General features: G+C 42.0%; 5 protein-coding genes and 1 long non-coding RNA gene across 18 annotated transcripts; 4 read left to right on the top strand and 2 right to left on the bottom strand.

The window, feature by feature from the left end:
- Positions 1-5181: 5181 nt before the first annotated feature.
- LOC308395248 (apoptosis-stimulating of p53 protein 2-like) lies at positions 5182-43726 on the bottom strand. 3 transcript variants are annotated; one of them, XM_080880017.1, is made up of 18 exons: positions 43352-43726; positions 30902-31049; positions 30490-30603; positions 26083-26159; positions 25403-25504; positions 24604-24781; positions 20744-20943; positions 13371-13535; positions 12983-13202; positions 12717-12839; positions 12315-12418; positions 10637-11033; positions 7348-8120; positions 7116-7253; positions 6795-6928; positions 6431-6597; positions 5742-5941; positions 5182-5357 (listed from the first exon to the last, which is right to left on the bottom strand). In XM_080880017.1, the coding sequence occupies exons 1-18, from the start codon at positions 43403-43405 to the stop codon at positions 5316-5318; spliced, it is 3336 nt and encodes a 1111-aa protein (XP_080736143.1). In that variant the 5' UTR covers positions 43406-43726; the 3' UTR covers positions 5182-5315. The 3 variants fall into 3 exon arrangements, 2 of the variants coding, with proteins under 2 accessions (XP_080736143.1, XP_080736144.1); XM_080880018.1 differs by lacking the exon at positions 12717-12839; XR_013971357.1 differs by lacking the exons at positions 5182-5357; positions 5742-5941 and having other exon boundaries at positions 6459-6597; positions 6679-6928.
- Positions 43727-45382: 1656 nt separating this feature from the next.
- On the top strand, positions 45383-52723 carry rrp36 (ribosomal RNA processing 36). The gene is made up of 8 exons (XM_080881506.1): positions 45383-45485; positions 47349-47703; positions 49718-49850; positions 49936-50002; positions 50086-50190; positions 50347-50424; positions 51807-51924; positions 52255-52723. The coding sequence occupies exons 2-8, from the start codon at positions 47382-47384 to the stop codon at positions 52404-52406; spliced, it is 975 nt and encodes a 324-aa protein (XP_080737632.1). The 5' UTR covers positions 45383-45485; positions 47349-47381; the 3' UTR covers positions 52407-52723.
- Positions 52724-54930: 2207 nt separating this feature from the next.
- On the top strand, positions 54931-88174 carry LOC308395700 (ral GTPase-activating protein subunit beta-like). Of its 10 annotated transcripts, none has more exons than XM_080880654.1 (33): positions 54934-55542; positions 56286-56462; positions 57030-57232; positions 57697-57863; positions 57967-58141; positions 58747-58878; positions 58952-59097; positions 59303-59353; positions 60188-60232; positions 72972-73019; positions 73636-73787; positions 73866-74031; positions 74166-74295; positions 74381-74548; positions 74915-75029; positions 75122-75254; positions 75387-75448; positions 75533-75623; positions 75714-75835; positions 77217-77399; positions 77520-77668; positions 79292-79461; positions 80242-80345; positions 80552-80707; positions 82657-82836; positions 83810-83968; positions 84202-84319; positions 84403-84525; positions 85022-85101; positions 85202-85280; positions 87234-87288; positions 87373-87512; positions 87587-88174. In XM_080880654.1, the coding sequence occupies exons 2-33, from the start codon at positions 56307-56309 to the stop codon at positions 87757-87759; spliced, it is 4131 nt and encodes a 1376-aa protein (XP_080736780.1). In that variant the 5' UTR covers positions 54934-55542; positions 56286-56306; the 3' UTR covers positions 87760-88174. The 10 variants fall into 10 exon arrangements, 8 of the variants coding, with proteins under 8 accessions (XP_080736778.1, XP_080736784.1, XP_080736780.1 ...); XM_080880656.1 differs by having other exon boundaries at positions 54935-55542; positions 82651-82836; positions 87439-87512; XM_080880655.1 differs by having other exon boundaries at positions 54936-55542; positions 75533-75637; positions 75761-75835; positions 82651-82836.
- An 8328-nt stretch (positions 88175-96502) lies between these two features.
- Positions 96503-101675, top strand: LOC308394829. Its single transcript, XR_013971295.1, has 2 exons — positions 96503-97769; positions 98357-101675. It is a non-coding gene; the product is annotated as an uncharacterized lncRNA (long non-coding RNA).
- Positions 101676-101688: 13 nt separating this feature from the next.
- pgap4 (post-GPI attachment to proteins GalNAc transferase 4) lies at positions 101689-108163 on the bottom strand. 2 transcript variants are annotated; one of them, XM_080879387.1, is made up of 2 exons: positions 108032-108163; positions 101689-104522 (listed from the first exon to the last, which is right to left on the bottom strand). In XM_080879387.1, exon 2 carries the CDS (start codon positions 104274-104276, stop codon positions 103071-103073), a length of 1206 nt encoding a protein of 401 aa, XP_080735513.1. In that variant the 5' UTR covers positions 104277-104522; positions 108032-108163; the 3' UTR covers positions 101689-103070. The 2 variants fall into 2 exon arrangements, with proteins under 2 accessions (XP_080735513.1, XP_080735512.1); XM_080879386.1 differs by having other exon boundaries at positions 108026-108158.
- Positions 108164-115106: 6943 nt separating this feature from the next.
- Positions 115107-120204, top strand: LOC308394828 (myelin and lymphocyte protein-like). The gene is made up of 4 exons (XM_080879388.1): positions 115107-115380; positions 116537-116704; positions 117628-117771; positions 118947-120204. The coding sequence occupies exons 1-4, from the start codon at positions 115291-115293 to the stop codon at positions 119019-119021; spliced, it is 477 nt and encodes a 158-aa protein (XP_080735514.1). The 5' UTR covers positions 115107-115290; the 3' UTR covers positions 119022-120204.
- Positions 120205-123347: the final 3143 nt, after the last annotated feature.

Here is a 123347-nt window from a genome sequence, read left to right on the forward strand (position 1 = left end):
CACTCGCAGGCAGCAGCTGCCCCGCCCCGCTTAGTGTCTGAGCTCGGATCATACCAATTTTTACAGTCGTAAATTCCCACAGTGTGCACTATGTGCTTCGAATATTGTGTGTAGTTTTTGTTTTATACAGTTGTCAGCCAGGCATCTAACTATGAAAAAATTACACTCCAAAAGACCCCGGGCTTCTGACAAAACAACCCGGGCTTAAGCCCAGTAAGCCACCCCCGCTCCGCCACTGGGTCAGATGGGTTAAAATTGCTAAATCTAGTGGCCACTGATCATCATTTAGTAATCAGATTACAGTAATGTGTTAGTGTAATCCGATTACTATTGCAAAAAAGGTCATTAGATTACTGTTACCTTCCCATGAGCACGCTGCATTACTAAAACCGTGATTTTTTTTTGGCGAGAGTGTCTCATGACAATGACGTAAGCGAGTGAGACGTTTGTGGCAACAGCTGTGTGCAGATCAACAATGGAAAATATAATGCGTGTGGGAGAGCATATGAGCGTGCAGCGTTTGAAGCGTGGAACTACTGACCTTACTTTGAGTTTGATTCCGTAAAAAGTGACAAAAACATTCCGGTGTTCACTGCGTGGAAAGAAAACTTCTTTTTACAGCAAAAAATACCCCTAAACTTCCAGCGCCGAGTACACTGCCACAGGAACGTGAAATTCAGAGAAACTGGATTCTTCCACTGACATGACAGCTGCGACACACCTGCACCAGGGCAAACCTCCGGCTGCCCACTCCTGCTATACAGGTGAAAATAAAGCAACAAGACTGGTGAGTCTTTGATTTTATTTATTTTCTGCTGTGTTTTACGTCCATCTATTTGAAAGAGTGAGTGTAAACACAAAAAACTATTTAATTTTATATGCTGGAAAGTGCAGAAAATAGGTTTAAATGTTTGGTTAAACAAATTTCTTCCAGTCAGAGAATGTTGCACATAATTTAAGTTTTGCTTGATGCATAAAGTTAAAAGATTAAAACTAATAAAACAAGTTTTAAAAAAAGACTTTTTCATTTGATTACATTTTATATGGTGTTGGCCAGAGGGGCCGATGGTGCGATATGGCAGCCTCGCTTCTGTCAGTCTGCCCCAGGGCAGCTGTGGCTACAACCGTAGCTTGCCTCCACCAGTGTGTGAATGTGAGAGTGAATGAATAGTGGCATTGTAAAGCGCTTTGGGTGCCTTGAAAAGCGCTATATAAATCCAATCCATTATTATTATTATTATATGATGAATTGGGCTGACAGATCTATTACTTTATTACCTATTCAGGTTGTAAAATGTTTTTAAAAAGTAGCTAAGTAACTAATTACTTCAAAAATAAGTAATCAGTAAGTAATGGGATTACTTTGGGGAAGTATTCAGTAATTAGTTACTGATTACTTTTTTCAAGTAACTTGACTGACACTGATGTTTAGCTACACGGGAAAACTTAATCTCTGGACAGAGCTCTCGATATCTTTCCAGGAATTTCCCTCGACTAAGCCATCTCATGTCAGTGTGTAGCAACAACTAAGAATGGACCTCCAGTTGCGCACGAAATAGCCGTCTTTGAAGAGATCTGGTGCGATGGAACAGGCGAACTTTGTTGCCACATCCATTATCTCTTTCATGTTAAGCATTTTTGTGCATAATGTGTGTATTATGCAGTGATAATTGAGGAAGTCCGGGAAAGCATCGTCCTCCCTGCAACTGGCAATGAATCCATTTGAGCTATCATCGCAGGCCCTTTGTCTGTGGTGATGGACACCTATTTGTATACTGGGAGCTGGGTTTTCTCTTTTTTTTTTTTTTTTTTTTTTTTTTTTTTTTCTAAATGACATCAGAAACAGCAGTATGCGACATTACGTGATGGCAGAGCTTCAGTTCATCCTTTGTCATTTTTTTTTTTTTTTTTTTTTTAATAAATAGGACAGGGGGAATGAATGAGAGAGAGAGGGGGAGAGAAAGAAAGAAAACCAAAGGGGAGAAGAGACGGTGAGAAGGGGGGGGAAGAGAGAGAAAAAAAAAAAAAAAAAACTCTTGGGTCACCTGTATGGAGAAAAAAAAAAAAAAAACAAAACAAACAAAAACAAACAGAGGAGACAGCAAACAACAAAGAGCAACATAATAATAGAGAAAACAAAGCACCATCACAATAAACTAGCTAGTCATAGATATCAATATTTACTAAATAATAAACGATATTGTGCAGCACGCAAGATAGACAGCGCACAGTGTGCTTTGAGGCAGCAGCCAAGAAAGCTTTAGTCCGCGTCTGTGAATACCCATGTGTGCATACCTGTGTGGATCAGCATGCTTGCATTCCAAAGGTTTCTCCATGTAATGATCTGCTAGGGAGTGTGGGGGGGCCACAGCCCCGTCCTCCAGGGTGTGAAGCGGGTATGGAGGAGATCAAAACTCCAGACATCCAGAGGCCCCCAGAACACAAGAGACCATGGAAGACCAACAGAGGGGCAGCCGCGCCACTGTCCCAGTAAGAGCTGAGGAGAGTCCCAGATGAGGGCTCGCCCAGCAGCCGCAGAGCAGAAGTCAGGGGGAGTTGCAGTGACGCGCCCGTGAGCTCCGCCGGCCCCCAGCTGCGCCTGAGTGACCGAGCCCTAGGCCGAGAGGCCGGGGGCACCCCACCTCCAAAGGGGCCCGAGCGAGCCCCAGGCCCCAGGCCCCGACAAGCGGCCGCCAAGGAGTGAGCCGGTGTGTACCCGGACGCCCACCCCCAGACACAAAGAACCACCAACACACCGACACCTGAGGGAGTCCGCCACCGGCAGGGGAAGTGGTGGTGGGTGGAGATAGGCCTCCAAACCTTGGAGGGCCTGAGGTGTCCCCAGAGAGGTGGCGTCTGATACCCAACCTGACATATAGACACAGACATACAGGCACACACAGACACAAACATCCATTCCCACCCTCATGCTCTCATATGCACTCACTCCACACTCAACCAACGTGGAGACAGACATAAAGAGACGCTGTACACACAATCACACTCCCCAAGCGTACTCTACAAACCGGGTCTAGGTACCCTTGCCCCTGGAGGGGGGAATTGCACCCAGACCCAGGTGGTGTTACCCTTTTCCCTGCGGTGGGGAGAGGCAGACCACCCCGACTCCGCAGCAGCAGGGAGGCCCCACACCCCAGACCGCAGTCGGACGGCCAACTCCTCCCACTAGCCCTCCCGCTCCAGCAGGCCGCAGAGAATGGGGGTGGGAGAAGACTCCAAACCTCCCTCCACCCGCTCATTGTAGTGTTGATGCATATGTGTTCTAAGGTGCAATTAAAACCCAGGAGGGCATGGAGCTACCTGCCAAGGAGCAGCAGGTAAGCGCATAGTCCCTCCTGCTAACCCTCAATGACTAAGTGTATTTAAAATTGAGAGGTGGGCAACGACGTCAGGGGTGAGGTATACACCCTGATGGTGATTTGGACTCCGTGATTGTGCCCACCCCCAAGATCCTATATGTATGTGTAATGAGAGTGTGAATAATGTGAATGTCTAAGTTGTGGGATAAAATTGAGGCAGAGGCAGCCAGAAGGGGACGGGGGGGGGGTAGCCTCCTCTGCACCCTGGTGACATACCCCCACTCCAAGGCCCTGCATGTGTGGGTGGTTGTGGAGGAGCGGGAAGAGGGAGGCAGCTGGAGATGGGGAGGGAAGGAAGGGAGGGGCAGGTAACCCCTCCCTGGGGCCAGCTCCCCCGCTGACCCCAGTAGGCACTCCCACCCTCCGCGACCCGCCAGGGAAGGGGGGCCCAGGCCCATCAGACCGGGGCCCAGTGCAGTAGCGCCCCCCGGCTCCACAGAGCCCTGGACAGTCCACCCAACCCCACCACAGAGAAAACTGCACCCACCCCACCAACCACACATCTTCCAGACTACATAAGACGGTAAACGCCCAGGCTGAGATCTTCCTCCACCTCTCCTGTATCTCCCCCTCCTGCAGAGAGTTCCTGAGAGAAGAAAGCTCCTGCAAGATGTGACCATCCCCCCCACCAGTTGAAGAGCCCCCCAGGCGGCTCGATGCACCGGCGGCACCCTGCTCCAGGGCCGGGCCCCCATGCACCCACCCGCCCACAACCCCGGCAACACACCAACCAGGACCCGAGCCCCCGAGGCCCGGCCCGGGCCCCAGCCCAGAGACGGAGCGCCCCCAAAACCTCACGCCCATCCCGGACCCACCCAGGGGCAGCCAGGTTGCCAGGTCAGCTGGGTTTTCTCAATAAAGTTTCTGAAGAAAAATGTCCTCTCCTCACGTGTGTTCTTTCATGAGCAGTACTTTTAATAGCTCCTTTTTTGAAGCCATATCGGTAAACACCATCCGAATAAAAATATAAACTGGGCTGTGTCACTCATGTCTGTAGACTTGTCCAGTAGCAGTGAGAAACACTCGCAGTTCGCAATATCCTTCCTTCTTACTTGGTCCAGAGCCCCCACTCATTTTTATATCCGTTTCTGAGTTTTGCAGCACTTGGCGTGCCTTTACGCGCATACGTTGTTACCAACGTGTCAGAAAAGGTCAGATATCAGACTGGCTGCCCTGTATGTAAATCAGGTGACAAATTTCACAGTGAGCATGGATAATAAATAGGCTGACATCTAATTTTTAATGCCATGCGATCTACCCACACTACCGTTGCGATCAACCGGTATATATATATATATATATATAATATTTACATTTCTTTGTGTCTGATGGTGTTGACAAAAACCTTGCACTTCCCCAGCAAAAACATAAATTAAAAAACACCTGGGAGATTGTACCAAAACATAGTCAGACAGCCAAAACTTTGTGTAACAATTATATGTAAATGTGTTTTTGAAAAATCAAAAAATAACTTTTTTACCTGTTTTAGTCACTAATCTCAGGAATCGCTGAAATGCGAACTACCAAGAAAAAGAATTGCATTTTTTTAAATTTAAATTTAACCCTATTACAACTGTTGTGAAACTAATGCAGCATTTCATATAACACCATATCAACAGTCAAACATGGTGGTGGTAATGTGATGGTCTATGGCTGTTTTGCTGCTTGAAGACATGGACGACTATAATTTGGAACCATGAAATCTGAAATGTTTACGTGTGACAAATATGCAAAAAAGCTCCTGAGAAATCCAGATGAGGTTAAATCCTTTTCACATTCAATGAAAGATTGAGAAACATTTCCTTTTTTACATTTATTTTTTAAAAATCAACAACATCTGACTTTTTTTCCTCTACTATAAGAACCCAGAGGTTTATTCCCATGATGCACTTCTCTCGTGGAAACATGTAGTCCTCTGAAAGAGACACAAGCCGTCTTTTAGGCCAGGCTTCTTTGCCGGGGCTTGATCCTCAGATATAGCTGGGAATGAAAGATAGAGAGTTTCTCATTAAAACACCATTAAGATAACATTAAATACTGAAACGTCAAACTTAAGACTGTTAAGTAACAGGATTCTCAAAGCAGTTTTTAAATCTGATTAAAACATGTGATTTAAGGCCAACCTGAAGTAGCAACAGATTGGCAGACTAGACAGTTTAATTCCCGCACATTAGGAAATCTTACCGTCTTATTCTTTATTACATTTTTCTGATATTCTCCTGGGATGCTTTTTTACTTTAACAAGAAAGTTTTAAATGCTGATGTAATGGGACCCTAAACCCAGAAATCTGAACATTTCCTTATGAGTAGCTTCAGTCTAAAATGTTTATAAAAGCTCTGCTAAATTTGGCATGGGCGGCTCACCCCCAGAAGGTTTCGGGGAATGTATCCCTCATGGTCACCGCATCGTGCCCACCACCACTCCGTTTCCACCTCATCCTCCCTTCTCAGCACTGTCATGCAGTCACCCTCACTGAAGCAAAGCTCGTCGTCACTCTGAGGCTTATAGTCCCACAGGGCATACACTACACCGTGATTCATCACACCCATCTTCTCCTGAACACCTAAAAAGACAAAAATAGGTTAAAAGTTAATGAGTCTGATATTCTTTAAGCTTTTATGTGAAAATGTAATAACCTGAGACACATTTAAACTACTTTAAGTCCAAGTGCATTTGCTGAAACACAAGCCTCACAAGTCTAGAAAACTTTTACAAAATTGATTTACTTCCTTGATATAACTGGTCTGAACCAAACCCCCTTAAAATGCATGAACCTATGCAACAGTCCTCAAAATCCAGGCAGATCATAACAAGATCCTTATGGCACCAAAGATCTTTTAAATCTCCTAAAGAACAATTAAGCAAATTCCAAACTCGCCTGTAACCTGCACAGACACCCATCATACATCAGTAAATCTCTTGTTGCTACAGAACACGCTCAACCCCTTGAAAGATTTGCGAAATTGTCCTTGAAACCAACAAATGTGTTATGAACTATGAGGCTTATCTCCCTGAACCCCTTTTGTTAATATGTTAACAGGTTTTGTCTCACCATAGAGGAACTGGGAGCACTGGGCATAGCCATCTTCCATCTCTTCGCACTTGTCAGCAGCTGTCTGCATGTCACTATATGTTGTGGCAAATACAGCTGCTCCAGACTCGACAAGGAACTTACAGACCTGAACGTTGTTACAGGAGGCAGCACAGTGAAGGGGCGTCCTGGAGACACAAACAGAAGGAGAATGAGTAGTTAGTTAATAAGGACTGGTGCTGTGCCAAATTAATTTGTTTTCTTCCTACCATAGACAATGTAAAAGACAGACATAACATCCGGAAGTTATGTCCGGAGGTGTCACCATGGCTAAGTCCATCTTTTATACTGCCCGTGTTTTCTACTGTTTCCTACATAGGCTCACCAGCCGTCACTGTCGGCAGCATTAACATTGACACCAAACTGAACCAAAAACTTGACAATCTCGGTGTGGCCGGCACAAACTGCGTTGTGCAGAGCCGTGATGCCCTCGTCGTTCGGCATACTAGGGTCATCCACCTGAAAGACACACAGTAACATACTGACCATATACCCTGGGGTGAAGAACAATCACGGAATTTGCAAGTATAAATCTTTTTAGTGGATCTATAAAATAAGTATAGCAGTGTGTAGCTCCCACAATTTTTTGGTACATGTACAATGATAATAATGGGCTATTTTATTCTATTTGTTTTGTGTGACTCACATCATAGATAACCCTCTGAACAAGATCATATTCGCCCTCCAGAGATGAATCCAGTAGCAGGGCCAAAGGGTTGAACTTGACCCGCAAATTGTGGTTGGCTCGCTCTTTGCCAGCTTTATGGAGGATTGATTTCTTACCCTAAGAAGAAAACAGAACTGCAATGAATTAGAAAAAAAATTGTGTTTGTATTTTAGGCAAACTGGATTTTTAATAACCTCTCAAAATCACTCACCGGCAGAACTGTGACCTGTCCTGCAACCTCTGGTGGCTGCAGGGGAACGGTATCATCTCCCTCTTCCAACTCCCCGCAGCTGGGGTAAGGTGGGGGTGGGTAAGGAGGGAACTCCTCTAGAAACGGTTCCTGGTGAGCTAAGGTTGATGGACATTTCTCTTTCTCCTTGTCCTTGTCTTCCAGCGGTGATAGCATGCAGTGGCAGGAAGTAGGATCAGAGATGGGTGAGCAAGGGGGTAGTGGGGGTGGGGTCAAACTTTTCTCAGGGAGTGGCTCTTTCAAGTCACTTTCACTTTCATCCTGAACCCTGGCTGCTCCATCTATGCCACCCATCCCGTCCTCATGAACTGTAGGCTGTATATGGATCCCTGCAGAATTAGCCGTCTCCATGGGGATGGTTTCCATAGCAGCCAGAGTGGTTTTCTGGTAGAGCAGTTTCTGAATGTTGGGTCCTGCTGGGCCTTCGGGCTCTGTGATTGAGTTGCGTTTCTTCAGGGGTCGGGGTGCATGTTGCAGCCGGCGACGCAGATTATCCAGGTCAGCATCACTGGGGTTCCTGTGAGAGTTTGATATGAAGGGGAGGAGCTTGGTGGGGCTGAGCGGGCGAGGGATACTGTGTTCCGCTGTTTCTCCTCCGATACCTTCAGTGTTACCTGGGCAACTGTTGTCAGCTTCACTTCCGTCAGGTGCACAAAATTCAGAATTGAAGGAATGGTTTTCTGAGCTGATTGATTGCTGCCTGCTGCTGGCTGGAAGGACTGGTTTTCCATACACTAAGAAAGGAAAGAAAATACATGGATTCACAAGACGTTTCTCACAGCAAGCTCTATTTGACCTCCATTAAACAAACGCACAGATTACAAATTACATGTTTGATTATTGTTTGGGGTGAGAGGAAAAAAAACTCCCCCAAAAAACTTCATTATTGATAGATAAGTACCTGTTTTTCCTAAATACTGATACTGAAAAAGCTTGCTTTACCAATAGACTACAAAGCAAAGGCAAATCAAGTGGTATCTAAATCAGTCCCTGACAACATGCCAGTAAATACCAGTCACAGCTGTTCCCTTCACCTCACATGGTGAAGTTTCCAAAATATAGTCTGAACAAGTACAACATCACAGAGGAAATGCTATCAAGTACTGGGCTATAAGTTTTATTTACATCCATCATGCAGGTATAATTAATGGAGTGAAATACTCCGTATCTTACTTCTAGGAGACAGGCTTATGGCCTGTATTTGTATAGCGCTTTACTAGTCCTTAAGGATCCCAAAGCGCTTTACACTACATCCAGTCATCCACCCATTCACGCACACATTCACACATATTGGTGATGGCAGCTACATTGTAGCCACAGCCACCCTGGGGCGCACCGACACAGGCGAGGCTGCCGGACACTGGCGCCACCGGGCCTTCTGACCACCGCCAGTTTTCTCTGTGTCAATCGTTCCTAGTTTAGTTATCTGTATTTCTAGCCTAGGTTGTCTGGTATCTGGTCCTGTTCATGCCTGGTCTCACCTCAGTGTCCTCAGTGTAATGACGGGATTTCTGTGAGCAGTTTTGTAGAAATGGTGTCTAAAGGACCACTGATGGTTTTTTATAAAGTAATTATCGAAGTTAACTCAGGAAGATCAATTGGAGAAAAAGAGACAAAATAAATATCAGTGGTTCTGAAAGTACATGATGTTACATCTGTGAGATTGTTATGTGTAATTTTTTACTGCTGATCTGCTGTTGGCACATGACATTGAAGAAGACAACGGGATGAATTATATCCTTAAATTAAGGATATAATTCCTCCCCTTGTACACTTTCAGAAAGACATCTGCTGTGATGAAATCTATTCCTCACTGCTGTGTAATCCATTATTGTAGATTGAAATGTTATTAGGAAATGATCAGACAAAACAGGGTTTTCAGGAAATACTGTTAACTGTTCAGTTTCCATCCCATATGTCACAACAAGATCTAGTGTATGATTAAAGTGGTGGGTGGGTTATTTTTTCATTTTGAATACAACGGATTAAATGCATGGATGATAAAATCACCTACAATAATTATTCTATTATTATTATTCTATCTGAGCACTAAATAAGATAAAAATTCTGAGAAAACAGCCAGAAACCGCGAGGCCCAAGTGGACAATAACAAATAAAGCTGTTTGTGTGGCTGTAATTTCAAATAAATTACAACTCTGCCTGTGTCTTTGGTTGATTAATAAGCTGGAGTGGAAGATTGCTGTCAAACCCCGTCCTCAGCCTGTGCTTCGAGTTTTTGGACAGTTGGTATAACTCATGGCTGTTGAATCATTTAAACTAACATAATCATCCTGCTGTAACCAGGTTTCTGTAAGGTGGAGGAATTTGTAGATCAATTACTAACACGGACTTATATTATTTAATAATAGACACTATTTTACTCTTTGGTGCATTTGTGGATACTATGTTTTTCTTTTGTTGTGATTTTTTATGTTTAAGTCATTATTTTGCTGATTTTTGGTTTGTTTTTTCTTGGTTTGGACACAGACACAGTCTCTAAGGGCATGGGGTTTTGGGGGATAACAGGGGGAGAGAAGCTGTGGAGAGGCGTGTAAGACTGCGACTCTGCTTCCTGATCCCAACTCTCGATAGTCACGCTTTTTTTGGGGGGGGGGGGGAATTATTAGAGACATGGACAGTTTGGTGGTGTGGTGGTGTGAAGAGTGAAGAGGCCAAGGTACTAGTCAGTTGGCTACGAGCTAAGCTAAGGTAGTGAGTCCCTAAAGATGAATGAATACTTTGAATATAATTAGCGGGTTATTCAACAGAAAGTGTGCTTTGGATAAAGCATTTAAGGATTACACTATGTAATAATATAAGTTTTTAGATCAAATTTGAATCGAAATAAGCTACAGAAACAAATTTCCCACGTGTGGGACTAATAAAGGTTATCTTATCTTATCTTATCTTAAAACACCACTGTGTGCTGTAACAGGAACAGGAAGTGATGCTCTACCCCAAGACCAAGTGTTGGCAAGTTTGTCGCACACACCTTATTTTTCTGCAAAGATGTAAATGCAAAAGCCTCTCCCCTGTTGACTGAATTTTGGTGTTTTGGTGAAATTTTTTCAATTCATATTTTTCTACTAAGACATATACTACATTTTGGTGAATAAGGAGGACCAGTGCTTCCAAGGACCAATCTTACACTGATCAAAATAATCAGAAAAATCACTTTGGCCATAATTGTGCAGCCCTATCTTAACAGGAAGAGTATTCTAATACACGGGCAACCGTATCAGTGGATTACCTCGGGGCTGGCTCCGAGGCAGTGTTCCTTGGCCACTATGTTGGTATCCCTTCCCCAGTGTAGCCTGCTGGGTGTACATCGAGTAGATTGAGGAAGCCGCCAGGGTCTGAGGTTTCTGAAGCACAGGTGGGGGACAATCAGAGAGTTCTGGGGTGTAAGGTCGCACAGCAGCAGCTGGAGGACTCTCCTGCTTGTTGGGCAAAGGGAGGGTGTTGCTATGACTGGATAGAATTCCTGGAGCCCTGAGGGGGGCCCCAACTGGCTTCACCTTACCAGGGAAGGTGCCAGTGTTATAGGGGGCTTTGGAGAAGGCTGACAGGCCAGAAGATCGGAATGGTTTGGGCTTGCTGGGAACTGGAGGTGGTGCTGTCAACTTGGAAAGACTTTTGGATGAGACCTGAAAGTAAAATATAGCAAACGTGGAAACACAGGGTTATACTCAGAGATTGATGATATAACTGCAAAATACAGAAAATGAAGCAATAAATCAAATATCAAAATGAGCTGAAATGTAAAATGGCTTTACATTAAAATTGTAAGTGCTCAGCAGCTATTAACCAGTTTGAGTTTGACTTTTCATATTTAACCTTACAATTATTGTACCGTAATTGTCGGGCTGTAAGCCGCTACTTTTTGCACCAGCTTTGAACCCTGCGGCTTTTAGTCAGGTGCAGCTTTTCTGTGGATTGTCCATGATTTTTGTCATATCGTAAGACGATTTGTTTTGTTTGTTCCGCTGTTGTACGGCACTACGTTGCCTGTCGGAAGGGCATGTGATCAGACACACAGTATCGGGGTTCAAGAGTGGTATGTTGGTCACATGTCCGTCCGCCAGGCAACGTAGTGCCGTACGTAGTGCCGTACGTAGTGCCGTACGAAGTAGCGCGAAAAACAAACTTCAAAGTAGCACTACACGTTCAGCCGGAGGCGTGGATGACGAGCGGCAATAAACTTGCAAAAAGCAAGTTATGCTCAACTCCACCGGTGGATTCTGACAGCGTGGGAAAGTGTGAAAACATCCACGATCACCAACGGATTTCGAAGGGCTGGACTGCTGCATGATGGAGAGGAGGACACCGCCACGGCCCTTCTGAAGGTGTTCAACTCTGACACTGACAACGAGGATTTGTTTGGTTTTGAAAGTGACAACGAAGGAGAGAAGCGGAGAGTGGATGACGACGCCATCCTGAGCCTGTTCGTTTCCGACACTGGAGGAGAGGACTTTGGTGGTTTTAGAGCGCAGGAAGAAGAGAAAGATGGTGAATGACTGACTTTTCTTCTTGTTAAAGCCGTGTCACTGCACCTGAGCCTAAAAGGTAGTCCGAATCTATTTTTCTGGTGTGCTGTAGGTTATTGTTATACACTACATTTGTTACTCATTTATGAAGCACAGTACATGTTTCGTACTTGTAATTACCGCTACTTGTACATATACCTAAAAAGTTATGCAAATATGTACCCATAACTTGTTTTTCAAAATATTAATAAAAGGGGTGTGTCTCCAAACAGCCATCTCTTTCCTGACAATTCCCTTTGTGCATATTCTCTTACATATGATAAGTCAACATTGAAACACCTGCGGCTTTTAGTCAGGTGCAGCTAATGTATGTACAAAACAGGATTTTCCCCTTATTTTAGCTGTATGAGATGTAGAGACTAAATGGAAGCCCACTGATACCTGATTGTCCCTGAGCAGGTTCTCTGTGGAACGATTAGATCGTGAGGGGATGGGAGGAGGAATGTCGGACCCAGAGTAGCTCTTGTCTATGGCGGTCTCACCACCTAGAAAAGAGAAAGTAACTCTAACATCCGTGGGACTTTGTTTAAACAATTTTCTATCTCCCAGATCTCATTCCTTCTATTCTCAGGTTGATTAGCCTGTCATTTGTACATGGATATGAATGCATGGATAGACTATCCTTAAATTAGGTTTTCAGTGAATGTCTCAATGTCTCAATGAATCAGCATGCCTGAACGTTTATGTGTCAGATTAGAAATGTAGTAACAAATGATTGTAAAGGCATAGAAAGTTTAAATCCTCTTTCTGCAAAAGGTAAAACAGAAACAGGACCTAACTGACCTGAGTTGCGGCAGCTTAGACTCGACATGCGAGGCAGAGTGGAGGCATGCTCGTAACCCCTACTGGATTCGGAAAATGAGCTTTCCCAGTCAAAGATCTTGCTTGTTTTTAAGGTGTTGAAACCTGTGAGGCAGAGATAACTACATCAAGTAGAGTTTTGGTACTAGAAATAGAAGTGACTAACTCAGACTCAAATAGTGTTTCAGCATGCTAGGACAGACTCAAAACATAGAAAAATATATTTCTTACATCACGGAAACATGTACCTGAGGCTGGTTTGACAGGCCTAGGAGGTGGCTTCAGTGATGAATCAGCCATGGGCAGGGTGGCAGTGCCATCTGGGTATGCTGGCTTCACCAGAATCTCCTGGCGGACCGGCACAGGTGGCCCCTGAGAGCTTGATGTGGAGGATGACTGGATGTACGGCCCCACCGCTGCCACTCTGGAGCCCATGCTATATTGTGGGGCTGTACAGTCTGAAGCCACCTGGAGTGAGCAGAAATGTTTGACTGCTGCAGCCTTTTCGATCAGTACTTGTATATTAAGCAAACAACAACAAAGCAAAAATAAATGTTTTGTACAAAAAACAAACAAAAAAAACTTGAAATTGTAGAAATCTACTTTTGCTGATATTTTTTTCCTATATAAACTCACTGGCTGGTTCTCACTCTGCTGCAAAGCAGCCTTTTTCTTCCAGAGCCGTTCCCGGAGTTCAACCAACCGACGGTCCATCGCAGCTACTTCCAAGTTCCTTTTGTTCAAGCTGTCTCTCTGCTGCTGCAGCCTGCCACTATGATCCTGATTCAGCTTGTTTCTTAGCTGTTTGGAAAGGAGGGGGTGAGAAGTCAAAGTATGATTGAAAACCAACAGAAAAAATATTGTCTAGAATAATTTATTAGACACTAGGTTTAACCTCCTAGCAACTGTAGCTGGAAGTACTAACAGTGTGAGATAGAGGTATGTACAGCCTGATATCAAATCACTCCCTATATCAGTGGTTCCCAAACTTTTTTTGCTAGGCCCCCCTTTGTTTTATAAGAAAAATGTTCATTTAGTTTACATTTAGTAAACAATTAAACAAATACAAGTAACCTGCAATAAATTACAGGTAGTAATAAAATACACTACTAACTCTTTTACGCTACATCCACACCTGGGTTTGGCTGTCGGAGGGGTGCTTTTTTGAACTGCAGGTCCTTGAAGGGTAATACAGTTTGAAGCTGGAGGATCGCTATATTAATATCCGAGAGAAGCTAGCTCCCCTAACTAGTGATGTGCAATACCACTGATTTCCTTTCCGGTCCGATACCAAGTAATATTCAGGGTGGTATCGACGATACTGATCCGATACCGATACTTTGTACAAAAACGTATTTTATTTATTGTATCTCAAATTATAGCGTCATAATGATTACAGGACATCAGATTACTTGTTCTTATCACTTAATAATGCAGAGTTCATCATATAGAAATAAAAAAACTGAAGTTGTGCGCTATTTGAACACCTTGCCTGCCTGCAGCACTAAAGGACTCTGTGAGAGACGTCTGTCTCGCCCTAGCAGCACCTGTCCCTCTCCTCCTCTTCAGTTCGCCTCAACATACGCTCGTCATATTCTGTGAGATGATTTACTCTGAGGTGTTTGACAAGTTTAGTGATGTTGCCACAACCATACATGCCAACCCTCCTGATTTTTCCGGGAGAATCTCGAATTTCAGTGCCCCTCTTGAAAATCTCCTGGAGACGCCATTTTTTCCACCCGGACAACAAAATTGAAAAACCATGTTGCAGAATTCATAGCGCGGCCAGCCAATTCCAGTTTCCAACAATGGCGGCAGCTACTTAGTTTTAATATTACTCTTATTTCTCTTTGTGGGTCGCAAAAAAGCTTTTGACATATTTTCAGGTGAGAATGTGTAAACTTCAAATATCTGAGCCGACCGACACATCGTTTTCAAACCCCCGCGGTCTTTCACTACTCGGGTTAAACAGGATATATAAGTCACTTTGATAACTTAAAAATTTTATTGTTTGGCTTTTTCAGTGTTTTATTTGTTCGTGAGTAAATCGGTTTGGCTGAAATTAAAGTTATTAGATTAGATTAAATTAAATGTAACTTTATTAATCCCTCGGAAGGGTTCCTCCGGGTTTTCACACAGCTGAATAAACGTCAAACAGAAAATGATTAAACAGAAGTGTGAGACGGTCGAGAGTTTACGCCAGCGCCCGGGTTATATTTTAGATAGCAAGGAGCAGACGGCAGAGTTTCACTCCACCGAGGGAGCTCGTGACGTACTACCCGGCTTTCTTTAGACCGCGAAGGCCGGGTCCTCAGGTGGAAGCAGCCTCTGAATTTGGACACCCCCGCTGTTTCCGGGCCGGCCAATAATAACGGTGACATTTAACGTATTTTATCTGAAAAATAAACACTGTAAAATATATTTATCACCCTAAATTACTAAAATATCGATATTTTAATGTCAGAATCGATTCTAGAACATAAGTGATTGGTATCGGAGGAACCGATATTTCAGGATCGATCCGCACATCACTACCCCTAACTTTCAGTAGCTGTTGAAAGGATAAAGTTGTGGTATATCAGTGGTTAGAAATACCATTATTACTTTGGGATTAGTTTAACACAAAGTTAGTGCTGATCTGGGAACATTGCTGTGAGTCACAGTGCGCAGCCTAAAGGTCCTTTCACATCGGCGGCAGCATGTGCTGCTAATGCTAACTAAAGGCCAAGGATCCAGAATTTGTTGCGCTGGCTGTTGAGCTCTGTGGGTTTTTGCAGCAGCTCTACCTGTACTAGATGCACCTGCTCCTTGTCGTTTCTATCTCTGACTTTATGTCCTCTACAAGAGTTTGTTTTTTTTTTGCTGGTCCTTCAAATGTTCAGTAAAACATGTATGCTAATTCATAACGAAGAATGCTTTGTAACTATCCCCACTAGTGAAGACTGTCATTTCCACAACACTGCCCCCCCTCCCCACCCCGAGGTCCACAGCGCTGTTGAAAAGGCTCTGGAGGTCCCTGTATTAAGCACGTAAACCTGTGACACAAAAATCACCAAACTCGGACTACCACAGACTGTTTTCCTTTGTGGTGATGAAGGAAAACGCTGGGCTGGCATGTAAAAGGGCATTTATTCCCTTCAAGGACCTGAAGCTCCATAAAGCACCCCTCCAATAGCCAAACCCATCTGTTCTCTGATTGGATAGTTAAATTTGTGATTGACATGACATTGGCCAATCAGATGAAAGGAAGAAAAATAGGGTCAAAATTCGTACTTGTAACTTGAAACTTGAGTGCAGAGTTTCACGTGTATTTTTTGCTCAGTCTACACACAAATCTTTTTTACACACACACAAATTCGTTTTACACATACAAATCCTGATTTACAAATACTAAATATTTATGACCACAATTTGAGCCCATATACACTCAACAAAAATATAAACGCAACACCTTTGTTACTGCTCCCATTCCCCATGGGATGGACGTAGAGACCTAAAATTCATTCCAGATACACAATATAACCATCCCTCCCAAACAGTGGTCACACATCAGTCCAAATGTGTGGTAGTGGGCACATCTGCTATATTGAGATAATCCATCCCACCTCACAGGTGTGCCACATCAGGATGCTGATCTGACATCATGAGTAGTGCACAGGTGTACCTCAGACTGCCCACAACAAAAGGCCACCCTGGAATGTGCAGTTTTTTGCACTATTGGGGGTCTGGGGACCCAGAACCGGTCAGTATCTGGTGTGACCACCATTTGCCTCATGCAGTGCAACACATCGTCGCATGGAGTCTATCAGATTGTCAATTGTGGCCTGTGGAATGTTGGTCCACTCCACTTCAATGGCTGTGCGAGGTTGTTGGATATTCGTGGGAACTGGTACACGCTGTCGTATATGCCGGTCAAGCACATCCCGAACATGCTCAATGGGTGACATGCTGGCCATGCAAGAACTGGGACATTCTCAGCTGCCATCTGCCCTGAACAATGTGAACCATGATTCATCCGTGAAGCGCACACCTCTCCAACGTGCCAGACGCCATCGAATGTGAGCATTTGCCCACACAAGTCTGTTACGGCGACGAGCTGGAGTCAGGTCAAGACCCCGATGAGGACGACGGGCATGCAGTTGAGCGTCCCTGAGACGGTTTCTGACAGTTTGTGCAGAAATTGTTTGGTTGTGCAAACCAATTGTTCCAGCAGCTGTCTGGGTGGCTGGTCTCAGACGATCTTGGAGGTGAACCTGCTGGATGTGGAGGTCCTGGGCTGGTGTGGTTACACGAGGTCTGCGGTTGTGAGGCCGGTTGGATGTGCTGCCATATTCTCTGACACGCCTGTGGAGACGGCTTATGGTTGAGAAATGAACATTCAATGCACGGGCGACAGATCTGGTTGACATTCCTGCTGTCAGCATGCCAATTGCACGCTCCCTCATTGCTTGTGGCATCTGTGACATTTTGCTGTGAGACAAAACTGCACATTCCAGGGTGGCCTTTTGTTGTGGGCAGTCTGAGGTACACCTGTGCACTACTCATGATGTCAGATCAGCATCCTGATGTGGCACACCTGTGAGGTGGGATGGATTATCTCAATATAGCAGATGTGCCCACTACCACACATTTGGACTGATTTGTGACCACTGTTTGGGAGGGATGGTTATATTGTGTATCTGGAATGAATTTTAGGTCTCTACGTCCATCCCATGGGGAATGGGAGCAGTAACAAAGGTGTTGCGTTTATATTTTTGTTGAGTGTAGTTGGTCATTATAAGAAGTGTTTGTGAACTAAACATCAAGAATGTGGGATACTGTTTGTCCGTGATTTGGAGAGCCCAGTTCGTGCTCCCGACACAGGGAAAACCAATTCTACAGGGGAGGCCTACCTTGGCCTTGTGCAGGTAAAGCCAAAGGGAAGATATGTTTCACCATATTTTCTAGTCTTTGGCTTGGAAGGCAGTTGGTTTGGAAACATATTTGGCGATGTTTCATACCCTGCTTTGCGTATGTGTGGAAGCCCCGCCAAAAACCTGTCCATTATGCTACCATGCCCCCCCCCCTGCAATGGCTCTGCACCCCCCCCCCCCCCCCCCCCCTCCCCAGGGGGTGGGCCACACACTTTGGGAGCCTCTTCTTAAGTCATGACACACTTCTCTCCCCAACATAAGTTGCCAATATATGTTAAAAGTATTGGTATTGGATTGATACCAAAATATACTGCACAGCACTACAGACAGGATGAGAGTGCAGGAATGTCTTAAAGACATAAAGACCTGGATGGCCACTAACTTTCTGCTTCTTAATTCAGGTCAAACTGAGGTTATTGTAGTCGGCCCTGAAAAGCCTAGAAATATGGTATCTAACCAGATTCTTACTCTGGATGGCATTACCTTGGCCTCCAGTAACACTGTGAGGAACCTTGGAGTCATTTTTGACCAGGACATGTCCTTCAATGTACATATTAAACAAATATGTAAGACTGCTTTCTTCCATTTGCACAATATCTCTAAAGTTAGAACTATCCTGTCTCAGAGTGACGCTGAAAAACTAGTTCATGCATTTATTACTTCCAGGCTGCACGACTGTAATTCATTATTATCAGGATGTCCTAAAAACTCCCTGAAAAGCCTTCAACTAATCCAAAATGCTGCAGCAAGAGTCCTGACAGGGACTAGAAAGAGAGAGCATATTTCTCCTGTTTTGGCTTCCCTTCATTGGCTTCCTGTTAAATCCAGAATTCAAAATCCTGCTCCTCACATACAAAGTCTTAAATAATCAGGCCACATCTTATCTTAATGACCTTGTAGTACCATATCACCCTATTAGAGCACTTCACTCTCGCACTGCAGGCCTACTTGTTGTTCCTAGAGTATTTAAAAGTAGAATGGGAGGGAGAGCCTTCAGTTTTCAGGCCCCTCTTCTGTGGAACCAGCTTCCAGTTTGGATTCAGGAGACAGACACTATCTCTACTTTCAAGATTAGGCTTAAAACTTTCCTTTTTGCTAAAGCATATAGTTAGGGCTGGACCAGGTGACCCTGAATCCTCCCTTAGTTATGCTGCAATAGACATAGGCTGCCGGGGGATTCCCATGATGCATTGAGTTTTTCCTTTCCAGTCACCTTTCTCACTCACTATGTATTAACAGACCTCTCTGCATTGAATCATATCTGTTATTAACCTCTGTCTCTCTTCCACAGCATGTCTTTTATCCTGTCTCCTTCTCTCACCCCAACCGGTGGCAGAAGATGGCCCCGCCCCTCCCTGAGCCTGGTTCTGCTGGAGGTTTCTTCCTGTTAAAAGGGAGTTTTTCCTTCCCACTGTTGCCAAAGTGCTTGCTCATAGGGGGTCATATGATTGTTGGGTTTTTCTCTGTATCTATGAAGCGCCTTGAGGCGACTTTTGTTGTGATTTGGCGCTATATAAATAAAATTGAATTGAATTGAAGAGAGGTTAGATTTAAAGGTAAGGACTGCTCAGTGACGTTTGATAAACTGCAAATTTAAAGCTTCCATGTGACGTCATAATTTTAATCACATATGATGTGTTTTGATAAATTATGTATTTTCATTTTGCAAAACAAACAAAGCTATACTAATTTTGTGTTATTCAACTGTTGCATTAAATTACTGCATTAATGTAGTGAACAAGCTTTAAGCTGATGACGCTTGGGTTCATTCAGTGAATTCCAACTTTATACTACCTTGTGTCAGTGTAAGGGATGGATATCAGCCAAGATAGCTTGTGAAACTGCTTACATCGTGTTGAATTCAGTTGTGTAAATCCACAAAAAGCAGGTCAGCTGATAACAGCGACACGGAAAACCTACTGAAGCTTACATGAAAAATGACTGTGATTCTTTTCCCTATGCTGAGCTACTGCACAGATCTCAGGGTTCCCCCACCTGCTGAATCCCACTCTAACTCTTGACTCATTGTACTGTTTAGGTGTGGAGACAAAGTCACCGTCTACAATGTGGGCGACAGAAAATAGCTATTTGTTTAAAAGTCTGTAAAGTCTGTACTTTTGCCACCTTTGAACATAACAACAACCAGTGGCTACTTTCAGCCATGTTTCACATCTGTATTGGCTTGTTGTAAGCCTGTTTGCTGGCTTGTTTGCAAACTTCTATATAATTATCAATTATAATTAGGGTTTAGGGTTAAACAGAACAAATGCAATGATGGAGTACTCAAGAGCTCCAAATGAGAAATGTTTTTTCTATGATGTATTAAGCACTTATCACTATTTCTGACACGCTGAACTTAATTTAAAGAAAAGAGTGCAAGAGGCTTTCATTTATATCATTTTATTTTTTCCATTTATTAGGCTAGGATAAGACCATAGTCCCCCGTTTATCAGGTAGGGAATTTTGCTCCCCTGTCACACCTGATCATAAGTGATAATGAGAAAACATACTGGATGCTTTAATTTGGTTTTCATTTACAGGCCTCCCCAACCTGCATGCACCCATGTGATTACAAATACAGAAAAACCCTGATTAACCGTACTCTCTTCAGCGATCCTGCACACAGTCATTATGCCTCCAAAGAAAGGCAGCACCCACCATCTGAGGCAAACAGAAGGAGCCACAACTGAAAAACTAAGGTATGGAAATGACAACTTTCTACGCAGACAACCTCAAATATTACTGTCGGACTGCCTCTTACTCTTACTGCCTTTTTATGATTACAAATGCTACAGAAACAGAAAATATATTTCCCTCCACAATACAAAGTAATTTGTGTAAAGGCATAACAGTATCATCGATATCTTCACTCTCTCTATTAGGTAGAAATATGATTTTATGTCTGTAGTTGATTAATGTCAAGAGATTTTCACATTCATCAAAGAACGCTGAATGACAAATTTTGCTATAAAAATCCGATATATATTTATATCATACTGTAAAGAAAGCAGAAAATATGGCAAACATTTAATTTAATTGTAGAACAGCAAAGTATAATTTAATATTAGCAAGAGAAATTCTCAGCTGACATCTCACCTGCAGTTCTTTGTAGAGACATTCCAGCTCAGCTGTAGAAGACATGTTGTGGTGGTGCAGAAGAAGAGGAAGAGAAGGCTCCAGACTGTTGCTCCTCAGTCCCTCCAGCTGGTTGCTCAGCTCCTCTACCCTCGCCACAGCCACGAGCAGCTCTGTCTGCTTCTGATGGAAAAGGCTGGTCATCTGCTCGATCTCCTCCACTGCAACACAATCATATCATTGCAGTCCTTAATTGATCCTGGTGTCATCCCGCAGTACCCTGCACTACTTATTTAAAGATAACCATTACACTCATTTACAGTTTGAATAGGTTTTTTTAAAACCTTGTACTGGGCATACTCTCTTGCTGTGGATGAAAGTACAGACATGATGGACATTGCACGGCTGGCCATCTTCATCCGTGGAGTGGAAATATTGGACATTAAATCGATGCACGGGACAACGACAGGAAAAGACATTTTTGAAAACGCATGTCAAAGTGTGACCGACATGAAACTGCCCTGGGACAAACTTGTTGGACTTACAACAGATGGAGCGCCGGTGTTGTGCGGTGAAAAAAAGTGGACTCGTCGGCAGGATTAGAGTAAAGATGCGCAAGGAGGAGAAATGTACCGGTGAGTTAACAGCATATCACTGCATCACACACCAGGAAAGGCTGTGTGGTAGAGTCCTAAAAATGGAGCATGTAATGATCACCGCGTTAAAGGTTTGAATCACCGTCAATTTCAGTCTTTTATGTAGGAAATAGATTCAGAGCTTGCTGACATTCCTTATCATACAGAGGTCCGTTGGCTGAGTTGGGGAAAAGTTCTCAATAGAGTTTTTGAGCTCGGCAAGGAAATCTGTCAGTTCATGGACACGGCATGTATGATGCAGTGAAGGCATTTGAAGTGAAGCAGTCACAAATGCACCAGTGCAACTTGCCTCATGTCAGGTTTATATTGTTGATTGTCATTTATGCTTAGCAATATTTAACCATATATGCTTAGAGGTGTATAATCGATTGTGTAGTGATACGATGTGTGATCCTTAGGAGTCTGCAAAGACTTCCAGAGTGTTCTGGCATTCACACCACATCCTGGGAGCATGGGAGAGGGCGTACCTTCTCTTGTTGTTTTATGGTAGGATAAACGTAGCCATGTCAGTTTTAGTCTAAGTGCCTTTTGTTTAGATGGACTGCTGGACTTACAGACCAGCAGGTTTAGGGAAGTCATTTATGGGGTCACACACTGACCCCACACACACACACACACATACTTACACAACGCACAGGCAAGGTACTCTTTGTGTGTATGTATACGTCATGTGTTAATGAACCTATGTGTATTCATGTGAGCTCAATAAAGGAACAATGTTATGGGGGAGCGGACGAGAGCGACTGGGGTCAAGCGAAGGAACGGCGCTTGTCGTGGTTCTCTCCCTCATGCATGAGTAACACGAAGAACTTTGCCTACTTGTGTCTTGCTTTTGCTGTGTAATCAAATTGTCTTGAACGTTCCAGCAAATAGGTTCAAACTACAAACCTATCACCTCACTTTCCCTGTTGCCAAGTAATGTTCAACCAAGTCGGCGCACTTTGCTGATAAACTGAGCGCACTGCGCACTGAGTATGCCCGGCGCTTTGGTGACTTTGAAGCACAAAAAGAGAATTTCGAGCTGCTTTGCAACCCATTTATGTGGAAACTGCACCTGTGCAGATTCAGATGGAGCTGCAGTGTAATGATACACTCAAGGCAAAGTACCACACTGAATGGCCCGCACAGTTTATTAGTTCCATTCCTGAAGCAACGCCTCAGCTACATGCGGCTCCAACCTTGTGTTTGCTTTCATTTATTTTTTCTGGGGTTTTGGCAGCATGTTCATATTTCTAACTTGCATAATTTTGACAGGATATATTTTTATGAAGAGCAAAATATTTAAAGTTTATTTTTTTCTGGAATAATATTCCTGTCTGTTTTTATTCATATTTATGTTTAAAAAACATTGTTTTAGTGTTCAATAAAGGTTTATCTTGTTTGGCCCGCGACCTAAAGTGTGCCTTAAGTTTTGGCCCCCTGTGCAATTGAGTTTGACATCCCTGCTGTAAACCATAAAAGGTAGTATTCATTTTTTTAATCTGATGATGGTGTTTATATAGCAGTGTCGACGTGCTGTTTAGCATTCCTTTCTGTCATTTGAACACTGCGAGCAGTAGCTTCTTTGCTGTGGCATGCTGGGGTGCATGCATCAAAGAGAAGGACGCAAACAGACTGAACAAATTCAGGAAGGCCGAGTCTGTTTTTGGCATGAAGTTCGCCACGGAGGTGGTGATCTTTGACAAAATGCTTGCAAGACTGCAGGCAATCATGGACATGGACCCCCTCCATAACACACTGGACAATCTGAAGAGTAGTTTCAGCAACAGGTTCCTTCAACCTCGCCTGTCTGAGTTGTGGTACAGGTCTTTCCTTCCCGCTGCTATCAAACTCTTCAGTCAGGTCCACACATGTGGAACGGAACAAATCACATCTCAGTGCACCCTCTCATTTTTGTACACCATGACATATTTGCACATACTTGTCCTTTTATATTTATATTTATACCTATCTCTATATTTATCTTAACATTTATCTATCAATATCTCTTTCTGCACTCATTTTCTTTGAAACGGAATTTTCCTCTGAGATTAATAAAGTTTCTCTGATTCAGATTTACCACGTATATTCGGTTAAAATTTATGTAGTCAATTCCTATCAGAAAGCATTTTTCTACACATGGTTCTGGATGATGATTAGTAAAAGCACATATCCCTAATATGGTCATCTCAATCACACCATCATGAACAGTCACATTCTGTTTTACTTAAATTTGTCTTACACTTTACTTTGTTCTGTTTCCTGCTATTTTTGTGCCAGGCCAGTGTTCAGTTAGTCAGTCTCCTCAGTATATATACCGTCACAACAATCTTAAGCCAGACTGTACTCTTTGCAGTAAAGCTTTCCAGTAATTCCTAGTATTCCTTGTGTTGCCTACTACTATCCTAACTGATCTGATTTAGAGTATTTCATTGACTTTTCCTGTTGCTTGCGTTACTTGGATTGTTTGCAACTGATTTCTCATGTATGACCACGGCCTGTACTGGTATACCTGTCACAGCAGATGGCCCCGCCCCTCTCTGAGCCTGGTTCTACTGGAAGTTTCTTCCTGTTAAAAGGGAGTTTTTCCTCCCCACTGTTGCCAAAGTGCTGCTCATAAGCGGTCATTTGATTGTTGAGTTTTTCTCTGTATGTATTTTTGTAGGGTCTACCTTACAATATAAAGTGCCTTGAGGCGACTGTTGTTGTGATTTGGCGCTGTATAAAAGAAAATTGAATTGAATAACAACTTGGACGGTTGAATTTTATTTAGAGCCTCTTCTCCTTATACGTAACACCAGCTGCCTGTAAACCTTTTGTTTAAGAAGGGTAGCCAGTCAAAAGAAAGTTGACTTACACCACGAGTTTGGGATTGAAAATGAACAGTGGGGCGCCAGTACCTCTTCTTTAGCTTTTCTGATAGTCAGTGAACAGAAATATAGAGTTGGATATGAGAATATTAGCTCCCATTTAAAAAAATCCCAAGTTTATTTTAAAAAATACAAAAATTAGACTATTTATGAAACGAAAAATTTCTTAAATAGTTTTCTAATGTTTTTCCCATGTTGATGTTTGCCCCAAACTAATGTGCCAAACTTGTCGGTGCATTAGTGCTTCATATTGATTTTATACAATTAGGCCCAGGAATATGTGACACATAAAACAGTTCAAAACTAATGTTTTGGATAAGAATAAAGAAGCTCTGCAAAATGTTACAAAGCCTATGTAGTCGCATGGCTCACTGACCTAGTTTGCTATTACTTAGGCGTTTCTGTTCCACCTGACCCTTTAGGGCCCGGACTCGTCGCAGTTTGGCCTCCTGGTTATGCGCATTCTCCCTGAGCTGCCACAGCCGCTCCTGTTCTGACGCCTCCTGTTGCTGCTGCTGGTGATCCTGCAGTTTCAGGAACCGTAGCTGCTGCTCCTGCAAAACACAATGCTTTTCAGGTCTTTATCATATCATATCATGCTAAACAGCTACACCGATTTCTTCCTGATATACTTTAACTGGAAGACATGAAACATTGACTTTCTTATTTTTATTTGAATTTTATTGAATTTTATTTTTTATTTTATTTGTATTCTTTCACTTATTGTTGCATGTGTGTTGTTGCTGCCTGTGTTTGAGTAATTTCTGTAACTGTGAGACATCTGCTGCTGCCTATCTTGGCCAGGTCTCCCTTGAAAAAGAGGTTTTTAATCTCAGTGGGATCTTCCTGGTTAAATAAAGGTTAATAAATAAATAATAAATTTACAGTACATCTTGTAAAATATATCTAGCCATTCATATGAGGTATAGAAGGCTTGTGTAGTCACAGTCGAATCATGTACATCACTTTAGTATGAACATTAGTCTCTGTTTGCACAGAGCTTTGTTTGGTATACTAGTCCAGGGGGCAAACTGAGTACAAGAAGTAGTTAATAAGCATCCATAGGCAACTGCAAGAGGTTATTGTGAACTGCATTTAAAATAGTATCAGCATCAATATAAGTGGTAACACCAGTAGTAGTAACAGTAGTAATAGTTGTGTATGGTGTGTTTTACCTTGGAGGCCAGCAGCTGCTGCTGAGCACTGATCTGCTGCTGCTGTCGGGTTGCCAGGTCGTGCAGCTCATTCAGCGTCATGTCCAGACAAGGAGCTGAAACCTGTAACGCAGATACAGTCAGAGTTCACTTTCACACAGACATAAATACTAAAAGACACATTACACTGTCCAGCTGTCACAACCTTCATGCATTTTAAGGTGCAATGCACAACTTTCTGTTCAGCCATTTACGGCAGCGGTCCCCCGAGCCATGGACCGGTACCCGTCCATGAGTCGTTTGGTACCCGGCTGCGAGAGTTCAGGCTTGGATGTGAAATTCATGGTTTTCAGGGTTTTTGTCGGTTTTTAGCATTATTCTTTTTATCGTTTTTATCGTTAACTTGGTTTCTCTGGGTCTTTTCCCGTGCGTTATGAATAAATCTTCTTTTTTTTAGTATGGGTACTGGTTTTATTTTGTTGCATTTATCTGCGACACCTTAAAGGCCGGTCCATGAAAATGTTGTTGGACATGAACCGGTCCGTGGCACAAAAAAGTTTGGGGACTGCTGATCACAGAAACTCAAAATGCAATATCTATGAATGTGTTTGAAGGGATTCATGTTAGTCGGTAATAAAAATGTAAGCCAAGGCAAAACACACTGATTTATTTTTATCAAAATCACAGTAAAAGTCTCTCACCCCATTCTCCAGACATCTCTCCAACGAGGCTTTCACCTGGTTTCTCCTCATCATCTGATCTGCAGCCCTGGATCCAACTGGACACAAAACACAGTAAATACTAATGAAGAATTTAATCATTTTAGCCATGCTCTACTGCCTATCCAGTGTTGGTGCAGAAGATGGTCAGGATAAGCCAAGATTGACAACAATGTATATAAACACATAGTGAGTGAAAAAGGTGAATGACGATAAAATACTAGTGCATAATAATAAGCCCCCAGCAGCCTTAGTTACTCAGCAGTCAATTGCTGAGTAACTAAGGGAGGATTCAGGGTCACTTGGTCCAGCCCTAACTATATGCTTAGCAAAAAGGAAAGTTTGAAGCCTAATCTTGAAAGTAGAGATAGTGTCTGTCTCCTGAATCCAAACTGGAAGCTGGTTCCACAGAAGAGGGGCCTGAAAGCTGAAGGCTCTGCCTGCCATTCTACTTTTAAATACTCTAGGTACAACAAGTAGGCCTGCAGTGCGAGAGCATAGTCCTCTAATCAGGTGATATGGTACTATAAGGTCATTAAGATGAGATGGGGCCTGATTATTCAAGGCCTTGTATGTGTCAAGATTCTGGGTCATTTGACCCAGCGTTCTTAGTTTTCCTGTGTTCCTGTGTCATGTTAAGTTCATTTGTTATTCTATGGGTCCTAAGTTGTTCAGGTTAATTTACTGGATTTCCTCTCGTGTCGTTATCCCCCTTTGTCTCCCTCTGTGTGGCCGTGTATATAGTGATGTGAGCTATTGTGTTTTGCTCATACTCCTTGTGCTCTGTGTTTTCCTCTTTCCATCATGTTCTCTCTCTCTCTGCTTCTCTCGGCTGTCTCTGTGTACTCTCTGTGTTATGTTTAAGGTCCACGTCTTGGTGTCAGAATTTCGTGTCCTCCCCCACTCTGTTATGTGTAATTGTCCTCAGCTGTGTTCCCCGTGTGCTTCCACTTCCCTCGTTACCTTCTGTGTACTTATGTCAATGTCCCCCTCTGTTCTGTGTGGCGTCGTCCCCTCACTGTGTGTTTCCTCCGCGCTCCTATGTCCTTGTGTTTCCAGTGTAGCTCCCTCGTGTCTCTGGTTTTTGATTTGAGTTTCTTGTTTATAGCTCCTTGTGTTTAGTTTAGTACCTATGTGTTTTTCCAGCAATAAAGCTGCCGTTTTGAGTTCATCCCTCCCCGCGTATGACTCCTGTGTTTGGGTTCTATTTCCTGCCAGCCACACAGTGAACCATGACAGTATGTGAGGAGCAGGATTTTGAATTCCATTCTGGATTTAACAGGGAGCCAATGAAGGGAAGCCAAAACAGGAGAAATCTGTTTCTAGTCCCTGTCAGTACTCTTGCTGCAGCAATTTGGATTAGCTGAAGGCTTTTCAGGGAGTTTTAGGACATCCTGACAATAACAAATTACACTAGTCCAGCCTGGAAGTAATAAATGCATGAACCTTTCAGCATCCCTCTGAGACTCTTTAAGGGCCAAGTACAATAAGCTCAGTTTCATCTGAATTTGGAAGCAGAAAACTAGTTGTCATCCAGGTTTTTATGTCTTTAATGCTGTCTTTAATACTTTGTATACTGCATGTAAAGAAGCATGTATAATCTAAACAGAATTGGTTCTAGCACTGAAGCCTGTGGAACTCCATAATTATCCTTAGTGTGTGAAGAGGACTCTCCATTTACGAGAAAAAATTGGAGTCTATTAAACACATAAAGACCTGGATGACCTCTAATTTTCTGCTTCTGAATTCAGATAAAACTGAGGTTATTGCACTTTGGCCTAAAAATCTTAGAAATTTGGTCTCTAACGAGGACTCCCTCGAAGAGATTCTGGCAAACCATCAGACGACTCAGGAGGGGAAAGCAGTGCTCCACCTGCAATGTGTATAGTGCGGGTGGAGTGCTGCTGACTTCTGACTGAAAACATAGTCGGGCATTGTAAGGAATACTTTGAGGACCTCCTTAATCCCACTGGCACGTCTTCTGTGGAGGAAGCAGAGTCTGAGGGGGACGACTAGCCTATCTCCGGGGGCGAGGTCACTGGGGCAGTTAAACAACTCCTTGGTGGCAGAGCCCCTGGGGTGGATGAGGTCCGCCCTGAGTTCCTGGAGGCTCTGGATGTTGTAGGGCTGTCTTTGTTGACATGCCTCTACAATGTTGTGTGTAGATCAGGGGTGGTTCCTCTGGATTGGCAGACCAGGGTGGTGATTCCCATCTTTAAGAACGGGGACCAAAGGGTGTGTCCAACTATAGGGGGCTCACACTCCTCAGCCTCTCTGGGAAAGTCTATGCCAGGGTGCTGGAAAGGAGAGTTCACCCGCTAGTCGAACCTCTGATACAGCATTAACAATGCGGTTTTCATCCTGGTCATGGAACACAGGATCAGCTCTTTACCCTCTCAAGGATACTTGAGGGTGCATGGGAACTTGCCCAACTAATCTACGTGTGTTTTGTGGACTGGGAGAAGACCGTGTCCTTCAGAGTGTCTTGTGAGAGGTGCTTCGGGAGTATGGGGTGTCTGGTCCATTGCTTCAGGCCATTCGATCCTTATACAACCGTTGCAAGAGCTTGGTCCGGATAGCCGGCAATAAGTCGGACTCATTCTTGGCCAGGGCTGCCCTTTGTCACCGATTCTGTTCATAATTTTTATTTGACAGAATTATGAGGTGGTGAACAGCTTTTAGTTGGGTGGTCTCAGAATCTCATCTCTGCTTTTCACAGATGATGTGGTTCTATTGGCTTCATCGGATGATGGCCTCCAGGTCACACTGGAACAGTTCGCAGTTGAGTGTGAAGTGGTGAGAATGAGGATCAGCACCTCCAAATCTGAAGCCATGGTCCTCAGCCAGAAAAGGGTGGAGTGCCCACTCTGGGTCAGTGACGAGTTCCTGCCCCAAGTGCAGGCATTTAGGTATCTCGGGGTCTTGTTCACGGGTGACGGGAAAAGGAAGCGAGAGATCAACAGATGGATTAGTGATGCGGACACTAAACTGATCTGTCGTGGTGAAGAGAGAGCTGAGTTTAAAAGCGAAGCTCTTGATTTACCGGTCGATCTACATCCCTTATGTACCACAAGATGTGGATAGTGACCGAAAGAACGAGATCACAGATACTCGTTCTGTGAGCCAGTCACCCTTCAGAGAAAGGGTGACTGGCCTCTCCCTTAGAGATAGGGTGAGAAGTTCTGCCATCTGGGAGGGGCTCAGAGTAGAGCCGCTGCTCCTCCACATCAAAAGGAGCCAGCTGAGGTGGTTTAGGCGTCTGATAAGGATGCCTCCTGGGTGAGGTGTTCTGGGCATGTCCCACCGGGAGGAGGCCCCGGGGCAGACCCAAGACATGCTGGAGAGATTATATCTCTCGGTTGGACTGGGAACGCCTTGGTGTTCCCCCAGACAAGCTGTAGGAGGTGGCTGGGGAGAGGGAGGTCTGGGCTTTTCTGCTTAGATTGCTGCCCTCGCGACCCGGCCCTGGATAAGCGAAAGAAGATGGATGGACGAACGAGTGAAAGCAAAGTAACCTACAAGATACACTGTGCTCATTCGGACCTTCAATAGTGCCAATATTTTCTGTATATACACTGTCAAGAGAATTAGAGGAACACTCACCTTTTTACTTTTCAAACACAAGCATCTGTACTTGTGAAAAATGTGAACAATGTGTGTTCTTTTGCCACCTCTGTATATCAACTAATAGATGGATAGAGGTATATCTGTATATTTACAAAGGGGATACACCAGTACTGCCACTCCACTGAGTTAACCACAGGATCCATACCTGCCATCAAAAGTGAGAGGATGGATACTGTCTATCAAATTCTTCATAATTAACATTCAATTGATTACTTATAATTATAAATTAGCTTAGACCTAAATGTTGTACCTAAATCATAACCTGTACTGTAGTTACGGCTGTTTGGACATTTTAATTTTTTCTTTTTAAATGTTATGAGTGCCAAATAGTACTGAGACTGTTCTGGTGGTGTGTGGTCCTTTATTAAATGGTAAATGGTAAATGGCCTGTATTTATATAGCGCTTTACTAGTCCCTAAGGACCCCAAAGCGCTTTACATATCCAGTCATCCACCCATTCACACACACATTCACACACTGGTGATGGCAGCTACATTGTAACCACAGCCACCCTGGGGCGCACTGACAGAGGCGAGGCTGCCGGACACTGGCGCCACCGGGCCCTCTGACCACCACCAGTAGGCAACAGGTGAAGTGTCTTGCCCAAGGACACAACGACCGAGACTGTCCAAGCCGGGGCTCGAACCGGCAACCTTCCGATTACAAGGCGAACTCCTAACTATTGAGCCACGATCGCCCCATAGTAAATAACATAGTATGTCAGTTTTTTAATTACCTTTAGCCATTAAATTTCTTTCTTACCTGATTCTCGTCCAGGTGCTCTTTGGTGACGGAGGAGATAACGTACCTCTCCCCTCTGCTGTCCTGATCGCTGCAACACCTCCAGCATCTGTTCTCCATCTCCAACAACACGTTCTGATTGATTGAAAAAAAGCATACAATGTTAAAGAATATAACATTAACCCTTTGTTACAAAAAGAGATGGAATTAATCAATCATGATATAATTACACTATAGGGCCAAAAACTATGTGTGAAACTATAGTTCTTATCACCTGACCTGAAAGTCACATTATGGCTACTTTTGAGATATAGCTACAACCATATCAGTGTTTGTGTATTTGAGGTTCACGTGAATGAATACCGCAATTCATTATTATTATTATTAGGTCACTACTAGCAGTTTGGATATCTACTTGACACAAGAAACTCACCTGAGCCTCTCAATATCTCAGCCAGATAGCAGTCAGACTCGCCAGGCTCCTTGCAGAGCTCCACCACATCTCTGCACAGTGTCTCTGGTGTGATGGGGACTTCACTAAAGTGTTGGTTATTGTTGCTGAGGTACACAGTTAGGAACATCTACAATTACAAAATACATTTTGGTAATAAGAATTCAGGGTTCACGTTCACGTTGTTTCAATAGACTACCTTTAAATTAGGAAGACTGTCATCAATGACAGTAGCTCACTTGAAAAGCAGGATGAGAGATCCGCGTCACTGATTTACAACTGTGAGCTTGTGTATTACTGGGTCTGTACCTTAAAATAATAAAGTACCTTGAGGCCAATTTTGTTGTGATTTGGTGCTATATAAACAAAACTGAAATTGAATTGAAAGGAACTGAGCATCAACAAAGCCTTTTTTATATTGTCATAAAATATAATTATTGCAAATTTTCTTAAAATATCGTGATATAATTTTGAGGCCATATCACCTCCTTCTATAAAGGAGGCACCCTAATCAGATGCCAGAACTACCTCAACTGTCCTCTTGCAATGTGGTTGAACGGTCTACTTCCTGCATGACCAAAAGCTTCACTCTGCTACTCAGACAACCCTTGGATGAGGTTCATTCTGCTACTCATGCTCATATGTTTTGGTTAGTACCCACTCATAAGCATAACCATAAGTAAAACTCAACCAGTAACATCATAAGATCGCCAACCTCACTTTCACAACAGACCTGTACAACATCCACAAACTTAAAATAGTTCCAAGGGCTGTCAGGTTTCCAATGTTCTGTTTAAAGTGTTACAACCAAAATCATTGGAATAGTCCGTTAACAGACTGTGTTCAGTAAAACAGCATGCAACATAACAGTTTCACTGAAAACAAAACCTGCCCTTTTTACCTTTATTGCAGCTTTTGTGCTATTTACAACTATTACAGATATTTGTGGACAGAACTCCCATGATGCAATGAGCCATCTGTTACTCCAGCAGGGTAGGCCCACAGCCAGATTACTTCCCACAGCCTGCCAACCTGCGTGGATGCAGCACTCAGCACTTTTCAGCCTTTACTTATCCTGTGAACTAGGCACTAACCAACAACATGCTCAAAGGCTTATCAGAGCTTCTTCTAAAGGTTCCCATCCACAAAGCTGGTCTAAGGATTAAAATCTTCAACTTGACATCCCTGAGCTGGCTTTTCTCATTTTGCACAGCTCTTTCTGCCCTGATTTCTGTTTTATTCATTCCAGTCAATGTGGTCTGAAAAAAGCTCAAAAGAACAAAAACATATATGATGCATATGCCAACAAGATATAAAAAGGGAGGGACTGAGCATTCAAAAAAGACAAAACAGTATTTTAAGCTAAATGCTACTGCAATGGAGGTGGAGTCACACTCTTCTACCACAGAGTAAATATGAAGAGAAATGAAGCAAGTGTAACCTTAAAAGAAAAGCATGGAAATAGTCTTGTGCAGGTTAAGAGTGTCAGAATCATGAGTTTGAAGCTGGAAATCGAATGTCAGTGCTGAAGTTAGAAAGGCATGGTTGAAATGGTTTGGACATATATAGAGGAGGGATAGTGAATATACTGGACAAAGGATGTTTGAAGATGGAGCTTCAGGAGCCACCAACCTTCCAATTAGTAGATCACCTGCCCCACCTCCTGAGTTACAGCAACCCCCAAGAAGTTCATGGATAAAAGAGGGGGTGGTGTGACAGAAAAGGATGCCAGGGATAGTGTGAGATGAAGGCAGATGATATGCTGTGGCGACTGGTGACGGGAACAGCCAAAAGAAGAAAAAGAACAAGTCCAACCATGTTGTGGCTTACCATGTTTTTGAAAATTGTATATAGTGACCTAATTAACAATAAGATCACTATATCATTATTGGTAATAATATTATCATCTACTATTGATAAGGATAAATATAAATATACTAGTATTCATTTTGCAAACATGTGTGTAAGTTTTCTAAGTCAGTCAGGCTTTCATTTGTTTGTACTCACATTTGTAAAGTTGTTTGTGAAGTACAAATCAGCTATACAAATATTGATAAAATTTGGGTTTGTGCATGAAAGTTTCAATGCATGATTTATGCACACTGTTTGTGAATAAGGGCCAATGTATGCTTGTGCCATCATTGTGGTGGAGGCGTGGTCCCTGGCTCAGCTGCAGGGGGAGGGATGGCGCAGTGAGCTCAAGGGGCAGGGCCAGGGAGGCTGGAGGGCCAGGTGGAAATAATCAACCAAACAAGGTTTCTCCCTTCACATAGCGAGGTCGGACACGAGAGGAGAAGTGTGCGGGCGGGTTGAAAGCTGGCTGGTGTGTGTGCCGAACCAGGGAATTAATACGAGTGCACAATCAATTTAGGGGAAAAAACAGTTACACAATCGAAAGAACGGCGTGTCGGTCACGGCCCTTTACAGTGGTGCCGAAACTCAGCTGGTATGCCAGACTCACATCGCTCAGGCTCCGACACCCTCCCCCGGTTCAGGAGGTACTACAGCGTCCCGGTAAGGAGTCATGGGGGTATGCGCCATGCTTTGGGGGACACGGTCTGCACGCAGAGCCTTATGCACCAAAGCTTGGTTCGCCCCGGGGCATTGCTGAAAGCGGAGTGGGTGAAATGTGTTCATGGTGATATTCACAAGTATCCCAAAGTGCCGCTGATATTGAAATCCAAGGGCAAAACACACAGTTACCCCGCGCCTGTCCCCTAATTCCGGGTACGAATTGAACAGCGTTTAATAACGTGTTGGGGGCAGTATACGGGGAGGCAATCACGGCAATCATGTGCTCAGTGGCGACGTCCGTCACTGATTCCGGGGGCAGAGGGTCTTTGACCAAGTGATAGAAATTGATGATCACGTGGTGCGCCCTGAAGCCGTGTGGACCTAGCCGCTCTTTGTATCATTAAAAGAGGCTTTATCGAGTGAGTCGTGACACTCGCACTAAGGAGACATGGGCAAAGGCCTCCACCTGTAAAACCATTCCTGTTTTAGGTCTGTCTCATTGTTGGCGTGCACAGGTTAGTAATTTCATTAACACCAAAGCAGCTGAAACCAATTTACAACCCTCTTTGTTGTTACAGTACTTGGCCTGGTTAAGGTGTAACAGGAGAAAACGGTATTAGTTCATCTTGGGGGGAACACAAGTATGTGAGCCAAATGTCACTGAGTCATCCAAAAAGGTCTTGAAACAGTTTACTCAAAACCACAAATACAGTTGACCGAAATGAGAGCTCAACTGCAAATATACAAAGGGATAAATTACTAGGCACATGGATGTGACATTCAGTCTTATTGATAATTTCTGACAAATCAGTGGGTACTTCAGTCCACACAGTTTACCTTTTTAGTCACTAACCTGAGGATTGCTTGTCAGAGATTCTATAGGAATATTACCTGAAACATGACTAAAACAATAACTTTCATATATGCAACATTCAATCTTCTTGGTTTTTTTAATTTGTTCATGTGCTTTCTATTTTTTCTGCAAGACAGTAGTGTGAGGAAAAGATGAGAAAACTAAAATGTCTCATGTGGATATAACTGAGAAAAAGTGACTACCATAGAGAATCTGGACTTCAGGCTTTGAAACAAGTCCACAGTATCACCATGACAGAGCTAAAATGGGCAGTTCCAAGCTTGCCAATGATTGGGCACCATGAGGTCACACATGAGTGTAATTTTTTTCAAATTAAATAAAAGAATCTTTTCACTTTAGTCCTAATTACTATAAGAAAGGTTGCTAAGGGCGTTGTTCATTTTGGTCTCGTTCAGTCAAACTGTAAGATTACTCTGCTCAGCAAATGTAAATGAACATTGTCAGAAAGAAAAGTGTAATTTTCTATTTAGCCCCAATCATTTCTCCTGGCCTTTTAGCTCTTAAGAACGATTTTGTTTTATGTTATTGCAGGCTACAGTAGCTGTTCTTGTCAACAGAAAATGGAAATACTCAAGAAATTTAAGTTGCAATAGTGTTAGAAATAATAAAACCAACAAAGGCTCTAACTGAACCAGTGAATGACTCTGAAAGAGATTTAATGGTCTCAGTGAGAAGCCGTCAACCAGCCTGCCTACTGTCCTACATAAAGAAAACTGGAGCAATGCCGTCTTCCTTCAGGTTCAGACAAAGTGGGCCACTGTCATCAGTCACTCAGCTGAGGTCGACCAGGAAACACTGCAGCCAATCAGAGATGATGGAGGAAAGAAGGTTTCTCTTGGGAGTCTCTTGTCATTGGTACCCACTGATTCCTGAACATCAACAGATCCTAAAAACAGACTACATTTGTGAGTACGTGCACTTTTTTCACCTCAGTCACCTTTAGTTTCACTTGTAGCTCTGATTAAAATGGGTAACATAAATAGTCAGCTGAGATGAGTAACACTTCACACCAGGCATTTCCATAAATGTCTGCCCAGAAGCACCAGCTATCAATCGTTGCAACCTGTTGTTTGTGAGCAAAACATGTAATAGACACACCGGTCCACTGTGACCATTTCACGCTTTCTCTCCAAAAGTGAAATGGGCATGCATGCTGAAGTTACAGTACCAGCAGGAGGAGATGATATAATCAAGTTGTCTATTTTCTTCCACATTCCAATAAAAATGTACATGTGGCCTGTTAGGTTGGACGCTGAATTATCATTAACATTAATTATTAACATCTTTACCATCATAATGCCTTGTTTTCAGCAGCACTAAATTTTGCATCGAAGCACAAACTTCAGAATGCTGACATGCTTGCTCTTCTTCACTGGAGCCATTACATGCTCTTTCAAAGGCATACAGACACACAAACTCTCTCATTCACTAGAACACATAAACAAGCGAACACAGACACTTGCACAAAAACACAAACACGACACACACACCAAATCTGTCATCTTGCAGTTAAAACACTGTAAAAAATCCTTCCAACAAGACAGTACAGGCTGTTTGATTTTATACCACCACAACATCATTAATTTCAATCATAGAGGAAAAAACCCTGTGAACTCCTGGAAACACTGCTGCATTATAAGCACCCATAGTAGCTGAAAGTGGAAACATGTGAAAGCGAGCTGAAATATTAAAAAGCCCCGAAGAGTGAACCTGCTAGTCAACAGGCGGAGAGCCTTAAAGTCCTGTGGCCTCAGCTCCTAATCCAGCCAGGAATTAGAGCTGCATCACGCTGCTTAATACTACCACAACCCCCACTGCTGTATGGGATGAAATTAACGATCCATCTACTGTCTGCAAGAGGTCAACAGCTTCGTCTTAACAATGATCAAAATGGAGTCGCCTCGTAATCCTGTTATTGACTTGCCAACAACTGAGACGTCACAACAGAAGCAGACAAACACACATGGATACATATAGTTCAGCTTTAATCAACAAAAGAAATGTATTACATAATTTTAGCAAATTAAAATCATTTTAAGCTGTTTTTGTTGCTACTCAGATTACAACTGCAAACTCAACATTTTTATTTTATTTTTGTTTAATACTGGTGCTGATGTAGATATCTATGAAAGCACCAATCACTACAAATGTGACAGTTAATAAATCTAAACATTTAACACAGTAGATCACTGATTTAATTAAATAATTTGATTATTATAATTAACAGGACAAATTAGGAAACTCTGTCAAATAATCCTGAGATCAGAAGCTCAAAGCTTAAAAATTAGAACTGAAGCTAATTTGAAACATTATCAGACAAGACCGGGGAAAAGCCAAAGGTCAAAGAATAGTGGTTTTGATCTCAGCATGCATTATTTATAACAGAGTGTTAAATCACAACCAAACTGACTGAAAACACATTTCACTGTCAGTGTGCCGACTGTTTTCATTCCCGCATTCAGTATCCATCCTATTTCTGCTCAGGGCAACATGCTGACAGCTGCCACACTGCAGGTCACATCCCAAATGTTTTGTAGGCACTGTGGAGGGCTGTAGCCATATGGCTACCAGCATCACATGACATACCAATATTGGATAAACAATACACACGACCCCATTGTCTAGGACGCTACCACAGTGAGCAGTATAAACGCAGAATGCTTCCATACATCTATTGTTAACATTGTCTTCTGATTGACTGGCATTGTTTTGTTAGATTATATTAGGATATGTCCCACCTACTCACTAATCATCTATAAAGTCATAGCTTTTGATAAAGTGTATGTTATGATGCTATTGGTGTCTGTAACCCACCAAGTAATTTTATTAGCCTACCTACCAACTTATAATATTACACTACACACTATTAATTAAATCTACCTACCTAGTAACATCTGTCATCAGCAGTGTTTAGCATTGTTTGCGCTTATAAACATGCAGTGTGTGTATATATGTATACATATATAGCTGAGCTTCACATCAGCTCAAAGCAGTCTGGCCATTTTCCTCTGACCTCTGGCATCAACAAGGGATATTACACCAGAGGTCTGCTGCTCGCTGGATACTTTCTGTTTTTCAGACCATTTTCTTTAAACCTAAACATAATCCCAGGAGTTTCTGGAAATGCTCATGCTAGTTCGTCTGGCACCAACAACCATGCAGTGTCACTTAAATCACCTTTCCTCCCTACTCTATCTCTCAGTTTGGACTTCAGCCACTTGTCCATGTCTACATACCTAAATAGATAAATGCACGGAGTTGCTGCCATCTGATTAGCTGATTATATACTTACATTTAAACACATTAGCATATTGGCCAACATATATGGTGAAAACCAATTTTCTTACTGATGTCTGTTAGAGGATGTCAACAAGAAGGTGACTTTTCTACATTTGAATGTTTAGCGCAATTTTATACTATACATTGAACAAGAAAGAAGGAAGTACTCTCACTGTCAAAATGCTTCTGCCTAAAGATGTAAACAAAGCCAGAGTGGGACAAGTCTGACTTTATTGGCACCTTTGAGACCTGAATATCAGCACCAGGGTGATGTTGTAAACTAACATGAAGGTTACAAATGCTTTAGCTCCTCATCGCCTAAGGAATATTAAATAAATAGTGTTCCCATATGACCTTGAATCGTGTGTGTGTGTTAGTGAGTGTGCTAGTGTTAATTTCTGGTCACTGTGGCAACAGTTACCAAGCAGCACAATGAGCTCCACTGAGCTCTGCCTGGAAGATTATGAGGATGCAGTTTAATGAATAGGGCGTGCTGCCTTTTTAAAGGCAGCTTTTATGTAACATTTAAGGCTTGCTTCACTATCCTGAATCACAAAAACTGGTCCTTTTATGCTTTTTTTTTTCTCTCATATACACAAACATAGTATATGTGTATACTTTTATAGTGTTGGAGGTTTAAGTAGACAAGGACAAAGTCTTAGATACAAAGGTCAGCAAATGTTCAGGTAATCTCTATAGGCTGCTCTAAATGTTCTAAATCTGGTTTCTAAATTATATGTTTAATAATCTCTATTAATGTTATTACAGTTCTCCAAAACATTGTAAATCACAAAATGGTCAATTTAAATATACTGTAATAAATGAAAAACATATGCTTGTAAAGAAAACAAAATATTACCAAAAGTATCAGGTTGAACCTTTTATTTTAAACATAATATTATATTCCTTATCTTCTGCTGGAAAATACTGATGTCTCTTTTTTCCCCCATTGCAGTAAGGTTTTCCTCTCTGGTTAACAGATAATTTCTGTTTCCTGCTTTTTCTTACAGTCTGGACGTCAAAGTTAATATGGAAAACGAACAAAAAAAGACTGACAAAGGTTTTGTTTTGGGTTTTTTTGTTTTGTGAGCCACAGTAACTGTCTCAGCAGAAACAATACTGACAACTTCCACTATTTAAAAATAGAGCTTTGTGATTTTCTTGAACTCTTCTAACTGCAGTGGAAATGCTTTTAATTAAGATTTCTCCCACTTATTCTGAAATCATGTTTCAGCAGTGGTAGCGTATTAGCAGTCCGCTGGCAGTTAGTGGACACCCTGTCTACCTGCAGAGTGGGCCTGTTGTTGATGGGGGCAGTGTACAATGTGGTGTAACGGATCTGGGGCTACTCTTGCTTGTGGGTCTCTCTGTCAGGCTGCCAGAGAAGACGGCGTTAACATGCAAAAGAGCTCAAGTAAATCCAAGTGTTAACAACAATGACTGCTGTGTGTTGCATCTTTGGTGTTTCTTTTCACACGTCTCTCATTGCTGACACTCTCTGCCCTTGTTTCAGTTGTAAGGGTTCTTAAACAGCGGCTTTCTACTCAGCCTGAGCACTCAAAGCACTCATTCACTGATTCATCCGAGCACTTTTTTCTATGCTTAAGTGCTTTCTGTCTAACATTCACATTCCAATGGATGCATCAGTTAGTATCTGCAGACTGCAGCAGCCGGGGATGGAACCACCAACCTACAGATTGGTAGATGACCTGTTCTACCTCCTGAGCTGCAGCCACCCACTTGTCAACCAGTCAACATTTGTTCATTAACATCCAGAAACCTGTAGTTGTTGTGTTGGAGGACACATGGCTCTGAATGAGAGCATAGAAGCCCCACCCATCTGCTGTTCATTATGTTGTTAATGAGGGCAGCCAATCAAGTCGGCATAAGTAAAGTTGTACAAATCAGCTGACCAGGGGCTCGATTTGTTCCAGCGTTCTTGATCCTGTCTGGTTCAGTTATAACAGGGGTGCCCAATCCCAGTCCTCGAGAGCTACCGTCCTGCAGCTTTTAGACGCACCCTTCTTCTGACACACCTGAATCAACTGAATGGCTTGTTATCAGGCCTTTGCCAAACTTGATGGCATGCTGAAGAGGTAATCACACCATTTGATTCAGCTGTGTTGGAGTAGGGATGCATCTAAAAGCTGCAGGATAGTAGATCTCGAGGACTGGGATTGGGCACCCCTGAGTTATAAGCTAAGCAAACAGTCACATGTACACATACAGCACATACAACATGTCATTAACATGGAAGCTCTTCACTATGAGCGAAGTCAAAAAGTTCAAAATAAACTGTAGGTGGAGCACCATGAAAACGTAATCATAAATTGTCTTCACCCAGCTGAACATGGATATTTTAAGGAAGTTAACAAAGGTAACGTAGCTTAAGCTACAAAGAGCTCGACAGCCACAGCGCAAGCCAGCGGTCTGGGTAAGGTTTAAAAAGATCAAAGCAGTTAGAAGAGAAATGATAAAGATGAGTGAACAAGAGAAACAGGTCGATATCCTGCTGTCTGGTGAATTTACAGTCAGACTAGAAAATGATGCAAGTACCTGACACTACCTCTCATTTGCGGTTAATCAATGGTACATTGGTAGCAGAGCACTTTAGTTTCAGTTGTTTCGGTGACAGAATAGCCTGTAAACAATTTACAGTAATATTTGGCATTGATAAAAAATTGATTTTTGTTTTTTGATTTGTTTTTTCAACTTGTCATTTTTATAAAAATAAAGATTATTTTGAAGTGTGAATCAAAAAAGCTACATTTAGCAGTATAGAGTAGGGCTGGGCCATATTATACCGTTCACGGTAATACCGGTATAATGTTAGGCAACGATAGGAAAATGAAATATCGCGATAGAATGGGAGTAAAACGCGCATGCGCAGTGCCTTTGTTTTCATACGCACATGGCCGATTGTTGAGTGAAACAGATGAACCAGAATTGGTTTGTAAAAATGGTGCAACTTCCGTGATGTGGAACTGATTTGGTGTTTGTCCATCAGATACACAACAAAGCACATTTTTTTGCAGAACATGCAAGCGGCCGTTGTTATTGTCATATTTGTCGGACTAAGATGCTCTTAAATCTGGGAGTAATCTGGGTCCTAAACTCCGTATACTTCAGGTCAAACAACACTGCAACATCACTTAGAGTTAAAAACTGTCTAAATTCTTTCATCTTTAATAAAACGATCAGCATTGCTGCTTTACCAGGTGTAACTATAAAGTTTAACTTCCAGGCATCCATGAAAACAAAAGTTATTACATTTAACGGAGTTAGAAGTTAGCAGGAAGCTAGCGGAAGTTAGCTCGCTAGTTTCGCTAGTTACCTAAGCATGATATTGCATGTTCTGACTGAGAGATTTCTGAAAAAAATCAAACGTACAGCTCTGCTATCACTTCCAACATAAATGAAGACAGGAAACTAAACAGCAGCGACGTTTGCAGGGTTACTGAAGTTGGGCTAGCTGGTATATAATGATGTGCTACGTGATCGCTAGCGACACAGCTATGTTAGCATAACATAAACAGTGAAGCTGGAGGACGAACACTAACACTTTTCCACTTATAAAAGTTAACGTGAAGGTTCTTCATGGTTAGAGACAAATGCAATCGCATGGCAGGATGCTGTAAACGGACCAAACTTCAGTCAGGAGAACAACTGAGATAATCCATCCATAATAGAGGTTAGTCATTAATATACTGCAACAACATGGGAATAGAGCAGCTGCCAGAGAATTCAACATTAATGAATCAATGGTACAGAAGTGGAGGAAGCAAGAAGAATGAGTTTAATAAAGTTTGATTTATCTGACTGCTTTGTTTCGCTTAATGTGCCTTATAATCCCGTGCACCTTATGGTCCGAAAAATGCGTACTGCACACTGCAGTTTAATGTTGCAAAGCACCTCTTTTTAACTTCAGTGGATATTATACATGGTTATGCTCAGGATATGTCAGCCCATTTCTACTGGAAATGCCTTTTGGTTAAACTTTCAGCAAGGAATTTGCATTTGCACTGTTACATTTTTATAAAGCTTTAATGTACATAAAAACCAGCTTCTTGTTTAAGTGAAAATAAATGGAAGGTTGTCTTTTTGCGCTAGTAATGTTGTGGAGTTGTATTTTGTCTCGCATCAATTATATCGTCGGTTATATCGTTATCGCAAATTTTCAAATATATATCGTGATAAATATTTTTGGCCATATCGCCCTGCTCTAGTATAGAGTATAATATGTGTCACCTTTACACCTTTATTTAAGACAAGTTGTGAGTAAATTGGCTATTGTTTTATAAGAGCTTCCTCCAAACAACCTATGTAGAAATAATGAAGTCAAGAGTAGAAGTTACTGTCTATAGAACAATAAATGAGAAGTTCATCTCACCATTTCCTCATTGATAGAGTCTATAAAGTTCCTCTTTTGTCTGCCATCCATTAGTGTGCAACCCCCCCCCCCCCCCCCCCCCCCCCCCCATCATTAATGCAGATAACTGTAGCTGAAACACACTTAAATCCAACCAGTCAACGTGTCAGTTATCTGAATTTCAGTGAAATAATGACACTTTGGCTTTGGTGGTCAGTTCACATTACTTCAGATTTGCAGCCATGAGTGATTTCCAGACACGGGACACCAGTGAAGAGTGGGAAGTGTGACATGTGACAAGTACCAGAACACCACAGCCTGAAATGTCAAACTGTTCAGCAGAAGTAAGACTGAGGATGTAGCATGCACAAAAAGGTCAACACTTCTTTTTTCTTTTTTTTATTCTCATAAACCAGAAGAGTACCATCATTCCACATGAAAACAATGGTGCAATGCAATGGTGTTAATCTATTATTAGTAGATCCACAGCTGCTCACATCTGGTTGTGACACTGGTTGGTGCAACAGAGAAGTCTGCTGTGTTTGAGTCACTGCAGACAGACACCAGACAACTTCAAATCCTCTGTGTCACCTGCAGTTGGTCCGTGATGAGAGGAACACGTAATCCCTATTCTGTCTGATTCCACCACACTGGCATCTGTTGTCTAACTGATCCTGTTTTTCTGTTTAAGCTTCCCCACATTGTATTCAGCAGATATCTGCTAGATACAATGTGAGGGGTTAAAATTATATATACTCTGTAACAGAGTACTGTAATACATTTAACAGTGAGTCATAGTAATGTTACTGATCAAGTTGCTTACAAGTTGATTTCAGTTTGTGTTGATCAAGGAGAAAATGTGAGAACACTTTACAATTTCTAAGGAGTGTGAATGTTAAAGAAAGTTACTTTAATTTTCATTGCATGACAGCAGGCACTGTGCAAACTGCACCCAACGCAAAGACACAATATCAACACAAAGCAAACCGCTAAGAACACTCCACCCATAGCCATGATTTAAAGCTGAACGTTTGCACATTAACACAAATTAAAACTACACCTAATATCGTTATTTTCAAACATAAATATACTGCGTGATTAAATATTAACTGTGTTATATGTAGTATTTATCATTACATTACAAAGTCGGAGGAAGCGAAGTACAACAAAAAAGATTAATTTATAAAACATGACGTGTTATTTCGAGACACATTCTTAGTTAAAAATGCTTTCCAGGATTCCACGAAGATCTCAGTGCGTGGTCCTATAAATTTAATTCGTGATGCAGCTATGTAAGGATGTGTGGTAGAAAGTTGAACTCGGAGCTTCGCCCTCAGATGGTGGTGACAGTTGTGCATGAATGGGTCATTAAGGCAGAATGTGATTTTCCACTCACCGGCATCATGTTGGCAGGTCCCCGCTCTGTCGCATCCACTGCAGCTGAAACCATCAAAGCTTACACCGTCAACCTCCTCTGCTGCCCGCCTTTCTCTCTGCGCTTTACTGTCACATCACATCTATGTATATTTTTTTAGATTTCACCTCCTGCTCGACCTGTTGCAATGGGCGGTACGGTGGGATGCCCTCTGGAGAAAAAAGGCAGGTCGCTTTCAGAGAGAACTACATGCAGCTGAAGGAGAGCAGCGTTTACACACCAGACTGCAGCTCTTGATGATCTGAGCAGAAAACAAAGCGCGGAGAGCCGAGCTGCTGCTCTCCTGCTGCGCTCCTAATCCTATCAGCTCCCAGCATCTCACTAACGAGGCTTGGTTTTGGAGTTACTCGATCATTAAACAGGAACAGCACTTCCGGTCGAATCTTTTCAGAATTAAAGCGACTCTTTCTCCAGAGTATGTTTTTAACGTGTACATTTTCGATTTGTGGGGATCAGAGATTTAAACCACCGTGATACTAAATAATACACAGAGTTATGAAAAAATTAAAATTCTAGCAAAAGAAAACAAATAAATAATAGACCATCAGTGATAAATATCCACTTTGCTCTGAGAAAAGAAATTTTCACATAATAATACTAGAGAATACATTTACAGTGAGTGTGAAAGGTTCTCTGTGTTACAGAGAAACAGGCTAATCAGGGGATTTTGTTTTAATCTTTCATATTCACAATTCTCATGGAATGAACTGGAACCTGAGGTGATGGACAAATACATACATACAGCGCTCTAATTAACTCTGTCTGCTTTAAGTTACCTCACACATGAGAAAATTGGAGTCCATTAGACAGATATGACTTAAACCACTGTGCCACAGTACCTTTAATATCTATGACATGTTCTAACAACTGTAATAAAAAGTGTGGTCAACAGTGTCAAACACTACACTGTCTAGCAGTACAGAGGTAAGTCTACTGTCTGAGGCCACAAGATCATTTGTAACCTTCATTAACGCTGTTTGTGTACAGTGAATTCTGAATCGATTCAGTTTTATTTATATATCACGAAATTGCAACAACAGTCACCACAAGGTGCTTTATACTGTAAGGTAAAGACTACAATAATAGAGAGAAAACTATCAAATGACCTCCTCTGAGCAAGCACTTGATGACAGTGAAAAGGATAACTCCCTTTTAAATGGAAGAAGCCTCCAGCAGAACCAGACACATTGATGGTTTGGTGGAAGTTATTATTGAACACAGAAAGATTGGAGAGAGAATCTAAACGAATATCAGCTGTACATAATGATCTGTGGGGTGGTTGGAAATGTTTTTCCTCTAATGGTGAAAATTTAATTTGTTAATGCAATTTCATTTATTTTTTAAAGAAACTTGTTAATTCATTAGTAGTGTAACGTGCGGTGGAGATGAAGCCAGCCGCGGAGGTGTGCAGCTGGGTAGCGAATGAGCAACAGCTTCTGACTTTCCAAAAAGTACTCATTTATTTACAATATCAAAAATAAAAGTGCTACCTCTACCACACATTACTAAAGAGCACACTAGTCCGCGTACACACGCGAGCATCCATTACAGGAGGAGTGCGAAGAAGAACAAAAAGGGGGTGACACACCAGTCATGAGACAGGAGGCGCCGCCATGTGGTCATACACTGCATTACAATAGCAACTGTTACAGTAGGTAAGGTTAAAGGAATGCTTGGCTCAGTAGACATGTGACTCTCTGTTGGCCTGGCAAGAACCCTGAGTTTAACCTGGGTTATTCTTATTTTCTTCAGGCAGTAATGAATAGTAAGATGTCCTAGTTTTATGATTATTTTTTCTTTGTTTGTTTTCCATTTTATTTTGGAGCCAAGAGTGGCTGAATTTGGAGGTGAGCTGAGCATGTGCCAGAAACATTTATCATGAGTTACAATTATCATTAGCTTAACATGGTTAAATTTAGCTCTTATATCAAACACTGAAGGTTGGTGTTTTTCGTAACAAAAATTCTCAGTGAAACTTTTAATTTGAAACAGGAAGTGTTTTGTTTAGCTTCCTGGAGTAATGGGGGTACGCTATATCGACACACGTGTGTTTGGAACTTAGGAAAAGACGACTTAACAGCGGCTCTAGATCCAGGTGTGTTGACGTTTATTTTATACGAAATACAGGAACGAGCAGACTTAATAAGCTGGATGACGTTTGCGCTTGTTTCAGGTTGTTGTGTCTATAACGCGCTCGCTCTTTGGCCTGGAGGGAGGGTGCAGCTCATTTAAAAACACATTTGATTTTCAGCGCGGTGTTCATCCAGATAAGAAAAGACTGTGGAAGTTGTTATGTTTCCCCATGTACTAGCTGTTAATCCTGCTTGTGAATGTTACACCTAACAAGTCTCCTGACAGTAAACACTGTACACGAGATGACGCCATTTCCGTGGGTAAAATACCGATGACTGTCCTGGGAATTATTATTGTTGCTCCATATAACCCGAATCAGAGTTCAGCGCTCATCAAAGCCGAATAAATCTGCCGTAAAATCCCCATTCATGTGTTAGACAAGCAAATGCGAATACAATTCACGAGATACATTATGTATGCAATTTCCCATGCAGTTATTTGCTCTATTAGGTAACCGTAGTCCTTATGAACCAGTGAAAACTTACATTTTAGTCTTCGGAAAGATTTGCTAGGATTAATAGAAAGTACTGATATTAATATTCGTTAGTTTTCAAGATCACATTTTCATCCAGCGGCATCGATCATTAGCTAGCACCGAGTTGCTAGTTGCTATATGGTGTGTGGTTATTTCCGTCAATCTGCGCTTTTAAAGTTATGCATCATGAAAGTACAAAAACCCCAAAGAGCTGGTAAAACTTTAAGAGACGTTTCAGGAGCGCCCACGTTGATGTCAGCTCAGCTTTTAATAAGAAAGAAAATCCACTTGTGCCAATGGAGTGCAGGAGAAGCGTATTTATTAATGTGTAACACATCTAATGCAAGATGGCGCACAGACCGGTGTTGTGCCAAAAAGCGATTTTTTTTATGTGTAATATCTTTAGGTTTGTTGGTAATACGAGCAATCCGTTTTTGGCAAATACTGGAAATCAGTTTTTGGCAGACACCAGTACCTGCCTGCTCAGTGCTGCTGCGCTTGGCGGAAAGCGTCATTAGAAAGATTGAAACTCTTAGGCTACGTTCACACTGCAGGTCTTAATGCTCAATTCCGATTTTTGGATCAAATCCGATATTTTTGTCTGCTCGTTCACACTACAGATAAAATGTGACAGCAAACGCGCTCTAGTGTGAACCCTCAAAGCGGCCCGCATGCGCAAAAGAAGACGTCACACACAACGCGCTCTGTTTAGACCCAGACCGAACAGTATTGTTTGACTGATGGCCCTTAATATAAAGACTTGTTTCGGACTTTACGTTTCCCAATTTTGCTTTAAGTTATAAAGTTATTTTGTTATTTACATATGGCCTAATAATGATCCTTACTGCAGTTTTAGAGAGGAGCGGTGCTTCAAAGGATAGTTGCAGATTTCTGTCAGAATCTGCAGATTATACAGTACAAATAAAATGTTCATGTTTCTCCAACGTTGTCTTGTCAACAGTTTCACTGACATCTACACTGGATGGCCAGGAAGCGTTCGCGATGTCTTCTCCGGCGCTGATAATTGGCGTCTGTCTTGTGTCAGTGACGTAAAAGACGGATTTAAGCGACATGACCATCAAACAGCAGTCGCTTTCTAAAACGTCAAATATGTATCGGATTCAGCACCACATACAAAGTGACCCAGATCGGATTTGAAAATATCGGATTTGTGCCGTTCACACTGTCATGATCAGATATGGGTCGCATAGGGTCAAAAAAGTCGGATTTGATGCGCTTTCGCTTGCAGTGTGAACGTAGCCTAAGAACGCTTTTTTCTTTGTAGGGTTGAATAATTATGACAAACTCAGCACCACGTAAAATAGTTCATATTTGTTTTGTTTCCGGTAGCTCTCTGCGTCTACTACAACCTCATAAACAAAGATGAAGAAGAAGCAGAAACAGAAACAGCTGCCGAGCTCAAAGAAGAAAGGGTTAGAAAGCAGCAGCGATGAGGAGTCGTCTGATGTGGAGAGGAACTTTGCACTGATTACTGAGAGAAAAGGGACTGAGGAGGAAGATCAGTGCTACAAAATAGGAGAGGAAAAGACTGATGAAGATGAGGAACGATCAGATAGCAGTGATGAGATGGAATCTGATAATGATGAAGAACAAGAGGGAGATGAAGAGGATGGCAACAGTGATGATGACCCAGAAGATGCTGGTGGCAGCAATGAACTCCAAACAAAAGAAGACATCAGAAAGGGTGAGTGTGTCTGCAGCTCAAGAATATGAACATTACGATGCCAAACTGGTGAAGCGTGACCTGCAGGTTACATCTGCCATTTGTAAAGTGGCTAAGTATGGGTGGTGCAGCTATAATTACAACCACGTTACCTTTAAGTGCTGACGTAAGCCCTGTTTGTGCGATTGGCCACAAAAGTGTGTTTGTGTGTATGTTGTTTGTATAGAGGATATTATTCTGTTCAGTTAGGAAGTGTAAACTTGGGCTGTGCGATATGACCAAAATCTCATATCCCGATATAAGAATTCCATCGTCCGATAACGATATAAATCACAAAAATGTAACATTTTCTGTAAATTCTGTGAATCTCGGGCAGCTCGACCTGGCGGCTCTTTTTTACTTCTCATCCGTAAATAATCTGCTCTTTCACGTGATTCAGTTTATTTTGAAAAGTCTCAACAGGATCTTGAGCTTTATTGTGAAAGGTTTATGTGGAACATAAACAAGCGGACACACGATGGTGTTACCGTCGTTGTTGCTAACCACAACGCATAAAAACAGGCGCTTGTCCGTCAGTAGTGTGGTTATATAAAATATAAGAGAAAGAGAGAACTCTAAGAAATGAATATAGCCACTACAGTGACCATCAAAACGATGAAAAAATATTGCCGTAAACAGTTTATTTTGCGACACCACGAAACAAACGATAGCGTAAAATGAAACGATAGATGTTTTTATATCGTCATCTGATATATATCGTTATATCGAACAGCCCTAGTGTGAACCATTGGGAATTTTTTAACATCCATTTGTTGTTGTTATTTTGTTTTTTTCTTAGCCACCTACAATCAGAGCATGCTTTCAGTTAGGGCTGCACGATTTTGCATAAAATGAGAATCACGATTTTTTTGGCTTAGAATTGAGATCACGATTCTCTCACGATTTTCTTTTCCAGTATAAATATTTATTGCACTTATTAACTGCACATCAACTTCGTAACAGTTGAGACTGAACATAAAAACAATAAATAAACATAAAAACAACAAAATGTTGTACTGCTTGAAATTCCGTCTCCACCGTTGCTCGACGCTGCGTGTACAGAGCAGGTAGTGCAACAATAGAAAAATAGTTGCGGGACGGCACTGTGTAGCGTTTGTCTAGGGTGTTGATCATTCTCCTAAATCCCTCGTTTTGCACAGTGTTGATGGGAGCCATATCTTTGGTCAGGTGATAAGTGATAGCCTCCGTGATGTCTTTGTGCCTGCGGGAGTTCGACGTGTATAGGGAAGCGCTGTATAAGGTTCCCGTTATTGATGTTTGGGTGGTTGACCGGGACGGATTTTCTCCTGTCACTTTCTCGTCATCCCTGACGTGCTCTCCGTGGTTTTTTCCCTGCTAATTTTAGCATCACACGGCACAGCTTCTGTATCACGTGGTATAAGGCTCCGCCCTTGTCATTTGTTGAGCAGGAAGAGTGAGCGCTTGTTTTCATCCAGAGTACGTCCCGGATCAAAATGCGGTACAATCGTCGTCGTCTTTTTTTTTTTTTTTTTTTTTTTTTTTTTTAAATCGTTGTCATTTGGAAATGAGATCGCACATAAGCATGAATCGAGATCGCGATTTTCTAACGATTAATCGTGCAGCCCTACTTTCAGTGCAGGCGAATTAACTAGCAAACACAGTGCTTTTCGTCTCGTGTTCTCACTGGCCACCACCTGTTGTGGTGCTCCTCATTTAACTGCCCTGACAAATAGGATTTTGACCAGCATAGGGTTCCCACCCTCATTTTCAAGTACTTTTCATGACAGACACACACAAACACAGATTGTTGATTTATGTATCTGTGCGTTTTCATATTTTTGTGTTCCAGCTGCTGTATGCTTTTTGGGGGTTTTTTCCAAGGTTTTTTCCCCCCCGTTTGTTTTCTTTTTCTGCCACAAACCCAATATAGTGCTGAATGTATAATTGCGCGTGATAACTAATTGCAGTGTCTCTCTGGCAAAAAATCCCCTTCTGTCTTCTTCAACCCTTCCAGAGCTGTCCAACATGTCATTTGAGAACATTGTAAAACTGCAGAACCAGGTGGGAACCAAAGTTTACAACACGGTTGCCTATGGCAGCAACAGGAGTCACGAGTCCAGCAAGAAGAAACGACTAAACAAGAACAGGTGAACGTTCTCAGCCTGCTTAGACAACTGTTAGACTTTCCTCATTTAAATCCTGCAGGGCTTTACGGTCTGCTTGTGATTTCAGGCCAGTGGAACTCTCAGCCAAGAAACCAGCACCATTCCTCCGACAGGTCATCCCCGTCAAGAAACCAGTGAGTGGAGAAAATCTCCAGCGTTGAGTTCAATGCACAAGCACTCATGTATATACAGATTTGGTTTTTGTTCTGTCCTCCAGACGCTGAGAGATCCTCGATTTGATGACTTGTCTGGAGAATACAAACCAGAGATTTTTGAGAAGACCTATAAGTTCATTAATGACATCCGACACAGAGAGAAGGAGGTGAGAAAATGAACGACAATGTGCTGAATGTAAAGAGAAACAAAAAAGACATTTTTAACTGTAGGCTGAAAAATCTAAGATGATAACAGTTGTAAAACTTGTTTGTTTCAGTTAGTGTGAGAAGAGTAACAGTGGTACCATTTTCGTTATTTGCAGATTGTTCAGAAAAAGCTGAAGAGAATAAAGAAAAACAGCCAGACGAAGGAGAAACTGCAGTTCCTTTTGAAGAGGATGGTGAGTCTTTGCTGCCTTTCATTCACTTTTAATTATGCAGTTTAGTTTTTTGTTTTTATCAAGAAAAACTAGAAACGCATTAATAGTTTTACAATTTAAGCATCTTCCTTGAAAAGCATTTCAGTTTGTTGATTTATGAAATCATAGAAGAGAATAGAGTAGAATAGATCTTTATTGTTACAAGAACAGTGAAACACAGTTTGGCATCTCTCCGTTAGCAGCGTGTAGATTCCTTTAGAATAAGAAAAAAAGAGAAGCCAAAAAGTAGACTTATAGAGCTAACTACACACAGGGAATATACATAGTAACATAAGTATCTACCAGATATATGGCAGTTATATGTACCATGCAAAGGAGCAGGTGCAATATAAGGAGCATGCATCATCAACCTCTTGTTGCTACAGACCTCTTAAAGGGCTGCACCAGCAAGCAATCTGTTGCTTGTAGTTGGCAAACAGCATTTTCAGCAGTATGTGTAAAAGTACTTTGCAATTTAACAAAATAAAAACAAAACCGCTGCAGCACGGTTACTAACTGCCACACGCAAGCGAGAGCACATATCTCCCATACTGGCATCCTTACACTGGCTGTCAGTTAGTTTTCGAATTGATTTTAAGATTTTATTATTCATTTTTGCATGTTGCAGAGGTTAGCACCCTCATACCTTTCTTATCTTTTAAACTGGTACACTCCTGCAAGATCACTGTCTGCAGATCAAATGCTCCTAGCTGCCCTGAGGTCAAGATTAAAGCACAGAGGAGACCTCTGTTTGCTGTGACTGCTCCTAAATTGTGGAACAAACGTCCCCTTCATTTCAAGACCTCCTCAACATTGGACACTTTCAAAACCTGAAACCTGAACCCACTTTTATTCCTTGTATTATTTCTTATCCAGATCTTCTCATTTTATTCTTCTTCCTTAAATTTTTATCATGTCTTCCTATGTTTTATCTCTTTTGTCTTAAATGTACAGCAGGTTGGTCAACAGTTGTTGTTTTAAATGTGCTATATAAATAAATTTGACTTTGACTTTACATGTTATAGTAATGCATTGCATGAGGTCATCAAACATCAAATTGGCCAGTGCAGCATCAATATTCTGTTTGCATGCAACAGTTCTCCAGGCTCTCAAAGTTTTTCTTTAAACATTTGCTGCTTTTTCCAGTGATTTTCACTCCAGTCTGTGTAACTGGCTATTTTCAGGGGTGTGTTTTTTGTTCTTTGCATGGGTTATAATGTGTGCGTGCGTGCGTGCGTGCGTGCGTGCGTGCGTGCGTGCGTGCGTGCGTGCGCGGTAGCAACAATAAATGGAAACAATTACAATTACTTTGCATGGTTCTATTCGTCGGAGGTCTTTTTAATGTCAATTTTGACTTTGTGCAGGAAAACCAAGACCAAGCAAGGAAGAGCAAAGAGCAGCAGAGAGAGAGAGAGCTGCAGTTCAAGAGACAGCAGAGAGAGAGAGCCAGTGAGGGTGGAAAACCATTCTTCTTCAAGAAATGTAAGAAGATCATCACTAGATCTCAGAATGCCTATTTTCAATGTGCACATCTATTGATTCACTAAGTATTTGGCCCCAGCATTCCTTCCCATTTATTCACACTGGGACTGACATTAGGAATACACTGACCTGTGGTCCCAACTGTGACTTAGACTATTTCCTTAGGGATTATTAAAGTATTCTGATTCTGATTTAAGATGGCAATCATGAAAAAAGAAACGTTGATAAGAATTGATTTTCTTTTCATTTCTGTAAAAAATAAACAGTGACAGTATCTGTGAAGGTAGTGGAAGTTTTAATAACTGTTCTTTCAATTATTCTTGATTCTAGCTGACATGAAAAAGCTGCAGCTGGCTGAAAAATACCAAGAGCTGAAGAAGAGCAGCAAACTGGACAACTTCCTGAGCAAGAAGAGGAAGAGGAACGCCATGAAGGACCGCAGAAAGCTGCCCAAACAGCTGCAGAGCAAGAAGGCTGTCTAAGGCGTCAAGTGTCATTAAAAACTGTCAAATCATTTAAAAGATTCTTCTGATAGAAAACCCTTCATGCATCAGTCTGGCAGGCATCCCCAGGGTCTAAACAAGTTGCTGGAGCTGAGCGTCTCAGCTGGCGAAGCTGCTGGGGACTCTGACTTAGTCGCTATTATTTGATAATGCTTTCAGTGCATTTATGTTCAGATATCTGAGCTTTCTTTCATCCATTGATACTTGAGCTATCAAACGCAGGACATTGTATCATTGTGTCAAATCTATAAAACATGTACTTGTTAATAATCAATAAAGTGATGTATTTAAGTGTCTTTGATCTTCATTTGTTCATTGTTTAATTTTTGAGTAGAAAGTGCTTTTAAAAATGAAGAATGTCCTTTTCCTGCACTCTAATAGCCTTTTTTATGCAGTGAAAATATCATGCATTTCGCTGCATCATGGTTCAATTAGGGATGAGAACTGATACTTGCAGTACCTATTGACTTCAGAATTCTTAAAACAAGTGTATTTTATATGTGTGTGAGTACAGTAGGTCGTATATGTTCTGAGCAGGGTTAACCGTTTGGCTAGATACTCATTTGCAATAATGCCAACTCTGCTTCCACCAGCTGCCAAACAAGTTGGCAGGACACTGGTGCACACAGTTATCCAAATAGCCCCCTCCCTCCCATAGTAATTGCTGTACACATGAACAATAGTGGGAAAAAACTTGGTGAAGAATCTTACTAACTGACATCCTCGTGAAGCCCGGTTTCAACAACATTGAAATATTGACCTGTTTAAATGTGAACCTGTCCAAGGCACACGCTAATGTCAGTCACTGAACTGTTTGTAGCCCATACTGGCTATCTCTTATTAAGCTAGTGGCTGGTGGCTAATAAAATGGTAACACTTGGAGCTAGTTATCAGTTCCTCTCATCTGTAATGTATTTAGATGATATTAATTTGATGCAGAAACAGTTATTTGTGTCTAGAAAGTGTTTCTGTTCCGGTCTGTGATTGAAAATTTACACTGTTATACAAGCTGCACACTGACTACTTGATGCTGTGTAATTCAAAACCATTAGATTTTTTTGCTTTTCATACAATGAACTTTTGGATGTGACAGTTGTGACAATTATCTGACCTCATTTTAGATCAAATGAACAGAATTCACATCACAAACTATGATTACATTTTGTTTTGGGGGGTAAAATAGTCAGATTTTTCATCCCTAACCTTCTTTTGTAAATTTCACACACAAAGGTCAGTACTACAGGCAGAAACATGGCTGTGCCATGGGTTCCCCAGTTTCACCCACTGTGGCCAAACTGTAATGGAAGAAATGGAAAAGAGGGCTTGGTTATCCTACCCTGGAACACCACCAAGCTATTGGTTCAGTTATATGGATGGGTGAAAATCAAATGTTAGAACATACCACAATTCACTGATCACATTAACTCCACCAGGGAGGATATGAAAAGTGGCAGGTTAGCCTTCTTAGACTCTGAGATTTCCATCAGTAATGAGGGACATCTAAAAGCTGATGTGTACCGGAAACCTACGCATACGGATCAGTGTTTAAGGTTTGACTCTCATCATCCACAGGAGCAGAAACTGGGTGTCATCAGGATGCTACAACACAGAGCGAACACATCCCCACAGACACAGCGGCCAGGGAAGCAGAAGAACATCACATCAAGAAGGCTCTGAGTAAATGTAGCTATCCCAGCTGGACATTTGTCAAAGCTGGGAAGGCGCCTAAAGAAAGCTCCAGCCGATCCAGGAAAAAAGGACAACTGCTGCCTAAGCGAAAACCCTCAGTGATCCCTTATGTCTCATAAGTATCAGAACATTCTCTCTCTGCGGCTTTTAAACCCCAAAACACGCTGCGCCAAAAATGTATCCACTCCAAAGATCGGGTCCCTCCACACAAATAGAGTTATATATTGTACACCGTTAAGTGCCTGGTGAATTGCTGTGACTTTATACCTCTATTATATAACTGTACAATAGCAACCAGCATTCCTACCCCTTACTCAAAGTGCAATACAAGCAATCACATCACACTTTATACTGCACTGATCCTACTCCTTACACTGTACCTGTAGATTTTTTTATATATTTTGTTTGTTTCATTGTTCTGGTAACAATGACAATAAAGATCTATATTACCTTATTTATACATCGGTGAAACTAAACAACCTCTGGCGAAGCCAGTGGCACAAAACAGAAGAGCTAACATCAGGCCAGGACTCCACAATCTATTTACACCTACAGGCCAGTGGACACTCTTTCAACGTCATAATTGAAAGAGGAGGAGGCCATTAATGTGAAAAGGGAAAGACCATCTCTAAATCGAGGAGGGGGCTTAAGGGTACATCTGTCACCATCTTACAATGCTGTGATTGCAGCCATTCCCCAACTCTCTGTGAATGATACTCATGGTCTTTGATCAGTGGTTGTTAATCAGTGGCTGTTGATCAATGGTCATGACAGTTAATGTTCAAGCAACTGACCTCACATTCAGTAGCGCTAGTTTCAGTCATTGTGAAAAGGTGCTGTTTATAAGGTTGGGGAAACCTGCAGTCAGCTGAGACTGAAGAAGTCACTTGGATGAGTGACTAAATGTCTCTCCCACTGAAAACGCTACGACCAGATGAACAGAATCAACTTTTTGGAATTTCCTTACCTGGATGATTGAGCATCAAGATGTTCTTAGGGAACATTTTGAGCAACCAACTACTGCTGAGAGCAGCATCTGAATGAATAGCAGTAGATAATTACTGGTTTGGACTCTAACACATGGAGCTTTTTCAGTAAAACAAACAGAGTCATTACATGACACCAACCTATCAGGAAGGTCCTACATGTTGATACTAAATCCATCTGTTTAATGTAAGCTAAAAACTGTCTCTGCACACCGTGCTTTGCTGCAGTCTGGCAATAACAGCTCAAGAGGTACACCTCTAGTTAAACCGGTTCTGACTGAAATGTCACATTTCCTAACTGACCCTGAAGGCAGCAGCAGAAGGTGACTTGAAGCTTAAAGTTTTGCCTTAGAGTAACTGATTTGATTTCACTGTTGGTGTCAGCAGGTGGTAGCGAAGAATTTCACTTGCAAACCATTCAGCTGGACTCACCTGTGCAGGTATGATACTTCAGTTTCATGTGGAATCTGCTGTTAGAAATGTTGAACTGTCTTGTAATCAGTATTTCATTTCTCTGGAAGTATATTTACTGCAGTACTATTTCAATACAAGCTGGACTTATTTATTTACTTAGTGATCAAATGTCTTGCAACAGCACATCTTATTCTTCAATTTACTTTGTGTCCTTCACTTTCTTTTATTATCTGCTTTTCTCTCTCCATCTAACCACTGTCTATTCTTCTTAAGAGAAGGACTGTATATGGACACTGTGAAGAGATATTTTCAAATTAGATGAACTCAAAATAACAAACAACCACTTTATCCTGTATCAGTTGAATTTATAGATTGTATAACAAATTGTATTGTACGGTAAGACATTAACCTCAGATTACATTAGCGTAATTGTACCTTATAATAGTTTAGATAATTTTATCCGTGAGCTGAACACTTTCAGGCTCACATGTTAGAGATTCATGTTGCAATTCAGTTGTCAGTGTAAATGTGTTAAACTGACAACAAGGCATCAAAGATGAAAGATTTTCCAACTTCATGTGAACTTTAGAAAGACTGCAGAATAAACATGTACACAAAATGCAAAAAGGGAAGATTGCAGCTGCTGATATCTGTTTACCTGTTCTCACATCTGACAGTTTTAATGTAGCTGCAGCTACACTTTAACTGCCATGCCAAGGGCCTGTTAAGCAGTTCACACGATAAGAAACTCTGCGTGTCTGTTATGCAGTTGAGCTCTGAATTTCCAACCATGGACCAATCACTGTCTGGTGGGCGGTGTCAAGTGAGCGTGCTCAGCTGTTTCCCGCCTTCTGTAGGCAGAGATATTGCTGTTGCTGTGGTGAAACCCCTGGGAGCTGGCCTTGGAAACCCTGGCACCCGTAGCTTGCTATGCACAGACAAACAGGTGAGTGTGACCTCTAACTAAAGCCAAACACACAGTGGGGGTAGACAACACAGCAGGAAGTGAAGAATGACTTGAAGCCCAGACCAGTTTACTGCAAAGCAAGTTGGATACAGTCAGACCCTGTTACCAAGAATGTAGAGGGGCTGTGTAAAATATTAATAAACAGAGAATGTAGCCTTTTACCAATCATTAAAACCTAGATACAAAGGCCTCCTTTGTTGTATTTTTTTGTTTAATAATTCACCAAATATTTTCAGTGGATGACAGGTCTGGACTTCTTTTTCTGTTTGGCATGTAAATTTTCCTTGAAACATAAGTCGTATCTATGACAGTATATGTAACTTCCAAACCTCTGTACAGCTCTCTTAGCTTTACTGGAGTACTCATGAGGTGACTGTTATTGTGATTTAACCCACATAAATAAAACTGAATGTAACAAGTTTATTTACTTGTGCAGGTAACACAAACCACATCATAAAAATACAAAAGAAACATCTGAATCTTAATCTCAATCCTAATCACTGAGGACAGAAACATAATAATAATAATGATAATCTGAATATGCAGGTAAAGTGGACAATGGAGGTCTTGTGTTATGGCCTCACTCTCCCACTAGAAGGAGATACCGTCAAACTCTGCGTGGACATCTACACTGATTGGCTAATGGCCCTGGTTTCCCCAAGAGACTCCACTCCTCCACCAATCAGCAGAGACCCCAACCTGTATGTCCAGAAGATCCTCCGACACCTGTTCAATCTGTTCTTGCCCAGGTAGACAATCTTTCCTAGACCTGATTACCCTGATTTACTGATCCCATACAGGGATCCACTAAGGAACCATTGACCTTTAAGGACCTTGTTAGTTTTGAATACCTGATGTTTTTAGATGCTACTCAGCCCTTCTTTGAGTCCAGTTAAGCCATATATTATATTCATGTGGTTATAACAACATGTTATACGTGTTAACAGTTATCAATACTTATTTTACTGGCTGATGAATATCGGTCAGGTCAGATTGATATAGTTGATGTTTCTTCTACCTTATGTTGCACAAAGCTGTTCTATTTAGTGACACCTACCAGACCAAAACCAGTTGAGACAGTGATTATTAAAGATAAAATTCTTCTATTAATCATATCCAACGACTAGCCATTAGTGTGGTGTCATGCAGATCAATGTGGTTGTACTTGTTACTGTTTTTTTCTGAACTCTTCTCTTCTTGACTCTCCACTCAGGTCTGACCAGGTAAATCTGGTCTACCTGTCTCTCTATCAGCAGGTTCTGTGTGCTGTCCAAGTACTGGCTAAAGAGAGTACCATGATGAGTAGAGACACCTGGGAGACTCTGTTGCACTTCTTGCTTCGCATCAACCATGCCATGCTGTCTCCAGCAACTGCTGCAGGTGATAGTTATCCTAACCCCCTGTATCTTTATTTGTCTCTCCTGTCCATTTCTCCTGTCTGCGTCTCACCGGTCTTTCTTCACCTGTCCTTGTATTTCTATAGGTGGTGTATCAGACATGTTGATGGCAGTGCTCCTTGAAGTGTGGCTGCTGTCTTGCTCTCGATGTTTTCCATCTCGCTCACTATGGCAGACATGCAGACAGATGTTGAGCAGCTGGAGACATCAGCCTGCAGTTGTGGAACAGTGGTGCAGAGTTGTTGCAGCCTTAACTTCCAGGTTCAGAAACATCACAAACTGTGACTGAGTTCTGTCCAGCAGCAGCCACAAAATACTCATGGGGAGATGTTTTTATTGTTGTTGTTGGGGAACTATATTGTATTGTTTGTTTGTTGGATTATTGGTGCTATGTTGTTACTATCTACTAGATAGATAGATAGATAGATAGATAGATAGATAGATAGATAGATAGATAGATAGATAGATAGATATGAATATAAAATATAAATATAAGCATAAATATAGCATATATATACATATTTAAATACAGAATATATAAATAAGCAATGAAATATACTCATTAATGAGATGTAGCAGCCAAATGTCTTTTGCACATTATTGCGACTGTTGTGAGTCTATTGCGCGTGATTAGTTCTTGTTTAGTGTTTAGCTTGTGCAAACACTAAAGTTTAGTTGTCCCCGCCTTCCTTTGTCCTCCCGTTTCCCCTCCCCCTTCCCTCTAGCGAGGAGTTAAATAGTTTGATGGCATGTGGGACAAAGGAGTTTTTATGTCTGTTGGTCCTAGACTTGGGGAGAAGCAACCCGTCACTGAGCAGACTCCTATGGTTTTTTTGTCCGTAATTGCATTGCTGTAATGTGCTCAGGTTGCTGCAGCTGACTTTTGGGCCATCATTCCCTCACTTTAAAGTCCCAGAAGAAGATGCTGCCCTGATCCCCGAGGACATGGATGATAAGCGAATCCCCCAGACCTGGTTCAGGTTCCTGCACTTATTTAGGTAACAATTGCTTCAGAAACATGGTCAGATGTTTTTAACTTGGCATGTGACATGTCTTTTCATTGACCCCCAGTAATCCGGTGGAGCTTAGTCGCACAGCAGCTGTTGTTCCATCTCAAGTTTCACAGGGGGAGGTGTTGAGAAGAGGTGACAGTCAGCTACCAAACATCTTCTTTAAAGCCATGAGTGGAGTCGGTATCCTTGTCGACGCCTTCCTGGGTACGCTGACCTTTACACATTAACCTCTTTGTATAGGCATCTCCCTGGTGGCACTATCTGGTGCCAAGTTTTTACATTAACTGATTTCTCTTGTCATTAATCACAAAATAGAGATAAATTCTAAAAATACCAAAATGAAATTATAGTTGAGACTTAACCATGATAACCAAACATTGAGGAATTCATTGTAAGTTTTTTTTTATAGGTGTGACTGTGGAAAGTAAAGAAACAATAGAACAACTCCTTCCAAACACTGGTATACACACAATACACTCCGTGAACTCATACAAACCCATCACACCCATGCATTCTACTTTACATGCATGACACATTACAAATTCAGTTACATCGTAAATATTTGTGCAATCTCTGATTTTGTACTACTACCAAATCAAAAAATCTAGATGTGATTGAAGTACAGCTTTAATTTAAGGAGTTTTGCATGAACTCTGCATGAATTGCAGCCATTTTATAAACAGTGCACCATGTTCATAGGGTCAAAAGACGTTGGGCTAACTAGATCCCCATCTGATCAGTTTTACAGCATTTTGCAGAATCAGTGCACAGAGTATAGCTTCAGAGACTTCAGAGTTCATTCTTCTTCTCATATCACCAGTCACATCATCATAAACACTAGTGGTTTTATTTTGTCAGTCTGACTGTTCCTCCTTCACTTGTATTAATTAAGTTCCAGTAAAAACATAGCAAATGCAAGTGAAACACTTGAAGTGACGTCTAGATCTTTTATCTTAATTTTTCATGCAACAACAAGACTGGCCTTGAAACTGTTTATGAAACTGTTTTTCAGTCAGCATTAGAGGCTCTTAAAATCTGGGCCTGTGGATAAAAATGGCTGTAACGCCTGAATAGACAATAAAATATTTCTTTTAAACCCCTTGAATTAAAGATAAAAGTCTGCACTTTAATCACACCTTGATTGTTTAACTTAAACTCCACTGTAGGGATGAAGAGCGCCGAAATGAAATACAGTCATTCAGCTTTAATGCACAGCCCTTAACAAAAATATTACATCACTTTTAGGAAGCATTTTTATTCATAGTTTTCTGGCTTTGTTTGTGTGTTTTTTCAGGAATGACAACAAAACTGCACTTCAGAGACCGGCTGCCTTCTTTTGGTAACCCAAACTGATCAGATTAAACCAGTCAGTTAACTAATTAAATTAGACCTAGAGTCATTTGAGAGAACCAAACAAGATTAGCAACAACTAGCAAGGTAATTTTAGGTTTACCAGTGAGTTTCGGTGTTGTTCAGTGGTTATTCACCTCTTACTGGGATACACTGTCATGGTAACCTATGCTGCATAGCTGCATGCTATGCTCCTAGCTTGTTATGTTCAACATATGAAATCATATGTTGAACATAACTACTACATACTATTCCCAGCATTTGCTGATCCAGGTGGCCTACCACTTCATAGCTGAGCTGCTGTTGTTCTCAGTGTCTTCCATTTGGTTATAATACAACTAACAGTCTAACAGGACATTTCACAACTGAACATGTTGCACAGGTGACATCCTATCATAGTAGAACGCTGGAATTCACTGAGCTCATGAGAGAGACCTATTCTTTCACAAATGTTTGTAGAAGCACCTAGATCTTTTTTTGATATTTAAACATCTGTGGCCATCGAAGTAATATGAACACCTAAATCCAATTATTTTTATTTGGACGTGTGAGTGAATACAAATGTAATGTTTAATCCCTGCTTATTTCCTGCTGACAGCGATCTTAGAGTAATTGCACTGTTCCATAATACTTAATATAGTGATATCAAATGTGTACTTGTTTTTATAGTTTTGTTGGGGTCACTACTCAAGAAAAGTAACACTACTGGTTACATTACTTGTGTGTTATTTCATAAAATTGAAATAATTACCTATGACATAATTATTAGGAGTCTGTCTTTCAGTATTTACATATGATCACAAAGCCAACAACGCAAAGCGTTGTTCAAAACCAATCCAAGCAGATCTTAAAGTGATCGCCAGAGTGATTCTACCGTAGAAATATGACCATCAAGCAAACTTGATGGCTCGTCATTGCCTTGGTTATTTGTCAGGGTCAGACTTAGGGATGGGTACCGGTGTCCGGTGCCATGATGGCACCGGTTCTGACATAAACGGTAGTAACCAGACCGAAAAGCAGCGCTGTTGCATCTTCAAAAAATAAAAATACAATAACTGAGCCTTACACCGGGGTATCGTTGCACTGGTTTACTGAACCTTACTTTCAGGGCATGTACAGAACATGAGCATCCATTTTCTACTGCCTCCTACAGGACACACTCTTCTTCCACTTCCTTACACATTAATGTAACACAGAACTAATACTGCCTCTCCTGGCATTACCATTGTAACAACACATTCATTCTGTTTCTTTCAGAAGATTAACAGGAACTTAGGATGTAGGTATCTATGAATAATAACTATTATGTATACTCATATTTATATAACCACTTATTTCTTGCGATACCACATCTCCTCCCCCCTTAAGTCAACAACTCCCTTGACTTACAAAATAACTGTTTATCTAAAGAATGCTTAACAAACAATCAACATGTAATTAAGGTAACCATACAACCATACATAGGTTTCCATGTTTCTCTTTTTTTTTTTTCTAACTAGGAAGGTACGTCCTTCCTGTGAGATCAGAGCGCATTGTTGCTCTATTTCTGGAAGATCTCACACTACCTAACAAAGTCCTTTAAAGTCTCTGGTGGACGTCTCTCTCTCTGGGAACGTCGCAACACGGGTGTCCCTGAGGAGTCTCCGGGAGCTGGAGTCTCCGGAGCATAAGGCAACTCCATTGCCGGAGGTTGTGGCGATGTGTCCAACTCTGATGGCAAGCAGCACTCAGGCACTGATTCTTTGTCAAGCAATGGCTCCACCTCCCTGTCTGGTGTACTGGGAACAGTGTCAGCCACTCTTGCTCTCACCTGATCCACATGCCGCTTCACAGTTTGACCTGATCCAATGGTAACAATGTAAGACACTGGACCCGATGCTCTCACAATGACTGCGGGAATCCACTTCGGGCCATAGGAGTAGTTTCTGATGAAGACCTTGTCTCCTGGTGTGAAACTTCTCAGTCTTTTCTTGGTGTCATGATTTTCTTTCTGTTTCGATTGTTTGTGCTGCACTTTTGTTTTCACATCAGGCATGAGCAAGTCCAAAACTGATCTGAGTCTCCGTGACATCATCAACTCTGCAGGTGATAAACCAGTAGTGGCATGCGGTGTGATGCGATAACTGAACAGAAATCGGGACAGTCTGGTTTGCAAGGTATCACCTTTGACTTTCTTCATCCCCTCCTTAAAGGTCTGGACCGCCCTCTCAGCCAGCCCATTTGAAGAAGGGTGGAAAGGTGCTGATCTTACATGGTCAATTCCATTCTGCTTCATGAATGACTCAAATTCAGCACTTGTGAAGCATGTTCCGTTGTCTGAAACTAACATTTTAGGTAGTCCAAACACACTGAAACTCTGGCGCAGTTTCTCTATAGTTACCTGTGATGTAGAGGATTTCACAGGGTAAATGTCCATCCACTTGGAATGAGCATCCACAATGATTAGAAACATCTCCCCGAGGAAAGGCCCTGCATAGTCCACATGGATTCTGGACCATGGTGACTCCGGCCACTCCCAAGGGTGTAATGGTGCAGTAGGTGGTGACTTGGAGTGTTTCTGACACTCCTCACATGCCTGCACTTCTCTTTCAATGTTCTCATCCATCCCTGGCCACCATACATACGACCTTGCCAAGCCTTTCATCTTCGACATGCCTGTATGAGTCTGGTGCAGGAGTTTCAATATTTTGTCTCGGCCTTTGGTGGGAATAATTACTCGGGCTCCCCAGAGCACGCAACCATCCCTCACACTCAGTTCCAGCTTTCTCTGTCGATACGGCTTTAAACAGGTGTCGGTCTCAGTTGGCCAGGCTTTTAAGGTGTACTCGTGGACTTGCGACAACAAGACATCCTTAGCTGTCCATCGTTTGATCTGTGCAGTGTCCACTAATGTGTCATCCAGTACATCCATCATCAAAACCTGCTCAGCCATCTCTCGCTCAGGTGCTGAGTCTGGTACCGGCAACCGGCTGAGCGCATCCGCGTTTTCATGATGTTTTCCTGGCTTGTACCTGATGTTGTACTCGTAAGCACTCAATGTCACGGCCCATCTTTGTACTCTTGGTGAGCCCATCTGAGGTATAGGCTTCTTTTCATTGAACAGTGAGATTAGGGGTTTATGATCTGTGTAAATCGTGAAAACTCGGCCATACAAGTATTTGTGAAATTTCTTGATGCCAAATATCACAGCTAGACCTTCTTTGTCAAGCTGAGAATACTTTTTCTCAGCAGGAGAGAGTGTGCGTGACATGAACCCCAAAGGTCTCTCGCTTCCATCCTCCATCTTATGTGACAATACGGCGCCTACGCCATATGGGGATGCATCACATGAGAGAACCAACTCACGGTCAGCAGAATAATGAACTAACACCTCTGCTGAGTTCAACAGGTTCTTAGATTTCTGGAATGCTTCCTCTTGTCTCTTTTGCCATGTCCACCGTACCTCGTGTCTCAAAAGTTCATGTAAGGGTGCCAACCGGGTTGCCAGGTTTGGAAGGAATTTGTTGTAGTAATTTAGCAAACCTAAGTATGCTTTCAGTTCAGTGACATTTGTGGGGGTAGGTGCGTCCATGATTGCTTTAACTTTCTTTTCCACTGGGTGGAGCCCCTGGGCGTCCACTATGTGCCCCAAGTACTCCACTTTCTCTTGCATGAAGGCACACTTGCACCTCTTTAACCTCAACCCAGCTTCCTCCAACCGGGTCAACACCTCATCCAGGTTCTGTAGATGGCTTACTTCATCCACTCCAGTCACTAAGATGTCATCTAAATACACTGCTACATGAGGTATCCCCTTCAAAAGACTTTCCATGGTCCTCTGGAATATTGCTGGAGCAGAGGCCACTCCAAAAGGCAATCTGTTATACGTGAACAGCCCCCGCGATGTGTTTACTGTCACGTACTTTTTCGATTCGTCATCCAAGAGGATTTGCTGGTAAGCGTGGCTCATGTCTAATTTTGAGAACTGCTTACCCCCGGACAGTGTGGCAAACAAGTCCTCCATTCTTGGTATGGGGTACTGCTCCAGTGAAGCCACGGTATTTACAGTAAGCTTGTAATCCCCACACAGTCTTATTGTCCCTGTGGGCTTCAGGAGTGGCACTACTGGTGCCGCCCATTCAGCATATTTCACTGGCGAGATGATGCCTTCTTTCAACAGTCGGTCTATTTCCTCGTCGACTTTTGCTCGCATAGCAAAGGGGACAGAACGCGGACGGAAGAAGCGTGGGGTGGCATCACTTTTCACATGAATAGCAGCTTTCATTCCTTTCAGGGTGCCCAACTCCTCTTTGAACACATTTTCATGTTTACTTAACACTTGCTGAAGTGTTTTCTCTGTTGTTTTGACTTGGTGCAGCTTTCTGTTGTTAGGACTGTTTTTCACTTCACCCCAGTCCAATTTAATTTCCTCGAGCCAAGCTCGACCTAGCAAGCTGGGGCCGTCGCCTTCGACCACCACCAGGGGCAGATGTTTTTTCTGCTGCTTGTATTTGACGCTGACTCGTGTTGCACCAATCACCTTATTGATTTTGATGGGCTGCAGGCTGGGGGGCTTGCTGTCTTTCCCTGTTTCTCTGAATGTTGCTTCGTTCATGACTGTTAGGCAACATCCAGTGTCTATTTCAAAGTTCACCTTTTTTCCATCAATTTGCATATCCACAGTGTAGGGGTCTACTCTTCTTAAGTGTACCGCACTGCCACACCCTAACTTGAACAGTTTTCTTTTGTGCCCTTGACTGCACTTGACACAGTTCAACATAAAAGAGTCATCTTCAGAGCTATCAGTTTTGTTGTTATCTGCTTTCTCACCCACATTGTGAGTACTGTAGTGTGAACTCTGCTTTTTTTCTTTCTTTACATATGTCGATCCATACTTTTTCTGGTTCAGTTTAGTCTTGCTTTTACAAGCTCTAGCTATGTGTCCCATTTTACCACAAGCATGACATTTTTCTTGTTTGTACTTACAGTCTGCTGCTGTGTGCTTGGTTCCTTTGCAACGATAACACTCTTTATTTTCTGCTTTAAAGGTACGACTCTCCTGTTGTCCTCTAGCGAGACTGAAACATTTTGCTGACGCCCCTGAGGTCTGCAGATCCTGTGCATTTTTATTTGCAGTCTCCATGGCTACTGCAATTGACAGAGCCTTGTCAAAAGTGAGATCTATTTCTGACAAGAGACGTCTCTGAATTCGGTCATCCTTAATTCCGCAGACGATCCTATCTCTCAACATCTGTTGTAACGTGTTGCCATAGTTACAATCCTGTGCCAGGCGACGCAGCTCCGCTACATATTCCATGACGGTTTCATTCGGCTTGCGGGAGCGAGAGTCGAACTTATACCTTTGCACAATTTCACTGGGCTTCGGATCGAAGTGATTTTTCATCAGAAGCACCAGCTCTTGGAAGGTTTTGTCTTTGGGCTTGGCCGGGCTGAGAAGGTTTCGCATCAAGCTGTACGTCGCTGCTCCGACGACACTTATTAATATCGCTCTTTGTTTCTCTGCATCGTCGATCCCGTTAGCTGCGAAAAACTGCTCGAGTATTTCCGTGTACTCATCCCAAGTCTGATTCTTTGGATCGAACGCTACTAGCGTACCAATTGTAGCCATTTCCGCTTCGAGGTCACTGCCTTCTATTTCCAGCTGAAAACTTTTGCATTCTTTGAAAAGCTAGCCAAACCTGTAGCCGACTCCATCACTTTATTTTCTTCTCTTTTCTTTCAGTCCGATCGCCCAAACTCCTTCCCCCTAAACGTCCTCGTCGCCAAAAAGATGTTGCATCTTCAAAAAATAAAAATACAATAACTGAGCCTTACACCGGGGTATCGTTGCACTGGTTTACTGAACCTTACTTTCAGGGCATGTACAGAACATGAGCATCCATTTTCTACTGCCTCCTACAGGACACACTCTTCTTCCACTTCCTTACACATTAATGTAACACAGAACTAATACTGCCTCTCCTGGCATTACCATTGTAACAACACATTCATTCTGTTTCTTTCAGAAGATTAACAGGAACTTAGGATGTAGGTATCTATGAATAATAACTATTATGTATACTCATATTTATATAACCACTTATTTCTTGCGATACCACAAGCGCACATTTCGGTGCTTTTTTTTCCTGAGCTGTGATACACTTCTAGCCAATCATTTTACGTTTCCGAGGATAGTAGGCGGGGCCAGGTACGTACGTTCTGTTAGAGCAGAGCTACAGATTAAAAATGTCCAAGGCGAAGCGGTCAAAAGTCTGGCTGTACTTCACAGCAAAATATGCAAACTCAGCAGCAACAAGTGCTTTAAGCTGATACTGTGATACTGTCAAAGGAGGTAACACCAAGAATCCGATTAAACAGCTGGCGACGCATAGCGTTTTTTTTAAAAGCCGAGAAATGCGCCGTATTTGATAGCTTGCTGCGAGACCTCACACCGTGCACGTCGGGTGGGTTGCCAGTTATCGGACCCGGAGCAACATCCCCCAAAAACCCGAAGAGGAGAGTCCTGGCCCCTAGCCCTGCCAGTGTAGCAGAAATGATGAGGATGATGATGCAGCAGCAGCCGTTCTTCTCTGCGTGAGTAGCTGTTCGTGTGTAATTTACGTTGAGTAGGCTAACCACGTTATTACATTAATGCATGTAAGGTGAACTAGCAAACATCATCATAGCTACATGCAGCTGTCTTCTTGTTTGATGGCAGATACTCCCTTCACCCTGGACAAAAAGGCTAAAATGACCAAAGAAAAAGTGGAAAACAGCTAAACATGAGAGGTTTAGGACAAAGTTTGTGTTTTTTCCATTGTTTAAGCACTGCTTCCAGCCAAGAGTGATACCATATATGCCCCATAGCTGCAGAAAAGGCTAACATTGTTATCTTTTTACAAAAAAACCCCAGCTGAACATGAGAGGTTTTTGGACAAAGTTTGTGTTCTCCATTCTTTAAGCACCGGTTCGAGCACCGTTTAAGCACCGGCACCGTTTCAAAAGTACCGATTTGGCACCGGTATCGGATAAAACCTAAACGATACCCATCCCTAGTCAGACTGATGTGCTGCGGTCAGCCTAACCAGCTTTATCATTGCCCTGGATTCTTTGTGTTAGCCTTGCAGATGCTTACAGAGTGGCAATTCTGTTAGAACTATAATGTATAACTTTGATTGCTCTTTTGTCTTTTAGATTAGATTAGATAAAACTTTATTAATCCCTCGGGTGGGTTCCTCCAGGAAATTCGGTTTCCAATAGCACAGCATCGACAGAAGTTACAGAATGTGAGCAGAAATATACCATATATAAAAATACAGAGTATACACAAGGGATAAATAAAATAAATACGAATAAGAATACAAGGGATTTGCACATTTCAAGTATTGTGAGTCTATTGCTCCGTTGGATATTAAGTATTGCACAGTGAAGAGGCACTACAGCTGTTCCCTCCTCCTTTGTCCTCCTGTTTCCCCTCCCTCTCCCCTCCAGAGAGGAGTTAAACAGTTTGATGGCGTGTGGAACAAGGAGTTTTTGAGTCTGTTGGTCTTTGGGAGAAGCAACCTGTCACTGAACAGGCTCCTCTGGTTGTTTATGGCCGTGTGCAGAGGATGCCCAGCATTGTCCATAATGTCCAGCAGTTTCTTTAATGTCCTTTTCTCTGCCACTGTCACCAGAGTGTCCAGTTTCATGCCGACCACAGAGCCAGCCTTCCTGATCAGTTTCTCCAGCCTGCATGAGTCCTTCTTTGCTGTGCTGCTCCCCCAGCACACCACAGCATAGAAAAGTACTCCAGCAACCACTGACTGGTAAAACATCCTCAGGAGCTTCCTGCAGATGTTAAAAGACCTCAGCCTCCTGAGGAAGTACAGTCGGCACTGAGTTGCATGACCAGTCCAGTTTGTTGTCCACCCACAGCCCGAGGTACTTGTATGTGTTGACCACCTCCACCTCTTCTCCCTCTATCTGAACTGGCAGTGGACCTGCTCTGGACCTCCCGAAGTCCACAACCAGTTCCTTGGTCTTTGAGGTGTTGAGTTGCATGTGGTTTGTGTGACTCCATGTGACAAAGTTCCTCACCAGACTTCTGTACTCCTCTTCCTGATCATCCCAGATACACCCCATGATGGCTGTGTCATCTGCAAACTTCTGAATGTGGCATAATTCAGAATTGTAGCAGAAATCAGAGGTGTACAGGGTGAAGAGAAGAGGGAACAGCACAGTTCCCTGTGGTGCTCCTGTGCTGCTGACCACAGTGTCAGACGTGATGTCCTTCAGCCTGACGTACTGTGGTCTGTCGGTGAGGTAGTTTAAGATCCAAGTGACCAGGCAGGAGTCCACCTGCATCCTGTTTAGTTTTTCCTGAAGCAGACAGGGCCGGATGGTATTAAAGGCACTTGAAAAGTCAAGAAACAGGATCCTGACCGTGCTTTTTCCCTTGTCCAGGTGTGAGTGGGCTCTGTGTAGGAGGTACAGGATGGCATCCTCCACTTCAACATCTGCCTTACTATTTTGTGTAATAGTAAAGTCTATATCTCCATATCTCCACTGTAGACCGCTCTTTGTTCTACTTAGACTTAGTTCCTCCTGTGACGGATGGCGCATTGGGCCACAAGGGCTCGCCAATGAGTTTGGTTTGCAGCCACATCTTCAGCCTCATCCCATGAAAGATCGACCGCTTTCAGGCCCTCAATGAATGACCGTCTCCACGTCTGTTTTGGTCGTCCGCAGCTCCATGACAGGTCTTCATGACATGGCTATCTTCGGTAATCATTTTGGATGTTGGCGAAGAACGTGATGGCGAAACGAAATCGTCGCTCCAATGCCACGTCTGCTAGCTGTTGTGAGGCAGTACGCTGAAGGACCTCCTCGTTGGTAACATGATCTCGATATGAAATTTTGAGAATCTGTCGGAGGCCGTGCTGTTGGAAAACATTCAGTCGTCGGGTAATCGTTGCCGTCGACTTCCATGTTTCATTCGCATAGATAGCCATTGGTATGAGTATTGTATTGAACAAATGGACTTTGGATGATATCGAGATGGCGGTCGATCTCCAAACTGGATTCAAGTTGCGCATGGCCGATGCTGCCTTTTCAAGCCGACAGGCGACGTCCTTGTCTGAGCCACTGTTCGGTGTTATCACACTGCCCAGAAAAGTGAACTGATTGACTTCATCAAGCAGGTGGTGGCCAACGAGTACCGGAGTATTTGCTCTGGCCTAACCGAGCCGCATGACTTTGCTTTTTGCAGCGCTGATCTGCAAGCCAATCTTTGACGCTTCATTTTCCAGCATGGTGGTCAAATCACAAATGGAGCGTTGAGTAGATCTGAGCAGCAAAATGTCGTCCGCGAAATCAAGATCTGCAATTTGTCGTCCGTCGTGTCCTTGGACTCCATGCTCCCTGTCCCGCAGGGTATGCCGCAAGATGAAATCCACAGCCAGTACAAACAGAAACGGCGATATAACCAAGCCTTGTCGGACTCCCGTCTTGATCTCGAACGAGTCCGAAATCCCACTATCTGTATGGACACAGCAGCTTGACTCGTGGTAGATGTTTCTCAGGAGGCTAACGAACATCTCCGGTATGCCGTAGGACCGGCAATTCTCCAGATCGTTTCTTGATGCACGCTGTCGAACGCTTTTGTAAAGTCTATGAAATTGATTGACAGTCGTTGCTGTAGCTCGGCACTTTGATCGATTATTGTCCGTAGCACAAAAATCTGCTCTGAACAGGATCGTCCATTCCGGAACCCGGCTTGTTCTTTCCGCAGCAGCTGATCGACTGTCAAACAAAGACGTCAGAGTAGGGCTGCTCAATTAATCGAATTTTAATCACGATTACGATCTGGGCTTTCAACGATCATTAAAAATGACTGAGCCGATTATTAGCCCCTCCCTCATGCTTTACTCTCGCGCTGCTCCATGTGGCAAATCAAGCGCACTGCTCTGCATTTCAAACACGCGTCACAACAATTAAGAGGACCCGAGGGAAGCTCGGAAAGCTAAGCAGAAGTTATTTGGAGAGGAGAGTGACTGCCGTTGGTTGAAAAGAAAGGTAAAGAAAAAAAACTTCAGTGGTGTGGAAACATTATGGGTTCGCGGAGTCAGATGTGGATCAAGTAGACACAGTGTGTAAACTTTGCTATGGTGTCGTAGCTGCACCACAGAGCAACACTGCAAAGTTCACATTTTTCATTTATTTCTTATATTGCAAACATTTGCACTGTTATCAGTATTTGCACACTATTTTATATTATTTTTTAAAGTCATTATTCAATACATTGTTATTCTTAACCCTTTAAAGCCGGTCAGAGCAGCATGCTCGTTTTGTATAACTATTTTTAAATCCCTGTAGAACCTGAACCGCTAAGCTAGCACAATAAATTTTTTTCCATATGAAACCAGAGGAGTTACATCTTATGCCATCAGCTTGTCCTAGGTCACGGTTTCCTTCCACATATAGCTTTGCAAAAATTGCATAAAAAGCGTTTGCAGGAACAAAAACATAATATTCCAGAAACACGCTTTGCCGATCCGATCAGCTGTTCATAACACTTCCCACATTGAAAAAGACGTCAACGCGAACTATCGCAAGTGACGTCATTTTCGCGGAAAATGTAGTTTTTTTACTTGTAGGCCTTAGAACTCGAATTGCACTGCTGGAAATAGTTTATTTTGATGCACATGCACATTCTTTGCAAATTTGCATCATAGGATTGTTTTTTTGTTTTTCCTGCAGTATATAAAAATTGCTGTATCTCCAAAAATAAAACTATGAAGACACTCAAAATAAATTTCCTGTTGTTGTAAACTATTTTTTGCAACTTTTTTGTATTTAAAGTTTTGAGGGATAAACCTCTTAAATTTCTCCAAGTAGAAATATATGTAAAAAAACAAAACAAAAACGATTTTCAATTTTTTTTTGTAGTTTATTGCACTTTTTTGCAATTAATGTAGTTACTATGGACTTAATACATACACATTTTAAAAATATGGGCTATAACAGTTGTATTGATGTATAGCAACGTGAAATGCTCCCACAAATGGCACTACAGCATGTAAAAAAAAATAATATAAGCTCTGGCGGACGAAATAAATATCGTCAAATAATCGTGATCTCAATTTCAGTGAAAATAATCGTGATTATCATTTTTGCCATAATCGAGCAGCCCTACGTCAGAGTAGCACTGTCAGTGTCCTGGGTCTGAGCGCACCAGGGTCCCTAAGCAATTATGGACATGTGTACTTTTGGTGTGCTGTCCCTCATTCTCCCTTCTTGCAGGTATATGTGTGTGTGTGTGTGTGTGTGTGTGTGTGTGTGTGTGTGTGTGTGTGTGTGTGTGTGTGTGTGTGTGGATGCTGGAGTTTCTGAGGCACCTTCAGGCCTGGTGGGTGTGGCCCTGCCAGGTGGTTGGCCACACCTGGAGACCATCACACAGCTGATCAAGCCTCGTCGGAGGAGCTACTTAAGAGTGCGATGGAGCTCCCTCCGACACTGGATCATTGCGTGACTTCACGAGAAGCGTGGAGACAAGAGGGCAGCAAGCACGGGGTGCTCAGACACTGAGGAGCGGAGACAAGGAACACTAGCACTGGGAAGAGGACATGACACGGGAGTCGGGAATGCACTGAGGAATTATTGTTATTTTTCCATTCACTGTAAATAAACGCACTGCTTATATTCAGATCTCCATGCCTGGGTCCTCCTTCCTCACATCCCCACGGTTGGCCAGCGTCAACCGTGACAAGCACGGAGCACAGAACCTTTCCTGGAACAGAAAGGAGAGTTATCCCACGCCAGTTGTTACAATTAGCAAGATCACCCTTCTTCGGCAGTTTCACGATGACATCCTTCCTCCAATCTTTCAGAACTGTCTCCCAGCAGTGATTGAGCAGGGCCATAAGTTGTTCGACTATAAGGTCACCGCCATTTTTCAACCGAAATCTCGTCCAACCCCGGGACCCGGCCAGCCTTCATTGACTGAATCATGGCTTTTGTCTCCGCAACAGTAATTGGATAAACGTTAACTGGAAGGTTATCCAGGGGGCAGAAGGCGTCTATGGGTATCATCAACATGGGCGCCAGTTGATTCAGGATTTCCTCGAAATGTTGGACCCATCGTCGGTCTTGTTCCTCCGCCGTTGTTAAGAGGCGGCCGTCCTTGCTCTTGACTGGTACTCCTTTGCCACTTGGAGCACCGCTCAGTTCCTGGTGGACTCGATAAAGCGTTTTGGTATCGTTTTTGTTCTACAGACAAACTGAAATCAGCTGAATGTAGCACAGGTGCCCATGAATGACAAAGCATGTATGTTTGATGTTTTTATTTTCTTTCTGTGAGCTGGTCATGGAAATAAATGAAGAACCTTTTGTAATGCAAGTAACAAGATAATTGTAATTCTCTTGATATTGTAATTGATCATTGTAATTACTGAATAATGGCAGTGACATGTTACATTACTGTGTTACTTAAAAATGCAATGTGATTACAGTAATGTGTTACTTTGTAACGCATCATACCCAACTCTGGTCCATGCTTAATTTCACTTAATTTAGTTTAGCACCATGAAGTACAACCCGACCCAAACCTTTATTAGATCAACAATGTATAAATATTCTAGAGATTTTATCATTATTATTATTATTATTGTTTTATTGTTTATTTATGTATGTTTTGTTAGGCCAAATTGGCATCAATGCTTTGGTTTAACTATTTCAGCTTGGTAATTCTTTTTCTTTTTTCCTTCTAGGTATTTCTGTGACCAAAAGCCCGTTCAGAGACCGTCTGCCCTCCTATGGTAAGCTCCACAGATAACCACTGACTTCAGTTCAGTTCAGTTTCACTGTAGAGTGACAGATCAGGGTGATGGTTTGCACTTAGAAAATATGTTGATGGGGTGGGGGTTTGCTCCAATTATTGGGTTATTACCATTCTCAGCCTTCTGGAGGAAGTTTATTCGATGGTGCTGAAATGAGGCACTGACCAGATTTTGCTCTGGGCACGAAACAGTGGAGCAGATTTTCACCATTGCAGGACTTCTGGAAGGATCATTGCTGCGCCCACGACCCAACTTTGGATAAGCACAAGATAATAACAGGATGAATGGATATTACTTGGAAAACAAGCTAAAAAGCTTGTGGCCATCAGGCTTCCTGAAATATTACATATTACATATAAAGACATATTCTTTTCTCTCCTCAACAGTGCTACCACTTGATGGGCTGCTATTGTCTTCCTTAAAGTCTTTGTCAAATTGAATTAGTCTATTTTGTTCACAAGTGAAACTCTGACCTTTCCAAATCCCCACTTACAACTCTGATACACCAATGAGAGAAGATTAAAGCCACTTGCACACTTTTTTTTCTTTTTGTAAATATCAGCGAAATGGTGCTGCTATTCCTTTTTTTTCTCAGGTATCTCCCGGCCTCGTTCTGGCAGTGCACCACCCACTCCAGTGAATGTACTGAGCATGCCAAGCTCCCCTTCCTCAACCAGTTCCTCCCCTTCATACAACAGACAAGTGACAGCAGCAAATTTTTCCAAGACAACCACCAAGACTCCCACGGTACCACAGTACTTCTTTTTCATTTGTCATGTAGCACTTCTTGATCTCTTTAACTTATTGCTTGTTCCTTTCTTTCAGATTCCATCATGCCATTGGAAATCTTTCTCCCAGCTTCCTTCCTTCTCCTCCCTGTTTTGTTCATCTCTCAGACCCTCTCCCTCACCCCTCAGGTGTAATGTGGACCACCTTCTACATCTGTTTGGTTGCTGGCTGTTTGATGCTGCACTAATCAGCAGAGACTCTGGTTTGTCTCTGCAGTATTGTTTACGCAAAACACATACTACACGTACACATAGTAGGCACAGTACAGTAGTTCTTGTATTCCTTGTGTACTCTTGCTGTGCTTCCATATCTTACTTACTGAACTGTCTTCTCTAGCTGGGCAGGGTGATGTTGCTGTAATGTCAAATGGATGGGCGGCAGGTCGAGCTGAGGCTTGTGGGACACTTTGCAGGATCTTCAGCTGCAGGAAGACGGCAGAGGAAATTCTGTCTGTCTACCTGTCCAGGTACCTGTCTGTTCACCTGTTCAGAGCTATCCACCCATCTTTGAGCAGTGTAATGATTATGGTTCTCCATCTCTTATTCTGCAAGGTTCTACCTGGTTTTGGTACAGGGTCTTCAAGTGTCAGAGAAGGCCAGTTCCCCTGTTCCGGCCTCCATTCTGCTGAACTCCACCTCTCTGTTCTGCTGTGACCTAAGAGGAGTCAACATACTGCTACCTCCCTTTATCTCAGCTCTGGAAAATGTGCTGCTTGACAGGTGCAAGTACTGCAAATACTGTAATTGTTCAATGAGAAAAGTTTATTTGAGTTTTTTTTAAATAGCAGAATAAAGCTGACATTAGTAATGTTAGACGTTAACTCAGCCAGACAGAATGAAACGGAGGAAGAATGGGTTGTAAAGCATCTTTCAGCCCAGAACAACTTAAAATTGGAATTGTCAATTGGTAAAATTCATCTATGGAATTTGGCAAGTTGATTGGAGGCTGAGTCATGAGCTCATGGATGCTGATAGATGCTATTACCTACCAGGATTTCGGGCTGTTGGATTTTGTTGTTCACCTGAATCTCAACGACGGTAAATATTACTAAACTAAAGGCTTCTCTCATACTCTCTCTCACTCAGAGAGCTACTGAAGTTTAAGAATTTTGTCACTCCGGTGGATTTAAGGCGAGCCTCCATCCTAGTCCTGCTTTCCCTGCTGCCCATCCCTATGCACTTTGGATCAGTCCAGTTAGAGGTAACTTATCATGCACTTGCTTAAAAACGTACCCTTGCCTGAGCAGAGATGAGCCGGATCACTGTAGCAGTAGTGTTCACTTTGCTGCTTAGGAGTTACAGGATAGGAAGTTAAGCGCTGATGCTGCAACAAGTACCCTCCTGTTGCTGAAGCCACGCCTTATCAGTGTCCTGATTGGAGCTCTGCAGACAGAGGCAGACACCTGTAACATACAGCTCCTCCTGGGTTAGTTACTCATTCTTTTCCAATTATTGGTCCTGGGGTCAGTTTTTGAGCCAGTTAACAGAAGTTCATATCTGAGTGTTTGATGTGAAAGATTTTTCCATTGTAATCACTTCTGATCTGGTGTTTGTATAGCGGCCATGTTGAATCTGATTCAGGATTCAGCTGTGTTAGAGCCCGCAGGACGAACTCAACAAGTGAGTTTACTGATATTGAGGGATATGTACTTACATTTGCCTTCATTTTATGAGACAAAAACAGTTTTTTGCTTTTGCTTTCAGGAAACTGAGCCCCTGCTTACTGGGACCAGTAAACTCAAACAGGCTTTGGGAGCAAGTCAGACCAGTTCAAACCGATGGACCAGAGGATCGAGTAATTACAAATCAGTTCAGTTAAATTTGTTTTATATTATCAATCCCTCATATCTGAAGAATCTAACTGCAGTAATGTGCGTCCAATCAGATGCAGTGGCAGTTTTGTGGGTTCAATCTCTACGTTTGCTCACTCAGCGTCTGACGTCTCAGTGGAGGAATGATTCAGCAGTTTGTCTGTCTGCCCTGGAAGTACTGGGAGGATTGGCCAAGGTGGAGACACACACACACACACACTCAGCGAGATCAAGAAAACCGTACTTTTTTTTGACAATTTTATTTTAAATTTTCAAAATATAAAACAAAAACAAACGCAGAACAAACAAAGACAACCACAGACAGGCTCAGATGCATACAGAAAAAACACTTAATGCAAACAAACTTGCACTTCACAATACAAGAAGAATACAAAAAGCTGAAGTTGATGAGCGTTTACAGAGTTGAGCCCAATCTGGCTCTTGCAAAGTGTTCCAAAAAGGGGTTCCATCTGTATTATGGACATCGTGTCTGTTACCCACAACTGAAAGGAAGGAGGAGTGGGGGACTTCCATTCCCTCAGGATTAATCTCTTGGCAACAATCAAACCTAGTTCCAGTGGCCCCTGCACTTTAACCGGGAGTAGCTCTGACGTTGGAGAACATCCAAAAATTACGAGTTCAGGTTCAGGCTGTAGAGGTTTCATATATGCCTTGGAGTACCAGTCAAATATTTTAAACCAAAACTCTGTTAATGAGGGACAAGACCAAAAGTAATGGAACAATGTACCTTCTGCCCGTCTACACCTGTTACACATTGGGGAGATAGAAGGAGAAATCTTGTGCAGTCTGACCTTAGAATAGTGTAACCGGTGGAGGATTTTAAATTGAATTAATTGGTGTCGGCTGTTTATGGAGAAGGAATGGATTTTAGACAGACACTTACTCCACATAGAGTCAGGCACATTCATCCCCAATTCTTTTTCCCAAGCCTGCCTGATCCCAACGGTATGCACTACAATAGAGTCACCAAGTAACTGTACAATTTTTGTGATAAGCTGTCTGGAATCAGGTTGGCTCTTGAGTATTTCGTAGATCCCGTGCTCCGACGGTAGAGTTGCAAACTCTTTAAACTTGGATTGGATGTAATGACTGACCTGCAGATATCTATAAAAGTGTGAATGTGGCAGATTATATTTCCCTTTTAGTTGACCAAATGAAGAAAATGTATCATCAATATACATATCCTTAATAGACACTAAACCCTTTTCTCTCCAGTCATGATAAGTCTTATCTTGCCAAGGGGGCATAAAATCATGATTAAAACATATTGGTGTCTGTACAGATGTGTCTGGCAGTTCCAAAAAACTTCTAATCTGATTCAAGATTCTAATAGTTTGTTTTAATACAAAACCCAGACATTTATAAAAGTCTAATTTTTCAAACTTGGTAAATAACATAGCCAACAAGAAAACCTTACATTTAAATCCATGTTATTTATACTGAACCAAATTATTACAGGCATCCTTGACATGTGAAGCTCTTGATCTCTCAAAATTATACAGGGAAACTTAGTATTGGCAGTCTTCCACTATGATCCTGTACCTATCCCCCTGCAGGTGGAAGTGCGAGTGGAGGAGTCAGAGAGGATGCGAGTAGTCAGTTCAGTCTGCACCTACATTGTTTTTCAGTGCAGTCGTCCTCCTCCTCTTCACTCCAGAGATCTGCACTCCATCATTGTTGCTGCCTTCCAGTGTCTCAATGTCTGGTTAACGCAACATCCCACACTGCTTGGCCATAAGGTAACTGACCAGACCAACTAATCACTATGTATCAATGAGATATCTAACTGCCAGATGACTGACCAGCAGGTGAACATCCATGCGCTTTATTTAGTGTGTGTTTTATTTGACTTTATTCAGGAGTGTTTGTTGGAGGTCCTGGAGATCGTGGAACTCGGGATTTCAGGCAGTAAGTCTAGACAGGAACAAAAAGTGAGATGTAAAGAGGAGAAAGACCAAAACCCAGCCTCTCTGAGGGTGAAGGAGGCAGCTGAGGCCACACTTAGCTGGTGAGCATCACAGTAACAATAACATTAAGATTGTAGAGATTATAGAAACCAATCGTTTTGCATATAAGATCTGACTTAGTTTATATCATGCATTTTGGTTGCTTCTTAACAAGCAACAGGAACAAAAACAGAATTTTGACATGAATTGCTTCGAGGATTTATGTCATTTCAAAAATGTGTTACTGTTCATCAAAGGTGTGGTATATGTGGTATAAGACTGTCAAAAGCAGTTATTGTTTAAACATTTCATCGTAGAAAGCTTTCTGATCCTGGCTATACTTTCAGTCTGAGTGAATCTCCTTTTATTGCTCTTCACACACATGACACAGATGCAATGGAGACAAATGAGTCAAATAATGTTCATGAAGCTGGCAACAATGCATTATTTTACTACAAGTTCAGTCATATTGAGTTCAATTCAGTTTTATTTATATACCCTGATCCATGCTTGGTTGTGCCATGGTATTAGTGTTAGTATTAGGGGGTTAGGGGTAGGGTGTAGGGTGCTGTATTGAACAACTGATCACGGAAATGTGGCCAAACTTGGTCTTGCAAAACTATGAAATGTGCTAATTAATCCTTTTTTAAAAATCATTTGTACAAATTATTTCGGTACAAAAAGGAGGGGGGGGGGGGGGGGGGTTGTTTCTTTGTTTTTTTTGTTTTTTTACAGAACTCACATTCTATTTTTTATTGCAATGTGGGACTTTACAGTACTGCCTCTTTTTTTTTTTGTTTTTTGTATTTCAAATCGGCCATGCTAAGAGATTTAATTAGTGCATTGGTCCAAACTTTTTGGCTTTTAACCTTAAATGTTTTAAGATATTCATGTTAAAACATTGTCTCCCAAAAAGTAGGTGAATGGGCCTCTTTAAAAATAAAAAAATATCAAGAGAAGTATTTTAATATGTGAAGCTAAAATTTCACAGAAATCACAGAAAGAGGTGATTTGATTTGAGATGAAATGACACAGAAAGAAAGAGCATTGTCATCTTTACAGCCTTTTAGTCATCAGGGTTTGTAGTCAAATTAAAGTTACTGCAAACTATCAAAAGAAAAGCCCTGTGTAACTATAGTGAAATATCTCAAAACCACTGTACTTTGCTGTTGGTTTCCTCTAATTTCTTTGTGCACCAGTGCTCTATACAATCAATTAAATACTATTTATATAGCACCAAATCAGAACAACAGTTTCCTCAAGGTTCTTTACATTGTAATGTCAAGACCCTACCCACAGAGTCCTGACCTTAACACAACAGAACACCTTTTGGACGAATTGGAGGAGAAACTACAAGCCAAGCTTGTCAATTAACAGTGTCTTACCTCGCAAATGTGCATCTGGAAAAATGGTCAAAAATTCCCATAAACACACTTCTAAACCTTATGGAAAACTTTCCAGACGAAGCAAAGGGTGTGCCGACATGGCATGTCACTCAGGTTCACATGCGTGTGAAGGCAGATGAGCAAAAACCTTTGGCAACATAGCGTACAACTGCTGACCTGCTCCATGGTAAACATACTGAATGGATGAGCTGTAGCTTGGTTTGTTACCACCAAACATCCTATCCAACTATCAGACTGGGGCATCTCTAGCTTTAAGGATGTGGTCTGTATTTGTCTCAGTGTTATGCAGGTTTCAGAGGCATTCCCTTTCGTCAGTGGTATCCTCAATGAGGATGTTCTGGTTCGTTCTTCCTGTCAGAGTGACAGCAGTCTTGAGAAGTTCAGATATTTTGTGGTGGAAAGCTCCATGATCCTAGCCTTTTTGGAGCAAACACTGGGACGTGAACAGGGTGAGTCCTGATACAACTAATTGTGAAACTGATAAAAAGGAATCTGGGATGTGTACACAAAAGAATAGAAGCTAATGTTTTTCTATTTACATTATTAAGGAAAACTGTACAGGAAATAAATATATTGCACAGCAACAATAGCAGCAGAAAACCAGTGTACATGCATCATTCCAGACATGAAACTGAACTGCCCTAAAGATACAGTCATGGAACAGAAAGATGGAGATCCTGTTACCTACTCCCCACTGACTGCAGTCTGTTGATGAGGGTGTAAGTGGCTGTGGGAGATGGTCGTTTTGAATGCTGAGCTGACAAACAACATTCTGGTACCTGTCTCAAAATGTTGTTGCAGCCTGCTGCCTTCTTTATTTTCATTCTCCTCAGGTTTTTACAGCCACGGTGAGATTTACTACTTTCTCATCAACGTGAAGGATGGCTTTTATTACAGGGGTGCTCATTAAGAATGTTCATTAAGAAGGTGTTGTTGTCACACAGCCTTATAATCTGTTACTGCCTGAATCCCCTGCCACATGTGTCTGGTATTGCTAGAGTCACAGTAGAAACCTTTAATCTTTCCAGCATTCACAGGCTTATCACATCACATACTCACACTGATCCTGGCACAACAGGAACGCAGGCAGTACTCGACACATACTGTAATATTTAATAGATATTTTAGATTTCAGCTTCTACTGTTCCACATAAAACTAATCTTTGGGAGGTTCAAAGTTGCCCGTTGATAGTTTCGATTGTGTTTTTGCTTTTCAATGGTGAATGCAGCACAGTATCCATCACTCATCATGGTGACCAGGGGAGCGTCAGGACGCCACACCTGGAGTCTAGAGCTTTGTCCAAAGCCTCACGAGGGACAAGCTGACACACAGGTGGCCACTTCCAAGCTGATGCAGTATGATTCAGTATATGTTGTGCATTCCTTCAGAGGACTTTATCATAGCTTACAATAGATTATACAAAAGATGTGCGCAACCACTTAGATGTCTTCCATTAGTTTGTGAAGTCATATTTTGTAGTACTTTTTTCAGGTTAGGTCAGTCATTTCTTCTCTCTCTTACCTGATGATTGTTTTCAGGAACCCCTGATACCAGAACAGCACAGCATGGCCCAGGAAGATGCCAGAATACAAACTGTTATCAAACAGCAGCTGCTTTCTGAAAGTTTTGATACAGTTCCATCAGTTAAAGCAGATCATAGTATTCCAGCTCTGCATGAGACCATTACTGAGGAGGTAAGAACCAAGTTGGATGAAACCCAGTATATTAGTATATGCTCCTGCTTTAAAACGAATTATCAGTTATACAGTGGGGCAAAAAAGTATTTAGTCAGCCACCGATTGTGCAAGTTCCCCCACCTAAAATGATGACAGAGGTCAGTAATTTGCACCAGAGGTACACTTCAACTGTGAGAGACAGAATGTGAAAAAAAAAATCCATGAATCCACATGGTAGGATTTGTAAAGAATTTATTCGTAAATCAGGGTGGAAAATAAGTATTTGGTCAATAACAAAAATACAACTCAATACTTTGTAACATAACCTTTGTTGGCAATAACAGAGGTCAAACGTTTACTATAGGTCTTTACCAGGTTTGCACACACAGTAGCTGGTATTTTGGCCCATTCCTCCATGCAGATCTTCTCGAGAGCAGTGATGTTTTGGGGCTGTCGCCGAGCAACACGGACTTTCAACTCCCGCCACAGATTTTCTATGGGGTTGAGGTCTGGAGACTGGCTAGGCCACTCCAGGACTTTCAAATGCTTCTTACGGAGCCACTCCTTTGTTGCCCGGGCGGTGTGTTTTGGATCATTGTCATGTTGGAAGACCCAGCCTCGTTTCATCTTCAAAGTTCTCACTGATGGAAGGAGGTTTTGGCTCAAAATCTCACGATACATGGCCCCATTCATTCTGTCCTTAACACGGATCAGTCGTCCTGTCCCCTTGGCAGAAAAACAGCCCCATAGCATGATGTTTCCACCCCCATGCTTCACAGTAGGTATGGTGTTCTTGGGATGCAACTCAGTATTCTTCTTCCTCCAAACACGACGAGTTGAGTTTATACCAAAAAGTTCTACTTTGGTTTCATCTGACCACATGACATTCTCCCAATCCTCTGCTGTATCATCCATGTGCTCTCTGGCAAACTTCAGACGGGCCTGGACATGCACTGGCTTCAGCAGCGGAACACGTCTGGCACTGCGGGATTTGATTCCCTGCCGTTGTAGTGTGTTACTGATGGTGACCTTTGTTACTTTGGTCCCAGCTCTCTGCAGGTCATTCACCAGGTCCCCCCGTGTGGTTCTGGGATCTTTGCTCACCGTTCTCATGATCATTTTGACCCCACGGGATGAGATCTTGCGTGGAGCCCCAGATCGAGGGAGATTATCAGTGGTCTTGTATGTCTTCCATTTTCTGATGATTGCTCCCACAGTTGATTTTTTCACACCAAGCTGCTTGCCTATTGTAGATTCACTCTTCCCAGTCTGGTGCAGGTCTACAATACTTTTCCTGGTGTCCTTCGAAAGCTCTTTGGTCTTGGCCATGGCGGAGTTTGGAGTCTGACTGTTTGAGGCTGTGGACAGGTGTCTTTTATACAGATGATGAGTTCAAACAGGTGCCATTCATACAGGTAACGAGTGGGGGACAGAAAAGCTTCTTACAGAAGACGTTACAGGTCTGTGAGAGCCAGAGATTTTCCATGTTTGAGGTGACCAAATACTTATTTTCCACCCTAATTTACGAATAAATTCTTTACAAATCCTACCATGTGGATTCATGGATTTTTTTTTCACATTCTGTCTCTCACAGTTGAAGTGTACCTCTGGTGCAAATTACTGACCTCTGTCATCATTTTAAGTGGGGGAACTTGCACAATCGGTGGCTGACTAAATACTTTTTTGCCCCACTGTAGATGACTGTTTATGACTCGGGCAGCTCCTCAGTAATTAATTTTTTCTCTCCTTAAAACTTGGTATGTTCTTCTAAACACATTGATTGAATGGTTACTTTATATGATGATGCAGTCATATAGAGACTGAGAAAATCTGGACTGATGATTGTGGTTGTTAGGTATAGTTAAGCCAATTACTGAAACTATTTCCTGAGTACATTGAACTGGTTAGGTGTGACAGTTGTAATTACAGTGTAATTCCAGGTGTAACCTTTTACTGGCCAGGTGCAGCAGCAACTAGAACATCTGCGAACAGCTTTAAAGAGACAGCAGCAAGTCGAGGCTCGACCACAAGCGAGCAGTCGTTCGGCTGTCCCGATGACCTGTAAACCTCCTCCACCTGTCACCCATTTCCAGGCGGCAAGACTGTTCCTGTCCCACTTGGGCCTGCTGACACCTGAGAGTGTAAAGGTAAAGAGGTGCTCATAGGTGGTCGCCTGGTTGTTGGGGTCTTCACTGCCTTACTGTGGGCCTTTACCTTACAATATAAAGCGTCTTGAGGCAACTGTTGTTGCAATTTGGCACTATATAAATAAAATGTAACTTAAGTAAAGTTACTTTTGAGCCTCTGATGATATGATGTATAAAAATGGCTGTAATTGCTAAACAGTTGATGTAATACTTTTGAACTGAATACTTTTAAAGCTGAATGTCTGCACTTCAATACCATGTTAATTGTTTGATTTAAAATCAGGTGGTGGTATACAGAAGCATAATTGGCAAAATGTCGTCACTGTCCAAACACTTATGTACCTGATTGTATTTACACGTGTAAGTGTGCTTATCTGTGTGTCTGATAGGTTTGTAGCTTGAACCTATTCGCTGGAAAGTTGAAGACAATATAATTACACAGCAAAAAGCATTGAACACCAAGTAGGCAAAGTTCTTCGTGTTACTCATGCATGAGGGTGGAACGACATCCACCACTTGACCCCCGTCAGACTCTCAGCCAGGTTCCCCATAGCACTCCTTTTATTGTGGTTACATGAATATGCATAGGGTCATTAACATATGACGTCTACATACAAACAAAGAGTACCTTGTGTGTGTGTGTGTGTGTGTGTGTGTGTGTGTGTGGGGTCAGAGTGTGACCCCATAAATGACTTCCCTAAACCTGCTGGTCAGGAAGTCCAACAGTTCATCTGAACAAAAGGCACTTAGCCTAAAACAGATACAGCCACGTTTATCCTGCCATAAAACAATAAAACAAGGTACGACCTCTTCCCATGCTCCCAGGATGCACACCAAGCCTTTGCAGCCTGCTAAAGATCACACATCCTATCACTACACAATTGATTATACACCTCTAAGCATATATGGTTAAATATTTCTAAGCATAAATGACAATCAACATTACAAAACCTAACAGTGTCTCTCTCTGTAGGATCCAGGTATCAGTGGTGTTCCAGCTCCGCTTGTGGTGCTCGACTCATCTCTTCCTGGTTTCTTTGACAGCCTGAGAAATTTGGACCAGCAGCCATCAAGAATCTACGATTCCACCTTTATCTTCTACATGGGAGCAGGACAGAGGACAGAGGCTGAGGCAACCTAAATAGAGTTTTAAATGAGCAGCTGACTGTGTTCAACGTTTGTTTCAATTAAATATATTTTGTATATAGTTTTAGATCGGTTAAAGTTGTTTTCTTCTCTTTCAGTGTCATTTTGTGTGGACAATGACACACTGTCAGATCTAGATACAATTATTTGCGAATTGTTGTAATGTTTTTTGAAAATGTTGCTCTTGTTGTGTTAATTTTATTATCTGTTTGTGTATAGATCCTGAAGAATGTGGAGTCGGCCTGCAATGTCCATTCACACTTCCTTGACTTCCTGTCATCTCTTGGTTGGCCGGTGGAGGTGGGACAGGTGGGCAGGGTCAGCACTAGCAGATCCGGTATGTGTTGCTGATTGGGCCATTCACAGAACACTCTTAAGGCTTTTCTTGCTGATGCAGATTGGTTATTTTCTTTCTACCAGAATTTTCTTCTGTGCTGGGTGACAGCGGAGGGAGTGTGTTTGACGGGAAGCGGTTCATCCTGATGTTCACAGACAGTCTGACAGAGCTCACCTTCATTGTCCCATCACTGCTACACAGTCATGGTAACACATAATGTACATTAGTGAAACACTTAATCCAAACTTCTGACCCAGAGGGTTTGTGTGGTGTGTGACTTGAGGAAGCATGTTAGTGTTTGAGATGCAAGTTTTATGTCTTCATTTTGGTTTTTGGTTTTATGTATTCAAATCAACACTCCTGTAATTAAGCAAAGTTGTTAAAAATAAGATGATTCAAAGAACATGAAACACTGAAACATGGCTAAACCTGATGTGATCTGGTTGGGAACAAGAAAGAGCTTCACCTATGACTCGCCCAATCTTCAAATCTGAGTGTCAATAAAACAGAAAATCACTCATAAGTGAAACTTTTGAATTAATATTTACATTAAATATTGAATATTTCTGCTAAAACATAATAGTGTGAAATCTAACATTTACTATGATTTTAAGAATGCATGTCACCATATAAGGTTGTGAGTAATTTCTAAATTTTGTATGAATACATTTTATTTGACCCATTTTGTTTTCTTTGAACTAGATGGCTCGTCAAAGAGTTCAGAGGTGTTGTTCCCACCTGCTGAGTCACCACTCAACCTACCACATCACTCTAAATCCAATGTATGGACTTTCAAAATAAAAGACTTTTTTCCTTGTTCCTCTAATTTGTATCTTACATACTCGTTTCTTACTTGTCTCTTGATCTTTCATGTCTGTGCAGAGTTATCCAGCAATGATGCCATGTAACAGCCCTGAATGCAACTTGATGATAGTCTGGGTCGAACGGTTCGAGGACATTGGTAACTATGATTCATTTTTCTGAAAACAGAAGTTCATGCTTGCTCTGTGCAAATTTAAAGTCCATGGTGACATTACAGATCACATAGACAAAGAGACTACCAGTGAGAGATGTCTTAAATTCAGAAGAGTTTGCTGAAGAAACTGAGACACATACAGTGGGGCAAAAAAGTATTTAGTCAGCCACCGATTGTGCAAGTTCCCCCACCTAAAATGATGACAGAGGTCAGTAATTTGCACCAGAGGTACACTTCAACTGTGAGAGACAGAATGTGAAAAAAAAAAAAACCCATGAATTCACATGGTAGGATTTGTAAAGAATTTATTCGTAAATCAGGGTGGAAAATAAGTATTTGGTCAATAACAAAAATACAACTCAATACTTTGTAACATAACCTTTGTTGGCAATAACAGAGGTCAAACGTTTACTATAGGTCTTTACCAGGTTTGCACACACAGTAGCTGGTATTTTGGCCCATTCCTCCATGCAGATCTTCTCGAGAGCAGTGATGTTTTGGGGCTGTCGCCGAGCAACACAGACTTTCAACTCCCGCCACAGATTTTCTATGGGGTTGAGGTCTGGAGACTGGCTAGGCCACTCCAGGACTTTCAAATGCTTCTTACGGAGCCACTCCTTTGTTGCCCGGGCGGTGTGTTTTGGATCATTGTCATGTTGGAAGACCCAGCCTCGTTTCATCTTCAAAGTTCTCACTGATGGAAGGAGGTTTTGGCTCAAAATCTCACGATACATGGCCCCATTCATTCTGTCCTTAACACGGATCAGTCGTCCTGTCCCCTTGGCAGAAAAACAGCCCCATAGCATGATGTTTCCACCCCCATGCTTCACAGTAGGTATGGTGTTCTTGGGATGCAACTCAGTATTCTTCTTCCTCCAAACACGACGAGTTGAGTTTATACCAAAAAGTTCTACTTTGGTTTCATCTGACCACATGACATTCTCCCAATCCTCTGCTGTATCATCCATGTGCTCTCTGGCAAACTTCAGACGGGCCTGGACATGCACTGGCTTCAGCAGCGGAACACGTCTGGCACTGCGGGATTGGATTCCCTGCCGTTGTAGTGTGTTACTGATGGTGACCTTTGTTACTTTGGTCCCAGCTCTCTGCAGGTCATTCACCAGGTCCCCCCGTGTGGTTCTGGGATCTTTGCTCACCGTTCTCATGATCATTTTGACCCCACGGGATGAGATCTTGCGTGGAGCCCCAGATCGAGGGAGATTATCAGTGGTCTTGTATGTCTTCCATTTTCTGATGATTGCTCCCACAGTTGATTTTTTCACACCAAGCTGCTTGCCTATTGTAGATTCACTCTTCCCAGTCTGGTGCAGGTCTACAATACTTTTCCTGGTGTCCTTCGAAAGCTCTTTGGTCTTGGCCATGGCGGAGTTTGGAGTCTGACTGTTTGAGGCTGTGGACAGGTGTCTTTTATACAGATGATGAGTTCAAACAGGTGCCATTCATACAGGTAACGAGTGGGGGACAGAAAAGCTTCTTACAGAAGACGTTACAGGTCTGTGAGAGCCAGAGATTTTCCTTGTTTGAGGTGACCAAATACTTATTTTCCACCCTGATTTACGAATAAATTCTTTACAAATCCTACCATGTGGATTCATGGATTTTGTTTTCACATTCTGTCTCTCACAGTTGAAGTGTACCTCTGGTGCAAATTACTGACCTCTGTCATCATTTTAAGTGGGGGAACTTGCACAATCGGTGGCTGACTAAATACTTTTTTGCCCCACTGTAGAGTGATCAACACACTCAGGCCAGCTCAAAGACAAAGTGTTATACTACTCACACAGTTCAATACATGTTTAAACACAGGCTCTGGAATCTTAATGGCCTGGCCTGTGGCAGATTAACTATTAATGTAGGTGATCTGGATCTAATCTGTCTATGCCGTGAATGGAGGATAAATGTGTTTTTGTGTTTCAGAGAATTTCCCTGTGTCTGGTCTCCTGTCACATACCAGGTCACAAACAGAGATGAGGTAAAACTCTCATTCATTCTCACGCTTTAAGACTATGAAAAATCTTAAAATGTGCAAACACACTTTTGTCCATCAATCTGTTAGTATATCCACAATCCAGCTGATTTTTATACATCCTCTGAAAACTGGACTCTACCGAATCCATGTCAGTGAAAACACCACCAGCAAGTTTGGTTTGGTAGTCCCATTGGTCAGCGGGAGTGTGGTCAGCCAGAGGTCACTGGGTATGTGTCTCCTTGTCTTCATGTCTGCATCTGTGACTGCCTTTTTTCCTGTCTGACCGTCTCGCTGTCTCCAGGTTTTTTGGTTAGGGAGATGGTGATAAACTGGTGCCACCGAAGATTGTTAGAAAGTGACTCTACTCCACCACCTCACATTAGAAGAAAGCACATGATCAATGACATCACTCTTCGCTACCGCAGCCGCCACTCTGAACCTGCCTTTTACTCTTCCCTTTTCTATGAACCCTAATCTGCTAGCCCTGCAATTGTGTGTGTGTGTGTGTGTGTGTGTGTGTGTGTGTGTGAGTGAGAGAGAGAGAGAGAGAGAGAGAGAGAGAGAGAGAGAGAGCGAGAGAGAGAGAGAGTATGAAAGGGTTGTTAAGTTAGCCAATCAGACAAAAAAGGTTCTGTTTCAGCCTCCAGCTAAAGACTAGACTAAACATTGAAATTAAAGATAATATATACAGATATTGTATGTTTTTTTTGTTTTAAAAAGGAAAGCAAAAACCTGTGTACTTTAAGAGTCTTATGTTCATCCCATCAGCCAACTAATTGGTCCTCTGTTGAATTACATTGACCATTTTATAGCAAAATACCTTTACAATGCAAACTACAGAGCATATGCAATGACACATCTATGTTTGTTTTTGTTTTTTGTTTTTTTTTTTGGGGGGGGGGTTAATATAACTGATTAAACTCATTGACTGATGCAATCATTTTTGGTCAATTGCTGATCCATGACCAGTCGGTAAGCAGTAAGCCGGTGTGTCCTGGGTCTACACCAGGCCCTCCTCCAAGCAAGACATGCTTTGTTTGTTTATGAGAAGCAAACTAGTTTTCCGGGTCATGTGAAGGTTAGTAAGACTCAATTTACATTCCAGCTTTCTGGCCTGAGGCATGTGTTTTTGTGATACACCAGAGTGTCAAAGTAATCTGATTTCTTGCTTGTGAAAGTCACTGAACAATCAGAAACAAACTTCATGAGGGTGGTCTGAGAGCCCAAGTCCACTGGCGCCCTGTGCTTTTCATTGTTCGCCATGTCACAGAAGATCAAAGGGTCTGGAGAAGTCATGGACAATGTTATGCAATTTAGGGGGACATATTTATGGAGGCATGCACAGACCTATAAATGCTGAACAATGGCACCCTGACTGCCATTAGGTGTCTGGATTAAATCCTTGGACCCATTGTCAGACACATCAGTGCTGCAGAGGGTCCTCCTGTTACACATCAATACCTGCGGCAAGAGTATGCAGGTAGCTTCTGGATAATGAAGGAATTAATACCTGACCTACAGCCAACAAAACACCTCTGGGATATTATGTTTCAGTTCACCCAGCACTGTGAACTTGCCCCTCAGACTGTCCAGGTTTTCAACCCAGCAGTAGGACCATTATTTGCTGCTTTATGCAAGGAAGAATAGGAGTACCACTAGACATGCATGTTTCTGACCAAACATGCTCCATGAGGGTTGCCTGAGATTAACTAGTGGAGCCTGTGCTTACAGCCAAGCGGCTTTAGCATTTCACTGATAACATCAGAACTGGGAGATCTGCCACTGGTGGTTCTCTTCACAGATGATGGTGCCACAAAGTTTCCAGACTCAATCATTCTAGGTCTAAGGGATGAGAGGGTAATGTATACTTTGCAAATAAATAAATAAATAAATAACAGGATTCGAAGAAGGAGTCAGAATTCAGAGTCAACGTAAACAGATAACGGTGGTTATTATAACAGTATCAACTAATTATAACTAGAACAAAACAATCTTCAACCTGAAGATAAAATCCTTTCTGAGAGGAAGGAAGGAAGGTGCGGCTGGCACGTCTACAATTGGAGGCTGAGGAGAAGGCCCAGAACAGGCGGGTTCAGCTCGAAATAAGAAGGCTGGAGATCAGTGTTGGTCAAGTTACTTGAAAAAAGTAATCAGTAACTAATTACCGATTACTCCAACACCACTAGAGGCAGCAGATAGAGATAGGTTAGAGGGACCCATATCTGTCATGGAGATAGACAAAGCAATTCGGGGTATGAAGACAAGAAAAGCGCCGGGCCCTGATGGGTACCCAAGTGAGTTTTATAGAACATTTGCTCCCGCACTGATTCCCTTACTTTGCAGAGTATTTAAGGAAGTTCTTGATAAAAAAGCTCTGCCCCAAACAATGTCACAGGCCTTGATCTCTGTACTCCTTAAGAAGAATAAGGACCCACTTAAATGTGAGTCATATCGCCCAGTAAGTTTACTTGGATGTGATTATAAAATACTGACCAAAGTACTGGCAGCTAGAATTGAGCTTGTTATAAGTAAGATAATACATCCTGATCAGACAGGGTTTGTTGCAGGTAGACAACTCTCCAGCAATCTCCGCCGTCTGTTCAATGTAGTATATACTGCTGGAGATAACATTATGCCAGAGATTGTGATATCCTTAGATGCCCACAAAGCCTTTGATAGAATAGAGTATTACTATCTATTTATGGCCCTCGAGAGATTCGGCTTTGGTCCAACATTTTGCTCGTGGATTAAAATAATTTATTCGAGCCCCCAGGCTATGGTGAGAACGAATAATATCATATCTGAACCCTTCTCTCTATTCCGGGGAACAAGGCAGGGGTGCCCTTTGTCACCCCTGCTCTTTGATGTGGCAATTGAACCCCTTGCAATGATGCTGAGACAGGCTGCTGAATTGGTAGGGATACAAAGGGGGACACAAAACCATAGGCTGTCCTTATATGCTGACGATCTCCTCCTTTTCCTGTCAAACCCTGCCACTAGTATCCCGGTGGCCCTCGGTATTATCAAAGATTTTGGGAGGGCGTCGGGCTATAAAATTAATTTAGACAAAAGTGTTCTTTTCCCCATTAATAAACAGGCGAGGAAACTTTCTTTCCGGGCCTATCCCTTTGCAATACATAAGGATAGATTCACATATTTAGGTGTTAATGTAACTAGTAAGTATAAAGATTTACTGGACTATAACTTTAAAGTTGCACTGGACAAAGCGAAATTAGATATGGAAAGGTGGGCATCGCTCCCCTTATCATTAGCAGGGAAGGTAAATTCTGTTAAAATGAATATACTGCCGCGGCTCCTCTATTTATTTCAGACGATACCGATTTTCATTCCTAAATCATTTTTTAAGGAATTGAACAAATGTACGTCTGCCTTTATTTGGAAAAAAAACTGTCCCCAGGATAAGAAGGGAGTTTCTTGAGAGACAGAAAGAAGAGGGAGGCCTGGCTCTGCCGAACTATATGCACTATTATTTTGCTGCTAATATACATAAGTTGTTATTTTGGGTCAAAGAGTTAGATGAGGATGAAACCCCAATATGGGTTCATATGGAAAGGTATGTCTCTAGTCCAGTGTCCCTGCGCTCCCTGGTCTGCGCTCCTCTACCCTTGAGCAAACATCTTTACACAAACAACCCGGTGGTATCTAATTCTCTGAAAATTTGGACTCAATTCAGATCACATTTTAAAAACAGAACCGCCCTCCTGTCTGCTCCCATCTATGGAAATCAATTGTTTCCCCCAGCCCTCGGGGGAACAGCCTTTAGGGAATGGCATAGAGCTGGGGTGGAATGTGTCAAACATCTTTTTAAAAATGGTACTTTTATGTCTGCTGCTCAACTGGAAAAGGACTATGGAATCTCCTCCAAGACTAATTACTTTAGATATTTCCAGGTTCGGGACTTTGTGAAAAAGTCATTCAGCCCCTCCCTCGAGCTTCCACAAAGCGGATGGATAGACGAGTTGATGGACACAGATCCGCCTGCTAAGGGGACAATCTCCACGCTATATACACATATTCAGAATGTGGCTTCCCCCTCCCTGGACAATGTAAGATGGAAATGGGAGGAAGAATTGGAGCTGGACATTTCAGAGGTTGACTGGGGGGGGGGGCTGTAGATCTAGTACACTCTGCTTCTATATGTGTGAGACACGGATTGATACAGTTCAAGGTGTTACACAGACTCCACTTGTCACGGGAGAAACTGGCAAGAATGTACCAGGGGGCCGATCCGACCTGCCCCAGATGTAAACAGGTGCCAGCCAACTTATGCCACATGTTCTGGTCTTGTTCCAGGCTGAAAGACTTTTGGGCTAACATCTTTAGAACATTCTCATTCATTTATAATAAAGATATGGAACCAATGCCTCTGACAGCCATCTTTGGTGTGGCACCGAGGGAAACTCAACTAACAGCCTCTCAGAGGAAGGCAATAGCATTCGCCTCATTGCTGGCTAGGAGATTGATTCTATTTAACTGGATAAAGGCAACACCGCCATCCCATAAACGCTGGGTGGAGGAGGTGATGGCACACCTCAAATTAGAACATCTCAGATTTACTATACAGGGCAACACCAAGAAATTCTTTAGGGTCTGGCAGCCTTTCATTTCCTATTTTGAAGATGAGTTTCCATCCACTCCATAACTGGCAACTCCCCCCCCCCCCCCCCTTTTTTTTTTTTTTTCCTTCCTCTGTCTGGGTATAGTTTTGTCTTACACTGTGTGGTAGGACTTGAGTTCGAGCTTTTCTGTATGAATGGTATGCTTTCTGAAAACTCAATAAAAACACTTTGATTATTATTATTACCGATTACTCCCCCAAAAAAGTAATCCCGTTACTTTACTGATTACTTACTTTCAAAAGTAATTAATTACTTAGTTACTTAGTTACTTTTTAGAAACACGATTTACAACCTGAATAGGTGATAAAGCGATAGATCTTTCAGCCCAGTTCTACTTTTTCTGCATAATCCATCATACAAAATGTAATCAAATGGAAAAGTCTCTTTTTAAAACTTGTTTTATAGGTTTTAATTTTATGCATCAAGCAAAAATTTAATTATATGCAACATTCTCTGACTCGAAGAAATTTGTTTAACATTTAAACTTATTTTCTGCACATTCCAGCACATAAAATATTTTTTTGTGTGTGTTTACACTCACTCTTTCAAATAGATGCAAGTAAAACACAGCAGAAAATAAATAAAGTCAAAGACTCAGCGGTCCTGTTGCTCTATTTTCACCTGTAAAGCAGGAGTGGGGTAGGCGGAGGTGTGCTCTGGTGCAGGTGTGCAGCGGTCAGTGGAAGAATCCACGAGTTTCTCTGTGAGTTTCCCATTACGTGGTAGCGCACTCCCGCTGCTTGCTTGGAAGTTTAGGGGGTTTTTCGCTGTAAAAAGAAGTTTTCTTTCCACGCACAGCGGACACTAATGTTTTTGTCACTTTTTATGGAATCAAACTCAAAGTAAGGTCAGTACTTCCACGCTTTAAACGCTGCACGCTCATACTCTCTCCCGCACTCGATATATGATGCACTGTTGATCTGCACACAGCTGTTGTCACTAACGGCGCACTCGCTTACGTCACTGTCATGAGACATTCTCGCAAAAAATCACGGTTTTAGTAACGCAGTAACGCAGCGTTCCTACGGGAAAGTAACGGTAATCTAATTACCGTTTTTGCAATAGTAATCCCTTACTTTACTCATTACAACTTATCGAAGTGTCTGAAATGTAACATTCCAACTTCCCCCTTAGTGTGTTTGTTGGGCAGCTTAGATAATGTCACTTCAGAAAAGAATATCGCCCATATGGTTTTCACTGCCCTATGCATAGCCAAGAAAACAGTCCTCATGAACTGGAAAAATAAAAATAATCTTAATTCTAACCAATATAGAAATTATCTATTAGATTACATTAGTCTTGATACAGCCTCTGCCACCACATCAGATCAATTGCTCTGGGCTCCTTTGATCAGCTCCATCACCTAGTGGGGGTGGGGGGTCATAGTTTGGTCCCGCCTTCACTGTTGTGATTGGTGTGGGGGTAGGGACAGGCTTAGGGCGTCGGGGGGTTCCCCGGAGGCATCTTCCTTGGGGGGCTCAACCCGGGGTAGCGGTCATGTCCGGTTAGGGGCTCTGTTGGCTCTCCGGTGACTGTTTCCTCGTGGCTGCGTGCAGCGGGGCTAGGGGAGGGTCTGTGCTGACGGACGTGGGTTACTGACCTGGTAGCCTGGCTGGCCCTGGGTGGGTCCGGGATGGGCGTGAGGTTCTGGGGGCGCTCCGTCTCTGGACCGGGCCTCGGGGGCTTGGGTCCTGGTTGGTGTGTTGCCGGGGTTGTGGGCGGGTGGGTGCATGGGGGCCCAGCCCTGGAGCAGGGTGCCGCCGGTGCGTCGAGCCACCTGGGGGGCTCTTCAACTGGTGGGGGAGATTGTCACATCTTGCAGGAGCTTTCCTCTCCTCAGGAGCTCCCTCTGCAGGAGGGGGAGATACAGGAGAGGTGGAGGAAGATCTCAGCCTGGGTGTTTATTGTCTTATGTAGTCTGGAAGATGAGTGGATGGTGGGGTGGGTGCAGTTTTCTCTGTGGTGGGGTTGGGTGGACTGTCCCGGGCTCTGTGGGGCCGGGCGGCGCTGCTGCACTGGGCCCGGTCTGGATGGGCCTGGGCCCCCTTTCCCTGGCGGGTCGTGGAGTACGGGGGTGCCTACTGGGGTCAGCGGGGGAGCTGGCCCCAGGGAGGGGTCACTTGCCCCTCCCTTCCTTCCCTCCCCATCTCCAGCTGCCTCCCTCTTCCCGCTCCACCACAACCACCCACACATGCAGGGCCTTGGAGTAGGGGTATGTCACCAGGGTGCAGAGGAGGCTACCCCCCCCCCCGCCTCTGTCCCCTTCTGGCTGCCTCTGCCTCAATTTTATCCCACAACTTAGACATTCACATTACTCACACTCTCATTACACATACATATAGGATCTTGGGGGTGGGCACGATACACGGAGTCCAAAGTACCATCAGGGTGTACACCCCACCCCTGGCATCGTTGCCCACCTCTCAATTTTAAATACACGTAGACATTGAGGGCTAGCAGGAGGGACCATGCGCTTACCTGCTGCTCTCTGGCAGGTAGCTCCATGCCCTCCTGGGTTTTAAATGCACCTTAGAACACACATGCATCAACATTACAATGAGCGGGTGGAGGGAGGTTTGGAGTCTTCTCTCACCCCCGTTCTCTGCGACCTGCTGGAGCAGGGGGACTAGGAGGAGGAGTTGGCCGTCCGACTGCGGTCTGGAGTGTGGAGCCTTCCTGCTGCTGCGGAGTCGGGGCGGTCTGCCTCCCCCCACCGCAGGGAAAAGGGAAACACCACCTGGGTCTGGGTGCAGTTCCCCCCTCCAGGGGCAAGGGTACCTAGACCCGGTTTGTAGAGTACGCTTGGGGAGTGTGATCGTGTGTACAACGTCTCTTTATGTCTGTCTCCACGTTGGTTGAGTGTGGAGTAAGTGCATATGAGAGCATGAGGGTGGGAATGGATGTTTGTATCTGTGTGTGCCTGTATGTCTGTGTCTATATGTCAGGTTGGGTGTCAGGCGCCACCTCTCTGGGGACATCTCAGGCCCTCCAAGGTTTGGAGGCCTATCTCCCCCTACCACCACTTCCCCTGCCAGTGACAGACGCCCTCAGACATCGGTGCGTTGGTGGTTCTTTGTGTCTGGGGATGGGCGTCCAGGTACACACCGGCTCACTCCTTGGCGGCCGCTTATCGGGGCCTGGAGCCTGGGGCTCGCTCGGGCCACTTCGGAGGTGGGGTGCCCTCGGCCTCTCGGCCTGGGGCTCGGTCACTCAGGCGCAGCTGGCTGCCGGCGGAGCTCACGGGCGCGTCACTGCAACTCCCCCTGGCTTCTGCTCCGCGGCTGCTGAGTGAGCCCTCATCTGGGACTCTCCTCAGCTCTTTCCGGGACAGTGGCGCAGCTGCCCCTCTGTTGGTCTTCCTTGGTCTCTTGTGTTCTGGGGGCCTCTGGATGTCTGGAGTTTTGATCTCCTCCATACCTGCTTCACGCCCTGGAGGACGGGGCTGTGGCCCCCCCACACCCTCTAGCAGATTATTACATGAAGGAACCTTTTAAAAAAACAAAAAACAAGCGCGTCCATGCTCACAGGTGTACACACGGGTGATCACACCCACAAACTACACCCTTTTTGGCCCCTACCTCAAAGCACACTGTGTTCTGTTGATCTTATGTGCTGCACAATAATGTTTAACATTTAGTATTTACTGTCATATTCCCATATATCATTGTGATGTTGTTTATTCTATTACTCTTGTTCTCTTCTGCTTGCTTTCTTTTTTCTTTCTCAGCAGGTGATCCAGGTGATTGATATATGCATTTTTTTTTTCTGCCCGTTCTGTTGGTTTTTGTCTTTTGCCCTTCTCCCCCGTCCCTCTTCTCAGCTGTTTCTCTTTCCCTCTTTCTTTCTCCCCTTCTTTCCCCCAGTCAAGTCTGTCCCGTATTCAGTAAGTGAAAATAAAATAAACAATAAAAGGTGAATCAAATGGACCATTACGGCAAGGCTGGGATGGTCAGTTTGGTAAAGTAAATCCGTTGGGCATCTTTCTTTGCCTTTAGACAACAATTCTGATGCAAAAGAGCCAAACGGGACAGGCAAAAAAAAAAAAAAAAAACAAACTTTACTCATTACCTGAAAAAAGTAATCAGATTACTCATCTCTGCTGGAGATAGAGGCAGATAAAGCCGTTAGGCTGTGAAAGCTTGAGCTGGAGGCTCAGTCTCAAGCCTCATCTGTCTCTGCTGACAATTCCGGTTCCACCTCCTCGTCCGCTTCTCCTTTTGATATTAGTAAGTGCATTACTTTAGTGCCTGCTTTTAAAGAGGCTGAGGTGGATTCTTATTTTGCAGCATTTGAGCACATTGCTGGTGCTTTGCAGTGGCCTAGTGAGATCTGGCCCCTTTTATTACAGTGTAAACTAACTGGAAAAGCCCAAGAGGTGGTAGCTGCGCTTCCCTTAAAAGACAGTTTGGAGTATTCTTGTGTTAAATCAGCTGTGTTGCAAGCATATGAATTGGTTCCAGAAGCATACAGGCAGAAATTTCGGCTACAGAGGAAACGTCCCTCCAAAAACGTATGTGGAGTTTGCCAAGGAAAAAGGTATCCTCTTTGACAAGTGGTGCTCTGTAATGTAATGTAATGTAATGTAATGTGCTAGTCCCCATAGGGAAATAGTTCCTCTGCATTTAACCCATTCACCCAGTGAAGCAGTGGGCAGCCACCTGTGCAGCGCCCGGGGAGCAGTGTGTAGGGACGGTACCTTGCTCAGGGGTACCTCAGGGTAGCCGTTCAGTGGAGTCGAACCCCCGACCTTCCGATCATGGGGCCACCACTCTACCTACTGAGCTATCCCTGCCAGTGTCAAAAGCCAGTGATTATGATTCATTGTGTGAACTGATGTTGCTGGAAGACTTTAAAAAGTGTCTTCCAGAGAGTATAGTGTTATACCTGAATGAACAGAAAGTAACCACTTTAGCGACTGCAGGAGTTCTCGCAGACGAGTATATGCTCACCCATAAGTCCTCTTTTCTGGTTAAAGAGAAGTCACAGTTTAGTGCTGTGCAGCAGGCTCGCACTGTTAAACCCTTGGGCTCTAAAGAGAGTCGAGAGTGTTTCCACTGTCATAAACTGGGACATGTCATTGCGGACTGTTTGGCCCTGAAACGCAAAACAGTGAATTCTCAGCAACCCAAAGGTGTTGCCTTTGTGAAAGCAGCGTTCCATCCTGAGGTGCTTGATTGTGGTGGTAAGGTGCCAGACCCTTGTTGATCCATTTATCTTTGATGGTTTTGTATCGCTAACTGATAAATTCACTGATCTAAAATCGGTGCGCATACTGACACCGGAGGGTCTCAGACCTTAATCCTTTCTAGTGCTTTACCTTTCTCAGCAGACAGTGCGTGCGGATTTAATGTTGTGCTGCGTGGAATAGAGATGGGTTATGCTCCCAGACCCGTTCACCAGGTCTATATCAAGTCAGAACTCGTTACGGGATTTTTCCCCGTCGCAGTATGCCCAACCTTACCCATAGAGGGGGTGGCCATGTTGCTAGGAAATTATAATGCGGGCGGATTAGTGCGTCCTAGTCTGGAGGTGCTGGATAAGCCCCTCAGTTGTGATGCCCCAGATGTTTCTGTGACCCTAAAGCTGTACCCAGCCTGTGTGGTTACTCGTGCCCAAGCCTGTAAAGATGGTGACGTTACCCGCGCTGATTCTGTGTTGATGACCTCATTTTCTTAGGAGGGTGCCGCGTTACCTGACGACAACAATGTTTTGTCTTCCCCAGACTTGGTGAATCCTGAGGAGCCTGGTCCATCTGTAAAAGATATTCCACTGCCTTTGACCAGAGAAAACCTGTCGACAGCTCAGATAGCTGGCGAATCATTAAAGCCATGTTTTAAGCATGTGGTAAGTGCTGAGCAAGCCAACCATGAGCAACAAGCCTATTCCATAGAGCAAAATGTGCTAATGTGTCAATAGTACCCACCTGGTGCAGGAAGTGTGGACTGGGGTCAGGCCAATGCTCTGGCTAAGCAGCTCATTGCCGTTTCACAAAGAAAAACGAAACACTTATGATAAGGCTTCTCTAAAAAGACACCTCAGAGTAAGTGATAAAGTACTTGTCTTACTTATTTTACTCACTTACTTATTTTTACTTGGTTACCTTAAAAGTACAAAATCCCTGCTATGCCACACTTCTGTGTTAACTGCACCCGACTTGATGCAACCATGCAAGTTAGAAATTGACGCCAGTGCTGTTGGGGCTGGAGCAGTACTGTTGCAAAAAGACTTGCAGGGATTGGACCACCCCATTTGTTATTTCCACTGCAAATTTAATCAGCATCTGTTAAGTTACTCCACCACTGAAAAGGAGACATTGGCCCTGTTGCTAGCTCTTCAGCACTTCCATGTGTACTTGGGGTCTGGCACATTGTAGCGTACACTGATCATAATCCACTTGTATTTCTTGCCCGAATGTTTAACCACAATCAAAGGCTCATGCGATGGGCCTTGCTGCCACAAGAGTACAATTTGGAGATTCGGCATATAAAAGGATCAGAACCTGTACTAGCTGATGGCCTCTCCCGGCTGTGAGTATGACTTGTTTTGTTGTCTGTCACGAATATTGAAATCTGTGTATACAAAACATAGTCTTGTATTTTAAGGGGAGGGGTGTTACGGCCCTGGAGAGAGTGAGACTACCCTTTTGTGCTTATGCAAATCTAAGTGTGCCAGACCTCGCGGACGATTGGCTGCCTGGAGATCCCATGACCACTCCATGACCAATTGACTGGCTGATTGTCTGCACCTGGGAGTATAAAAGGCTGAAGATCCTTCACACTAGGGGGGAAACTGCTGGTCTGAAGTGAACATGCAGTGGCCTCCTCGTCTGCTTTGCATGTTAAACCTGTTTGCTGTGTTGCTCTTTGTTTAAACCTGATATACAGCTCAACTTAGTTTCATTAGAGTTTTGTGATCCTGGCTTGCCTTAGTTACCCTTAGCTTTTATTTTGTGTGCCGCCAGCCTGCTTTAGTTGACCCTTAGCTTTTACGCCTGACTGTTTCGTTTGTTCTTTATGTAATAACTATATGCCCAGTGGTCTGTTGAACAGCCCTGTCGGTTTTCTGTTTAAAGTTTGACATTAAAACCTTTTACTTTACTCAGTTTTGTGTGGGGGGGCTTGTGTACGTTACTCCTCCCCTGACACCTAGCAGAGGGGGTCGTAACACAGTACTCTTGCTGCATTAGAAAAAAAGAGGCTTTCTCTTTGCAACCCTTCCTTGCATGACGTACTTGTTGCATGGGGCTTGTTCAGTATTTTTCCAACTGTGCTGTCATGATAACTGATGCCTGCAGAGTCTGAGATCTAGCTCTTCTTCATTGCCTCTGATTCTCTGTGATTATCGACCTTTGGGCATTTCATCTTGGGTCTCCCTCCTTCTCCTGCTGAGGTGGAGACAATTTGTCAAGATGTGTGGCTTCAGGTCTTTGGTACTCTTGGGGGATGCGGATGGCCCAGATCTCATACATACACATCATCTCTCTCACTCACTCACTCACACACAAAACACAAGGAGATTGTTGATTTGTATATTTGTATTTCTATTTGTACTCTATCCATTATTATATTTTCTTCTTTTTTCCTATTTGTCTTCAATTTCTTTGTGCTTGTTACTTGTGCGTGTTAAGAGAGGGTGTGAATAAAGTAAGGCAGTAAGACAAAGCAATGATTGTTATGCCTGAGCAGTATATTAGCTATGCTCAGCAGAGGACCAGAGCCAGGAGGCACACCACAGTGCTCCAGACCTCTCAGCTCATTTTGTTCAGAGCACAGAGAGAGGGGATGAAATTGAAAGTTTGGATGACCTGGAGTTTAAACGCTTTAATCAGACACCAGCAACAGATCACAGGATAAAGGGAAGTACAGGAAAAACTATGAACGCTCAAGAAAAGGTGGCTGAAGGCGAGTGATAAGGAAAGAACCCCACTAAATGGCATGGACACTGTTTTTGTTCATCACCACTGCTAGAGGTGGAGGGACGCAGTGCAGAGGTGACATCAGATGACAGCACAAGACATCCTGCCTGCCGAGAGTTCATGGACGATGTAATCATGATGACTTCATCAATCCAATTGATGAATCTGACAAAAAACACCTTCAGCATCCAAAGGTCAGAGATTCTAACCCAAGAACAAGGGATCCGATGTTTTGGGAAGAATTATGAGAGCTCTCTGAAGGACACTGCTAATCTCGGGGACACCAAAGCTCAGCTAAGCACCTGGCTCATGGCAACAGCTTGGATGGTTCAGCTTCAATGTTTGTCTCACCGTGTGCAATGAAGTCCAGAACTCCCCATCTTTAAAACCCCATCCAGCACCTTATTGGGTTTATCCTGAACAGTAACAAAGATGGTGCTTGAATACAAACACCCAGAGAGACAAGTAACTCAAAACTCAAAAGATTTATTGTATTAATTGTAAAATCAGTAAAAGAATCACAGTGAAAACAAGACATGTGAAAATCCAAATCAGAAGTGAAAATTGAAATAAAATTTTTCAGCTTACTAGAGTAAAAATATCAGTGCTTGAAAACAAAAAACAAACAGCAGAAGTAGTTAAATGTATCACTCAGTTCAGGTCATTCAATAATTCTGACCAACATCCATACAGAAGAGAAGCATTAAAGAGAAAATCCTTTAAATCTCACACAATTTTAACTCAAATTAAATATTTATGACAGTGAACAGTCACATCAATATTGATGATTTAGAAATGAAATACATCCAGTGTATATATGAGAAAGCCAAATAACCCAAATAAAAACCGAAGCAGTCAGCTCTGATAACTTCTCTTGTACAGCCACAGCTAAAGTGAACATCTATCTTCTTTTAAACAAAATATTAATAATTTTTCCAAATCAATGATTTGATTTTAATGATTTTCTTTTATTTAAAACTGATATTCTGTCATATTTTAATTTATGTTCTAAATGTGTGTGGTGTGTATTAATTAATTAATAAGTGTTCTTTATAGGTAAAGAAAAAAATCAGACCAGTAATCATAGATAATGGCATTTACTCAAACCAGCCACAAATAAAATATAACGCTTGTAGATAAATCCGGTTTGTCACTTAGCCCTTTACCAAATAAATTATCTCCTGTCAACACAAAATAATATAATTAAGACATTTTGTGCTTTCTAATATTTCAGTCCTTAATGAATTGCTAACATTCACTCAAATTTAGAAAAAAAAATCTAACAAAAAACGAAGATTAAAATAAGGCAAATTTGTGATGTATGTGATGTGATGTGTACATTTGGCAAATTTCTCATTTTCCCGTTTCTGGCCAAGATTCACTTTGATACTCTCTAACGAGCTTGCAGCCAGTCAGTAAAACAGAATTTCGGTGTTTTTAGGAAGAGCAGGCGGTTTTTGTTTCAGAATCAGCAGGAAGGAGTGTTTGCTCAACCAGCTCAGCATTGGATTACAAAACAGAAAGCGTTTCTGTCTACTGAATGAACTCATGGGCAGTGTGTCAACAAGTACTGTGCACTTCAGTGATAAATGTGCTCTTATCAGTGTAAGCTTTATAGGAGCCACATGCAAAAGGTTAATAGCAGTAACTAAGAAATCCGATGCTGACGGGGATCAAGGAGACCAGCAAACGTCTAATTCGGCTGTCTCTCACCCTTTACCCTCCCCTGTTGCTTGTCATGTGTTTCTTTGGTGTATTAAGAGTTTTTTCATGTGCAGAGGTGGGTTTTTTTTCTGTTCTCAAACTGATCTCCCTGTTGGAGGTCAGTCTGGGGGGGGGGGGGGGGGGGGGGGGGGGGGGTGTTATTTTTTTCTCCTTATCTTTCCTCATGTGGTGCATTTTCCATTGTTATACCTCTCTGACCCGTCTTCCCCATGTGATGTTTTTTGTAATGTATGTATGGTCGGAGGGTAAGATGGCGCCACCATTGCATGCAATAGGTCGGAGGCCTTATGAAATTTCCCCTTGTGGGACTAATAAAGGTATATCAAATCAAATCAAAGAGCAGGCCTGAGCTGAAACCAAAATTTTAGACTGTTCATTGTGAGTGAACCGCCACTAGTGTACATTCTGTTACATCACTAAACCTGTTAAATTAAAACAAAGAAATCCACACGCAAACCAGGAATGTCGTCCTCAGACATTAGTCTTTCATGAGCCAGGGCTCATGTTTCATCACCACATGCAAATACACACACAGGCATAACTAGAGAAAGAAAGCGAGTGTGAGACAACTGAAAAGAAAATCTGCAGCAAACAGCAATTAGAGCTGACTTCTGAATGCTCGTACCATTTTGGAGGAAAATCCCAGGTGGCAAAATACGGATATGTTTAGCTTTTATACAATATTAAAACCTATTTCAATCTAAGAGTACAACAGCCAATGGCTCTACCCACTTTCATATTTGCAAAAGGTTAATGTAAATATGTAAACACGACAGGCGACTAAATCAGCTATCGCTCTCACACACCAGTTCCACTGTAACTTAACTTTAGAAACTTTAGGCATAGTCTGGTGAATTGGTCTCTCCTTACTCTAAGGAGTTACATTTTATTTTACTGTGATTATTGTATATAAAAAACGAATAAATCCTTTAACAGTCAAAGGACAGACAAAGGAAAAACAGGCATTCTGGCAGCATCTGGCTTCTTTTTTAAAAAGGTAAACAAAGAAGAGAACCGTTTACATTTTTTTTTTCAGAAGGGTCCCACACAGCTCAGTGAGAGTGGGTTAGATGATTTGGCAATAAAGAAGTGGCAGAGGCTTTCAAGGTATGGGTCAAAGTAACATTTTCTGCCATCTAACATTTCTATATAAAATAATTTAGGACATGCTATTTTCCTGCATTAATTTGTGTGGTTTTCAACCTCTTCTGAAGAAAAACCATCACCACCTTTTACACAATTTGTGCAGGGTGGATTAAAATAAATGTATATCAGAGAGATGGAGAACTAAAAACACATGTGCGTCTACAAGCTGGAACGTAGACATCTACTAATATATCGATCGAATCCCTTGATAGTTTTCAATGCAAATCACCAAACCAACATTCACTGAGTAATTTGTTAAGATTTCTAAAGAGTCTAGAAGATGGTAAAAAAGCAAAACCCAGGAAGGAGAAACCAGATTAAAGTGAACCTTGCAGTCAGAAGTTCTTCTTCTTCTTCTGTTAGAGGAGCTTGGGCCTGGATGGGTTAGCTCTGACTGAGGAATAAGCCCCAATGTGACTGATGAGGTTGGGTTCTACACTATGGGACCTCTGCCCAGGGACTGTCCTGGCCATTTGATACAGAACAATGTCTTTAGCATGCCCTTTGTAGCAGAATGAACTGTCTAGATACTCAGCCACCCTTAATGAGGCATTGCCAGGGAACAACATGGCTGGGGTGCAGCACTCGGTAGCTGGCGAGACGGCATACAGCTGTGGGGAAATTCTCCGGACTTCTAGAAGGTAATGCCGCCCCAACAACTCTGCAGCGGTCATAAAGTATAGAGTGAAAAAGAGGAGATGGGTAGCGGACAGGGTGAACGAGAAAGAACAAGGGTTCCAGTAAGGAAAGCTGAGGAGGAGAGCCGTTGCGCCAACCAATCCCAGCCCCACCCACTCCAGAATGCGGTATGGCTCAGGGTTCCAGTAGCGTTGTAGCCTTTCAGGATGATATAGCTTGATGTAAAGAGTGTGAAGAGCAAACCTACGTGACAACAAATCCTTTATAACAATGAAAAAGTCATTTCTTGGCAAAGCATCATCTTCTAGAACGACAATATTTTTAGGCTTCACCAGATCCCAGCCTCTGCGGAGACAAAAGACATAATCCCTCTTCTCCTTTTCAAAGGTATTAATTCGCTCCTGTATGCTCTGCTGCTCCTGAGGTGAACGCCGGACCACCCTGAAGTGGCTCTCCAGCACCTTGGCATCTTGATTTTCCTGCGGGCCACTCTCCACATCACAGACCAGCACCTCCGCGCACTTCTGCTCCCCACAGCTTCCCACAATGTTACTCAGCTGCAGCATTACCTGGAGCAGGTAGTGGTAGTCCCGTGCCTCCTTCCGCCTGGCTGTTACCACAGTGACCAGCAGTTCAGGATGTTGAGTGAAGTTGTTGAATCTGGACGTTGCTGCAGTTGAAGAGCTCTGCCAGAAGTGCAGAGCCTCCTGACCTCGATCTAGGCTTTCCCGCAGCACCACTTCACTCATAGAATCGAGGTACATGGACTTAATGAAGTAGTAAGAGTACAGCAGACGATGGCAGCACAGAGGAAATATGACACAAAATGTGATGATGGACAGGGCGAAGGCTTGAGTGACTGTGCTGGACCATCGCAGGTACTGGCTCAAGAACACTTTCCATCGAGGCATTGGGGAATTTGTCATGTGATGACAAAAAAAAAGTCAAAAAGAATCTGCTCTGGAGGATTTAGGTCAACATTTACAGTGTCCCAATATGATATAGCAGTCCACTAGCACTTACCACAGCAGTGAAACGTAATGACTGTGGCTGAATAAATGGCTGTGATCTGATAGCCTTGTGGAAAATGAGTCAGCTATTGGTTCTTCTTCTTGTCCACAGAGTGGTAAGAGTTTCAGCTCAGTCCTTGTGGTCTGTTTCTCCACTGATGTCTGTAGAGAGAGACAAGGTATTTCTCAGTTATAGTTTTCAGCTATCCTTTAGATCCTACATTAGAAAACTACTTGCTAGTGGTAGTTCATGTGGAAAGTTTGACACAAACTGGAAATGGAGCACAATAACATTCAAAGTAAAAAATTTGAAACCTTTTCAAATGTATTGCAGTGGTAAGCACAACGTTTTATTTTGAAGGCAAACATTCTCTTTTTCTAGTTTGTACCAGATTTTTGTTAAATATATTCTTTGCATATTTAATGATATAATACAAATAATGAACATGAATTTTCAAGGATAAATGTTTTCTTCTTTTTAAAAGGCATTACGTTATCAGATTATTCCATGATAAATCAGTGAGTGCATGCCATGTGAACTGCTTGGAATCAGCAATTTGTTTTTTTATGTTCGCTTATACAGTGAAGGCAAATGGTAAATGGCCTGTATTTGTATACCGCTTTACTAGTCCCTAAGGACCCCAAAGCCATCCACTCATTCACACACTGGTGATGGCAAGCTACAATGTAGCCACAGCCACCCTGGGGCGCACTGACAGAGGCGAGGCTGCCGGACACTGGCGCCACCGGGCCCTCTGACTGCCACCAGTAGGCAACGGGTGAAGTGTCTTGCCCAAGGACACAACGACCAAGACTGTCGGAGCCGGGGCTCGAACCGGCAACCTTCTGATTACAAGGCAAACTCCCAACTCTTGAGCCACGATCACCCACAAGGCATGCAACATTTTACCATCATATCATTACTGTATGATGTATAACTATAGACAGTACATGGGGCTGGTTGAAATATAGCTTGTTTTCCTCGGATCAAAAATGAGCCCAGGTTTATGGTAAAGAAGTGACTGAAGTGATTGTTTGTGAAATTGTTTGGGCGACTGTGGCTCAGGGGGTTGGGAAGCGTATCTGTAACCGGAAGGTTGCCGGTTCGATCCCCGGGCTCTCTGTCCTGGTCGTTGTGTCCTTGGGCAAGACACTTTACCCTACTGGTGTTGGCCAGAGGGGCCGATGGCGCGATATGGCAGCCTCGCCTCTGTCAATCTGACCCAGGGCAGCTGTGGCTACAACCATAGCTTGCCTCCACCAGTGTGTGAATGCGAGAGTGAATGAATAGTGCTTTGGGTGCCTTGAAAAGCGCCATATATAAATCCAATCCATTATTATTAAACCTTCAAATTCTTGTTTTGTCAGTTTGTAACGCTGGCCCATTTTTACTCCCTCCTTGCACTTTCTTAATCAAGCATTAGCAAACATGAATTTGAAAAAGATTTTATCCTTAAGGAATCACACCTAGACGTTGAGCCTGGTATAAAATATAGATGGAAAGGACATCTTTTAGACTGTTCTGACCACTTGGTGATATGACCCATTAAATCTACCCCAAAAGCGCTTTTGAAGATTTCTGAGCTGTCAGAAAACAAAGAAAACATCCATGAAATCAATGCTTGTTTCTGTTACTTCACACATACCTGGTATAAAGTTCTTATACAAATAAATAAATAACAGTCTTCTTAGATTTAGCTTATGTTATATGGAATGACCCTTAAAAATAACCCTAAATGCCAGAATGTTGACATTGCTCACACACACCTAAGTAAAGTGAGAGAGGTATTGATTATACTGAACTCCTCCTTCACTGTGGTGGTGGATACAAAACCATTAGTTAATTTAAACATGTTAAAAATGTGAGTACCAAAATCACAGGTGGGAAGTAACAAAGTAAAACTACTTATATAGAATTTTCAGGTATCTGTACATTACTTAAGTATTTATTTTTCTGACAACTTTTTACTCTTACTCCCTATATTTTTAAACAAATTTCTGTTGTTTTGTTTTTTTCAGCACAACTCCGGAAAGACTGCCGGTACCCACAAGTTGCTGTTGTGCTACTTCAGCATCTAGCTAGCCATACAGAAGAGGAGCAACAATAAAGGTGTAACATGTTGTGGCAGGTTATTTCAAATGCAACTATAAGCTCAGCAAACATTAGCAAACGCTCAAACTGCTTGTAGCACAGTGTGTTGCTAGCTAAAGGTCCAACTGTTGTATTTCACAGAGAAAGAGAATAGCTAACTTCACTCAGAGATGGGGAAAGATAAGAAAGGCAGGAGAAGAAGAGAGGTTAGATTTAAAGATAAGGACTGCTCAGTTCAGCTGGATAAACTGGAAATTTGAAACTAACATGCAAGTCCTCATGTTTTTAAGTCAGATAGGGTCCTGACATGTGACATTGCTTTTTTTTTTTTTAAATTGTGAAACATGCTGCACAACAAACTGAGGCAGACTAACTCGCATTTACATGATTTTTAATAAGTTGCGTTTCTCTGAGTGTCATGGGTCCCTGTGTAGCTTCAGCATTGTCTTTGAAGTGTCTTTGGGTGTTTCCCTACCCCAAAGCCCGCTTTTTCTACAGTCTTGTGTTCGGGTGATTGTCACCGGCAATAGTGATAAAGGGTAAAGTAGGTTTGGGGCGGATTTCACCCAGTGATAGTGTTAGTGTACAAAATCAGGCGATCTTGATTTTTAGCGATAATATTCTTGTTTGCTCTAATAAGGTTGCTCTGCAGGTTAGTGCTGGATAAACAGGTTAGCTTGCTGTACTGTGATGGATTTAAAGTAAAGAGCAGTGTGTGACTGGTGCACAGTGGCTGCCTAGTAAAAAGTTAGTACAAGCAGTGTCCTCTCAGTGTTGAGGATGGAAATCAGCCAAGACAACTTATGAAACGTCTGCTGACATCTGGCTGAATTCAAGTGTGTACATCCACAAAGAGCAGCTGGTAGCTGATAACAGCCTGTACATTAAGAACATCTGCTGGAGCTCTCAACAGAAATTATTGTGAGTTGTGATTCTTTCCCCCACACTGAGCGATTACATCTGACTTTAGGAAATTATGATTCTAGAAATACTCCACGCATCTACGTGTTGCGATAACCCCCGTGACAAGACGGTAGCCCGAGTAAACGTTTGCTAACAGTAAGGAGCCAGCAATCAGGGAAGCACTGAAATCTTCCGTAAAGGAAGTGTGGCTCACATAATATGCGCGTTCACGTCGTTATTTTTAGATAATAAACTATATCGCGCTTTAGTATTTACAAACTCCGCGCGTGTGCCAACAAAGCCGTGGACGCCAGTAAAGTAGAAATAAACTCAAGAAATGTTACTGTGCTTTTTTCGCTGTGGTCGCTTTATTTTTTAAAAGTGAATAACAGATGACACCATACGGCAAGAAACACGGTCTGTGTTTAAACAGCGCTCTCTCTAAGCTCTGGGTAACACCACGGATCAGTCAAAGTTAGTAAAAACACCCAACACAGGATTGTTTGCGCTTAACGTGCCAGATTAAATTCTGTTGCTCGCGCCGTCCCAGCGCTGTGAAATACGGATCAAAGATCACGTTACGCCGCGTGAACCATCCGAGAATGAGGAGGGCCTCAATTCAGACATTCTGAGAGAAAACACGGCAGACAAATAAATAAACAACACTTACACTTACTTGCGGTCGATTTCCGTTCCTCGCTAACATGACCGAACATCACAGCAACCTCCCCTAAGATACGGCAAGTGACCCGCAGTAAAATACCGTATTACTGAGAACACAGTCGCAGAGGTGCATACTGCTCCTGATCAGCAGGTGGCGCCACCTGACACAAGAAATGCATACAGGAGGGGTCTTTTTTTCTGTTCTCACTAATGAAAGCTACCTTCCGCTTCTCCCTTTTTCACGACAGCAGAAAACTCAAAAACATTTTAAACACTTATCAGGGACACAGAGTTGAGTGTGTGATAATCATAATACTGCACACAATAAACACTGCAAAAGGAACAGCTCAGCCATAAGTGACACACATACACACAAACATACAAACAAACATATTTCATCCACTATTCAATGATTTAACAACACAAACTGAATCAGATTAAAACATACATGAACATCTTCACTTTTCTGCACTCCTTCCTGTTAAAGAGTAAACAAATTTCTTCTATACCACCAAAAGTTATTTATCATCTATTATCAAAGATTCCTTTATTGTCACCGTACAGGGAAACTGGCACAAGGTTTACATTTCAGAAGACTATTAGCTGAGTCTGCTGAAATGACACGTGGTGGAAGAACTTTTAAAAACCCTTACTTTAAGAAAAGTCGCAATGAAACAGTAATAAAACACGCTGCTATGCAAAAAGTGTAAAAAGTAAGAATATTTTTTCTGCAGAGAAATGTTTGCCATCAGTGTTAAATTGATTAATAGTACTGATGCATGTGTTTAAGGTTGAGCTCATTTAAAAACTTTATATTCTGTTTAATAAATATATATATATATATTTATATATATATATATAAAGTATCATATTCTATAAATGGTGTATTTTTAGTGGTTGCCCTGTGAGGACCACAAGTCTAAAGAAAAATAATTTTTTTAAAACCCCTAAAAACAGTTATTCATGAGCTCAGAAACACAAGCCTTGAGTGTGTGACATGGTTAACTGTCAATCTGCAGGGGATTAAAAATATTAATGAATAATAAAGATCGACTGTTGGCAAACAACTGTTACACCTGCACTTGGTCAACTTAGTAAATGGACTGGTTCTTATATGGCAGTTTTTTACTCCACCTGAGTACTCTAAGCATTGCCTCAATCATGCCTCAACCACATGCCTCACTCATCCATTCATGCAAGAACATTTTTCTATGCTTAAGTGTTTTCTATCTAACATTCACACATTTATACTCTGATGGATGCGTTAGAGACAACTTTGGTCCAGCATCTTGCCGATGGATATTTGGCATCTACACTGGAGCAGCGTGGGACTGAACCACCAAGTTTCCCATTAGTTCTTACCTACCTAATGAGCTACAGGTAGCCACTTACAAGTTTTGTTAGCCTGGGCATGAGAAGAGCTGCCATCTCATCAAGACTTGCTAGTGTAGTGTTATTAGCAATTTACTTCACACTTCCATCCTCTTTACACTACACATGTTGCCCAAGGTGGTTAGTAAGAAATTATTTGAACTTATGTCTACCTACAGATTTGGCAAGTGCTGCTAGGTTATTTGTCAAGAAGCAGTTGAGGTAAACAGTAGGTAAATGATTTGTTAACAGTTTGTTAACCTTTAATGTTTATTCCTATGTGTTCAGTGACAGATTCTGTATGTAAGTCTCAGCTGACAGAGATCCACCAGCTTACAGGAAAAAGAGTGAGGTAACACCAGCATAGTGACGCTTTGCTCATTATGCCATGGCATGCTAGACACTGCCAAGCCTAGCCTAGGAAAGATTCCCTTAATGACTCCACACCTGTAAGACACATGCTGGGCTGCTTTACTGGTTTTTAACAGCCTGGAAATGAAAACCTACTGTTTAAACGCAATATTGCAAAAGAGCTTTCAAGGAAGGAGGAGGTCCAAGTCACTGACTCACAAAACTATCAGGTTTACAGACTAAAAACTGTGATCTCATTTCTTTTGGGAAGGGCCAATCCCTGATTGTGATCAAATGTGCCACTCCTTAAATCCAGTTAAACTACATAAAGATGAAGGGATCAAGGAACGCAAAAAACAAATTTTTCAAACGGTGTTGCAGTTAATCTCAGCAGGGAATGAAATCCTGCTAGCTACTATGACCTCCACAAATAGTGACTGAATTTTCATTTAAAATCAGCAAGAAAAAGAATCATTGAGAGATGCAAGAATCTTAGAAAGAGAACGGTCTTTCACTGCAGAAGGATGGACTCCAGTTTAAAGGCAGTTTCATGTTCATTCTGTTCAAACACTGCTTTGTACAGGAAGCCAATTCTACCAAACTTAATGTAGACATAGGGATTGCCTATTGTTTAAGTATTTACTGGATTTTATTATTTATCTCCTGCATCGTGACAGACAAACAAACTATCCACAGTGGATTCTGCATCTCGATGACTGGACTATGCAAGAATTTTAGTTTAATTACAAATTTTCTAACTACGTGTTGAATATGAATAGAGAAAGACAGTCAGCTGTCGGGCCACAGGTCTACCTGGTGTTTTGGTTGCTGGCCTGCTTCTGTGGGGGTTGTGGTCTGGGGTGGCTCGGGCCTCTCAGTTGCATGGTGGGCACTCCGCTGGCTGTGAGGCAGTTCTTGGGGCTGGGGGTCTGGGGCCCCATCCTTGGCTTGTGCTGGGGTTGCCGGCCTGTCTGCTGCCTCTGGTTCCCTGGCACTCCTGCCCTTGGCTGTGGGAGCTCTGTCCAGCTTCCCTCTCCCCCTGCTGGGGTGGACGCACATGTGTCATTGGGATGTGTGGCCTCAGGTTTTCAATGCTTTTATGGGGTCGTGGATGCTGGGGCCTCCAAGAGATGCTGCTATGACTTAGAAAGTAGCTGCTTATTTTTATTATTTCTTTCTAACTAGCATAAAAAACATTCGCTAATGTAGATTAGATCACAAAAATCTCAGAGATTTTCAGAACTTTCAGAGATACAAGTCTGGTGTTATATTGGTAATTGCCAGCCAAGAAGCTGATGCACTTTATTATATTTATTGGGTAAATATTTTTATTGATATTCTGGTCTTCAGTGTTAGTTTACAGTCCAGCTTCAGTAAAAGCAAGTCAAATTCACATTTACTGTCAATTGCCAACATTGACAGGTAAGAGTAGACCACATTCACCTTTAATATTGCTTTGGATCAGTTTATGCTTTTTATTAGGTTGCAAATTCTATTTCTTTGTTACATTTAGTTAAAAGAAACAGGTAAGATAGGACATGTAGCCAAAGTCAACAAAACGTTATAAAGCTTCTGTCTTCCCTGCATTCATTGATGATGATTTCACAAAACGAATGTAGATCCCCAACCTGCTGTTAAAGTAATTACCGTAAGATTATATTTTTCTTCATTTCTAGCTGAGTATGTTTATGTGTGATTGTCAGTACAAAGGTTTGTGTCACGGCTGGCGGGGTGAGCCGTGCGGTGTTGGAGGAAAAGGAGGACCCAAAATGCGGCAGTGACTGATGATTCGAGTGACGTTTATTTACAAGTGGTGGAGTGGCAAAAACAGGCAGTGAGGCATGACAAAACAACTGAAGAAACCTAAACTGGGAGAACTAAATGACAAACCCGAGAGCATACAAAAGGGGTGCAGGGCAGCGAGCCGCAGAGACAGGACCGAAAACAGACGAGCCAACGACGAACACAGACCGACACCCACTATATACACACACAAGGTAATCGGGTAATCGAACACAGGAGGGAAGAACAGCTGATCTGAATACACATGATGACTGGAGGACACAAGCTGAACACAATGACAACAGACACAGACCTTCAGAATAGAACAGGAAATCCAAAACACGAACCTTCAAAGTACAGCAGGAAACAGGTAGGGCTGATAAAACACTAAACTTCAGGTTCAACCCTAAACTAATACAAAATCAGAATAAACACAAGGCACAAAAATGACCCAGGACCATGACAGTTTGAGGAGAATGAAGGAAGAGAGGACAAAGAAATTGTATGATAGCAGGAAGAGCCAGGTGAGCAAATTTGCACATAGTTAAATGGAAAAACAATTATTTTTGACATAATTCACATAGATTTTATGGATGCTTTGTGTGATTTCCAATAGCATATGATACAAATGGTAGCACTTAACATTTAAAAGTTTGGACTTAGAATCTCCCCTGGTTTCTGTGTTCACCAGCTTTGACTATCCAAAATGGTACTCTGGTAATTTGGGGGATTTTATATTTTTGGAAGCAGAATTCAATCTTGTACACAAGCTTCAACTGACAGAGGTCCATTAATTTACAGGAGGAAGAGTCAGGTAACACCACTGTGGTGACACTTATTATGTTATGACATGCCATGACAAACCCAGCCAACCCAGCCTCCACAACTGTAAGACACCTGCTGGGCTGGTTTACTGGTTATTACAAAAACTCAGTTCTCATATTGTGGCTCAGACTACTGTACAGTGTATCAACTGTGCTGACAAAGAAAACTTTGAAAAATCTCTTTGGATTGGTCGCCCTTGATTATTGTAAAATCAGCTACATTCATCACCGCCCCGTTGTCCTCCACCCCAGATCATTTTGGAGGCTAAAACAGTTATCCTGGCTCTTTCTTTAGTACCTGGTGGAAATGCAACTAGGTTTTCAAAAGGTTGTTGGTCCCCAGGGAAGTTTCTTTGCTGAACTCTGAATACTAGAAATAATAGCTAATTATTGGTCATTTGTACTTCTGGAGAGAAAACTGATAAATTTTTGTGGAAATGGAATCCTACTTAGCACTCAGTATTTAAAAAAAACAAAACGGAAGGTTGTTGCGTATTAATTTGAGTATAAATCAGAAGAAATATTGGATATTAATTAAGATCACTTCTGTGGGGTGATGAATTTGTTTTGGGTTGTTAGACATAACTACTGATGTTATTCATTTCACTGCTTGCCACGTTACATTCTTTTAAACTGGGATGTTAAATGGAAAATTCATTGTGTTTTGATGGCTGTTATGCTAACCCAACACTAAAGCTAAAAAAACCCCCAGATTTTAACATTTATAATGATTGCTATGAAATTTTACCTTCAAATATCAAATATCTATGTGGGGGGCATTTGTGGAATGGTACATCTGGCAACTTTCAAACAGGCAAGGAAACCACACCAAAACATGTCCAGAAGTAGCAGTATTATCCACATGCAATGTCCAATGGGAAGTGGTAGGAAGGGGCAATCCACCCTCCATGAACATGTCCCACTGAGCCAAGGGTCAGCAAACCCCAGACCCAAGCCCAGGCATACACCAACACAGACTGACCATGGAAAACTTTGTGTTATAGAATATTAAATACCACCTAACTCCTTATTACAATCCCGGGCATTAGGTGCAGCTTTTTTGTGTGACTAATATACTTTATTTAAATTTTTTTGTATTAGTATATATTCTTTACCTTCTTAAATATCCTTTTATAGATTCTCTCTTCCTTTCCTTTTCATATTTGTTTTTGTTCTTCTCAGTACCACAGGGACAGCACCTAATTTCATTGTACTCGTTACAGGGACAATAAAGCTATTCTGATTCTGACATACCTTCAGAAACTAGTCACTAGCCACTTTTCAAATTTGAAGTGTTTTATTAGTGCTCAAATATGGGACTTTTTTCCATATATTATTATTCATATATTTCAAATATATATATATATATATATTGAAAAATTTAAAAACTTGATATATAAATGGGCGACTGTGGCTCAGGGGGTTGGGAAGCGTATCTGTGACCGGAAGCTCGCCGGTTCGATCCCCGGGCTCTCTGTCCTGGTCGTTGTGTCCTTGGACAAGACACTTCACCTACCGCCTACTGGTGTTGGCCAGAGGGGCCGATGGTGCGATATGGCAGCCTCGCCTCTGTCAGTCTGCCCCAGGGCAGCTGTGGCTATAGCAGTAGCTTGCCTCCACCAGTGTGTGAATGTGAGAGTGAATGAATAGTGGCATTGTAAAGCGCTTTGGGTTCCTTGAAAAGCGCTATATCAATCCAATCCATTATTCATGTTTTTAACATTTTTTATGCATATCAGTGTTAAGTGTTAAGTTGACTTAAGATGGAATGATATATATGAGTTAGTGAAAGCCTTTCACTGCAACAGAATGCTTGGTATTACACTATGAACTATATAGAAGGTTGTGTTTCCTGGCTTAATTTTAATTGTTCTCTTTCTGCCAACAAATTATTTCAAAATGCTTTGACCTGTATTGCAATTTTATAGAATCAGGAACAGCTGCAAGGTTCTGTCACGGTGACTACAAGTACAAGGAACTTCATTTGGAGAATCATTAAAGAATTTCGGTTTCTGCTTGACCAATTATTGTTTGTTTTGTTGTTGTTGTTGTTTCTTTTCTTGGGTTTCTTGGCTTTACTTACGAAGAGTGTTGTCTCCACCAGGAGTAGGTTAGATAGTGTGACAGGTGCAGGAAACCGGATCCACCACGTCAATTATCAGAGGTGTTTGCGCAACAGCTCACTTACCCAAATGACCAAGCTTGCCACCTTTACGTTTCCATGGAACTGTTGTTTACAGTGAGTAGTGTGAAAAGCTGCAAGCTCACAAACGGAACTGAGTTCAGCTGGCAGCACATAAAAAATGTCTTCATATGTCTTTATTTCCATTCATGCAAACTGCTGCTGGAGACCTCTGCATTACTCTGCCAAATCGAGCCCTGCACTCACAAATTTAAATGTGGCCCAAATATTTTGTCCCACCTAGTTGTTGCCTAGGTCTGCACGCGTGGTGCACATGCTAAAATCAACAATCTGAAGCAAACGTATTCTGAGAATGACGGGGAAGTGAAGTACTCCTTTATTAACTGTTAAGAGACGCTCGTGCATCCTTCTGCCAAGTTTATGACGTTCTGGAACTGAATTTGCGTCAAAAAAAAAATTGAAGAGGAAAATGTAAATAAATAAAAAGTCCAGCAGAGCTATTGCTATTGTCGCTCTTGAGTTTTTTGTTATTTGATGTTCTTGAAAGCGGAGCTGCTGCCCGTTGTCATGGTGATAAATGAGCCAGTGTCCAAACACTGCCGTCTGTCCCGCACTGATGATCCATCAAAGGCATCTCCATATTCGTTAAATTCGCTCTGACTACGCCCCAATTACCGGGCGTGTCTGCACTGTGCTGATGGAGATTCCGTTTTTTTTGCAGCCTGCTCCACCTGCTTTTCAACCGTAGCGGGTTTGAATCCGATTTAGTCTAACAGCAGCAGCAGCAGCAGCAGCAGCAGGATGGCCTCCAACACTAGGACTATGGCAAACCTTCCCAGCGGGGTCGGAATATGTGCCACCCTCCCCGACATCCTGTACCTCCCAGAACTGGTAAGAAACGGCGATTGTAGGAACTTTTCTCTGTCACACAGTTTTTACTCACAAAACATGCAGAAACTTTCTTATCCAGAGATGTTCAGATGGAAAGCCCTTAAAAAATAATTTAAAAAAAGAAAAGAAAGAAAATAACTTTTAACCATTTTCTACTTTTTATTTCAGTGACGGTTTTTGTTTTCTGAAACAGAAGGACAAAATTGTTTCATTTCTGGTTAACCTGTGGTTCAAAATATATTTATATAGTAGGTATAGTGTAAAAGTAAGTTACAAATAAGGTTAAACTTCTCACTTTCTCTTCACAGCAGTAGTAAGAGGAGCTGATTTACAGCCACTTTGCAGAGAACGTGGTTCCAAACGTTTTTGTGCTCTCCTGTGCCTAATTTTAAGTTGGCTTCACCCTACTGATAACTGAAGTTTATAGGATGCTGACTGAGGGTTAATGATGTGGGTGTGTTAGGAGTAGGATAATCTTCCTACATGAGCAATATTACAATTAATTATATTCCAGTGAATATGTCATGAGCCAAACATCACAATAGGCGGAGGACAGACCGAGCAGGTTGGATTCCTATGATTGATTGATTGATTGGTAATTTATTTCAACATGTGAACAATATACAAGTACATTTAGAAAAGAAATGAGAGAAAAAAAATATACTATACAAATTACATACAAAAAAACATTCTGATTAATTTACATGTTGAAAGGGATGATGACTCTGTGCAGTGGAGGAAAACAGATATGAAAAGAAAAAATGTTTTCATAAGCCACGTTTAGCTTAAGAAAATGTCAGCAGTGGAGGAATGTCGCAGGTGTTTTCACATGAATGTGTGTGAACAGGTGGAGTTCAGACAGTGATGACATACGGTGGAGGAGGGTCAGGCTCCCTGAATAATGCAGTCTGTCAATCATTAAAGGTGTAGAGTAAACGAAGGCAGTCACGCCTGTGCTGCATGCTCAAGTAGAAGTACAGGTTCTACAAATAACTGCAACACACGTTGTGGAAACATATAATTTCCTTAAACTAAAGCTTTATGATCGTCCCAGATCTAACTGAGGCTGTCATTTAGGGGCTTCTAAGCCCGTGTGGAGATTTTTCACATGTTCCAGCTCTTCTCATGTGTACATGATGTATACATGTTGTTGCAGGTTTTTGGTGGTCTGGTGTGGATCTTGGTGGCATGCACACTGGTAGTGCCAGAAAATCCTCAGGGCTGGGTCATGTTTGTCTCTGTCTTCTGCTTTGTGATGACTTTTATCTGGATGGTGGTGTTCGCCTGTGGGAGACATCATAATAAAGCCAGCTGGGCAGCAGCAGTAAGTCCTCCACAAATCATATCGCACACACTTACTTGTCCTTGCTGCTTGGCAGCTGTCTGATTGTTGAACTTTTATCTCTATTTTTGTTATAAAAGTAGTTATAAAGCATCTTGAGGCTATTGTTCTTGATTTGGTGCTATATAAATAAAACTGACTTAAAGTGTGTTTCATTCCTGTTTATGTAGCTCTATCATACCTGTCTTGACTCCAGTAGCAGGAAGTACCCCTGGCAGATAGAGGATCCAACTTATACGCAATAGAAATTGACCAGCTTGAAGTCCTACCTCGTTGTTTTGTCTGTTATAAACTGTAGTATAATACAGCGAACAATATTAATATGGTTGCTTCAGAGAAACACGGATCGTTCTAATTGCAAATAGATGCAGTTAAATGATGGTAGATATACAGCATCTACCTTCATCATCAACCCTGACACATGCCTCACTTTAGAGGTAAAAAAGAGACAGGAAACAGAGATTTTGGCAGAGTTTTAAGGAAAACGCACCCTTCCTTATAATTCTATATAATATACATATAGTACATATAATTTTATATAAACCACAATTAAATGTTACAATTTAAGCCACTTTACTTTTCCTTCTTGAGCTTGTGTCCATTATATATCATTGTTCTGAACTTTTCTTCTGCCGTGGTTAAATGACAAGCATCAGTGCAAGATTGCTTTGACAATCTTCTTCGGTTGCTTTCCGTGGTGCTCTGACACCTGATATTTAAGAATTTGCAGCTACAAAACAAGTTTTTTGATGCAAACACACACAACACAATAGCTTTACATGCCAGTGTTTGACAGGATTTTGCAACTATATGTGTGTTTTGACTCTATGCCAATGCAGGCAGTCACCACTTTGAAGACATCACCACATAACAATGTCTCGCTCTTTTTCTTCCTACTCTGTCAGGACTTTTTGTATCATGGCATTGCTGCATTCTTCTACCTCAGTGCTTCAGTGGCGTTGGCCAAAGTGACGCTGGATCTGAGCGGAAAACAGAGCAACAACACAACTACAGGACCACGCAACTACAAGTTGGACGTCTCTGCAGTGGTGAGTCAGGCTGTTGTTACTTGGGTGACACAAAGAAATGAATGATTATAAAGCTAATGAAATAAAGCCCACAGAGAATTACACACTGGTTGCAGTTTTCTTTCAGAGTTGGCTCTCAGTGAGTTGAAATAGTGATACAAGAGGTAGTCGTATTTCAGTGAGGCAAACATAAAAATACCAAATAGTTTTTATTGCATTAATTCTTTCAGGCATCATTTTTAATTTTACTTTAAATGTACTGATTTTTTTACTTTACTTTGTAGATGTTCCGTTTTTGTTTTGAGGTATTTAACCTATTTTAGATCATGTTCTGATTAGTTGTTTTCTTTGGATCTTTTAATAAGAAAAAATAGGAAGAATCAGAAGAAATCAAGTCAGTAGAATATTTGCACAGATCTTCATGAATTTCTGTCTGTCGTGGATGTAATATTTGATCAACTCCATAGCCCTAACTTAAAAAAAAACATAGGAGGCTATCATTACCTAGTAAAATGATTCCAAAATACTAAAATAACTTTGAAATCTCACCTGCTTTACTTCTGCAGTCTTCTGCTGTGTAAGTATCGACTCGCTTAGTAGACATTTTTGTCGCTAGTGGTTTTCTATCCATTTGTAATTGTTTTGTGTCTATTTGCATTAATGTTCTATGTCTTTGTAGTCATTATATTCTATTATTTCTTGTTAATTAACTTGTTTTTTGTCTTTATACTAAGCTAGGCTAAAGTGGTTTTAATCTAGATGTTAAGTCTCAACAAAAAAGAGAGTGTTTGGCACATTGTCAAACAACGGCTTTGAAACTGAAGCCAGCCTATTTTTTAAAATATGAAACTACTTAAGAATAAACTTTTAGTGCAGGTGGTGAAGTGGAGACTATTCTAAAACCTCTTTCTCCAGGGCAAATATTTCATTGCAGCAGCAGCAGCAGCAGCAGCAGATCTGCTTTAACATTTAGCTCTATCATACAAGATTTACTCTCAACAAATGACTTCTAATCAAAGATGGATATTATGAACAATTTAGCTTCAGTAATGCCTGGAGGAAATGTTATATGTTGCTGTTAACATTGCTTAAAATCTGATACTGTGTTGGTTTGGATTTTTTTAAGGCTTTAAGTTTCAGTGGTTCAAAGATCATTTAAGGTGTTGATGACCTCCTGATGTTCTCTGTCTTTGCAGGTTTTCTCATATGTAGCCACTCTTCTCTACTTCGTCCACACAATCCTGTCTGCCATCCGATGGAAATCTTTCTAGAAGCTTTCTCCCTATAAACCTCATGAGCAGAACTGAATTTCATTTTGTACATACGGAAATGCTGATATGACGGGGGTTTGGTGATGGAGACTGTCAAGTTACTGATCTGGCGTTTCCCTCTGCTAAATGAAAGACGATCTGGGTCTCACTGTGCCTCACACTGCCTCATGTCTACTGTTAACTTCCAGAATACCATTCCACAGTATCACTACTTACAGCCACAAGATTAAAACCAGGGGCCACACAGTGTGTAGGAACTGGATATTTGTGAATGTGCTGGGATGCCAAGCACTGGAATGCGAAAGGTGGATCCTTTGCACTCCTTATCCCAGGAATAATGGGGTCTGAGATTAACACCTTAGATTAGTTTCAGATTTCATTTGCCATTTTAAATAGTTCTCATTTTGCAAACATTTTTAAGTTGACAAAGTGTTCCAATAAAACCCTGCTTTGTAGTAAAATAATCAATGCTACGTATATGTCAGTAGTTTTAATGTTGTGGCTGTTTTGGTAAATGGTAAATGGCCTGTATTTGTATAGCGCTTTACTTAGTCCCTAAGGACCCCAAAGCGTTCACAATCACTACTCAAGCTCTCATTATATAGAAATGTCAGAGCGCCAAAATAAAGAATAACCAGGATAGGAACAGAATGATTGTATAGCCAGACATAAAAAGATTTATCATTGCCCTGCAAAACTGAGCAAGCCAGCTTACTTAGAAAGACTGAGGGACTAGAGAGACAAGCTTAGCGTCACTTTTATTTGCTGATATCAGAACACTTGATATCATTTGGCGAGGAGTGAACTCATCACTTGAATGATCATTCTGCTACACTCCATGAAAATAATATTTGACATATTTAGTTTAAATTAATGTGATAATTAATTTATCAGTGATTAATTTCAGGTTCCCATGGGTCCTTTACTCCTTTTCTTCTCATCATTATTATTTGGATAACTTTGTCCTTTAATGAAAACCTTTCGATTAATATTATTGTTCTGCTCTCAGCTGACTAAAGAAAGGAGCGGGTGGGGAAACATTTATATTTTTGTAGGTTTATTCACACTTTCTTTGAAATTAAATAAATTTGGGGTTTTTTCATGAAATACATGAAATATGTGAAGTGTTTCTGTATGCTATATTACCAGATTTTGTAAGGTGAATACAATACATTCAGACAGAGATTGTGGTTTGTTGAATAGTTATGCTACGTGTTGAGTGCTTACAAATTTTATGCCAAGGAGTCCAGACCAAGTCTGCTGTGACACACACAAAAGGTGATTTTGAGCACTTGTTTTTGTATCAGTTTGTGAACAGATTTTTTCAACATAATGCAGTTCATGCAGTGTGAATATGTGGTATATAGAAACAGTATCCATTACATCACCAACTTTGAGCTTTGAAACTTTGAACTAGGACTGTAGTCGCGATTTTAATGTAAACATGGGGAACCAACCTTAAGAAGGGTCAAAAACTAGTTCCAGAGAAGAAGTTTAGCTAAATACAAAATAATTTGTCAATAATTTATTAATGAATAAAGAAAATCTGTTCTGTTCAATCAAATTTCATTTATATAGTGCAACATGATAACAACAGTTGTCTCAAGGTGATTTATATTTTAGGGTAAAAACTCTACAATAATATAGAGAAAACAGAAACCCCCAAAATCAGATGACCCCCTACGACAGGGGTGGGGAAGCTTTTTTATATGAAGGGCCATTTAAATGTTTATATATTTCTCAGAGGGACATACTATTATGAACACATACCTAGGGATCCAAAAAGAAAGACCAAAAAAGCTACATGAGGTTTCAGCTCGCCAACACACCTCACAGCAGCCGGAGGTGAGTGCAACAACACAAGCTTGACACAGGGGTCGAGGGGACACGGGAGAGAGGGAGACAGAGACAAGACTAAGACACACAAAGGACAAGGGAGACTTAAACACAAGTTAGAACATAATACAAAAAAGGCACAAAACTCAAAATGCTGGTTCAAGATGAACCAGAACTATGACGTAACCAACTGCAAAAAAGATAATGATGAGATTCATTTAAGATAAGATAAGATAAGATAACCTTTATTAGTCCCACGTGTGGGAAATTGTGTTACAGCAGTGGACAATCCAAAGTTACATGGAAAATTAGAAAAAAGAAAAACACTGGAATAAGATTTCAATAGATACTGTATACAACTGTACACAATAGAATAGAATAGAATAAAATAATATATACAATCGAATAAAATAGAATAAAATAGAATACAAATGCTATATACAATTGAGTATAATACAACGATGCCAGAAAAGAGTATTGCACTTCATTTGCACTTAATTTGAGATTACAGAGCACAAAAACTGCTACTGTTCTGAAGTGCATTACTATTTAACTATTGATTACTGAATTGGCCAAATGGTTACATTCTTGGGATTTACATGTAAACAGAACAGCTAGAAAGAGACACAACACGAGATAGAAATGGATAGCAGCCATGAATATTTCACGTAGCAGAAGCTTGTTGCTTTTCTTTTCTGTTTTTAACCACAGTAGCATTTTACTGCTAGAGCAGCAGAACAGCATGAAGCAGAAGCATTAATGATTTATATCAGTTAAATAACAACAATAGCATTTGTCCTGAAAAGCAACTGATAACTATATTTTAATCACTCGAGCAATTTCTTCTGACATAAACACATAAACAACAAGATCCTTATAGCGTTATTTCCCGCTGTTATAAAGCGTTGAATTCATTTGACAGCTGTACAAACTTAATCAAATTTTTAAAAAGTAGTGTGGATGAGTCATGTCCAGATATTTTAGCTCTGGACATGACTGAGCTAAAATAACCACTACTCTTTTTATTCTGACCAGCAGTGAAGAGTTTAAATCAGCGAAAACATGAAAGCAGGTTTTACAGAAGTACAGCAGAGTGCAAATACAGAACACGGTGCCTCATACACAAGATGTGTTTCCATCACTTCAGAGATGCATGTTTACATTGGCATATTAATTTCATGGAAAACTCCCATGATCATAACCAGTATTTATTTAAAACTTAATCCTAAACCTCACAAGTTCATCCTCATGGGGACTTGCTTCATGTCAAGAAAATATAAGTACACATGGAGCCATACTGGCAGTGTGGCAGGTCAGTGAACTGTAGCTGTGATGGATAATTGATGAGAAGGCAGGAGGTGATAATAGCAGAGTATTTCCATGAAACTGAAGACGAGAGAAGCCCTGGGATGATGCAGTCTGTCTAAATGACTATGACATCCTAATCTCAGACAACAAACAGTTGATAAGCATTATGGACAAAGATACTTCATGTCTGTGCCTCTTTTGTGGATAGTCTTGATGTTGTAGACAGCAGTGATCCTCCAACTTTGTGTCACCATTTTGGATATATAACAACCCCCAAAATGGGCCCTACAGTGGTTAAAATGCACATTAGTTTAGGCACAAAGAAAACTTCTTGTCCTTCTGTGCTTGATACTGTCGACCATAATATCCTATTAGAGCGATTAGAACATGCTGTAGGTATTACAGGTACTGTGCTGCAGTGGTTTGTGTCATATCTACCTAATAGACTCCAGTTTGTTCATGTAAATGGAGAGTCCTCTTCACACACTGAGGTTAATTATGGAGTTCCTCAGGGTTCAGTGCTAGGACCAATTCTGTTTACATTATACATGCTTCCCTCAGGCAGTATCATCAGAAGGCATAGCATACATTTTCTTTGCACTTCAGATGATATCTAACTTAATCTATCCATGAAGCCAGATAATACACACCAACTAGTTATGAAGCAGGAATGTCTTAAAGACATAAAGACCTCTATCTTTCTGTTTCTAAATTCAGATAAAACAGAGGTTATTTTCCTCGGCCCTAAAAACCTTAGAAATATGGTCGTAACCAGATACGCGCTCTGGATGGCATTTCTTTGGCCTCCAGTAACACTGTGAGGACTCTTGGAGTCATTTTTGACCAGGACTGCTTTCTTCCATTTGACAATATCTCTAAAATTAGAAATATCCTGTCTTAGAGTGATGCTGAAAAATTTGTTCATGCTTTCGTTACTTCCAGTCTGGACTACTGTAATTCATTTTTTTAGGATGTCCTAAAAACTCCCTGAAAAGCCTTTCAGTTGATCCAAAATGCTGCAGCAAAAAATACCAACAGGTATGTTTTTTCTTTCTGTTTATCCAACTTTTTATTGCTTTGTTTTGTTATATCCTCCTGAGAACCAAGGAAAAAGATTCTTCCGATTTAACTTTTTTTTTGTAATTTCCCGTGTCTTTGGGGTCACCCAAACACATGAGATAT

This window comes from Rhamphochromis sp. 'chilingali' (genome assembly GCF_963969265.1).
Source record: "Rhamphochromis sp. 'chilingali' genome assembly, chromosome: 4".
Lineage (NCBI taxonomy): Eukaryota > Metazoa > Chordata > Actinopteri > Cichliformes > Cichlidae > Rhamphochromis > Rhamphochromis sp. 'chilingali'.

Coding starts and splice junctions, on each gene's coding strand:
- LOC308395248 (XM_080880017.1), bottom strand. CDS start 43,405: ATGGTTTCAGCTGCAGTGGATGCGACAGAGCGGGGACCTGCCAACATG. Junction 25,505..26,082: donor AGAGATGTCTGGAGAATGGG/GTGAGAGACTTT, acceptor TCTGCGTTACAG/GTTTCAGCTCCTTGTCTGGA. Junction 13,203..13,370: donor AGCAGAGTGAGAACCAGCCA/GTGAGTTTATAT, acceptor TGCTCACTCCAG/GTGGCTTCAGACTGTACAGC.
- rrp36 (XM_080881506.1), top strand. CDS start 47,382: ATGAAGAAGAAGCAGAAACAGAAACAGCTGCCGAGCTCAAAGAAGAAA. Junction 50,003..50,085: donor TCATCCCCGTCAAGAAACCA/GTGAGTGGAGAA, acceptor TCTGTCCTCCAG/ACGCTGAGAGATCCTCGATT. Junction 50,191..50,346: donor TCCGACACAGAGAGAAGGAG/GTGAGAAAATGA, acceptor CGTTATTTGCAG/ATTGTTCAGAAAAAGCTGAA.
- LOC308395700 (XM_080880651.1), top strand. CDS start 56,307: ATGGACCAATCACTGTCTGGTGGGCGGTGTCAAGTGAGCGTGCTCAGC. Junction 59,098..59,302: donor CCTTGTCGACGCCTTCCTGG/GTACGCTGACCT, acceptor TTTTTTTTATAG/GTGTGACTGTGGAAAGTAAA. Junction 77,400..77,519: donor CCACACTGCTTGGCCATAAG/GTAACTGACCAG, acceptor GACTTTATTCAG/GAGTGTTTGTTGGAGGTCCT.
- pgap4 (XM_080879387.1), bottom strand. CDS start 104,276: ATGACAAATTCCCCAATGCCTCGATGGAAAGTGTTCTTGAGCCAGTAC.
- LOC308394828 (XM_080879388.1), top strand. CDS start 115,291: ATGGCCTCCAACACTAGGACTATGGCAAACCTTCCCAGCGGGGTCGGA. Junction 115,381..116,536: donor TCCTGTACCTCCCAGAACTG/GTAAGAAACGGC, acceptor ATGTTGTTGCAG/GTTTTTGGTGGTCTGGTGTG. Junction 117,772..118,946: donor AGTTGGACGTCTCTGCAGTG/GTGAGTCAGGCT, acceptor CTGTCTTTGCAG/GTTTTCTCATATGTAGCCAC.